Raw genomic sequence first — 144,179 nt, 5'->3', positions numbered from 1 at the left:
CTATAATATCAGCATGTCATCAATACACGTCACAAGATGGTTATAAAGTGGCCAAACCAACAGTGGCAGAAAATGAAATAAATTGTGGGAAAGCTCTGCTCCCTACAATGAACATTCTGTATTTTACATCTGAATAAATAAATAAATAAAAAAGCTCAAATAATGAGCTCAAGCTGAGCATAAACCCACCCTCAGAAAATAAAATCAGGAAGCTACACTCAGCTGTGCCCATGGAGACGGAAGGAATGTGTGCCATTTGTTTTTTTTTTAAAACGCATCCTTTATTCACGCTGTTATCTTTAGATATTACAACATATCATCTTTCCCTGTGGGCAGAGCAGAAATGACGATATTCAATGGCCATAGCATGAGGAGAACATGGTGGTTTAGTTGTTAAGGTTTTTTCTTAATCATAGATCAACCGAAAAGTTGGCAGTACAGGGGTGGTGGTTTTTTATACAAGCAGTAAAAGAAAGGGTAACGGCACACAGCAGAGTGGATGCAATCGAGGCAATAGGTTACACCAGGATGCCTATCATTACAGCTGGTCAGAAAATTGGAGACGGTGGAGGTTCCCATGGAAAAAAAACTTTTTTTTGGCCAAAAAATTGAAACGTTTTGATTCTGCAATGGTGCTGTGGTGCTGCATGGGAGTTGTGGTGTGGGAGCCTCATGCTCTTATCCTCCCCTATACGCCAGAATGCAGCACATCATAGCAGTCTCATGGCCATGATGCATGATGGGAGATGTAGGCCAGTCAGATGCCTGTCCTATGGGAGCACAATATTTCATATTCCATCTGAAAACCAGAAAGGGCCAGGTGGCAGGGCATTTTTCTCTCAAAAATCAGAATTTTTCACACAAAGCACACACATCTTTTGAAAATATTTGTTTAGTCAAACACCCAATTTTCCATCAAAAAACTGTTTCAATAGAGAACGTGCTACCAGCCCTACTTATAATTACAAAATGTATGTCCGGTATTTTTTCTTAGTTCCATGATCCATCTTTAGTCAAAAACTTCAGCTGTTTAATCAAATACAAGCAAAAGGTCTTTTCATTTAATTTAATTTATTGTATTGTCAACCAGATTTTTATACCCGATATTTCTTTTTTTCAACCAAGTTCATTGACTGCAGACACAAGGCTTTTAAACAAGTACATACCTGTGGGAAATCGGGGTATTTCTCTAACACTATCACTGGGGATATTCCAGACTGCCAAGTGTCTGACAGGATGTTGGAAAAAGGGATGTTACATTTTTAAATCTGATTCTCCAGAGTTTTGCAGCTAAAGCTGGAACATTAACATTATTTAATGTCTCTATTTTTCTATGCAGGGTTTTGTTTGTTTAAGCAATCCCTTAAAAAGGGAGAAAAGGAAAAGAAATCAATAGAAGCATAAACTCTTTCATTCCATTTTAGTCTCCCCTCCACACCCACTCTCACTTCCTGTCAGCTTCCCTTTAGTCCATGCCATAGGGCTCTGAGAAGCATTATATATCTTTGCAGTCATGCCGCTGAGGCTCTCCATGCTTTGCTGCCTCGAGAAGGAAGCTGCTAAAATTAGAGCTTGACCCAGTGTATTCTTCGGCCTGCTCCGTCAGTGTGCAATACCAATCATAGAAGTTACCAATGGAAAAGGCCCATTTAGGCATAGCTTCCCTCGTTTAAGAGATGTAGCAGATGTCTGAGGTTTCAGATAGAAATACTGATTTTTGACATGCTAAATTGGAGAAGTTCCAGAGTCTCCTATCACCGTGTGTAACCCACACCCACTCAACGTGCCACTCTGGCCAAGGCCCGAGACACTGTAGAGAGGCTGCTGAGCCTCCTGCAACCTTAGCTAATAGAGGTGGCTGGTTTAGTTCAAGCAGTAGAGTTTCAGTGTGTTAAGATTCCCTGTTTCAATCCCTGCAGATATTGATCAAATCAGGGACACAGCATTGCATTGCTGAGAGCTGCCATCATGTTTCTATGCAACTACAACAGATTCTGCAATAAGAGCTCTGTAAGGCACAGGCCAGAGTTCTGTAGCTCCACATATCACTGAGCTTCCCAGCAACACAAGATCAATGTAGACATTTCTACACCACATAAAGGGATGCAACTTGCCTACCTCTCTGTACACAGACATCTCTGCTGCCTGGGTGAGACCATGTCCCACTTGATCCTCTCTAACCTGTTGGGGTGATTAGTCTGCACAAGGATTGCTGCTGCCTAGCCTCTGAGTGGTGGATGCAAAGAAAAGAGAACTTTTTGTGCTTTCCACCCTACAGCAGTGTCATCGGCCCTATGGGAGGATATGTTACTATTTATGTATGTAACTGGGGATGGGGGTTTCACTTTTAAAAATCCAGCATTACAGATGGCAACATTTCTCCAGACAGGGAGGCCTCCTCCGCATCAGATCAGGTACAAGAAAATAATCGCCATGAGTTGCTGTTAGTGGGAGATTGTTAGCTACAGTATGTTTTTTTAGTGTCCACCCTCTGCTCTGGTGATTTGACAGGGGAAGAAATTACACCGGTATTGGCCAAAATATTTATCAAGAGGCTTCATATTGCAATAAAGAAAATAAATATTTGGCAAATGCTTGCTGCTGTTTACCAACTTTTCCAGAGTTTGCTGAAGCATTTACGCTGCAATTAGAGGCATAATTTGCAGCTCATGTAGACATACCCACACTAACTTTAATCTAGCCAGTTTGCTAAAAATAGCAGTGGAAACATGGCATCACAGGCTATTCAAACTCACCTGGAATCAGGGCTGGATTTCCGATTAGGCACATGCCTAGGGGTGCCGGCGTGGTAGGGGCGCCTAAAAGTTAAAGTTAATACATACACAGTTACCCTGTGAGTGGCCAGACTCCTCGTGTGGATTGGTGGCTGCCTAGTGTGTGGGGCTGGAGCAGGGTGAGCATCCGAATCAGCCCGCCTGGGGGCGGCGCAGTGAGCCGCGGAGGGGTGCGGCGACTGCTGAAGGTGCTGGGAGCGTCCCAGCCCCATCCCAATCTCGGTCGCTCTGCTGCCTCTGTCCCATGTCAGGGAGGGGAGTGGCCCATACCCCATTCACCTGCACAGGCAGAGCCGGAGCGCGCTGCCTCCCTGGGCCGTGGGAGGGATGGAAGACACCCAGGGACCGCTTGCCATGGGGAGAGGTACAGTCCCCCCCTTTGTGCCTCACCTGAGGTGGATGAGCTGTGCCCCAGCTTGGGCTGGGAGCAGTGTGTGTGGCAAAGGGTCTCATGCCTTCCCGGGGCGGCTGATACTGTGCCTAGGGGCGCATAAGGTGTAAATCCAGCCCTGCCTGGAACCTCTGCGTATGTACTTAGATTGCTAGCACCCACTAAAGCATGCACGGCCATACCCTCACTGCTATTTGTAGTGAGCTAGGCAGCTGAAAGGTAGTGCAGGAATGTCTACACGCTGCAAATTATACCTCTGGTTGCAATATAGACGTACCTATTGAATAATACTTTGACTTTATCTAATGCCTTTCACTCAGACATTGCAAAGAACTTTGCACACAGTAATAAATGAGGCAGGGACCTTGTCTCGTTTCCAGCACTGTAGATAGGAGTAGAAGGATGCTTTGGTGGCTAAGGCACTGGTCTAGCCCTCAGAAGGTTGGGCTCTAGTCCTGGTTCTACCATCCACATCTTCGTGGCCTTGGGCAAGTCATTTAATTTCTCTGGTCCATGAATCCAAAGCTGATGTAAAGTTGGTGGAGGTGGCTCTATCTCTTCCCAGACCATTTCCATACCTGCGGGCACTGCGCTATCCGAGGTGGGACAGGTAAATTGTGGCTCAACTATGCCCAATTCTCTGCTACTGGAAAGTTTTCTGCCGGCAGCATGATTTAAAGCTGTTCCTTTGGAGCTTTAACTTACTCCTCGACTGGACAGCAAAGAATCAGGGCACTTTGACTGGCTCCCTGTCACCTCCCCTGCTCTGCCCCCTGGTGCAGTGGGGAACTGTGCCCTCTGTTGCCCATCTGTACAATGGGGATGATAATACTTCCTTTATGTCTTGTCTGTTTAGAATGGAAACTCTTCCGGGCAGAGATTGTCTCACACTGTGTTTGTGCAGCCCCTAGCACAACGGGGCCCAACCTCTGTTGGTGTCTCCAGGTGTTATAATATTATAAAAATTATAATGACAAACATTTGTTGAAATGGACTGTGGGGGTATGACGAGTGCAAATACAAGTAAGGATGCAGAGCTGACAAAACAAAAGACGTTTTGAATCTTTTGTTCTAACGAAAAAAATGCCCAATCCAGCAAATTAAAGGCCTGATCCAAAAACCATTAACTTTAATGGAACCTTTCCATTTACTTCACTGGCCTTTGGATCAAGTCCTAAGAGGCTGATACAGCTTTCACTGAAGTCAATGGGAATCTTTCCGTTTACTTCGATGGGCTTCAGATCAGAGCCTGGAGGAAATTAATTCATGTAAACAACGAGTACCTAAAATATCAAACCTGCTCTCAGACAGAGAACTCCTAGGTGAGAGTCTAGCCTGCAGTGAATTTCAAGAGCAGAAGTAACAGAACATCCCAAGAAAGCGTGTTTATAAACAGCAGTTTCTTCTCTGCTCTCCCCTCACCTCAGCAAGTGACCTCAGTGACATGAGCCTGTCCTTTATATCAGTCATTAAAGTGTTCTCATTACAACAGAAACAAATATTGGACTTTCTCAAGTTTAAAATACAGACCTAAGCCTGTAGGGGTTAAAGTCTGATGCTCCTCAGAGATGCCAGCCCCTATTCCAACCAGCCTCAAAGACAGCCCAGAGTATTTCCAACAGGAACTGTGGAAATGCTGGGAAAGAATCAGAGTACATACTCCTACAACATGCTGACCACATAACTTAATATGTAGGTCTCACATACGCCCTCACCCATCTCACACCATAGAAAAATCCTAGCGAATTTAACAGGAAATGATAACTTATGTACATGATTTTTTTTTCACCATCCCTATAGTATTTTGTAGAGAATTACAGCCTTTCCATAGAATCCTAGAGGATGTTTCAAAAAGCCTATAAAATATATTAGTCTCTATGCCATTCTATAGGATTTTAGGGTAATTTCTATAGAAACCTATTACCTTCTTATAGACCTCTACTGGTTTCAACCCTGTTTGAAAGCTACAGAGCTTTCCTGTAAGAAGGGCCAGACACAGCAAAGAAGATGTTAAAAAAGCCATCAAGGCTGCTGCAATGGTCTTATCAGTGTTAGCCAGTTGTTTAGAACTACATGCTGGCTGAAGAGTACAAAGACAGCCAGTCCAAGTCTCTGTTAGTTCTCTCCCAGGGACATCTGTGCCTGTCACTTGCCACTTGCTCACCTCAGCATGTCCTGGACTTCTCAGAATAATCTCACAACATTATTGCTGAGCTTTCAGCGTTCTGTGTTCAATGAGCACGGCCTGCTCCCATAAACTAGTTCCAGGAAAGGAGAGGAAACAAACAAAGAAGACCATGTAGAAATGCAAAACTTGACTATAGCCATATGAAATTTAGTAGCTACCTCTCTGAGTTAGAACCCTCATGGTAACTAATATCTCATATGTAGAGCAACCATCCTGAACCTTGGTTATTCTGCCCACTTGTAAATGCATCTAAAATGATTTAAAATAAAATACCCTGGTATCTGACATCCCTGCTGAGAGACATAGATAATGGTGCAGGACTTATTTATTCATTTCTTTCATGGAAACAGCATTTTGTGTAAAGTCAGCATCACAACTCACCATTTTTGATGTAAAATATTAGGATATTATTAGTCTGCATATCCATATAGCACCATAAATTTATTTATGTTCATAAACATAAGACAATAGCCAGTTTCTCTAGGACAGAAAAAATATGGCTTTGGGTAGGTGTCCATATAAAAGGTTATTAAGAACTAGTTCTACATGTTCCAGTCCCAGGTAGCCTCACAAAGGGAATCTGGTTTCAGAGTAGCAGCCGTGTTAGTCTGTATTCGCAAAAAGAAAAGGAGGACTTGTGGCACCTTAGAGACTAACCAATTTATTTGAGCATGAGCTTTCGTGAGCTACAGCTCACTTCATTGGATGGGTTTTGCTTTGGTTTTGTTAGGTCTCCTCCTTTAAGATCCAGTTCTTCATTTGGACATGGGCATGAATCCCTTTGTAACCAGTGCACATGCATCTCATTGAATTAGATTTCTCGCACTCTCAGGGGACCCATATGGGGCACTGGGTGTCCTAATGACAATATACATTAACATTGATGACAGTTGTCATTAATAATAGACCAGATCAAACACACACAAATAAAGACCCCCAATTTCCACACAATATCTCTAACCACCCCTTCCTCAAATGCATGAGAGAAAAGAGAGAAGCTTTAGTCATCATTTGGAATTTTGAAGTTAATGGCAAAATCTGCATTACCTGCAAACTAGAAAACTTTGGACAATTAATTGACTATCAACTGACACTCAAGAGTACATAATAATAATACTGTGTACTTCTATAACACCTTCCATCCAGAGATCTCAATAGGGCAGTGGGAAGAGAGCTACATAGTGCCCCGTCATGGTGTCCCTATGCCTCAGGGTTGCCTTAATCGAACCCTGCTGTGGTCAGATACATTAGCATTTGTTTCTCACCAGCAATACATCCATGTCTGTCCCTTGTGCATATCCCACCTGCAATATCACCATTGATATCATATTCAAATACCTTTTTAGAACTGTTTCTAAATTGGAAGCTCTATTTTAAAGGAGCCAATTAAGTGTCAAAGTAATCAACTTTTATCAGCAAGCTTCAGTGCAGCTGTTGATTAGCTGTTTTCCAATTAACCTTTTCACCTCCCCCTAAGTTAGAGAGTAAATTTATTTACACTGACAACAAGGCACAAATATACACCTTCCATTAGACCCAGATTGGCAATACCCTTTGCTAAATTCATATTGTTTTGGCTCCTAATCCAATCACTACCTCCCAGTCACAGCCCATCATATACGATCAACAGATACACATGATTTCCATGTAAGAGACCAGTATTTTCTTGCACCAGATGATGTGCAATCCTGTGATGTTAACTCTCATCTAAGGCCAGATCACAACAGAAGACGGTGAGCCTAATTCTCCACTACCTTGCTATATCAGAATGGCAATGTTTTACACCCACTTGGAATTGAGTTTCCAGTACACTTAGATCTGAAAGGTTTCCAAATCTGTTACTTGTAATGCTGTAGATCTGTGGCAGACTCTTTTAAGAAGCAGCTACATAAACATGGACATTGTAATACTGCCATCACTTTTAACTTTGTCTAGCATTCAGTGTTAGTTGACTGTAATCATGTCTGTGCACTGACAAGTCTGATGGATAGTACGGGCTGAGATCACACACAGGAGTGGGAAGGGGGAATCTTGTGACAAGATTGTGTGGAGTTGATTTAACTGTTCAAGCCATCTGTAAAAACAAGTTATCACATCCATAAATAAAATGACCAGGTTGAGGATTTGGGATGGCAACTGTCTTTCAGGGGGATGCAATGTGATGGCCTCCCTTTGAAATGGCCCACCTTGATTATCATGCACATTGTAGGGAGAGTGGTCACTTTGGATAAGCTATTACCAGCAGGAGAGTGAGTTTGTGTGTGTGGTTTTTGGAAGGGGGGGGGGGTGAGAAAACCTGGATTTGTGCTGGAAATGGCCCACCTTGATTATCATACACATTGTAAAGAGAGTGGTCACTTTGGATGGGCTATTACCAGCAGGAGAGTGAGTTTGTGTGTAGAGGGGCGGAGGGTGAGAAAACCTGGATTTGTGCTGGAAATGGCCCAACTTGATTATCATACACATTGTAAGGAGAGTGATCACTTTAGATAAGCTATTACCAGCAGGAGAGTGGGGTGGGAGGAGGTATTGTTTCATGGTCTCTGTGTATATAATGTCTTCTGCAGTTTCCACAGTATGCATCCGATGAAGTGAGCTGTAGCTCACGAAAGCTTATGCTCAAATAAATTGGTTAGTCTCTAAGGTGCCACAAGTCCTCCTTTCCTTCCAAGAGCTAATCACATTTCAAGGGGGGGGGGGGAGGGGGGAAGTGTAAACTCCTTGGCACCTGCACTCACAGGCACATACCACTGCTTCCACTAGGGGGTGTGCCAAAAATATCTATTTCCTTGGCCTCGAGATCTCGTCATCTTGCTTGGCCTGGATATTTGGTAGAGATTGTTTTTCCTAGTTGACAGGACAAACCCTCCTCTCCACTGTGTTTGTTCATCTCTTGCACTCCCTCACCTTCCATCCCCACCCCAGATTTCATATAAAGAGCCTGGTTTCTTAAAAACTCCAGCAGAATTGGTTCTAGCCTGAAAATATCCCAAACTGAAGAAATAAATACATTTACCAGCACAAGAGCTACTTTATAATACTTTGCTGTGAGCAACTGAATTCCAGTGTTTAAGAAATGGCTCCAAGGGACTGTTGTAGAGCAAAGTTTCCCAGACTGTGGTTTGGGAACCACTGCAGGTTGTCTGGAAGTCCACAGAGAACTAGTTGGTGATTTGGTGCTGGCTCTCCTCATTTCCAGCTGTTTCTACAGGTGTCCAGGCTTTTCATTGCAAGAAGGAGCCTGACCACCTACAAAAGCAGCTGGAGACAGAGGCAGCCTAACCTACTGGGGGTTACTGTTAAATAACAGGAGGAGGGGAAATAGGAAAATCCATCAGAAACTGGAGCTGCCATTAGAACTGGAGCTGCCAGAGAACACTTGAAAGGCACGCCCAAGGTAGAAGGAGAGAAAGGAACAAGGCAATACGCCTAGGGAGCAGAGAGAGGTGGGCAATATGCAGGATTGTGAGCTGTAAGCAATCAAAAATTTTGAGTTTGGTCCCCCAAAATCTTGAGATCAGCTTAAAAAAGCATGAGATATTAAAATAATAAATGTGGACTTCTACTTATTTCTTTCCTGGTGTTCAAGCCTTCAGGGCTCATGTTTTCTCTGCGGCCATGAGAGCTAGAAATGTGCTTTGTTTTTTAAATGAAAGCTGAGATTGTCATGGAATCAGAGGACTCCAGAAGCTGGGGCATAAAAAAAACAGCATGTCTCAAGAGACTCGCAACAAAAATTGAGAGAGCTGGCATCACTAGGTACGCCCGGAGAGGAAGAGAAGCAGACAGCAGGGAAGCACATCAAGAGACTGAAGAAAGAAAGGATCAGATGGCCCAGAAGCATGAGCAGGACAGCAGGAGGAAGGAGAGGAACAGAACAGGTGGGTGGGGAGAGATGAAATGAACAGCAGAAGTAGACAGTGTGTTTGATTTTTTTAGAGATGAGACAACACTGCATTAAAGGCAGTTAAAACGGCATTACTAAGATTATTTTTTTCACAGAAGCAATTACTGTAGTTGCCATAGGGATGTTATGGAATTGTGAAAGGGAGGGGAGACTCTTACTAGGCAATCTTTCTCTTTTAAGGTGATGGGGAAGGATTAGAGCAAAACTGCAATAAACTACAAAAATCAAATAAAAGTCAAAAGCTGGAGGTTCTAAGGAGAAGGTAGTGCGCTTTTACAAGAAGAGGGGAAGACATCAAACGGTTGGAAGTGATACTTGTCAGAGTTCAGGGCAGCTGCCCCTATATTCCCCTTCTGTGGTCCAGCAAGAGCACCCACTCTCAGGCTTATGGCTCCCCAGATGTCGCCTCTCTTGACCGGAGACACACGTCTCTCTCCCTCTTGACCAAGGCATTTCCAGGCTGCCCAGTTCCCTGCCGGCACTGTGTTATTCCTAAGCCATACAGAGTGCCTAAGCAGGCCAATGACTCTGCTGTGCTTTCCCTTCTAAGGCTATAAATAGCATAATTACCCACAGTTAAGTTAGCACACACTCTTTGTAAGCAAGCACAGTTATTCTTAAGATAAAAGCATTACAGAGAAAATATATTAAGAACAATAAAAGAAGCTACACGCATGCTAAGGTTACCAGAGATCATCCCTGACTCCAACAAGGATTCTGGCAGGTGAACAGTCCTTCAAACCGCACCAACAGGTTTTTCTGAGGTCACAAGTTCATAACCACCTTGGCTCAGAACAAGCACCGACAGGAATCTGTGAGTCACGTGTTTATCCAGTTTGGGCTTTTGCGCTTGTCTTTATGTAACAAGTGATCAATCAGCTGACAATGGATGCCTCCTCTGGGTGCTGCTTCAAAAAGATGGCTGCGGAGGTGGGATGTTGCCTTCCTCTCCTCCCAAGTATTTCCCAGGAATCCCACTTAACTTTGTTTGTCCAGCACGTTGTGTCAGAGTCCTTTGAAGCTCATAACACTTTCCAAAGTTTACATTGGCTACGTCTCCTAGAGAAGTTACCTACAGTCTCACAATAATACATACATATTTGCATTTTTAAAGCAGTGACCTCCTAAAATACAAAAACTGAATTCAATAAACTTTAACTTAATTCAATAAGATTTGTCCAGGAAATTGCCATATCTGTCACGATAGTAAGAAGGAGAAGAATGGTAGCAGGGAGGTGTCTAACAACTACTCACTTCCCCTTGGAAATTCAGGGGAAATCTATGTGCAGACTAGGCGGAGAGACAATTTCAAGTGCATACATTATTCTTCCTTCTCCTTGCCACAATCTGTTTTGCAGTGCTGCTCTTTGCTATTAAATTGGTGCCACACATGTGTCAGACGCTGGGTTGCAGAAGTGGCTGCATTTTAGGGATGGTTGAAATTGTCCCTTCGTCTCTTTTCTGTTTCAGTTTGTAAAGCACTCAGGGGCTGTATATATAATCAGCCTTGCCTAATTGCAATTGCTATTATCCCACCAAATCTTCCTGGTTCTCTTATGTTATCTTGATACTCCTACCCCCATTCTCTACTCCACTATGAGCAGATCAGAGTAGTGTCAATCCCAAGAATAACCCTTGTTGCTTTGGGGCTACACATGGAAAGACAATTAAGAATGGAATATTTTGTCTATTTCCAACTGGATCCCTCAAGATATCTCATCAGTCCAGCACATGGCCATTTGATTTGTTTGGAAAGCATTCCTCTGAAAGCTACCTGAAGGACTCTCCCTTTTGCCTCTGCTCCACGCCCACATTCCAGAGGGGCCTCAGATATAGCCTGGAGCCATGGTAGCAGATGCTTTAGCCAAACATAAAAAGGAGCTCTGACTTCTGTGTGTTGGGGCTGCCTCTGGGCTAGCCTCACACAGTGACTGTTCTAACAGCTGCACGGAGAGCACAATGATGAGGCAGATTCTAGTGTTGCACTGAATACTTTTCGACAAGGGAAGTGCTATACTTCAGCTAGCCAGACAGCAACATGCCTATAATCCTCAGCAGAGAGCGAATTACAGACACACAAATTCCAGGCATGACTAAACTGCCTCGCAAACCCCATTGCTCTGAGAGCTGAAACAATTAGTATACTGTTGGTTCATCAGCTTAAAGCCACTGAGGTGGAGAATGGCAGCTGGAGTGTCAAGTACAAGGCACTATTTCACCACCATTCAGAGAGAGACAAAATCTTGGGCTCTTGTCTGGGTCTGTGGCAATGCTTTCCTGCCCACGTGGAACGGGGGAGCTCTCCACTTTCTTGCCTTGGGCTTCAGTGGAGCCTCTGATGGCAACCGACTTGGAGGAAGCTTTCCCACCAAAAGCCCCACTCCTTATGCAATGCAGTGATTAAGGGGCTGGAGGGATTGGTTTATAAGGAAGGATTATAAGAATTTAATATGCATTAACTGTAGCTGGCAGGCTTGTAATACACACCTGATGAAATAGTGTTGAACTATGCTGATCCAGTTATTTATATTCACGGCAACCCATTCAACACCTCCAGTCTAGCAGCTCAGGGTGATATAGTAGTTTCTCCCCGTCTTTGGTTGCTTTTGACATACCACATAACTCTGCCTGTTCAAGTGTGCTTGAGCCAGCATAACTAAAGCACTCAGATATGACAGTGATGAATGCTATAGAAATGCCTGTAGGTAAATCCTGTGTTATGCAGACAAATGATCACAGTGGTCCTTTCTGGCTTATAGTCTATGAACTTCTTAAAATAACTTGTTTTAGAGTAGCAGCCGTGTTAGTCTGTATTCGCAAAAAGAAAAGGAGGACTTGTGACACCTTAGAGACTAACCAATTTATTTGAGCATAAGCTTTCATAGGCTACAGCTCACTTCATCGAGTGCATCCGATGAAGTGAGCTGTAACTCACGAAAGCTTATGCTCAAATAAATTGGTTAGTCTCTAAGTTGCCACAAGTATTCCTTGTCTTTTTTAAAATAACTGCTATTTCTATACCAGGTATCGTCAGGATAACATCATGGCCCAGTGACATGAGCGAGGCTGGGAAAATTGAATGAGGCCATTTTCTGTACAGAGAACGGAGTTTGTGGGAATTCATCCTCCTTTCTTGGAAGTTCTTATTCTTAAAGCTTTATAATGTTTGCCCTTCCTGGGTATAATGTGAGTTCTTAGTGACCATCTCTATCAGGTTACAAGAAGTTTGCAAATTAAGTGCCTTAATCATTTATGCCAGTTTAAACATACCAATATCCCTATAACGTATTAGCGGGTCTGCTCACTCGCCTACCTGGAACAAAGCAAATGGAAAAAAATAGGCTATTAGGAAAAAATTCCTAATGGTGAGACAAATGAGACTGTTACAGACTCCCAAGGAAAGTGGTGGGAGACCCATTTCTCAAATCACCCAAAACAGGACAAAACACTAGAAAATATATTGTGGGGAATAGGGCTGGTTGAAAATTTTTCATGGAGCCTGTTTTACAACCGAAGTTGGATCTTTGGGTATGTCTACACTACGGAATAAGGACTGTCAAGATCTGATGTTTCACATTTTATTTAAAAAAATGTGATTTAGGCACTTGTGCCCTACAACAGGGAATTAGCATCTTGAGGGATATCGTGCTATTTCATTGCCAGAAGAAACCATCTGGCTCCAAGGCATATTCCCAATCTAAATGCTGTCAGAGAGTAGTGTGGCTGCTGGCTGCAGCATTGAATATATATGGAGAGGTGTTTGGCCAAATTCTGCTCTAATTACAGCTAGAATTACTCCCCTATGTCAGTGGAGTGACTCTGGCTTTATGCCAGAATATTTTAAATCAAGTTGCCAGTAGTCGTCTCTCACTGTTAAGAGGGGACCCCACCATGAACATGAGAGCTCCCAACTTGGGCTCTGAACAAAAGCAGTAGTCAAGATGAACTTCACAAAACTCTGTACTAACTTCCAAAGACCCTTTGGGATCTCTGCCCCTAAAGAGTGAGGCCCCAGCCCCTGGGATTTCTTCCCTTTTCTGAATAAAGTAAAGTTCACCCTTTGGTCTGTATTTGGCTTATAGCCTGTCTTTGGAATTCCTTCCCTTCTTAAGGTTGAACTGAAAAAATCTGGGGGGGGGGGGGGGGGGAGCGGGACCAGGAGAGGGAAATCAAACACAGTTCCTGAACCTTACTTCCTGAAGAGAAAAGGAAAAAGTCTTTAACCAGAATGGTTTTACAATGAAATCTGTAATGTTTCCAAGTCCTTGATGATCAATGCCACACTGGGCTACTCAGATATTTCTAGCACTCTCCTGCTGTTGGCTTATTTCCTTTGATATGCTCTAGAAAGGCTAATGGACTCCAGCTGTTTCCTTGCCCTTCCTGGTCTGAAGTTCTAGGGCTTCCTGACCTTATCACCCTCCTTGGAATGCAGGCAGATGGTGCACCCGGTCACTGCACTGCAACTGAGAGGTGAATTTGGCCCATTGTTTTTTAACTCATGTTATTCCCTTTAAGAAGAAGGGACAGAAGGCTGGAATCAGAAAGTGCTGGGAGGTTCTATGACTATTGGACTTGGACAGAGGGGAATAGTAACTGAGTTTGGGCAGCCAGGGAGGTACAGGGAAGTCTGAAGAAAGTATGGAGGAAACATTAGCAGGAAGCAGGGTAAAGTGTTGGTGTGAAGAACAATGTCAGGGAAGAAAGGGAGCACAGAGAAAGAATACAACTAAGAAAACCACCTGACCACGTGAGTGCCTTCTGACATAGGACAGGTTTGAAATCATACCCGATAAGGTGTAAACAAGATAACTTTTTTTTCTCCAGTGAGCAAATTCTAATCTCTAAGGGCCCTTCACATAGTTTGCTGGGAAATCTTCCATCAGGGTGTTGGCTAGAGATTCTCTGGAATTGGGGTGACTCTCAGGGGAGCTGCCAGAGACACAGGGTCAGTCATTTGGAGGTTCTGTGCCATCTCTGGGAACCTCTGCCCATTCAGTCCTGGCTCCCAGGAAGCGTTGCCCATTGGAGCCAGGCTGTCAGGGATTCATTGATTATAACTGTTTCCAGACTACTTCCCCACAAAGTGCGGGACTAGCATGCCGCCTGCAGTAGTTAATATATCCTTAGGCCATTTGCCCCTTCAGTTCATGGTGGGGGTCAAAGAAGCCAAGCTAGTTCCTCCACAGCCTCCAACTCTGCTGAGCTGCAACCCTCATCAAGGGGCATCAGCGGTGCCTGGGGAGAGGAGAACATTCTGCAGTGACGTAATTCCCCTTTCCACCAGCACAGGCTCCTTCCACATGGATGCAGGGCAGGGGAAGCTTGGAGCCTTAAACCGTATCTAACCAGCTCTGCTGAAAGGGTGAACAGGCTCATGGAGTCACACACTCAAACAGAGGCTTTTATGTCATTCATTGTGAGCTTCAAGGTCACCACAACCAGCATCAGGGGACGCTGGTGTCATCCATGCTTAGTCACATCTTGGTGCATATGATGTCTTGCTTGGGATACTGAGAACCGTGAGCAACTATGTTACCCCTTTCAGCCTCAGCAAGTGAGAGCTTTGCAGCTGCTAAGCTATATGTCATCTCCCTGACACACTAGCTCATCCTCCTTGCCAGCAGACTCTTCGGGACGCTGTCGTACAAACTTTGCCTTCCAGGTGACAGTGAACCCAATTCCCAACTTCCCCAGAGACATCTCTCTGCAGTATCTAGTCCCTCTAACTCAGTGGTTCTCAACCTGCGGCCCAGTCAGCACAGAGATATGGCCCATGTGACATCAGTAGGGTCATTCAGGTATTATTGGATGTGGCCCACATAACACATTGTGGGTCCCACATGCGGTCCACAATGGTAAATAGGTTGAGAACCACTGCTCTAACTGGACATTCAACAGACATTAAGTTCTCTGCCTCCAAAGAGACAAAATGCACACTAGCCTGTTAGTTTAGCTGAAGGCTTACGAGTCACTGTAATACAAAGCACTGAGATGGTTTTGTAATAAAACAAAACAAGAATAGAAGTTTAAGTGATAATAAGAATAAAAGAAACAGGTAAGGTTACAAGTAAAACAAAATCAAACCCACTTTCTAGTGACTAAACCTTAATTTCAGCAAGTTATTATCTTTGTCTGAACAGGTTCTCACCTAGTCAATTTCTAGCTACTCTTGCCTTCCAAGCCAAAAGAATCCACCTTTCATAGGCTCATAGGGTGCTGAACCTGAAGTGCCTTCAGTGATGGATAACCAAAATAGTTTTTTGCTTGTCTTTATATTCCCCAAAGTTTATTGTTTCTGTCTCAAGAGCCAGGTTGGCTTTCTCGGTACAGATTCCATCCCTCGTCATGATCATAGAATCATAGACTATCAGGGTTGGAAAGGACCTCAAGAGGTCATCTAGTCCAACCCCCTGCTCAAAGCAGGACCAATCCCCAATTTTTGCCCCAGATCCCTAAATGGCCTCCTCAAGGATTGAGCTCACAACCCTGGGTTTAGCAGGCCAATGCTCAAACCACTGAGCTATCCCTCCCCCCAATTAATGATTAGATGCTCTTCTCCCCTGCTTGTTAGCTTGATGTCTTTGTTCATCTTTATATGTAAATATACTTACATTGTCCTCAAACAAGTAAATACACGTTCTTTTGTTTAGGGCTGTCTGCCAAACGCAGTTTGAGAACAGATTTCCAGCACGCATCTATAATTCTCTGTATACACTATGTACATACACCACATAATTATTTTTGGGACCAGTGTGTTACTAGTTTGCATATCATACTTTACATGACACCTTTTAGATACAGATTATGACAACAGTGCATTGAGGCAATGAGTGTGTTAGGCCTGATGTGAGTCACAGTAGGGTATGCCCTCTACCAGTTGGTATTGAGGGGCTCCAAGGGTCACAATGTGACTGGCAGAACACAGCCACGATGGTAGTCACATACTTTAACCATTCTGAATATTTCATAGCCTGAAATAAAGGGGATTAGTGTATTACGAATGCAGCACTGTTATTTCCCACCACAATGTTCCTGTTTGGAATTAATATCCCTGGGATAGGAACATTTCCAGGGATTGTTGACACTTCATATAAAGACTAGGAAAATTAATTCCAACAAATTCATAGATTCTAAGGCCAGAAGAGACCACTGTGATCATCTAGTCTGACCTCCTGAGTTACACATGACATAGAACTTCCCCAAAGTAATTCCTAGAGAATATCTCTTTGGATGTTTGTCTATCTTCATTTAAAAATTGTCAGGAATAGCAAATCCACCCTGACTGTTGGTAAATTGTTCCAATGGCTAAATTAAAATGTATGCCTTATTTCCAGTCTCACTTTGTCTAGTTTCAACTTCTAACCGTTGGATCACGTTTTTTCTTTCTCTGCTAAAGAGCCCATTATTAAATATTTGTTTCCTGTGTAGGTATGTATGGACGGTAATCAGATCATCCCTTAACCTTCTCTTTATTAAGCTAAATAGATGGAGCTCCTTGAGTCTACCATTATAAGGCTGGTTTTCTAACCTTTAATCATTCTCATGGCTCTTCACAGAACCCTCTCCAATTTATCAGCATTCTTTTTGCATTCTGGCCCCCAGAACTGGACACAGGATTCCAACAGTGGTTGCACCAGTACTAAATACAGAGATAAAATAACCTCTTTATTCCTACTCAAGATTCCCCTGTTTATATATCCTAGGATCGCATTAGCTCTTTTGGCCACAGTGTCACAGTGGGAACTCATGTTTCACTGATTATCTACCATGGCCTCCAATCTTTTCAGAGTCACTGCTTCCCAGGATAGAATCTCCTATCATTTAAGTATGAGCTGCATTCACATTTAGCTATGTTAAAATGCATATTGTTTGCTTCTGCCCAGTTTATCAAACAATATAGATCACTCTGAATCGGTGACCTGTCCCCTTCATTATTTACCAATTCCCCAATCTTTGTGTCATCTGCAAACTTTGTCAGTGATGATTTTATGTTTTCATCCACGTCATTAATAAAAATATTAAATAGCATAGGATCAAGAATCAATCCCTGCAGAACCCTCCTGGAAACATCTGCTCAATGACAATCCCCATTTGCAGTTACATTTTGAGACCTATCAGTTAGCCAGTTTTAATCCATTCAATGGGTGCCATGTTAATTTTTAGATTATTCTATTTTTTAATCAAAATGTCATGTCAAATTACAGAAGTCTATTACATAAACACTATTACCTTTATCAATCAAACTTGTTATCTCTTTAAAAAAATCAAGTTAATTTGACATCATCTATTTTCCATAAATTCATGTTGATTTGCATTAATTACATTACCCTCCTTTATTCTTTATTAATTGAGTCCCATATCAGCTGCTTCATTATCTTGCCCAAGATCAAGGTCAGACTTACAGATCTATAATTACCCAGGTCATCCCATTTACCCTTTTTAAAAATTGGCACAACATTAACTGTCATCAAGTCTTCTAGAACTTCCTCAGTATTCCAAGACTTATTGAAAATCAACATTAATGGTCCAGTGAGATCCTCACCCAGCTCTTTTAAAACTCTTGGATGCAAGATCATCTAGTGTGAGCTCCTGTATAACACAGGCCATAAAATTTCACCCAGATGCCCCTCTTTTCAGCCCAAAAACTTATGTTTGACTAAAAGCATATCTTCAAGAAAGGCACCCAGCCTTGATTTCAAGACTTCAAATATGCAGAATCCACCACTTCCCTCAGTAGTTTGTTCCAATAGTTAACCACCCTCACTATTAAACTTTAAAAAAAAAGACAATTTTTGACCAGCTCTCTTTAGGGGATTATGCAAATTATGACCAAGTGCTGGAGTCCGTGGACAGTTGCACTATGATAGTAACTTACTTGACTTGCGAACGTGATTGAGAATGAGAAACTTATTTAAATTCACAAAGGAAAAATATAATACAATAGCAGCACAGGTTTAGTATCCACTACAGAGAGATGCATTTTCCCCAGTGAAAGGCAACAGGGTACAACTGGACTGATATTCTTCTCCACTCTGCACGCTATTTAAACAGCAAGCTCATGTTTTGGTTAATATCCCTTTAAACAGGAGATTAGAATGTTGGAAACGGATTGTTATATGCCATTTGGGAGTGGGGCTGTTGGACAGAGCTAAGGAAAGTGTCATGTGATTGGGATGTGGGTGGTCATGCCTAGCGGTTGGCACAGGAGTCAGACCTAGGGGTTAAAACAGGAATCAGAACCCAGGTGAGAGTCAGAGGCCAAATGTCACAGTCGGGAGCCAGAAGCCAAAGCCAAGGGTCCCAGCCAAAGTCAGTGGTCAGGATCTGAGCCAAAGGTCAGAATCGGGTTATTTGCAGTGAGACAAGTCTGGGGACAGGGCAGGAGATGCACATGCACAGATGCTTTGACTGCTGGGCTTAAGAGACAGTTTGCTGACTCTGCCAACCAATTAGGCATCATAGTTAAGCAGGCAGCCTACTTCAGGCCAGCTGCGCTCATTAGGTTGCCCAGAGAGATTGGCTCTCCTGAAGGGTTATTTTCCTGGCAGAGCAGTCTCAAGAAGGTTGTCTTCAGGAGGAGATCCCCTGAGGAGACAGGCAAACAGAGTCAGGGAAAATAAACTAACAGGAAGCTGGGTAAACATGTGAGACAAACAGGAAAAAGGATGTGAACGTGACTTGGAGAAATTTAAAGAGCTAAAACTTCAAAATTGGGGAGAAAATGAAAGTAACACAAAAAAAAAAAGGTGAGAAACCTGCCTGAATCAGGGTGACCATATTTCACTAAAGTGAAAATGGGACGCTGGGTAAGCAGCGACACCAGGCAACTTGCGCCCCCCTGAGCCACGTGGCATCATTGCTCGCCGGAGCCCCACCCTGCATCGCTGCTCGCCCAAGCCCCACCTTGCGTCGCTGCTCACCCAAGCCCTGCTGTGCGGTGCCGACAGTTCAAGCCCCCCCAAGCTGACAACCCAAACCACCTGGTGTTGCCACTTGCCCGAGCTGACATCATGACTTTTCTGGCAAAACTGGGCATTTGTCCCATTTGCTCTTGCCTGAACATTCCTCCGTGTTCCCCGTAGGGAAAGAGCAAATGGGACAAATGCTCAGTTTTGCCAAAAAAGTTGTGACATCCAGGACAGAGCTTAAAAAGAGGACTGTCCTGGCCAAAACAGGTATGGTTCCCGTAGCCTGGATGGAAATGAAACCAGCCTCCTGGTTCCTGTCTCTCTGCACTAATGAAAGCCTTTGAGTTATTTGTATTACTCCTGGTCTGTTTTTTGCTTAAATTAAAGCGGCTCAGGCTCCTTTGGTAGCTGGTTAGGCTTCTCTCCTTCCAAAACTCACAGGGGAAACAGCACAATAATACAACCTGAAGTTGAAAGAAAGCAGAACTGCCAGCTTCTTCCATTAATGTGTGTTTGAAACCACTCCACCCTTCTATGCTCACACATAGGAAACATCACAAGTTTTATCTCCCAAAGTTTTTCCTCCTTATACGTTTTCCCTCACAAAGGAGAGAATGGAGTCCAAAGATAACAGTTACTTATTTCTCCAGTTCATAGATGACTATCTGTAAGGCCACAGTGAATCAGTCCTGAGTCAGTTAAAGGGTCTAAGGGTGATTACACTAATTCTGGTAATTTTAAGTGACAAGGTACATGGATTCCAGCTTACAGCTACAACTATCTGAATAGGACTCCAGGTCATCCAAGGTGAGGGACATTTGCAAATCTCATAATCCTCTGCTTGTAAATACATATGATCTAGCTACAGCAGGTGAATAATAGGATATCAAGTATTCCCCTCTAAGCGAGATCAGTTTCAGGTTCTGAAAAACCCAAACATACTCTGTTTTATGAAGATGATATAATCAGTGGGCTGCTGTCCATATGTGATCACGGGTAGAGGTACAGCATCCAGCTCTGTGGAGGTCACTGACTGTGGCCCAAGCACCGAAATATTGTTCTACAGGGCCACGGTCGTGTATTTTTTGTTGTTGAACCAGGACTCACCTCCATGAATACTCAGACAGAAGACCCCCCCCCCATAAAGCACTGCTCTAGCTTTAAAAATATACATCTCTGGTTCCATATACATAAAGTATATACCACAGACACCAAATGAAGCATACAATAAAATATTCAAAGGAGAATCTTCAATTTAGGTGGGATTCATTAATATATTAGAAGAAATGTTATACTGGTGTGAGCAGGTGCCTTTCTCAACCAACTCTACAACCCCAGTCCATACAGTATGTAATGTTCAAATTCATCCCTATCCTGCTATTTAATTTTATTAACAAAGACTGATAGCAACAATAAGATAAAGATCAGTTCATGCTTTCTACCCAGGCTGGACTGCCCCCAGGGTTCCTCCCTATAACTGCTGAGCCCACACCTTAGAACATCTCTCTTCCATAGTGCCATACTCAGTAGGGTAACAAGCCAAGAAGTCAAAATAACTTTTTTAAAACCCTTTCCCAGTAGGATCAACACCTGCTCAAACAGCAGAGAGCTTCAAGCAAATACTGCTATGTTAGAATTACAGAATTCTAAAACCAATTGTAATACTACTAATTGACATTTATAAATGAGGAGATTTCAGCAGGGATCTGGGCCAAGAGGTATTTTTTAAAAAATGATTGATGATCTTGCAAATCGGGTACACTTGGAAAGTAACCTAAAGGACTCTAAAGTTTGTGTTGAGATGGTTCTTGCTGAGGTGTATTGAAGGGTGGAGGGAGGAGATTTGAGTGGGAAGAGTAAGAAAAGTTACCTATTGTAGTACACTTTTTTTATAAAGTTACTTCTGATCTGTTATAAGTAATGACATAATTTATCTGCATGGCTTAAAAAAGTGTTTGTAGTAAAAGAATTATTTTTAAAGTACAGTAATTACAGTGGTAGCCCTTAAACTTGACAGTGGACTTAAATGCAAAATATTAGCAGCTGGATAACTTTGGCATTGGGAGTGTTTGCTATAGCGAGAATATGGATGCCCAAGGGAATGTGAAATGATCATTATTTTATTATTATTTGTATTATTGGAGTGCTTAGGAGTCCCGTTCATAGACAAGGACCCCATTCTGCTAGGTGCTGTACAAACCCAGATCAAAAAGACAGTCCCTTCCCACAGAGAACTTGCAATCTATGTATAAGATGGAGGGAGACAACAAACAGACAAACTAGGGAGTACAAAGAATGAGATGGCACTGGTCAGTGTGATAGATGGTCTCAGCACACCATCAGCCGAATCATTGTCAAACTGTTAGTAAGTTTCAGTTTTAAGGATTGATTTGGAGGAAGAGAATGAGTTAGTTTTGCAGATGTTTATGGGGAGCTCCTCCCAAGTGTCTGGGTCAGCATGGGAGGGAGCACAAAGGTGGTTGTTTAAAAATTTAACAACTGCATGATGGGGGCTGACATCATGGGCCAATCAGAGGTGGGAGTCAACCTTTTGATACTGAATGAGAGATGACAGGTAGGGTGCGGATAGGTCCTGAAGGGCCTTGAAAGTGAGGACAAGTAACCAGGGCCATGCAAAGCAGGGTTCATACAGCCCCAGTGGAACAAGGCCAGGACCCATAAAGGGCCCTGTTTTTATACTACTTGCTCTTTTATTCGGGTCATCGGTCGCTAGCCTTCTCTGTAACTGCTCCCTTCACTTGACCTCAATTGACCTTATCTGTATTCCTGAACTCTGGGTCATTAGTTTTACTTGATATAAGTCTGAGTTTCACAGCCACATTATGACCTTTCACCAGATTTCTCTCAGAATTTTAGTTACACCTTTTACTTGCTACCACAGTCATTCCAAACCTAGTAATTCATTGGTTGGAGAATTCTTACAGGCAACCATCATTTTCTCCATGAATACCTACAAACACAAGAGCAGTGCTCAAAAGCACAAGCTGCAGCAGGCCTATGAAAAAGATCAGAAGACTGGGCTTAGTCTGCAAAGTTTCTTGAAAGGTGTGAAGTTTGGCAATTGTAGCGGGGCAGTTACCCTGCTCTGGTAGAGGAAGGCTGGGCTGATTGGGGAGGAAGCCACAGCTGGGGCCAGGCCCCATCAGGCCACACCTGGCCTTGTTATAAGAGCACAGGGAGGAGCTAGGTTTGAGTCTCTCTCCAGTCTTGGAGGGAGAAGGACCTCGCTGTGTGGGAGCTCAGGGTACTAGAAGTAGAACAGTGCTGTAGAAGGGCAAGAGGAGCTGGGGAGCTCCAGCCTGGCAAACACCCAGGCTGAGGCCTTGCTAAAGGCCAAAGCAGGTACTGGGGTTACAGAGGTGCAGCCCGGGGTTAGGCAGAGGCAGCTGGTCCAACCTCCTTGCCAGTGATGAGTGACCATGACAGACTGCAGTTTGCCCCAGTGGAGTGGGGGCTAGATGATGACTGGCAGTAGCCACTGAGGCAAGATGGGTATAGTGGATTGGGGGTTCCCCTGGGAGGGGAGACCCAGAGTGTGGGGACTGCCAGGGGGCAGCACTCCAAGGTAAAGAGCACTGGGGTCTGGGAGGAACATGGGGGGCCTGAGGCAAGTGAGACACTGCCCAGAAGGAAGCCTCTGAGGCTGGAAAAGAGCTAATTCCCAGATGACCAGCAGGAGGCACTGCACTGGTGAGTCCATGAACTGCTACAGCCATGTACATAGTGAAAAGTCTGATGATGGTTCTGCTACTGGCACTTCTGAGCTGTCCTTAGCCAGTGAGGACATTCATTTGGGCTTGTTGGGTGCTGGAGTCTGATTCTAACACAGAACTTGAAACTGAATTGTTGGGTCCTGGAGTCTCTGATTCTTGGACAGAAAGTTTCCCGTTGGTTGCTAATGCAATTGTTATGGATGAGGGCACTGAAACTGGTTTGATTATTGGAAGTGTGGGTTGGGATTTTTGCCACAAGTGAGAGATTTTGTGGTTTTGTGGGGTTTTTTTGGGTTTGTTTGTTTGGATTTTTTTTATTTTTTTTTTTGGTAGAAAATGGTCCTGTTGTTAATTTAGAACAAGGCTTTTGACCTAGCCAACACAAAGAAAGGCAAGTATTAAAGCACAGTTCTTTGTCAAAACTCCTAGGGGGGAGTTACTCCAACAGTCTTCGTAGAAGCAGTCTGACTCTTGCCTCCTTGTTCTGTTTCATTTATTTGCTTTTCCAGTCAAATTCCTCATCTTCTCTGCAAACCATAAAACTGGGTTCAGAAACTCTCCATTTTAATGCATGTGTATGCCAATGTGACCGTTCAAAAGAATGTGGAGGCAAACACTCGCTAGATTGAACTTGCAGAATGAATGGAAAAGGGTCACACAAGTGACAAAAATGTGCAAACCTACTGTCAGATGCAGAAGGACGTATGGCACAATATTTTGTATTGTCTCTTGGATATTTTGCTGTAAAGTGAGAGGTGTTTAGATTTGAAAGATTCAGACAAGCAATTAGTCTTTGTAAAGGTAATTTTGGGGGGTTATCTGAATTGCTTACAAGGTATGATAGGGTGTTGCGAGAGCATGTGGAAGCAATTAAGGCTGGCACCACAAAGGGTGATGTTCTTATCAAATCAAATTCAAAGTGTATTTATCAGTAGGATTGAAAGACATTTTTGAGACTATTTTTGACAAGATTAGGAAAGCTAAATTCTTCTGTTTGTTTGCACTGCAGACATGTCCCCAATGGAACAATTGTCTCTACTGTTAAGGTATACTAACATTTTATTGATATCCACACCAAAATAGGAGGGGGCATTACGCAGATTATTTTAGAGAAGCTTGAAAAAAGACAGCCTAGATACGGCTGATTGAAGGGGACAAAACTATGACAATGGGGCAACATGCACAGAAAGGTGTTCAAAATCAAATTCAGCAGGTAAATCAGAATGCATCTTTCATCCCATGTGCTGTCCGCTCAGTTAATCTTGTTGGAGAAACTGCTGCAATGGTTATTCACAAATTTGTTCGGTTTTTTTTATTATTATTCAAAGATTGTAAATCCTGTTTTTGACTTTCTGCTAGGTTTTGGGATGTGTAGAGAAAGCATTATAAGATAAATATGAACTTAGAGTTCATTACCTGAAGATTGGTTAATGAAATATGTGTTGATAAGAAAGCCCCTGACTAGAAAGTAGAAGGAAGGCCTTGAAAATAACTTATAAAGCCAGAAGGAATAAAGTAGGGAGAATATCTCGTTGAAAGAATAACTGAGAAGGAAATTTCTAAAAAGAAGGCCTCTGACCAGTACAGATTACTACAGATTGTTTTAAATAAAACAGAGAATATATCTTAAAATAAGCCAACATGGCCCTTACCAAACTACACACCAGTCTTAAAGCCTAAGTGAAGCCAGGTGCAATGGAAAAGCTGTGGAGGAGGAAAAAAGGAAGTTGTAAATCTTAAAAAAGGAAAGGCTTTGGGAAGAAAGGAGGTTGTAAATCTTATCTGAATTAAGACTGGATATATGGGTGAACTGTCTCAAATTGTTTTTCAGCTAAAGTCGGTATTTGGTAATGACGTTACCTGTTTGTTAAGGGGTATAAAAAAATAAACTCTTAAAGGGTTCATTGCCAATACTTGTCTGACCACAGTGTAAGTATCTTGATCATTTAAATGCCTATAAATGTTTTGTTACTCTATTGGGTGCAGTAAATTGCTTATTATTTAGGTTTTTTTAGGAATATTTAGAGCAATGGTACAAATACCATTTGGCCTTTGGATTTAATGAAGGAATTTAGATTAAATTAGTGTTTGGTGGTTTCTCATCAATATTAATTTCAAATATTAATAATTCCAACAAGCATATTAGCATTACATTAAATGCCAAATCATGACAAGATGGTTAGCAAGGTTTGTGGCAATCCATCCATTTCAAAATCAGGTTGAGTGTGTTCTTGATGCTTTCGAGAAGATCAACGCTTCACACACTCTCATGCCAGAATTAAGTCAGAAGTTGATAGCTTGCAAACGAACATTTCAGCGCTTTCGTTCCTTGCTTTGGCTGAGACATGATATACTCTCTGTCCAAAAATTAACATTGTGAGCAAAAAATTGCTGAGTCCAGACCGTGATATTAAAACATTTACTGCGGTTTACTTGGTGAGCTTTGAGATGCTTTGTTGGAATTATGGTCTTCTGGGTTCATTTCATGTAAGGAAGCTGCTACTTCACAGAACAAGATTCATAGATTCCAGAGCCAGAAGGGACCATTGTGGCCTGTGTTGTACAGGAGGTCAGGAGACCACAAAACTTCCCCAAAAGGATTCCTACGCCATATCTTTTAGTGAAACACACAATCTTTACTCCTGAGGGAATTCTGCGTCAAAAAATAAAAATTCTGAACACAATATTTTAAAATTCTACAAAATTAATTTGTCAATAAATAAATGTGGAGGCTCCAGCATGGCAGTGGGGTTCACAGGCCACTTGCTGCATGGAGGTGGGAGATCACCCTGCAGTCACCATCCCATTCCCCCAAGGACATGGACTCAGCAGTGAGGCTGCCCCAGAAACACACCAGGGCCCTGCCTCTGCACCAGGCGCACCAAGTGTTGGCAGGCTCAGGCCAACAGGATCCAAGTGTGGAGGGGATTAGTGTGGGGGATCCAGGTGTGGGGTAAGAGGGTTTTGTGTGGGGCAATATGGGTGTGGGCAGCTCAGTGGGGGATCTCAATACCCAGGGGCTCACTGCAGGGTTCCGGATACAGGGGCAATGGGCCTGGAGGGGAGTCCAGGTGAAGGTGGTTGGGGCTCAACAGGAAGGTCTGGGTGCTGGGGAGTGGGCCTTGGTGGGGTGGTGCCAGATGCTGCTGGTTGGGACTCAGTGGGGTGGTGGGTGCAAGGGGAGAGAGGGTTCATTGAAGTGGTTTAGTTCCAGGGGGGTGGAGCTCATCAGGGTGGGGGTTCAATGGGCCTGTTAACGGGGCAGCCCCAACTGCTGCCAAAGGGATGCAACCTGCTGGGCTCCTGCACCCCCTGCCCACCATCTCCTTCTCTCCCCTTTCCTCTCCCCACTGTCCCCTGCCTCACTGCTCCAAAAATCACACAATATTCAGGTGGCTTCCAGTCTCAAGAGACCAGTCACTTATCCCAGATCAATTTGTAACTTAGATCTCACACTAAAGACAACGCCTGTAGCCAATCCTGTAATAAACTGACTAAAGGTTAATTAACCAGGAAAAAGAAAGGAGTTATTTACAGATTCAAGCAAGCATATACACACAAATGAATTACTATCTATGGTTCCTGTCATTTCAAAATATCTTTCACAGCAGACCCAGGGGTAACCCCTGGGGGATCTCTGCCTTAGTTTAGTGTCCCTGGCCCCGTGAGAGAACCATTTCTTCTTGTGAGCATCTTTATATCACCTTCTCCCAGAGTTCAACTGATGGAACAAGGGCTCCTGCATGCAACTTCTTCTTGGGTGGATGCGTCAATCAACACAGCTTTTTGTCCTAGATGGCCCATTAAGTCTTAATAGCCCTTCTTAATGAGTGGGGGGAACCACTTTCCTGTCTGAGTTCACACGTGCAGAGCAGGCATCTTTACAATTATAAAACAAACTTATGTTACCTTGCAGCACGGAATACAGACATTACAGGTGAGATTAATGCATGCAGTAACTTATAAATATTTTTCAGACTCTAAACACTAACAGTATGCATCCGATGAAGTGAGCTGTAGCTCACAAAAGCTCATGCTCAAATAAATTGGTTAGTCTCTAAGGTGCCACAAGTACTCCTTTTTCTTTTTGCAAATACTGACTAACACGGCTGTTACTCTGAAACCTAAACACTAACTGCGTTCTTATAAAACTAATACCTATTTTGAACAAAACTAACATACAGGTGAGCTGGTTTGGTTTCCAGCTATGACTTGGTCATAGCTAACGCCTACAGCCTTGGCCAGAGCTCACACTTGGTTTACCAGGATCACGCTGTGATCAAGTCACCCCTTAATCGTCTCTTTGTTAAGCTAAATACATTGACCCCCTTGAGTCTCTAACTATCGGGCACATTTTCTAATCCTTTAATCATTCTCATGATTCTTTTGTGAACTTTGTCCTAGTTTTCAACATCCTTTTTGAATTTTGGACACCAAAACTGGACACAGTATTCCAGCAGCTGTTGCACCAGTGCCAAATGTAAACTAACCTCTCTACCCTACACAAGATTCCTGTACTTATGCATCCAAGGATTGCTTTAGTCTTTTGGCCACAGAGTTGTACTGAGAGCTCATGTTCAGCTGATTACCTACCACAACCCCCAAATCTTTTTCAGAGTCACTGCTTCCTAGGATAGTACCCCATCCCGTAAGTATAGCCTACATTCTTTGTTCCCAGTGGTGTCCATTTGCATTTAGCCATATTAAGATGTCTATTGTTTGCTTGCACTCAACTTACTAGGCAGGTCATTCTGTATCAGTGACCTCATCTCTTCAGTATTTACCACTACCCCAATTTTTGTATCATCTGAAAACTTTATCAGTGATTTTACATGTTCTTCAAGGTCATTAATAAAAATGGTACATAGCATAGAACCAAGAACACATCCTTGCAGGACCCCACTAGAAACACACCTGTTTGATGATTCCCCATTTACAATTACATTTTGAGACCTACTAATTAGCCATCTTTTAATCCATTTAATATATGCCTTGTTAATTTTATATCTACTAGGTTTTTTTTTAAAATCAAACTATCATGCAGTACCAAGTCAAATACAGAAGTCTAAGTATATGGCATTAAATTTGCAATGTCATAAAAAAGATATCATAAACCCACATTGACTGGCATTAATTATATTACGCTCCTTTTCATTTATCAAGTCTCATAGCAGCTGCTCCATTATTTTGCCCAGGATCAATGTCAGACTAACAGGCCTATAATTGCCCAGGTCACCCCATTTAGCCTTTTTAAATATTGGCACAACATTATCTTTCTTCTAGTCTACGGGAACTTTCCTGGTGTTCCAAGACTTATTGAAAATCAAGATTAATGGTCCTGTGAACTCCTCAGACAGCTCTTTTAAAGTTGTTGGATGCAAGTTATCCAGACCTGCTGATTTTAAAATGTCTAACTTTAGCTGCTACTATTTAACGTCCTCCTGCGATACTAGTGGAATTGAAAGAGCATTATGATAGGACTACATCATCATCTGTTTGTTTTCCCCAAATACAGATCAGAAATATTTATTGAATGTTTCTGTCTATTCTACATTATTATTGATAATTCTATCATTTCATCTAGTAATGGACCGATACCATAGTCAGGATGCTTTTTGTTACTAATATACTTTTAAAACTCCTTCGTATTGTCCTTAAATCTATTAGCCATAGTCTTCTCATTGTGTCCCTTTGCTTCCTTTATCAATTTTCTACAATTCATAGCTTCTGAATTATATTAATTACTGTCAACTTCCCCTTTCTTCCATTTGTATTTTTTTTATAGCTGCCTTCACTTCCCTTCTAAACCAGATTGGTGTGGTTGGTTGTTGTTTTTAAATCAATATGGCCTTTCTCAATTGTGGGATCATGGTTTTTGGGCAGCTAGTAAAGTTTTCTTAAACAATTCCCCATTACCATTCATATTTTTCTGATTAATTTCTTCCTCCCAGTTGGTATGGCTCATACTTGTTTACAAACATTTAGCAATATCCATGCAGAGAGAGATAAATTATCTCAAAGGAGGAGAGTAATGCCAGGTAAACTTGCAAAAGATGGAAGGTCATCCGATCTTGAAAGTTTTTGAATGAAAGGTTTTCAACTCGGTCATAGACACAATATTAACACAGTTGGAGAATACGATTCATAAGTATGATGGAGTCAGAAAAAGGTTTGCTTTTTTTCATAGGCAAGAAACTTAAAAGTATCAGGAGTGAAGACTAAAGAAGCACACACAAAACTCACTAAGCAGCTATCCTGAAGATGTAAACTCTGGAGCGTTGAGAACAAGACTGAGCTTTTCACCAGTCTTTGCAAGCAAATTGTTAAGGATGACTTGGAAATGAAGGCACCCATTGATCTCTTTAGCTACATTCACAAAGGGTCTTTAGATGCAAGAAACAGCACTGGATAATTTTGCGGTCTTCCTGTTACCGTAGCTGCTAATGAAAGGTGTTTCAGCAAGCTAAAACTAAGCAAGAGCATCCATGGGGCAGAAAAGGTTAAATGATCTGGCAGTTATTTCTACAGAGAACTTGGAAGCAAGGCAGCTAGGCTGGGATGAGTTAATTAATTAGATTACTCAGAGAAGGCTAGAAAGGTCCCTTTGTTAAAGTTCTTAGTGGGATTGCATTTTAGGATTTTTTTTCGAGAATGGGGGCAGATTTGAGTTTTGGGAACCCTCTCCTGGAGTCAAGCACTTAAGTTGTTCTTTGCAAGAAATGCTGGAAGAGAAACCTCCTTTATAACTTTAGCCCAGTGGCTGAAGCACTCACCCAGGATATGGGAGGCCTCGGTTCAATTCCTCACCTCTGCCTAATGAGAGAAGGGATTTGAACAAAGGTCTCCTATCTCTTGGGACAGTGCTCTAGCCACTGGACTCGTCTGATGTGGGACTCTTGACTGTTGAAGGTGTTTCACTCTGGATTATGTGTTCTGTTCTCCAGCTAAGATTTGCATTGCATGGTTCCCTTTAATGGCTGACAACCACTTGAATTGTTTGAACAATTGTGAGAGACAGATGTATGCTGATTGTCTATTATTGCATTAGAAAATATAACAAAAGCAAATGTAATAATATTTACTTTTTTTTTCTTTTTTTGCTGTATTCAATAATATGCCTTAAATAGGGTGGATTTACTGAGGCTCTTGTACCAGGAATGAACAAAAAACACTGTTTGTGGTAGGGGGAAAAACTGAAGAGGGTGCAGATACTGGACCAACAAAAGTGCAAGAAAAATTCTTGTTCTTTCCACTCATGCAGAAAGAACACTTGGTACTCCTCTGGTTCTATAATAAGTAAACATCCTAATGCGGGTCAAAGCCCCAGAATGAAGAAGAAAAATAATAATAGAAGAACTTTTTAATTTACTACCCTAGCCCTGATCCTGCAAACATGTATACACATTAGGCTCTGTCTACACTAGCACTTTTGTCAGCAAAACGTTTGTCGGTCAGGGGTGTGGGAAAAAAACAACCCCCAACCAATGTAAGTTTTGCTGACAAAAGCACCAGTATGGACAGTGCTATGGCGGCAGAAGACATTCTCCCACCGACATATTTACCACTGCTCATTGAGGGTGATTAATAGAATAGCTCCACGGGAGATTTCCTTTGGTGAGGAATGCCACTGGAAAATACCAGAATATTAGCCAGAGGCTTTCATTTACTTCTGGGAGAAGATTGTTTGAGAGTTGTGAAACTTGTTGGAGGGTTCAAGGAAAATGGCTACAAGTAGAAAGAAAGATGACGCACAGCTTACATGAAAGGCTGAAAATACTATTATGAGCTGGGTGAAGCCTTGTTATAGGTTGAGTTAAAAACTTGTTCAAACTGATATGTGAATGTGCCCTTCATTTAAGGTAGTAAGAGACTGTTAAGGGCCCATACCTAAGGGCAGGGGGAAGAGAGAGAACACACAGCCAGACACCAATGACAGCCAAGAACAGAGCAAGAGGCAGAAGTAGAGGGTAAGAAAGCCAAATGGTGAGTAGTGTGACACCGGGAAAAGCAAGACAAAGCAAGTTTTGGAGTTTGTTGACTAAAGAGGCTTGAGTCTGTATAAGCTACAAAACTGTTCCTTTTGTTCTTAGTTCATTCTGTGCTCCAAGAAGCAGGACTTTATACATTCCTTGTAAATAACAGATGCATCAAAGAGAATACCAGACTTCATCAATTTCTGCTTTGACCTGGACATCCCCAGGATCCTGACATCTTACTAGTTGCTCAGGCCAAAAAGGGGCAATACCCCCTCTGCAAGTGCAATTAGTGCTGTTACTGTTGCAGGAGTGAACCCCATTATGGTTGAACACAAAAGCAGCCGAATGATACCCAGACCTTAATGCAGTATCTCAGCACGCAGACCAGCATCGGAAGGGACTCAGACTTTCTGGACACCGACTGGAAAAGCTTGTGATAGGTATTCCCCATGTGAAAAAAGAAGGGGGGGAACCACACACTCACAGCTACTCTAGATGCCCCAGGAACACGCACCACAGACAGACACACCCACCCCCCGGCGCGCTCCCGGGACACACGAGTCCGGGCACAGCCAGGCAGGCACCCAGCGCCGCACCCTAAGGAGATGCGGACTCCGGGCCCAGGCAGCCCCCCTAGGGCCGCTCTCCAGCCAGCCACCCACATGCTCAGGCGCCCGCACCTCTTCTGTGGCCGCTCCCCGCGCCTTTCTCTGCGCCAGCCCCGATGCCTCGGCCCCTGGCAGCAGAGCCGCCGCCGCCGCCGCCTGCGGGGCCGCCCTGACCTGACCCAGGCCGGCGGCGGAGGAAGGGGGACCCAGCCCGGCCCCGTTGCCGTCACAATAAGCGCTGGGCCGCCCCAACAATCAGCGCCTGCTCCTGCTCGGGGACCGCGGGGGAGGGCGCTTTCCTCCTCTCCCAGGCCTGCCCTGGCACCGGCTCCACCGTCCAATCGCTCGGCGGGGAGAGCGGGGCGGGGCGGGGCTGCAGCTGCCTTCGCCGCCGCCTGCGGCTCTTTCTGGAGTGGGAAGCGATGGAACAAAAGAAGCGCTGAGCGCGGCGGCGGCAGCAGCGCCCAGGCCGCGCCCGGTGCCCCGCGTCACTCGGTGTCCCCGGCAGCGGCATGGAGGGGACGCTGCCCCTCTAGGCTCCGCGGCGGCGGCAGCAGGACCCGGACCTAGCCGAGCCCCCCGCCCCCGCTCCCGGCCATGCCGAGCGGCAGTGCCGCCGCCGCCTGCCCCCAGGAGGAGCCCGCCGAGGCCCAGCGTCTGCCCCCGCCGCCGCTGCTGCTGCTCCAGCAGCCGGACACTCTGCTCCTGCGGGAGTGCCTGGCCGGGCTGGGCCTCCACGATCGCGGCCTAGCGGGCAGCGGGGAGGCGGCCGCCCGGCAGCAGGCCCGGGAGCGGCTGGCGGGGCTGCCCCCGCTGCCTGAGCCGGGGCCCGACGGGGCGGAGGAGGTCGAGGACGAAGGGGACCTGGAGCTGGAGGAGGAGCTGCTAGCGGCGGAGGAGGAGGAGGAGGAGGAGGACCCGGCCTCGCTGCTGCTCTCCTCGTCCTCCTCTTCCTCGCCCTCACAGCTGCCGCCGGGGGGGCCGCCGCCGCCTCACCCGCTCCTGCCCGGGCTCGGCTCCGTGCTGCTGTCCCCCGCCGCCGCCTTCGATGCCCAGGAGACGGCGGTGGCCGGGGTGCTGTACGGGGCGGACGATCCCCAGGGCATGATGGCGGCGATGCTGTCCCACGCCTACGGCGGCGGCCTAGGCGGGGGGCCGGCGGCGGCCCCGGCTCTGAACGGGGAGCAGGCGGCGCTGCTGCGGAGGAAGAGCGTCAACACCACCGAGTGCGTCCCGGTGCCCAGCTCCGAGCATGTGGCCGAGATCGTCGGCCGTCAGGGTGAGTCCCGCCCGCGCAAGGGGGAGTCGTGCCCGAGGGGAGCGGGGACGGGGCCTGGGCCTGGGCGAGGCCAGCAGGAGAGAGAGGCGGGCGAGGGGTGAGGCCTTCCCGCTTGGTCGGATTGCGGGGGGCGGAGAGGGCCGCCGGCGAGGGGGGAGGCCGCCGGCCCGGCTGTGCGAGAGAAGGCCCGACTAAGCCTCGGCGGTGAGGCTGTGGCCCGACAGGGGCAGGGAGGCCCCGGTGAGGTGCCTGGGACGGAGAAGTTGGGGAGGGCTCGGGCAGGCTCCCTGGGGGTGGGGTAATCCCGGGCAAGCCCCCTGAGGGTGTTCGCCATGGGTGGGGGTGTGGGCAGCCTGGCAGGGGGCCGTGGGAGGATGTTACAAGGGGGGGGGACTCTGGGTCTGCGGTTGGAGGGCGGGAGGGGGCGCCCCAGCCAGGTGGGTGCCGATTTGAGGATCTGCTGGGAGGTGGGGGGGCTTTCCGCGGAAGATGGCTGGCGACCAGCCCCTGAAGAGGGGGCGTGTGTTGGTGTGAACCTTGGCCAGGAGACTTGATATCCCCAGAGCAGAAGCAGGGTGAGGGTTGAGCCTTGCCAGGAGAATAGGCAATAACATGGCAGATGGATGAGCTGAGCAGGGGTTGGGACTGGGCCACAGTTCTGGCTGGGAGTTGGGTGGGATGAGCTCTGTGGGGGATGAGCAGCAGGTTGGTAGGGCAAGTTCTGCCAGGGCAATGGGCAGTAGTGCCTGGGGTGGGGAAGCTTGCAGAATGCCAGAGTCGCTGCAATCAGCTATCACCGGGTCAGGCGAGGTGGTGGTGAGTATTTATACTAAAAGGGATAGGACTCTGGGGAAGTGAAATTTACCAGTTAAATGGCCTGAAGCCTAGGTGCACCAGTGGGGCAGGATGGCAGAACTGAGCTGGCCCAGGACAGCTCTGCTAAAATGGGAAACTGGAGTCTGCTTAACAGACTAACTAGACATGGAGGGGTATAGTATAGCTTATCTCAGGGGAGAGGAGATGGACAACTGCTGGAGCATAAACCAGCACAAGCCACTGTAGGGAGACAGCAGTAGTGTTGTGAAGGGATAGGGCTGTAATCTCTTCTTCTGGGCAGGCTGTTAGAATCAAAGACTGCTTGGTTAAACTTGATAAGGTTTTTTCAGTTTTAGTAGCTGCAGCTATTCAGGTTTGCATAATGGCATGAATGAGCTGAATGGATGCCTCTCTTCATTCTCAGTCAGTGGAATAAATTCTCCAACCAGTCCCTTAAACTAACTCCCCCAATCTGTCTTTTTGTCTGGGGATACAATAACCGGGGCTTGGGGCTGCTGGGAACAGGCCCTTGCGTGTAATAGAACATGAGACTGGAATGGCCTGGGAAGCCTGCATAAAGAGCTGAGTGCAAGAATAGTTCAGGCTCCTACATTTAGTGGTGATTACTTGTTTGTGTGTGTGAAACGTTAAACCATACATTTCAATATAATCTGCTTGAGTAAAAATAGTTTGTTTTGCTTTCAGTGTTGTGGGGGTTTTTTAAAATACAATTTGTGGTAAAATTGAGTTTGAAATTTACTAACTTTTGGCCAGTTTCTGCAAACACATGCATGTGAGTAGTCGCATTGGCTTCTGTGGGTATGTGAATGACGATAGTCACTTGTCTGAATGTTTGCAGAATTGCATGCTTAGTCCTTTATTATGACAAACTTCCATTCATGCTCATTCAGACAAATAAGATGAGACTTCCACCATGAGCAAACTTAATGGGGGGGAATAAATGTGTTATTTCCCTTGTTGCTATTTTTAACTGTTGCATGTTTGACTACGTGTTCTTGTCCTCACACTCCAGTTTTTGCTTCCTGTTGATCTTACTGCAAAGTCACATGTTTGTTTTTCAAATCATGCTTTCGTGATAAGGTCATGCTTGTGATGTCACAGATTCAGTATTGTCACTTTCTTGTGGTATCAGGGTGAGAGAAAGATGGGGGTGTTGGTAAGATCATTTCATGCACAAGTGTTTCTGGTAAGAAAATTAAAAGCATTTTTTTAATTTGTAAAGGGGGATGGCCTAAATGATCAAACACAGGTGCCTAAACAGAAGCACTCTGTTCCATTTCCCTTTTTATATCACTTTATTTACATTTGCTGTTTGAGTCAAAGGGTGAGTTAAAATAATACAAAATAAGTGGAGCTAAAAAGATGCATTCTAAACACCGTTCATTCACTGGGTTTACTTTCCCCCATCCTTTGTCTGTTACCTGTTTGGACTGTAAGCTGCTCAGGTCAAGGATTTTCTCTTTATTTGTTCATGAAAAGCCTATACGCAAATACCTTTTTTATTTAATCATTTCTGTTGTATAAGTAGTTGAAGTGTTCATTTAACAAACTTCAAAATCAAATGTTTACAGATTATTAGAGTAGGAATATGTCCCTTGCTTCCCCATGCAACAGGGTCGAATACACAGATCTGAGACCCTTTCTTTAAAAGCCTGTCCAAGAGAGAGCAACAAGTATTCAGTATTAAGAAGTGAAAATGCTTTTCCAGGAAATAAACACTAGTGACTAAAAACTTGGTCACGCATAATTGAAAAATGTTGTTTTCTGTATTTCTCTTCCTCTTTAAGAGAATCATAAAAATTAGATGTGAGAGACTCATTAGGCCATCCAGTCTATTCTTCACCAGTTTAGGATTGTTCCTTGTAGTGTATTCTTCAGTACTTTTTTTTGTTTTAAATGACTCTCACAATGGAGTTTGCATGAAAACAGGATCTTTGTTCCTGAAGTGTTCATCTGCTCTGCCTCCTTTTGCTCCTCAGCTGACATCATACTTTTTAGTTTGTGATAACACTTAGTTGCTGTGGAAAAGATCTTGCCAAAAACAGAATGATGGCTTCAGAAAAGGACAAGTAGCAGAAGAGAGAACTCAGGATTTTCATTACTATTTTTTGTTACCAAAAACACTGGCATAAAAGCATTGGTTTTCTTAAAAATGTATTGGCAACTCATTAAAGGAAGTCTATACTTCAGATAGCTAAACAAATAGTTGGTATAGAAGTGGTATACTTATCAAAGGAATCTTCAAAGTTTGTATTTAGAAATACCTGTTTATTGAATAGAACCGTTCTCATACACAGACACAGTCTAGCCATGTATTGATAGAGCAGTGATCCCAAACTTGATTTGTTCATGTACTGCCTTCTTAAAAAAGTGTGTTGAGGTGAATGGATAGACCATCAAGCTCACGCACAACAGTTTGGGAACCGCTGTACTAGAGAATTTTGATTCTAAATTCTGCCTGCCTTGTGTCCATTCCAGTAAGGACATTGCAGCTACACCATAGAATGTGGTTATCCCATCATATCTCCTGAACATCATCTGGTTGCATTCTGGTTTTGAACTAATACGGCTTCTATAACACTGTGCATGGATCTCCTGTTTCTATAATATTTTTGTTTAATAAAAAGAATATTTTTATGCAGTGCTGATGCAATTTAAAGGTGACCTGTGAATGAGCTTAGAACAATTGGATTTGTGTCCCTTTGCATTTTTTGTTCTCTTATGTACAAAGAGAACCCGGAAGGTGTTCTCTTAATATGTTCCCTGATGGTTTAATTGCTGAAATATCAGGAATGTCAAATCTGGTGCGAGTTTTCCTGGAGGACTCGCAGGGGTCTGAAGAGCATGTTTATTGTGTGTATTTGAAAAGAAGAGTTAGGGTGATTGGAACTTAACAAAAAAGTTCTTTAGCCAAGCTGAATTTTTAACAGGGGGCAGGGGAATGGACTGCTAGCATTCTTTATATACCATAACAAAGCAAAAAAGGTGTAAGCTGACTTCTGTTTGCCAGTTATATTTAAATTTACAAAATACTTAGCATTTTTAATATATAAATACAACTTATGCAGTACTTCAAAATATTGATACAGCACTTATCCTTCTGGATTGCTACTCCCACTTTGGGGACTTGTGCTGGGAACTGACATAGATACTGGAGCAGTTGGAGGCCATGTCCCTGTTAGGAGCAGCGTAGCGGCATCAGTACAGCTCCATAGCTATGCTGCTGTAACTCTGTAGCGCTGATAAGGAACTACAGCGATGGGAGGGATTTTTTCATCACTGTAAGAACTCCACTTTCCTGAGCAACGGGAGCCAAGTTAACTGAAGCATTCTTCTGTCAACTTTGCTTGGTCTACACCAGGGGTTAGGCTGGCTTAGCAGTGGCACTCGGGTGTGCATTCACACCTCTGAATGCTGTAGCTATGTTGACCTAATTTTAAAGTGTAATCCAAGCTGAAGGAGCTGTGTTGTGTGGATATATTCAGCAAGTTTACACTAGCGAGGATGCATAGTGTGGACACCCTGCACTAGTGCAAATTACAGAAGTTCTGTTGATGTGTAAATTGCAAATGTTCACTTCTCATGTAGACAACGCTTCACTGAGGGTTGCTACTTCAGGCCTGGTCTATACTTAAAACAGGTCAAGATAGCTACTGTACTTGGGGCTTGAAAAATCAACACCGCTGAGCACCATAGTTTAAACCAATCTAATCCCTGGTGTGGATGCAGCTGGGTTGGTGGAAGAACATTTAAGTCAACCTAGCTCCCATAGCTCAGGGAGCCGGTGTTTGTACAGTGACAGAAGAACCCCTCCAGTTGTTGTAGTTTGTATCTGCACAACGGGGTTACAGCAGCATAGCTATGGCACCATACTATGCCTCTCTAGCACCCCTAGTTTAAATGTGGCCTTAGTGACATAGCCATATACGTTTCAGTCCTAGTCTTCCTGCTGCAAGCATTCACGTCCCATTGGAAAACACTTGGAGGAAGGTATAAACCATTTGTTCCAATGAATTCATGCATTTTTTCCAAAACAATTCATGCAGAATTTTCCTTATAAATTCTGAAACCCATAAGTTTTCCACAGTGTAGAGAGGCCTTTTGAGCACTGGCAGAAAGGAAAGGGGGATAGCAAGCTGCTGACTGGCTTGACAAAGGTTGGGTTAAATAACTTGAACAAGGTCACATAAGTCTGTAGCCAAACTCAGAAAACCATTGACTTGGGCTGCCTTCTTGGGCCCCCAACATTGCTAATAGAAGTGGGAATTTAAAAAACAAAAACAGGACAAAAATGTAGTTTAGGGGGCAGTGGTTGAAGGAGATTGGATGAAGCATTCCAGACATACAGGAGTTTGAGGAGGAAAAATAAGCCACAGAAGTTTTGTCTACAGTAGACTTATTTATCTCCAAAAACTTCCTACTGTTGCTACCATGGATACACTTCCCCTGATAGAAAGCTGTAGTGAAGACAAAGTAAATAACATAACTGCTACTGCTTTAAAAACAAACTGTTGCCACTGTTAGAGTGGGAACCATTTTTACCACCTGCAGTAGTTAACATATTGTAATGTTTTTTCACAGTCATCTAGATCTTCCCATCCAACTCTCACCTGAAGAGTACAGATTTTCCTTGCCAAAGATCTTGTGGATTTTCATGTGTGAACATCTATATAAGTCCAGACTAATGTACTTCTAAACCACATTGGACTAACTGGTCCTGGGGGAAACTATTTCATAAGCTGCATCAGCAAAACTACCAGATCTTGAAAGTTTCCCCAGATGATATGGACTTTACAATCTGAGCAAGACCCTGACCCCAGATGCAGTGTTCCAGCAGGATCAGCAAGGTGTCTCTCTTTTTAAAACCTGTTTTGTAAGAATTGAGATGAAAGGTCAAGGGCCAGTTCCCAGGTGCAAATGAAAAAGAGGATGGTGGGGGGGGCAGGGGATTCCATAAACCTTTTAAATTGGCATTGGGTTGTAAACTTATCAGCAACTGAAAAAAAAATCTTGATGGGTCTTGGAAGCTTCAGGGTTGGTGTTTTTTTTTTTTTTTTTTTTTTAAACCTGAAAGTTAAAAGTCCAGGACATTAAAAATTCAACTTCATTTCAAGTTTCAGATATTTCTTTAAAAGGAAGCTCTCCCCAAATATCCTCTGTCTATCCACGTATTTAACCGTCCATATTTTTTCCATGCATATACTTTTCCTGAATTCATAATACATTACACCTTCATACTTTAATCTCCTAGGGTAATGGTACAAAACATATGCTACTGCTGTTTCATATGAGGCTCTGTGTCCTAGGCAGTAAACCTGCCAGGAACCTCTGCTGCCCTCAAATGTAAGAGGCAGTATCCCTTTTTTGGCACTGACAACTTGGAAGTTATGTATTATAGGGGTTTGAATTGAAAACATATCAGTACTGTCATGGCTGTTGGGAGGACAGCTGACAGTTTTGACAGTTGGGCCTTCTGACCTAAAGGGATACATGGGAGGTGTCTCGGTTTTCTTGCTTGGGCAATCGGGTGCATATTGAGACGGTCTTCTTCCCACAGTTGGCCTCCAAAAACTGACCTACTTCATTAGGCAGTTCAGGTTAACTTCCATTGTTTCCTACCTTTTCCCTCCAGATTAAATTAACGCTCTTGGCTTAAAGGTGCCTACTTTCATATAGTTATTGGAGTGACTCACAGAAAATACCTTCATTTTTATGTGGAAGATGATCTTTATAAATAGATTGCAAGTTTTTTGGGGCAGAGACTATCTTTGTTCTGTTGGTGCTAGGCGCTGTACAGTGGGGTCCTGGTCTGCGAGTAGGGCTCCTTGGTGCTACAGTAATACAAATAATAAAAGGTGTTGCTATCTGGCTTTTCTTTTGGGCCAAAGGTGTTTTCAGAGTGCCTCGCGCTGGTTGCCACTCGTCTCCTCTCGAGACTTGCAGACTGTTGCAGTCTGCAGATTTATAACGTATTGATAGTTGAATGGGGCCCTGTACCTACCCAAATAACTTTTCAGAAGGGCTAGCATGGACCACCCTAGGGCCAAGACATTTCTTCCAGAATAAAGCTTAGGTGTCCCTGAATGTATCTTCCACTGAGAGCTTAATCTAAAATCAGTGAGCTCTTACCTCAGACTAATGGAGTAGATGGCCCTTCCTCATGTGAGACACCTTTATTAAATCTTATTTCAAGTTTGCAGGGTTAGTTAGCAATAAATTTCACTCCAAATATGGATGACATTGGAGCTATGTTGATTATTCTTCAGTTTGTCTCCAAGCTGAGTGTTTCGGTATTCCATCCCCAACTATTGTAATTTTAACAGATGTTTCTTGGTTGAGGATCCCATCACCGGAGGCTGACCATTTAGGGTTGGTGGAATGTGTGGGAGGCTAAGTTCCACAGTGTCCAGGAGCTGCAAGTTATAAAGTGAACTCTCAAATCTCTGCCGCTGAACAATGGCTGCATTGTTCAAATGCTAACAAATAGAACTACCACTGTATATTACATGAACAAAAAAGGAGGTGCAACTCTAACAGGAGACACTGGTTTTATGGGATTGCTGACATCCCCTATTTCTCAGTCTGGAAGGCAAAGAGAACACAGTAGCCATTCATAGGCTTCAGGAACATCACAGTTGATGGATTAAACAGATGGGCCAACTGTTCAAGAAATAGGGCCGTGCATCATAGCCCTCTTTGTGATGAGCCTCAGTGCATGTCCTTAGCTGATTGTCTGTTTATTCCACCACTGGTCATAAAGATAGGCTGAGCCTGAGTTATACTGGTTGCTGCAACATGGACCAAATGTAATTATTACAGATATTTTTGTGGAGCCTCAGTATTACTTACCATTATCTTCAGACCTGCTGTCTTGCCTTCCATCCCAGTCTGGAATTGCTTTGTCTTGCTGTTTGAATCATGGGACATGTAATTACTTCTGACCTGACATGTCTTATAAAAGTGCAGAAAATTCTGCTGTAGTCTAGAAAATAATCTTCATTGAAGTTTTTACACTTAGAAATGGAAAAGCTTTTTCTAAATAGACCCTTATCTACGTTCTACCTCCATATCCAGTATTATGGACAACTTAATGGATTTGAAAGTCTCACCCTTGAGGTAAGACTACAAAAGGCTATCTCTCACTTCAGCATATCATCTGCCAGTGGACAGCTCTGTTTTCAGGCATCTTTGGTGGTGGGATGACTGTAGAGATCTAGTCTTCCCATTGGTCAAAGAATCTGTTATACAATGGGACCCCAGCTGGTGCTGACAAGGTTGATGGGTGCCAGTTCAGGTGTTTACCTTGTAGGTGAATATTTATCATTCTACCTCTATTTTCATTTGCACTTTCACTTGAGAAGAATGAGTTGCAGACTTTCCTCATCCCCGATTTATCCCAGGTGTGGTGTTTGAATTCTGTTTAGGCACTTGTTCTTCTGACAGCACTCCTTTTGAGGTGGGCAGGTACTATTACCCCCATTTTACTGAAGCACAGGTTAAATTACTTGTTCAGGGTCACACAGTCTGTGGCAGAGCTGAGGAGACCAAGTTCAATTCATAGTCCCAGGCTAGTGCCTCAATGACCATCCTTGTTTTATGAAATATTACCTGAATCAGACCATTGATCTTGTGGAGTTTCCAAAATTTCATTCTCACATAAAGGAAATGACTCTACATATGCCCCAGATGTCAAAAGGTTTTTGAGTTTTTATTTGACTAAGTCAGTGAGGAAATCCACAAGACTGTCTCTGTCTAAAGGGCATAGCAGTTTTCTTTACACTTCATTCAGTCAGTCCCTGTATAGGACTAGACTATGCTTTGGGCTTGGGTGTCTACCTCATGACATTTGAATTTACACTTCTAGGGCAAGGCAGTATTGAACGCCCACCTCATAACATGTCTATCATAGCAGTCTGTTGGGCTGTTACCTGTTTTGTATACAGACTTACACAGCATTACTCTCCTGACTTGAGCCCACTTTCAGAGAGCAGTTCTATTATCTTTGTGTAAACTAGAACTTGTCAGCCCACCTTCCTGAATTGCTAGAATTGTACTCTGTGCTAGACTTCCTATGGGGAAAATAGTCTCCTTCAAAGAATCTGTTATTCTTAATTAGTGGCTCTCGGAGTGTTGCCTCTATCTAGTCCCATCATGTCTTCTGTATTCTTTAGTCTTGCTAGAGTGGTTGGGGCAACACAACCATTACATAATCTTACCCCAGCTGCTCAGTGCTATGAGAGGGCACTTGTGCAGACACCACAGGTTTGACAGGAGTAGAGATGGGGCCATATCCCACCACTGTGAACCCACAGAAGCAAAATTCTTTAAGAACCCCAGTTACCATGGTAAATCACATTTAATTTGAGTGATTTCTCCATTGTCCAGTTTCTCCCCCCTCCCGGGCCAAATTTTTTACTTGGATGTTTTGCAAGGAGCCTTCATAAATCCATTTTAAGAGTTGAAGGATTCCTGATCCTACAAAAACCTGAGTGCTTTCAGTTGTCATCACAACCAGTCAGGAGTTCAGCACTATAGATCCCTTATTTATTTGTAGGCCCCAACTAAGGCCAGGACTCCTGGCAGTAGGTACTATACGCACATAAAGAAAAGCCCTGTCCCAAACAGCTTACAATCTAAAATCTTGGATAAAACCCTTTGGCCGCGTGCATTTTTGGCTCGTACTGAAAGTAGTCAAATATAAAGCCAAAGGCCAAAAGAGCGCACATCGGTGCGTTTATAAAAAGGAAACAACTAAGCGTGACTAAATTTATAATGAAAGTGTTGTAAATAGCTATGTAAAGAATGAGTCAGTATAGAAATGTTCCACAGGTCAGTAAAAAGACTCCAGATAATGCAGTGTAATTAAACACTTAATTCTGATTGAAGTGGTAACTTAATGAGCGGAGGGACCAGAATGTCCTCTTTATCAAGTTATTTTAACTTTAACATGCGAGGCCCATACATTGTCTGTCTGTCTTTCTCCTACTTGGAACAGTCCCTCCAGAGCTCCACTTACACTTTTGTACCATTCAATAACTTACTTTTCTCTAGTGTTGCTTGCCTTTATGGTAGAGCCCTTTGTTGGGACTGGGGTCCCGCAGAACCTGCTGCCATAGTAGTGGGAGCAGGATAAAAATTCAAGGAACAATGTGGGAACAGGTGGGAGTGAATATTGCAGGACAGGATGGAAGCAGGATTAAAAAATAATTCCCCGCAGGGCTCTGCTTTGTGGTACTATTGTATTTGCAACTAGAAGTAAAAGAGGAGGCATCTCCTGTTTCCGTAGCCACCTCTCTCAAAAACAGGCTGAACCTAATTTCACATCAAACTTGGTGGCAAAGGGATCCATCTGTTTACCTTGACATCGCACATTTTAAAAATAAATTACTCAAGAACTGCTTCCATGAGTCGTGAATACCCCCATTGCAACAAGCTTAGAACCATCTAGAAGAGCACTACCGATTGGGGCTGCGTGAGTCACGGCTGTGGGCTCAAACATTCGGAGGAAAGTTATGAAAGAGACTGCCAACATGGGTGATGGTGTGAAGCTGACAAAGTTAAAAGGACTGGCCATTTGTCTGCAGCATCATCATCTTGATTCACTACCTACTAGGAATCAACAGTATAGATGATAGCATAAAGGAAAACAAGATAGGCAGACACGTGATCCTTCAAATTTGTCAACGTCTGCACCATCTTTAAAACATCACAGGTGAGAGGAGGCCTGAGAGTTCGTCTGTTTTTCCTTCTTCTTTTGGGTATCGTCTGATCCATATGGAATGAAGTGCAATTGCCATGGATCATTGAGGTTTAGAGGCTGACAATGCAGTCCAATCAAGGGGCAGCCTGGTACAGAAGGATGTCGCTGTCTGGGACACAGGAGACAACCTGGGATCTGTTCTCAGCTCTGACACACACTGCTGTGAACTTGAGCAAGTTACTTCACCTTTCTGTGCCTCTCTCCCTTCCTGCCTTTTGTCTTGCCTGACTAGGATTGAAATTTTCAGTAACCTTACTATGCGATTGTACAGTCCCTAAGGGTACAATGGAAGCCCCAATTTTTGAGGTCTGTAGGTGCTACTGTAATCAAAGTTCACTCTGTGCTGCTTATCCTTACTTAAAAAATTGTTTAAAAGTAGCTGCTTACAACCAGTTCCAAGCCTGCTGTCTGTGTGCTTCTAAGTCTTCTACGGCAATGAGACGCAAAGTCCAGCTGCCTAGATCCTGGAACAAATGTATCAGCCATCCTGACTCCCCTCTCCCCCAGCTGCTTAGACATGTTCCCCTCCAGAGTCCATCTGGCTGTAGGAGCTCTGGTTTTCTGGTAACACCCCAGCACAGCGTGGCAGGAGAGTAAAGCAAGAAACCACTTGGCAAAAGAATTTAATATACATACAAATTCTTTACTCTTTAAGAGTATGGCAAAACAACACCACTCCTGAATGCAATCCTTTGTGACATTACTGCCTCTGTGAGTCCTTTAAACCATGCAACTCTTCCAGCCTTCTTGCCCAGTCCGTGGCCTTCTGGCAGTGAAATGGCCTGCTTTGCATAGAGATCGCTCCTGTCTCTGACTCCTTTCTGTGCTGCTGCTAGGGGAATTTCCATGTTGCAACCCCTTCAGATTTGGGGCAGAGTTCTTCAGCGTCCATGGCCCTGCTGCCATACTCACCGTTCCACCGAGGTAGAGCCATTAAAGGTTGATGGCCCTTGATTGTGCTGTAACAGTTTCCCAGACACACTGGGTAGGAAGTTCCTGCTGCACAAGGAATGCTCACAGCCACCATAAAGTTACATTGAAAATGGAAGTTGTGATACAACATGGCTTTCACAAAGTCAAAATGGAATTTCAGTTGACACAGATACATCCACCAAACTGTCACAGTAGCTGTTTCTTTAAATGGGAAATATTTAGCACAGAAGAACCTCAGTAGTCTGGGGGGAGGAGAAGGAGGAAGAGGTTCTCATTCTGTTTTTTCTCACTCCAAAAAAAAATTTTAAAAATGGAGACTTAAGCTATGTCTACGCTACAGACCTTACAGAAGCACAACTGTACCAATCGAGCTGTGCCGCTGTAAGGTCTCATGTGTAGCCGCTCTATACCGGTGGGCGGGAGAGAGCTCTCCCACTGGCATAATTAAACCACCCCCAATGAGCGTTGGTAATTATATTGGTGGGAAACGCTCTCCCACTGACATCGTGCTGTCCACACCGGCGCTTTTGTTGGTCGGGGTGGTCTGTTTCTTTTTGTTTTTTTCATACCCCAGACCAACAAAAGTTTTGCCAACAAAAGCGCTAGTTTAGATATAACCTTAAGTTGCAGATCTCTCAAGACCTCTAGACAGACTTATGTGCAGGTCTGGGGAAGAGCCAGTGGTTCTGGTACATGCGGACACGAATAATATAGGGAAAGGTACGAGAGTGGTCCTGGTGGCCAAATTTAGGCTGCTGTGTAAGATTAAAGTCCAGGACCCACATGGCAGCATTCTTTGAAATACTTCCAGTTCCCCGCACTTGGCCAGTTACACAAGCAGAACTTCAGGGTCTCAGTGCATGGAAGAGATGATGATGTAGGGAAGGAGGGTTTTAGGTTTATTAAGAACTGGAGAACCTTTTGGCAAAAAGGGAATCTATTCAGGAAGGATGGGCTCCATCAAAGTCCAAATGGAACCAGATTGCTGGCATGTAAAATTAAAAAGGTAGAGAATTTTTTATTTCTTTTATTATTTTTTTAAACTAAAGGAAAGCCAACAGGTGCAGAGGAGCACACTGTTTGGTTAGACATCCCTTAGGATAGACATTGATAAAGTACAGGTCGGAATTGAGGAGAACCAGTCAAATGAAAGAGTCCCATTCAATTAAATCACACGAAGACCCACAACTTACTGTTGACAAATTGTATAAATACTTGTATACAAACACTAGAAGTCTAAATACTAAAATGGGTGAATTGTAGTAAGTGCCTGGTGTTAAATGCAAATATTGATATAGGCATCACGGAAACTTGATGGAATGATAATCAGTGGGACATGGTAGTACCAGGGTACAAAATATATAGCAATGACAGAGTAGGTTGTGCAGGGTATGGGGGGAAGGAGCAATGGAGTCACTATATATGTGAAAGAAAGCATAGAATCAAATACAGTAAAAATTTTGACTCAAACTACTGTAGAATCTCTATGTATAGAAATTCCATGCATGAATAATAAGAGTATAGCAGTAGGAATATACTGCCAACCACTTGACCAGGTTGGTGCTGATGGTTGTGAAATGCTCAGGGAGATTAGAGAGGCTATAAAAATAGAAAATTCAATAATGTGGGATTTCAGCTATCCCTTTATTGGCTGGGTACATGTCACCTAAGGATGGGATGCTGAGATGAAAATTTGTAGATAACATTAATGACTGCCTCTTGGAGCAGATAATCCTGGAACCTACAAGGAGAGAGACAAATTCTTGATTTAGGTCTACGTGGCACACAAGATCTGGTCCAAGAGGTGAATATAGCTGAATCGCTCAATAATAGCAACTGTAACATAATTAAATTTAACATAGTTTTTTTGGGGGCGGGATGGAGGAGAAATACTGAATCCACCACCAGTGTTCTCTCTAATTTTTCCCACCCATGTGCAGAATGAATTTTGTTATGTGCACCAATATGGGAACTTAGGCCACCATAGTAGCATTTAACTTCAAAAGGAGAACTACACAAAAGATGAGGAAGCTAGACAAACAGAAATTAAGAGGAACAGTCACAAGTGAAATGTCTGCAAGCTGCATGGAAACATTTTTTAAAACACCATAATAAAGGTTCAAATGTATACCCCAATTTAAAAATAAAAAGAGTACTCTGTTGTTCAGCTTTTTTGGTCCTCTTAAAGGCATGTCTACATATGCAAGCGCATCTCTGGTGAAGACGCTCCATGTTGGTGTGAGAAGCTTTCCCTAAGTATAAAAGTATAATTAAGCAGACCAAAAAAGAATCTGAAGAGCAACTAGTAAAAGCAACAAAAGCTAACTGTAGAAAATTGAAGTACACCTCTATCCTGATATAATGCGGTCTGATATAACGCGAATTCGGATATAATGCAGTAAAGCAGCGCTCCAGGGAGCGGGGCTGCTTTACTCATTATATCCAAATTAGTGTTACCGCATTAGCACAATGTAATTGGCAAGGCTGGGAGGGGGAAGAAGTAGAGTCACAGTGGCACGCTCAGGGGAGGAGGCAGAGCGGAGGTGAGCTGGAGCAGGGAATGGTTATTCTCCCTATCCTGATATAACACAGTCTCACCTATAAGACGGTAAGATTTTTTTTGGTTCCTGAGGACCATGTTATATCTGGGTAGAGGTGTACATCAGAAGGAGGAAGCCTGCCAAACAATCACTGGATGATTGAAGTGCTAAATGAGCACTCCAGGAAGACACAGCTATTGCAAAGAATTCACTTAGCTTTTCTGCATTGGTCTTCATTTCACATGATGTGAGGGAGATTCCCACACTTGTGCCATTCTTTTGAGGTGACAGATCTGAGGAACTGTCACAGATTGAGGTGTCAGTAGAGGCTTGGGAACAAATTGATAAATTCAAGGGTACACTAAGTCACCAGGACCAGATGGTATTCACCCAAGAGTTCTGAAGGTCTGCAGTTTTAAATCTGAGTTCCTACAAACTGTGGTATGTAATCTATTGCTTAAAATCAGCTTCTGTACCAAATGACTGGCGGATAGCTAATGTAACACTGATTTTTAAAAAGACTCCAGAGGCAATCCTGGCAATTACAGGACTAACTTCAGTACCAGGCAAATTGACTGAAACTATAGTAAAGAACAGAATTATCAGATACAGAGCAACACAATATGTTGGGGAAGAGTCTGCTTTTGTAGACTGAAGTCATACCTCACTAATCTATTAGAATTTTTTGAGGGAGTCAAAAGCATGTGGACAAGGGTGATCTGGTCAATCAGTGTACTTGGGTTTGAATAATAAGAGTATTTGGATTTTCAGAAGCCTTTCACAAGGTCCTTCACCAAAGTCTTTTTAAGCAAAGTAAGCAGTCATGTGATAAGAGTGGAGATCCTCTCATGGATCAATAGCTGGTTAAAAGACAGGAAACAATGGGTAGGAATAAATCTTCAGTTCTCAGAATGGAGAGAGGTAAATAGCAGGGTCCCCTAGGGATCTGTAGTGAGACCAATGCTATTCAGCATATTCATCAGTGATCTAGTAAAAGATGTAAACAGGGGTGGCAAAGTTTGCAGAGGATACAAAATTACTGAAGAAAGTTAAAGCCAAAGCCAACAGTGACACAGTACAAAGCTATTTCACACAACTGGGTCACTGGGCAACAAAATGGCAGATGAAATTAATTGTTGATACATGCAAAGTAATGCACACTAGAAAAAATACCAACTATACAAATATAATGATAGCTTCTAAATTAGCTATTACCACCCAAGAAAGATCTTTGAATCACCCTGGATAGTTTTCTGAAAACATCCACTCAATGTGCAGCATCAGTCAAAAAAGAGGACAATGTTGGGAACCAATAGGAAAGGGGGATAGACAGAAAATATCATAAAGACGCTATATAAAACCATGATACACCCACACCTTGAATACTGTTTGCATTTCTAGTCTCCCCATCTCAAAAAAGATATATTAAAATTGGGAAAGCTACAAGAAGGGCAACAAGAATGATTAGGGGTATGGGACAGCTTCTGTATGAGAAGAGATGAAAAATACTAGGACTGTTCAGTTTTATAGATTTCTGTCAAATCCCCCATTGCGGGTGGGGTGGGGGTGGTCCATGAATGGTTTGGAGAAAGTGAATAAAGTGGGGTTTTTTAACCCCTTCACATAACACAAGAACCAAGGGTAACCCAATTAAATTAATAGGCATCAGGTTTAAAACAAACCTACGAAAGTACTTCTTCACACAATACACGGTCAACCCGTGGAACTCCTTGCTAGAGGATGTTGTGAAGGCCAAAAGTATAACTGAGTTCAAAAAAGAATTAGATAATTTCATGGAGGATAGGTCCATCAATGGCTATTAGCCAGGATGGGCAGGGATGCAACCCATGTTCTGGGTTTCCCTAAGCCTCTGACTGCCGGATGCTGGGATTGGACGACAGGGGATGGATCACTCGATGATTGCCCTGTTCTGTTCATTCCCTCTGAAGCAGCTGGCATTGGCCACTGTTGGGCTAGATGGACCATTGATCTGGCCCAGTATGGCCACACTCCTGGGTAGTGACTGCTTGTTAACCGCCCATCATTGAGGATGTTCTGAGGCCCTTTGGAAGGAGAGGAGGATTACTTAACAGTAGGTGTTCTTTGACTATATTGCCTCTGCAGATCCATGCCCGATTCTTACTTCTGAAGAATCACTTTGGAAGAGTCATTTCAATTTTAGTGGAAGGAAATAATTGAGGGAAATTGGGACTGAAGTTCCTTCCTTAATGTTTATGGGTGTGTCTACACTACAGCAGCATAACAGTGTCACTGCAGTGCTATAGTGTAGACCAGTGGTCACCAGCCGGTCAATCGCAATTAACTGGTCGATTGTGAAGGCTCTCCTAGTCAATTGCGCTCTCCGGCCGCTAAAAGTCTGGTGGTGCAGAGGGTCTGCTGCTAAGGCAGGCTCCCTGCCTGCCCCAGCCCCAGGCTGCTCCCGGAAGCGGCCATCACGCCCCCTGGGGATGAGGGGCAGGAGTCTCTGTGAGCTGTTCCTGCCTGCAAGCACCGCCCACGCAGCTCCCATGGGTAACTCTGGCCAATGGGAGCTGCAGGGGCAGTGCCTGCAGAGGGGCAGCATATGGAGCCATGGGCGCCCCCCCCCCGGCTCGTTGGCCCCTTCCAAGAGCGGTGTGGGGCCAGGGTAGGCAGGGATCCTGCCTTAGCCCTGCTACGCTGCCAACCGGGAGCCACCTGAGGTAAATGCAGCTTGGCGGGACCCCAACCCCTTCCCAGAACCAGCACCCCAGCCCCTTCTGCACCCCAACCGCCTGGCTCAGCCAGGAACCCCCTTCCACAATGCAAACCCCTCAGCCCAAAGCCCCCTCCCCCCCCACACCCCACCCCACCCTGACCCAGCCTGGTGAAAGTGAGTGAGGGTAGAGGAGAGAGAGCGACGGAGGGGGGGCAGGGGATGGAGTGAGCAGGGTGGGGCCTCAGAGAAGGGGTGGGGGAGATCCTGGGTTGCCCTTAAATTCAAAAAGTGATCTTGTGCGTAAAAAGGTTGCTAACCACTGGTGTAGACACTTCCTACATTGAAGGAAGCTGTTTTTCCATCAGGAGTTAATCCACCTTTTCAACAGGCCAGGGGTTCTCAAAATGGGGGTCAGGATCCCTCAGGGGGTCGTGAGGTTTACATGGGAGGTCGCAACCTGTCAGCTTCCACCCCCAAACCCCGCTTTGCCTCCAGCATTTATAATGGTGTTAAATATATAAAAAAGTGTTTTTAATTTATAAGGGGGCTTGCACTCCGCAGCTTGCTATGTGAAAGGGGTCACCAGTATACAAATTTGAGAACCACTGCAATAGGCTGTGGCTAGGTCAACCTAGCTTTGTCTACACCAGGGTTTAGGTTGACCCAATTACAGCACTGAGGGCACATCATTTTTCACATCTGTGAGCAACATAGCTAAGACTCTCATTTTTTACTGTAGACCAGGCCTCGGTGTTGGGCTGCACGAGAAGGGGCTCCAGTAGTCGTTGCTTTTCTAGATGGTTTTTATCAAGTTGTTTTGCGGTTTCCCCTTCCAAAGTTTGGCGCATGAAACTTGTTATCTTTGCAGTTTGTCTCATCTGGTTTATGGTGTCGAAGTCCGTAAGGACATGATGATTATTGCCTATTAACAAAAGATTAGAACTGTATAGGGCAGTGGTGCCCAGACTTTTCCTGCCCTGCCCCTCCTCACCAGTAATTGAATGTGTCCATGTCCCCTCTCCATTGCTACACAGTTGGCTCAGCAGAGGAGGTGGAGCTGGGGGTGGAGAGGGAATGAGCTGGGGCTGGGGGCAAAGGAGAGGGCTCAACTGGGCTAGATGATGCTCCCTCCCTGCCCCCCAGGGGGGCTGGCCTGGGCCCTGATGTGCACCCCCCCAATGTTCCTTTGCACCTGCTTACAGGAGGGGGGGACACAGCCCATAGTTTGGTTACCACTGGTATAGAACGTTAGTGTTACCGTTTCTGCTCTTACATTTAGGAACATCAGTGTTTGCTCCTCAGCTAGTTAGTGTTGGTTTTTTGTTTTGTTTTGTTTTTTTTGGGGGGGGGGGGTGTGTTTTAAATACTTGAAGCCAAAAGTTGAAACTTAGTAGATTTTTTTACAATTTGTTTGGCTGTCCTATGCTCCTCCTCATAGGCATCACTCTAGCTATAGTATAGTTGAGACCTCTCCACTGCACACCCATATTTTGAGATTCAGGTTTAAACAAATAAAAAGCTCAGTAAAATTGCTAGGTACATACATCAGTTCTGAGTCTGGAGTTGCTCTATCTACAGTGGAAGAACCTGGTAGAAACAAACACAGAACATCTTGGAAGGAGCAATCACTATAAAATTCTTGCCCTTTTAAAAAGACTTAATAATTGATTGCATGGGGGTAAATAAGGACATTCTTAGTGTAATTCTGACAGGCTTATTTATCACAAATCCTCTTCCCTCCCCCTTCATGAACTGAACCCTCATCCTAAATGCCCTGGGTTGTGTTTTTTGTGTTTGTGTTTAAAATGTACATATATTTACAAAACATGGAAAAACTAACTAGATCAGGCAGCTAGGTAAGGCCTTTTTCCTGGGCAATATTGTCCTGGAATATTACCCCTCCGGTGCCTCTGTGTATTGTATAAGGCTGAGCATGCCATCAGCACTCGTATGATTAATATTTGTCTAATGCAGTATGCTGCCTCGCTTGAAGCCATTCGGGTTAGCCGTGTTTCTGACACTATATATATTTTTTCTTCTTAAACTCATGATTTGTAAGAGCCACCCAGCCTTAGCTGATAAACTAACACACATGCCAAATCTGTTTTTAGGCTTTAAGAACGTTTATGTTGCCAAAGACCTATTTTGTCCTTCAGATATTTATTTGAGCCTAAACACACGCTTACTTGAGAGATAAGAAGTGCTCTAAAGGAACAAATTGCGTTTCAAGGGGAAGTATAATATTTACAAGTTATAAAATTTCTGGTCAGACAAGTCTGTCTTTTAAGAAAAATGGGGAGGAGGTTTGAGAAATATGAGCCAAACCAAGTGTTCTCATTTTCCTTGGAATATCAACTTTAGAACTTCAGGCTTAACATCCTTTTTTGGATATGATCAGCACAAACCAACCCGCAAATAGTTAAAAGCCCCAGTCCTTCAAAGACTTAGGTTTTGTCTATGCTTGTTAAATATGACAGCATAAAGGAGGGGAGCAAATCTTAGCGCTTGTCTGTGCTTTTTAGCAATGCACATACTGGGGTGTGACTTTTAAAGTGCATCAATGTGTTGACCATGCTAGTGCACACTACAAGTTTTCTAGCACAAGTTAACATAACGTAACAGCACTATGTTAAAGTGCACTACAGAACAGTTAGTGCACACGAGCAGGTCTACATGGACCAATTAATGTGTAGCATGTCTGTGCACTTTAGAAATCATACCCTTGTAATGTGCATTATCCCACCATTTAGACAAGCCTTCAATTACACATATATAAAAGTAACTCCTCACTTAATGCGACTTCATGCAAAACAATGTTAAGCGAATTGAATTGAGGGAGGGGGGTAGGTTCCAGGGAAATTTTTTTCGCCAGACAAAAGATATTCTATACATATATAGTATAAGTTTTAAACAAATGGTTTAATATTGTACACAGCAGTGAATGATTGTGAAGCTTGGTTGAGGTGGTGGAGTAAGAGGGTGGAATATTTCCCAGGGAATGCCTTGCTGCTGATGAACTAGTACTTAGCTGGGCTCTCAAGGGTTAACATGCTGATGTTAATGTAGCCTCACACTCTACGAGGCAGGAGGGAGAAAACACAATAGATGCAGGGTAGTAGCTGCAAACACTTCCCTGCAAAAACTGAACATGATGAGGAGCCCACGCTACCCAGCTGGGGCGCACCACTCCCTCCTCCTGACAGAACATGCACAAGTGCTGACTTTCCAAAGTGCTGGGGGGTGCGTGCATGTGGGTGTGTGAGAGAGAGAGAGAGACGTGCCTTGCCCCTTTAAATATGCTGACCCCACTTCAAGTATGTTGCCCTTTTAAGCAGATCAGACAAGAAGCAACAGCTTCCAGCAAGCACCCTCCTTTCTGTCCCTGAGCCCTGTCCCCCTCCTCCACTTTGTGGAGAGGGAGTATGGGGGTCGGGGGGGGGGGGCAGGAACAGGGGGACATCCTGATATCAGCACCCCTCTCCCAGCGAGCAGGAAGCTCCAGGGGCAGCTCCAAGGCAAAGGGCAGGGCAGAGGCAGTAGGGGGGAGGGCCACCTGAACTGGTGCTGGGCAGCTGCCAAGCCACATCCCCTAAATTCCCTGTAAGGTAGCTGATGGAGGAGGGGAGAGAAAGGGACTGCCCCGCCCCCTTCTAATCCCCACAAGGAGGGGCTGCTTTTCCAGAGAATCCTCCAAGCCCAGGCAGCTGCCAAACCACTATAAGGGACCATTGTGCAACTTTAAACAAGCGTGTTCCCTAATAGATCAGCAACATAACGTTAACCGGGACAACATTAAGTGAGGCGTTTCTGTACTGGTATAACTTTATTCATGTTCAGCAAAGCAAAATAAACTATACCAATATAAAACCCCCTTATCTGATATAACCGCATCTGCAAGAGGCTTTTAGTGGCTTAACTATGTCAGTTTAACCACCCCCCACCCAAAAAAAAAAAAAAACTTCACCCCTTGCCAACAGCTATGCCAGTCTACACCTAGTGTTGTTGTGCCTTACTCAGTGGTAAAGTTAAGTACAGTTGTAGGCACATTTCAAATCAGTGGAACTACGCAAGTTACAGATCTGTTTACACTGCAGTATCAATACAAGTGGTTTTTTGGCCGATATAGTTAGGGGTGGATGCTAGGTCAATGGAAGAATTCTTCCATCAACCTAGCTGTGTCTACAACATGGGTTAGGTCAACCTTACTACAGTGCTCAGGATGAGAAATTTTTCATGGCCCTGGTGATGCAATTAAGTTAATCTATTTAAGTGTAGACTAGGCCTCAGTCTAAAAGAATACAGTACTCCTTGGCTGTCAGACTTCACTGTTCATGTCTGTTTACATTTGTTACTGGGCTATTCTACATTGTCTTGCATCAGAATAGCTATTCAAGTCCAGAATTAGGAGACGCTGGGGGGGAGGGGCCTTTTCTTCATATGCATGCGTTTTTGTCTCTGACTTAACAGGCTGAGAAACCTCTTGATTTGTACAGTAGCCATATGACTCTTAATTGCTTAATGATTCCATGTCAGACTGAAGGCATCGTGTTCAGATGCAGTATGCTGTACAAGGAAATGCTTTGCATCATCCCTCTGCAGTGATTAATAGAGGAGGGTAGGGAACCAGAACAGCCAAGTAAAAACAAATAGAAAAATCGTTCTAATAGAACTATATAATGAGGTTTAGTGACCTAGTTATGACACGATTGCCTTTTACAATAGTCTATTATTGGTGTCTTCCAGCTTTCCTAGCAAACTAAACTGAGTTGGTATTGATTGATGCATTCATAGGTCTCTGGTGTTATACATGATGATTAGGGCCCTACCAAATTCACAGCCATGAACATACCACAGACCATGAAATCTGATTATCGTAGGGAAAGGACAAGGTCGGGGGGGTCCTGGTCCTAGCTAGGGAAAGACGGGACTTCCTCTTCCCCTGCAGGGGCCATTCAAGGAGCCAGGTGAGACCCACCTCTGGGAACCTAGAACTAGATAAATTCATGGAGGATAGGTCACTGTTAGCCAGGATGGGCAGCGGTAGAGTCCCTAGCCTTTGTTTGCCAGAAGCTGTGAACGGGACAACGGGACGGATCACTTGATGATTGTCTATTCTGTTCATTCCCTCTGGGGCACCTGGCATTGGACGCTGTCAGAAGACAGGATATTGGGCTAGATGGACCTTTGGTCTGACCCAGTGTCAAGGTTCCTCCCCCACTCTGAACTCTAGGGTACAGATGTGGGGACCTGCATGAAAAACCTCCTAAGCTTATCTTTACCAGCTTAGGTCAAAACTTCCCCAAGGTACAAAATATTACCCCCGTTATCCTTGGACTGGCCGCTACCACCACCAAACTAATCCTGGTTACTGGGGAAGAGCTGTTTGGACGCGTCCTTCCCCCCAAAATACTTGCCAAAACCTTGCACCCCACTTCCTGGACAAGGTTTGGTAAAAAGCCTCACCAATTTGCATAGGTGACCACAGACCCAAACCCTTGGATCTGAGAACAATGAAAAAGCATTCAGTTTTTTACAAGAAGACTTTTAATAAAAAATAGAAGTAAATAGAAATAAAGAAATCCCCCCTGTAAAATCAGGATGGTAGATATCTTACAGGGTAATTAGATTCAAAAACATAGAGAACCCCTCTAGGCAAAACCTTAAGTTACAAAAAAGATACACAGACAGAAATAGTTATTCTATTCAGCACAATTCTTTTCTCAGCCAATTAAAGAAATCATAATCTAACACATACCTAGCTAGATTACTTACTAAAAGTTCTAAGACTCCATTCCTGTTCTGTCCCCGGCCAAGACGACTACAGACAGACACAGACCCTTTGTTTCTCTCCCTCCTCCCAGCTTTTGAAAGTATCTTGTCTCCTCATTGGTCATTTTGGTCAGGTGGCAGCGAGGTTACCTTTAGCTTCTTAACCCTTTACAGGTGAGAGGAGCTTTCCCCTGGCCAGGAGGGATTTCAAAGGGGTTTCCCCTTCCCTTTATATTTATGACACGCCCCCCAAATCTCAGCTAGGGTGAAACACTGGCTGGGATTTCTTCCTGGAGCTCTAGGAAAACAGAGTTAATAAGACACATGCATCTCTAAATATACTACCAAGTACATAAAGACTAACAATATTTTCCACATCTCAAGGACGATTTTAACCAGTTGATTCTGGGAAACTTTCACGGGAGAGTGCATCAGCCACTTTGTTAGAAGCTCCTGAGATGTGTTGGATGTCGAAATCAAAATCTTGGAGAGCTAAACTCCACCGAAGAAGTTTTTTGTTAGTTTCTTTGACGGTGTGAAGCCACTTTAGTGCAGCATGGTCGGTTTGCAGGTGGAAACGCCGTCCCCAAACATATGGGCGTAGCTTTTCCAGAGCGTAGACAATGGCATAACATTCTTTTTCAGTGACTGACCAGTTGCTTTCCCTCTCAGACAGTTTTTTGCTGAGAAACACTACAGGGTGAAATTCTTGATCAGGTCCTTTCTGCATTAAAACTGCTCCCACACCACGCTCGGACGCATCTGTGGTTACTAGGAACGGTTTGTCAAAGTCTGGGGCCCTTAGTACAGGGTCAGACATGAGTGTCGCTTTAAGCTTGTTAAAGGCCTTCTGACACTTTCCGGTCCACTGAACAGCATTTGGCTGTTTCTTTTTGGTTAGGTCTGTCAGTGGGGCAGCGATTTGGCTGTAGTGCGGTACAAATCGTCTGTAATAACCGGCCAAGCCTAAGAAGGATTGAACCTGTTTCTTTGACTTTGGGACAGGCCACTTTTGGATAGCATCCACTTTGGCCTGTAGGGGGCTGATAGTTCCTTGACCCACCTGGTGTCCAAGGTAAGTCACTCTGTTTAGGCCTATTTGACACTTCTTAGCCTTAACAGTTAGTCCTGCCTCCCTTATGCGCTCAAGGACTTTTTGTAGATGTTCCAGGTGGTCTGCCCAGGAATCCGAAAATATGGCCACATCGTCAAGGTAGGCGACTGCATATTCTCCTAATCCCGCTAGGAGACCATCTACAAGTCTTTGGAAAGTGGCGGGTGCATTTCGCAGCCCGAAAGGGAGTACATTAAATTCATACAGCCCGAGATGTGTGATGAAGGCTGACCTTTCCTTGGCAGATTCATCTAGCGGTACCTGCCAGTACCCCTTGGTTAAGTCCAAGGTAGAGATGAACTGGGCCCGTCCCAGTTTCTCTAATAGTTCATCTGTGCGTGGCATGGGATAGTTGTCTGGGCGAGTTACAGCATTTAGCTTACGGTAGTCCACGCAAAAACGTATTTCCCCATCTGGTTTGGGAACTAGAACCACTGGAGATGCCCATGCACTTTCAGAGGGGCGGATTACACCCATCTGTAACATATCCTGGATCTCCCGTTCTATAGCAGTTTTAGCTTGAGGAGACACCCGGTAAGGTTGGACCCTAATTGGGTGAGCATTACCTGTGTCAATGGAGTGGTATGCCCGTTCAGTCAGTCCTGGGGTGGCTGAGAACGTTGGCGCGTAGCTAGTGCACAGCTCCTGGATCTGCTGTCGCTGCATACGCCCAAGGGTCATGGAGAGGTTCACCTCTTCCACACCACCAGCACATTTCCCTTCATAGTAAACACCTTCAGGCCACTCAGCGTCGTCTCCTCCCTGGGCTGTAAACTGACAAACCTTTGGAATAAAACCTCTGGAATAAAAGGGCTTTAGAGAATTAATATGGTACACCTTAGGCTTTCGGTTGGAGGTGGGGAATGCTATGAGATAATTAACAGCTCCCAGGCGCTCCTGGACCGTGAATGGCCCTTCCCACAATGCTTCCATTTTATGGGCCTGGAGCGCCTTTAAGACCATGACCTGGTCTCCTACTTTGAAGGAACGCTCTCTGGCATGTTTATCATACCAGGCTTTTTGCTCTTTTTGAGCATCCTGTAAGTTTTCTCTAGCAAGGGCTAAAGAGGTTCGGAGGGTGTTTTGTAGGTTGGTTACAAAGTCCAGAATGTTAGTTCCTGGAGAAGGTGTAAATCCCTCCCATTGCTGCTTCACCAACTGCAATGGCCCCTTAACCTCACGGCCATATACAAGTTCAAATGGGGAAAACCCTAAACTGGGATGTGGTACAGCTCTGTAGGCAAAGAGCAACTGCTGCAACACTAGGTCCCAATCATTGGAGTGCTCATTTACGAATTTGCGTATCATGGCCCCCAAAGTTCCATTAAACTTCTCCACCATGCCATTTGTTTGATGGTGGTAAGGAGTGGCAACCAAGTGATTTACCCCATGAGCTTCCCAAAGGTTTTTCATAGTTCCTGCCAGGAAATTAGTCCCTGCATCTGTGAGGATGTCGGAGGGCCAACCTACCCTGGCAAAAATGTCTGCTAGTGCCTGACACACACTTTTAGCCCTGGTGTTGCTTAGAGCTACTGCTTCCGGCCATCGGGTGGCAAAATCCATGAAAGTCAGTATGTACTGCTTTCCTCTGGGTGTCTTTTTCGGAAAAGGACCCAGAATATCCACAGCTACTCGCTGAAATGGAACTTCAATGATGGGGAGTGGCTGGAGAGGGGCTTTGACCTGGTCTTGGGGTTTTCCCACTCTTTGGCACACCTCACAAGACTGGACATAGGTAGAAATATCCTTGCCCATTCCCTCCCAGTGGAATGATCCCCCCAAACGGTCTTTGGTCCTGTTCACCCCAGCATGGCCACTAGGGTGATCATGGGCTAAGCTCAAGAGCTTGGCCCGGTATTTAGTTGGAACTACCAACTGTCTCTGAGGATGCCAGTCTTCCTGGTGTCCACCAGAAAGAGTTTCCTTGTATAAAAGTCCTCTTTCTACAACAAACCTGGATCGATTAGAAGAGCTGAGAGGCGGTGGGTTGCTCCGTGCCGCCGTCCAAGCTCTCTGGAGGCTTTCATCTGCTTCCTGTTCGGTCTGGAACTGTTCCCTTGATGCTAGAGACATCAGTTCCTCATGGGATTGTGGACCTAGGCTTGGTCCCTCTGGAAGCGATATAGGGGATGGAGCTGTTTCTGTTGACTGTGAACCGCTCTCCGCTGGTGCACTATGTTGGGATTCAGGCTCCGGCTGAGCCTCTTGTGTAGGGTTATCGGCTGCTGCCAGTTCAGGTTCGGTGGGGCCCTCTGGTGTTGAGGTTGCAAGTACTGGATTCAGTGCTGACACGGGGTCTGGTGTTGGTTGTTCGGCTGGTTCCGGTTCTGGGACTGGTTCCGTCTGGGTCTCTGGGACTGGATCCACTACTGCTGTTGCAGACATTGGCCTGGGGTCCAGGTCCATCACCTCTGACTGGGTCCTGATAGAAGTTTCCGGAACAGAGCTAGGCCTCACGGCTTGTTTAGCCTGGCTGCGGGTGACCATTCCCACCCTCTTGGCCTGCTTCACATGATTGGCCAAGTCTTCCCCCAACAGCATGGGGATGGGATAATCATCATAGACTGCAAAAGTCCACATTCCTGACCAGCCCTTGTACTGAACAGGCAACTTGGCTGTAGGCAAATTGAAAGAGTTGGACTTGAAGGGTTGAATCGTCACTTGGATCTCTGGGTTGATTAAATTGGGGTCCACTAAGGAAGCATGGATAGCTGACACTTGTGCTCCGGTGTCCCTCCACGCGGTGACCTTCTTCCCGCCCACACTCACAGTTTCCCTCCACTCCAAGGGTATCTGGGAGGTATCTGGGTCTGTGGACCTCTGGTGTGATTCCGGTGCAATGAACTGTAATCTGTTGGGGTTCTTGGGGCAGTTGGCCTTTACATGCCCCAGCTCGTTACACTTAAAACATCGTCCAGCTGATGGGTCACTGGGGCGAGGAGGGTTGCTGGAGAACGGGGTGGTGGGACAATAAGGGGTCTGGAGGGTTCTTTGGGAGGTAGGTGGGGTTTTGGGCGGCCCCCGGTAATAGGGGGTGGTCTGGGGTGGTCCCTTCTGGTCTCCGCTCCAACTGCGACCAGTTTTCTTCTTCTCTGCCACCTCCACCCATCTGGCTCCAATCTCTCCTGCCTCAATTACAGTTTTGGGTTTCCCATCTAGGATGTATCTTTCTATTTCCTTAGGAACACCCTCTAAGAATTGTTCCATTTGCATTAGGAAGGGCAAATTTACTGGAGATTCAACACTTGCTCCTGATATCCAGGCATCCCAATGTTTTACAATGTGGTAGGCATGTCGGGTAAATGACATGTCTGGTTTCCACCTTAGGGCTCTGAACCTCCGACGAGACTGCTCGGGTGTTATCCCCATTCTGACTCTCGCCTTGGATTTAAACAGTTCATACTTGTTCATGTGTTCTTTAGGCATTTCAGCTGCCACCTCAGCTAAGGGTCCACTGAGCTGCGGCCTCAGCTCTACCATGTATTGGTCAGTAGAGATGTTGTACCCAAGGCAGGCCCTTTCGAAGTTTTCTAAGAAGGCCTCAGTATCATCACCTGCCTTGTAGGTGGGGAACTTTCTGGGATGGGAAGTGGTACCTGGAGAAGGATTGCTAGGGTTTGTTGGTATATTCTGCTGGGCCTTTATCCTCTCCATCTCCTCCACATGCTTCCTCTCTTTTTCCCTCTCCTCCTCCACATGCTTCCTTGCCTCCATTTCCCTCTTGTGGGCAGCCTCTTGGTGGTGTTCTGCCTCCCTTTCTTGTTCCTTCTTCAGCCGCATGAGTTCTATCTGACTTTCATGTTCCCTTTGTCTTTCCTCAGCCTGAAATTTGGCTAATTCCAGCTGTAGTCGAGCTGAGGATTTGGCCATTCTAACCTCTCTGTTTTTAACTAACTTTACACCCGAGGTTTAGAAATAAACAAACAAAACTTGGCTGTAAAATTTTGCTGTGCTGGAATAGAATACCTATTCTCTGATAGTTTCAGAGTAACAGCCGTGTTAGTCTGTATTCGCAAAAAGAAAAGGAGGACTTGTGGCACCTTAGAGACTAACCAATTTATTAGAGCATAAGCTTTCGTGAGCTACAGCTCACTTCCTCAGATGCATATCGTGGATTGTCAGCCTACAGAAAAAGACAATTCCCTTGTCTCTGCTCTGGGCCCAAATTAAAGCAAAAAACCTCCAACTACTTGGAAACCTGCTTACCCAGCCCAAAGGAAAAAAAAATTCCTTTTCAAACCTGTGCTCCTTGTAAAACAAAAAAAAATCAAAATCCTAAAAAAAAACCCTGCCACTTTTGTCTCCAGGCAAATGGGTAGAGCACACACCCCCTATTTACTTTTAGGAAGAAAAGAAAAAAAAAACCTCTGGGTTGGAAGACTGTGAATTTCCCTGCAGGAGTTAAGTACCCTGCCTCCAGGCAAAGAAAACCTGCAATTCACAAGATAATCCCCTTTTGTCTCTGCTTGGCCACAAAGCAGAGAGAAACCAAGCTGCTTTCAGTTTCAAAGCTGCTTTCTGGACTTTCTTTCCAAAGAAAAAAAAATTTCCTTTTTAAAATCTGTATTTCTAGTTCAAAAAAATCTCAACTGGATCTCAAATGATTTCAGGTTAATCCCACCGCTGTGCCACCATGTCAAGGTTCCTCCCCCACTCTGAACTCTAGGGTACAGATGTGGGGACCTGCATGAAAAACCTCCTAAGCTTATCTTTACCAGCTTAGGTCAAAACTTCCCCAAGGTACAAAATATTACCCCCGTTATCCTTGGACTGGCTGCTACCACCACCAAACTAATCCTGGTTACTGGGGAAGAGCTGTTTGGACGCATCCTTCCCCCCAAAATACTTCCCAAAACCTTGTACCCCACTTCCTGGACAAGGTTTGGTAAAAAGCCTCACCAATTTGCATAGGTGACCACAGACCCAAACCCTTGGATCTGAGAACAATGAAAAAGCATTCAGTTTTTTACAAGAAGACTTTTAATAAAAAATAGAAGTAAATAGAAATAAAGAAATCCCCCCTGTAAAATCAGGATGGTAGATATCTTACAGGGTAATTAGATTCAAAAACATAGAGAACCCCTCTAGGCAAAACCTTAAGTTACAAAAAAGATACACAGACAGAAATAGTTATTCTATTCAGCACAATTCTTTTCTCAGCCAATTAAAGAAATCATAATCTAACACATACCTAGCTAGATTACTTACTAAAAGTTCTAAGACTCCATTCCTGTTCTGTCCCCGGCCAAGATGACTACAGACAGACACAGACCCTTTGTTTCTCTCCCTCCTCCCAGCTTTTGAAAGTATCTTGTCTCCTCATTGGTCATTTTGGTCAGGTGCCAGCGAGGTTACCTTTAGCTTCTTAACCCTTTACAGGTGAGAGGAGCTTTCCCCTGGCCAGGAGGGGTTTCAAAGGGGTTTACCCTTCCCTTTATATTTATGACACCCAGTATGGCCGTTCTTATGTTCTAACTTCACCTGGCTGCAAGTAGCTCTCTGGCTGCTGGCTGGGACAGCTTCTGATCCACGTGGGAGGCTTCTGGGGAAAAAAAACTTGGACATATGGTAACCCACCCCACCCATGCTCTGTGAACCTCACTTCTGTGCTGCTGCTGGCAATGGCACTGGCTTTAGAGGTTGGTTCACTATGGGGATGATGAAACACTGGAATGGGTTACCTAGGGAGGTGGTGGAATTTCCATCCTTAGAGGTTTTTAAGGCCCGGCTTGACAAAGCTCTGGCTGGGATGATTTAGTTGGGGTTGGTCCTGCTTTGAGCAGGGGGTTGGACTAGATGACCTCCTGAGGCTAAAGAGCAGCCACTGCTCTCCAGCTGCCCAGCTCTGAAGGCAGTGCCCCTGCCAGCAGCAGTGCAAAAGTGAGGGTGACAATCCCAAAACCCCTCTACAGTAACCTTGCAACCCCCATGACCCTCTTTTGGGTCAGGACCCCCTCCCCTCATTACACCACCATGAAATCATAAAATTGATTTTTTTTTAAATCCTACGACTGTGAAATTGACCAAAATGGACTATGAATTTGGTAGGTCCTAATGATTTCCTTCAGTGGCAGTTCTTTCTATCCTTCAGATAAAGTTTGAGAGTATACCTTGGATTCGGTGGAAACCACTCTCTTGTGAAGCCAATTTTTAAATGTCTGAGGCAGATCTGGGGCTTTGCTTTTTCTAGGCTGATGAGTCGTATCTTAAAAGAAAGCCATGCTCCTCTTGGTCAGTGCACCATTCTGAATGCTGACATGTGAAACAAACAGTCTTAACAATGTGAATTGTATTGGGACTGAAGTTTATTAAAAGCATTGTTTTTATGAGTTTTCAGCTGACATTACAAGTCCCTGCAGGTTGCAGGGACTGGGTGTTGGAGACAGAAGACTAGCTACCAGGGAAACTTGTTTAGAATGTGTAACTTATTCAGATTGGTGAAGCACTATGGAAACTAGTATTCAATAGGCTCAAAAATGCCATTTTAAATCACACTTTGTGCCAGATAGTCATAACACTTTAGAGTAGTTCTTTAAATGTTCATGTTTCATACCCTCTCTGAAATAAAGGACATAGTATCAGTTATCCAAGTTGAACGAAGGAAATTAAAGTAATTTTTGCGTGTGTCTGTGGGGGGGCCGGGGATAGTTGGTGCACATGAGGAGGATAGGACTTCAATTTGGGGTCATTCAGATAAACAAGACTTTACTGCATTGACTAGCTTAGCAGCAGCATATTGGGCTCACAGTGAGCTAGTTTATCCCCAGAGGCAAATTTCATGTTGCTTTGTCAACTTCCTGTTTGTGGTGGCATCAAAAACCAAGGGCAGATTGGGCACTTATTCAGAGTAGGAAGCCCACAACACAATCTAGGGTGTACAGGGAGAAGAGGAAATTACCTAAATTAGGAGCTATGGCGTACTTTTAATGTTGTTAGCAGAGAAATTGAATCTTTCTCCAAAAGCTGATACCTACAACCTCCCATACTGCTTGTGCCATCTGACTTTTTCTTAGCCCCCCCCACTCAATTGCTGGTGTGGCAATTGTCCTGCTAGGTGGATATGAATATTAGGAGACTCCACTCCCAAATCACTTGCATAAAATCTTTCTTTACAGAGTAAATGAAAGGGACACATCATCATTTTTTGGGGTGACTTTTTTTTACCAAATTAGTTAAAAATTTCCCTTTCTGCAAGCATCCTTGTACATAGCATAGCCTGGAATATTTGATAGAAAAGCCGTGATGTTTTTAAAGAGCCTTTTATGAGGTTTTTTGGCTTCCTGCTGACGCAAAGGGGCCTGCTCAGCAAAGGAGAGCAGTTGGGCACAGGCGCTGTGCCCCCCACACCATTTGTACCTGTTTCTTCTTCTCGCCTGCTTGCTTTCTGACCTTGACAGCAGCATTGCAATGTAGGGCTTCTTAGGGCACATCTACGTGGGGATAAAAGCTTCAGGGCATGAGCAGGTGGCTCGGGATTCGGGGCTAAAAACTGCTAGGTTGGTGTTCTGGTTTGGGCTGGAGCCCAAGCTCTGGGACCCTACACCCTTGTAGGCAGCCTGAGCCCAAACATCTGCACACCAATTTTTCTGGCCCAAGGCCCACAAGCCCAAGCCAGCTGGCCTGACCTCTCCTGAGCTTCTGAACTCCTCGAAAGGATCAGCAGAGGAGCCCCAAGAGGTAATGATTCCCCACCCCCCCAACACACGCACATGCGCGCACACGATTCTAATCATCAGTGTTACTTGAAACCGTAGTAGGTAATGTTTTGAGACCAAAATGTTTGGGGAACTTAAATTGATAGTTTTCCTTGCCGAAGTGCCCTTTGAATTGTTTCAGAGTAACAGCCGTGTTAGTCTGTATTTGCAAAAAGAAAAGGAGGACTTGTGGCACCTTGGAGACTAACCAAAAGCTTATGCTCAAATAAATTGGTTAGTCTCTAAGGTGCCACAAGTACTCCTTTCCTTTGAATTGTGTTTCTCTCCTCCTCCCTCCTCCCCCCCCATGGCTGTTAAGCGGCTAATGTTAAAGTTGGCACCCTTTGGGTATGTTTACACTGCAGCTGGAAGCAAGCTTCCCAACCCAGGTAGACAGACTTATATTAGTGGGGCTGAAACTAACACAGTGTGACCATTGTGGCTTGGGCTTTCAAGCCTAGCGAGTCAGAGCTGCAGCCTTAGTAACGGTGTCCACACTGCTATTTTTATCGCACTAACTCAAGCTCTGCTAGCTCGAGTCTCTGTCTGTCTGCCTGGGCTAGGAGGCTTGCTCCCAGCTGCAATGTAGGCATATCTTGTAAGTTTAGGAAATGTAGGCATAACTTTTGCAGATCACTGACAGTCTGTTGGCTACTTTTGGGTCCTGGTGATGTGCAGCAGGAGTTCTTATTGTTTGTGTGCACAACATGCTAAAAATCCTCACATATTTTAGGAAGAGGCCTGCCTGCCATTTTGTCCTCAGACTTTGAATTATACAAGTGTAAAGCTTCTTTAACTATTCATTTCTACTCCTTCAGCATTCATTATGTAAATACAGCCCGAAAATCCCAGCAAGCACCTAATGTACAAAGATTATACCAAATTAAGTATGAGGAGAAAACTGGCAGACTGTTACTCAACAGGCTGGGAGGGAAGTCTCCACTTATGAAATGAGGCAAGAGTAAAGTATAAATTATACCAGTGCTCATTGGTAACGATGACACTTCTTGGTAAATGTCATGTTTTGAGGATGTTGATTAAAGTACCTATAGCTTATAGTACATGTGTGCATTGTCTGTTCCCTAACTCCTGTCAATGTTTGACTTCTCTTTACTGAACACTTCTGATGGGGAGAAGCAAGGGAAGTCATTGGAACGTGTGTTAATGCATGCTGGTGTGCCTTGTTTATTTGGTTTTTTGAGGGTTTAGCTTAATTGTGCCGGTGTTTAGCATGCATCTTGACATGATTGAGGAAGTATACCCCACAAAGCCAGAAACACACAGAATTCTAGTTACATTTACAGGCACTGTGGAAATTAAGTGCCACGTAGTGGTTGTGGAGCCATGTATACCTCACATTTGCTCTGTAATGTGAGGGCATTTATCCAAAGTGTGCGTGTGTGTGTGTATGTGTGTGTGTATATATATATATATATAGACATATAAACAACTCATGGAGCACGAGTGTAGACAAGACGTAGGCCTAATTGACACTGCATTGAAAGGCTGCCCGCACCTTGCCTGGTGTTCCCACTGTTACTACAACTCGTGGAGGTCTACCAGTCCTAACGTTGAAGGTTCATCACAAAGTAACTGATGTAGACAGAGCTGAAAAGAGTTGAGTTGAATTGAACAGTTGAGTAGCAACATTTCTACTCCTCTCCCCCCTCCCCGCCCGCCTTGTCACAGGTAAACCCTTAGCATGCACCTAAGTAACTGAATGTCCTTTCATCTTAAACTTTGACGCTGATTAGAAGATTGCTTTTGTCAGTAGAACTGACATTCCATAAAATTCATGATGGTGCAGTAAACGCCATGCTCCGGGATATGAGAACTTCAATTGCATCACTTACAACTCTGATATCTCAGTGAGTTTAATTTCACTTTTTTCCTCTGGGAAACCTTGGAAAGGTGCGGTCTTTAATAATGTGTTTTTTAAAAAAAAGAAAAAGCCCCACAGAAATAACGCTTCATCGAATAGACCAAGCACTGGGAAGAGTTGCCTTCAGAATAGATTGATTTTTCTTAATCACTTTAAAAAGTGTTTTTACATTATACCTTAATACTACAATTGAATAATGTTACTGCACAATGTGTTAGTCTCACCCTTGTGGTCACCACAGATCAACATGGACATAATTGAGAGAGAAGTTTTTGCTGCTTTCACTGACATGACGTGTGAGAAGTACAGATGGCTTCAGGTTTCACCCTTGAAGCTTGCAAGCAGTTTAAAACAGGAGACTGTTTTCTTGTAGTTTTCTAAAATCCCTCTTTACTAAATGTGTGTTTCTTTCCTCTAAACAGGTTGCAAAATAAAAGCATTAAGAGCCAAGACGAATACTTACATTAAGACCCCTGTTCGAGGAGAAGAACCCATTTTTGTCGTCACTGGACGAAAAGAGGATGTAGCCATGGCCAAAAGGGAAATTCTCTCAGCAGCTGAACACTTCTCCATGATCAGAGCATCACGCAACAAAAATGGTCCTGCTCTGGGTGGGTTGCCATGTACTCCCAACCTGCCAGGTCAGACTACAGTCCAAGTGAGGGTGCCTTACCGTGTAGTTGGGCTGGTGGTTGGACCCAAAGGAGCTACAATCAAAAGAATTCAGCAGCAGACACACACGTACATTGTTACTCCCAGCAGAGACAAGGAGCCAGTCTTTGAGGTTACAGGGATGCCTGAAAATGTAGACCGTGCACGTGAAGAAATAGAAATGCATATTGCCATGCGCACAGGAAACTACATAGAGCTGAATGAAGAAAATGATTTCCATTACAATGGTACAGATGTGAGCTTTGAAGGCGGCACTCTTGGATCTGCTTGGCTTACTTCCAATCCTGTCCCTCCTAGCCGCACCAGAATGATTTCTAATTATAGAAATGACAGCTCCAGCTCCTTAGGAAGTGGCTCCACTGATTCCTATTTTGGAAGCAATAGATTGGCTGACTTCAGCCCAACAAGTCCATTCAGCACAGGAAACTTTTGGTTTGGAGAAACGTTGCCTTCAATGGGCACAGAAGATCTTGCAGTTGACTCTCCTGCATATGACTCCTTACCAACGCCTTCCCAAACCATCTGGGCCCCTTTTGAACCAGTAAACCCGCTATCTGGCTTTGGTAGCGACCCTGCTGGTAACATGAAGGCTCAGCGTCGAGGAAGTCAGCCATCCACTCCTCGTCTGTCACCTACATTTCCTGAAACTTTGGAACATCCGCTTGCTAGGAGAGTGAGAAGTGACCCACCCAGTACATGCAACCAGGTTGGCCTTCCAATATACATCCCTGCTTTTTCTAATGGTACCAACAGCTACTCCTCTTCCAACGGCGGTTCCACATCCAGTTCACCACCCGAGTCTAGACGAAAGCATGACTGTGTGATATGCTTTGAGAATGAAGTTATTGCTGCCCTAGTTCCTTGTGGCCACAATCTCTTCTGTATGGAATGTGCCAACAAGATCTGTGAAAAAGAAACGCCATCATGTCCAGTTTGCCAGACAGCTGTTACTCAGGCAATCCAAATTCACTCTTAAATATATATAGATATTATATATGGACTTTTTAAACTCTTAAAGGCATGGGTGTAATGGTACTCCCCCCAGTAAACTTCCTAATTAATTCTGACTGTTATTGGGTTTTCTTGGGATTAGGCTAAAGTTGTTAGTAAATTTATACTTTCTAAAAGGCTGCTACGGTAACACTAAATCTAATGGTCTCTGTCCGGTTTGGTTTAAATGGATGGCACATTTATCAGAGATACATCTGGTATAAGGTTAAGGAACAGTAGGGGGGAAACTTTAGATCAATTTCACAACCAAGAAAACAAATGAATTTTACAGGTTTTCCTAGTGATCTGTATTAGTGTTGGTAACATCTAAGTTCTGGAGGCAATGAACCCCATAGCCTAAACAGAGAATTAGTCTGCTCTGGAGGGTTCATGGTATTATTGATGTATCAAAAAACACTTCCAATGCTGCCTTCTTTACACTGCCAGTTTTGAAATAGGTTTTGGGTTTTGTTTAGTTTTATTTTACAACAACTTACGCCTAATTCTTCAGTATTGCAAATAACCTGTTAATGCACAGTTTGATTTTTTTGGGGAATCAGTAAGGTTGTTGGCAGTTTTAAATAGATCACTGTTAATTGGGGGCGGGGCTGGAGGGAAACTGCCAAATTGACCTTCATCTCACCCAGTTTGTGAACAATGGTATGTTCAGAGGATCAGGAATGATTTGGTCTCCTTCATTGTGAATTCCTACCCACTGCTTTTCTTAATGGAATGTGGAGTAGCCTGGCTGTGGCTTGATCCCATTTCAATAAGAACTTTGGGGTGCACATACTTTGGCTAATAGTGAGGATGCTAACATTCCATTCACTAGTCTGATCAAGGTGTTCTTAAATTACATTTTAGAGATTATATAGTTCAAAATGTGAAGCATTTTTATGTTCAATCCATACTTGTCTTGCACATTATATAAATATATATATACAATATATATATATTTTATTTTAGTAATGTAAAGGAAAAAGGGGGAGGCGTGTATGTGCTCTTGTATAATTCCTGAAAGCAGCTGTGACCATGGCCCTTCAATTATTTTACGTCATTTCAAAACTGTTTCCAATCGCAACAAAAAATGTCTTTCAAATGTGCTGCTTACATTTCAACCTGTGGATGTCTCTAGCATCTTCATCCTCAGTATGTTCCAAAATCTGTGCTGGCATCTGAAAAAACGAACCACCCCCCCCCCCCACACACACACACACAAAGTGGCGTTGTAGTAGAATTTCTATTATTTTTTTAAGCGTTCTTTTCCCAAGACACACACAAGCTTTTTTTCCTCAGTATAGCAAAACAAATTCTATGTATTGAACTAGTAAATATACAGAAATTTTATTTTTTATTTCCACTTGAAGAGTTACATTTCGTATAAAAGTTTACAAATAATGGTTTTTATTTTACGATTTTTTCAGTATAAGAGTTGCCTTGATGGCATATTATGTAATGCATAACTTTAATGCTAATTGCTTGTAGAATAGTTAAATGTCAGTATTGAAACCTAATCTTTAGCTCCAGTCTTGTAGATATGAACAAATGTTCACCAAGCATGTATTTTGTATTTTATTGCATTGTACACTGCAACTAATAAGCCAAGGAATCGACAGATATTAGGTGCGTGTACCATTTCTATAAACCACAAACTAACAATGACAAACTATCAATATAGTTTAGTATTTGCTAATTTTACTACACTCTTTTTGTTATGTATATGTAGGGAGGTCATAGGGATTATAAATTCAATTTGAGTAAAGTTTAAAAACCATATATTTTATGATAAAGGGCCTTTAACTTATGATGGCCAAAGCACTGATATTATATATTTGCTGTAAAGAGAATTATAAGAGTTTTATTTTTCTGATATTAAAAGTTACTTAATAAAGACTTGTTTCCATTAACTTGAATGTTTTCTGATCTTGCTGTCTTCATGGTTCTCATTTCAAACCACTTCTGTGAAACTATAATCTGATAGCTCCCTTTCACTCCCTTAAAACTTGGGGGGTTTATTGCTGAAGTGCTTTGCAAGTGAACAGTTTTTAATTTTACACATAATCTTTTAAAAGTAGCAATGACTGACCAAATTTCAGAAAAGTTAGATGTAGGACTAGTAATATCTGAGAGCGCATCGTCAAAATAATTTAGAAATTTTCTGTTCCAAGCACATCTAAGATAAATGTATTTCCCTACTTAGATACACACACATACAGCAGCAGAAGAGAATTATCAGGTATTTGTTTGAAGTAGTGTTTTACTTTCATTATTTCAACCGTTTCAGTTCCTCGCTGATTTCAAGTTGCAGGTATAATTTTTTTGCCTTTCCCATTTAATTGAAAATTGTAAACAATATCAAGTGCATTGCATTTGGTGTTAAACTGAATGTGAAAACAGATGCATTGAGGTCTTAAGCATGGTATCTGTTCTACTTACTAAGGGTCAGATTCTGTTGCTCACCCTCATTTTGATTCATAACTTGCTCTGCAAGCTGCCCAGTTCTGATCCATTTTAGGAGTTTATAGCTCCCATTACAGTAGTATCTGAGCATCTTAAACTTTAATGCATTTATCCTCTCAACACCTCTGAGAGGTAGGGAAGTGCTATGATCCAGATTTGACACATGGGGAACTGAGGCACAGAGCAATTAAACTGTTTGCCCAGAGTCACACAGGAATCCTGAGGCAGAGTGAGTTGTTGGATCCAGGTCTCCTGAAACCCAGGCTGCTGCTCTAACCACTGGGCTACCCTTCCTCTGAATTTCAGTGAGCTATAACTTAACACAAGTAAGAGTACAGAACTTGGCCTCAAATTGCCTTCAGAAACTGTCCAGAACTAGAAGGCATGTATGTGTTTTACAGATACGTATAATCTAACAGTGTGCAGTCAAGAGATTTCTACCACTGGGCAAGATTCTGTTGCCTCTGGTGCAGGATGCTGCTGCTCCGGTTATGAATCTGCTGCATTAGGATTAAAAGGGAAGAGAGAAGACAAATGTCCCTGTCAAGAAAAGGAGTTCTCGGTTGACCTCTCCATTTGAAGGGACTGGAACCTGCAGCACTTGGTTGTTTGAGCACCATGATGTACTTCAGTCCAAGCTGTTATGAAATGATGATGTAGCTCTTATAGTAATGAATACCCAGTAAATATTGTTGAAGTGATTGCTCTCTGCCAGCAGCAATAACAGGTGTATTGAATAAAAGTCATGCTATTTATCTTCAAGCCTCTAAACATGCTGGGCCCTGATTATTTTAGAGACAGATCTGCCACTCTGTAATCATCACCTACCTTGACATCCGTATTCCTCTGCATCTTTAGAGATGCTCAAGCCTCTTACGCAGTTGGCCCGCTGCTGTGGAACACCGAGAAGATGTTGCTGTCCACCGTCAGATTGGGATTAAGGATTCCTCTTTTCTCAATTTTTTTTCTTGATAGAATCCTGAAGAGGCCAAATAAAACTTGAATTCACCCTGTGCTCTCTTTTAGTGTGTCACATGGCAAGGGAATAATTTACTTTTCAGGCTTTGAGAAAATGTCACAATTAGACATGTTTTTATAATATCAAAATATACAGCTGATTTTCCAATAAAATCTGTTTCTTAACCAGCACAAGGCAGGAATTAGCTTACAAGACTAATTTTGATTTTCTTATAATTATTGTATTACACTTTATATTTTCCCTGCATCAGAAACGCTTCTGATCAGTGACTAAAGTTCAGTATTTTAGCTTCTGTTTAAATAAAGGTGAAACAATTTCTATGAATCTTTAATTCATTGGCAAGTCCTTGTTTGACAGTTTTAAAAATCCCGTAGTTTTTGTTTACCGATGTAATAAAATGGTTATTAAAACTGAACACTTTTTTTAATCTACTCGTTTCAGTTCAGCTTGGGCAATAGAAAACTAAATCCATTTTACTTCCAGATTTTGGTGTTAAAATTGTAAACACTAAGGGAGTGTCAGCTTTTAAAAAAAGATTTTAAATGTGTCCTAAATTCTGTAGAAGTTTGTTTTCATGTCATGCAAATTTTAAGCCAAGTTAGTTGGTCATGTCATTTACGTGCCACAACTGTGTCCAGCTGTAACCTGGAATCACGTCCAACGTCATGGTGTGTCCAACACGAGTGTGTTACTTCCGTTCCTGTTTGGTGGGAGGTAGAAGGGGTGAAGGATAGTTTTTGTTCTAAGTTTTGATAAATGCATTCAATTTTGAACACCGCAGATACCAACGAGAACTAACCTTTCAAAAATCTGCTGGCCTGGAAATCATTTGAGGCACAAAAAATGAATCCTGTACCCGGGAACTCGGAGCCAGAAGTTCCAGAGTTCAAACCCTGGCACAGATGCCTTGTCCATTTTAACCTCTGGTCTCTGCTTTCCTCATCTGCATAATAGATCTAATACTTGCCTCACAGGAGTGTTGAGGATTAATTTAGTGTTTTTAAAGTGATCTGAAGTGCCATTGGTACATATATTTTAGTGCTGTCAGCAAACATCTTTTATGAATCACCAATGGAAGACCTGAATGAGTTTCTGTACTTACATAAAAAGAAAAGGAGGACTTGTGGCACCTTATAGACTAACAAATTTATTTGAGCATAAGCTTTTGTGAGCTACAGCTCACTTCATTGGATGCATGAAGTGAGCTGTAGCTCACGAAAGCTTATGCTCAAATAAATTTTAGTCTATAAGGTGCCACAAGTACTCCTTTTTCTTTTTGCGAATATAGACTAACATGGCTGCCAGTCTGAAACCTGTACTTACATAAGTGATTTATAGGTAGAACTTTTATGATTGACACTTCTATTTTCCCTTCTGAAAACAGCAAAGGGAAACTTGGGGATGGGGGGGCAGAGGATAGTGATTCTGATACGTCTTCATTTAGCTTTCATGAAACCATAACGTAAGCTGCTCCCTAAACATGAAGAATTATATCAGGCTACTTGGTGGTTGTGGCAGAGGTAAGCAAAAGTGATGGTAAAGATTATAATTCACTTACACAAAGAGCCAAGACTTGCTATGCAAGAACACTTAGTCTGCCTGGTATTGGGATGATCTTAAGTATGGTTTCAGTTAGAACTTGGTCTGGTGGAGGTTTAGCAAATACAAGCGCTCTATGAGCGGAGCATTCCACTGGGGAGGGGGACAGCAGTGCAGCTGCGCTCAATAAATCTACATTCTTATAGCATTCTTAGCCCCCTCTCTGAGCATCTTGCTTCTACATAACTTCTGGTCAAGATTTTTTAAAAAGTCTAAAATTAGGCTTCTAAATAAGTGGGCTGATTTTCCCAAAAGTGCTAAGCACTCAGCAACTCTTATTGAAGTCAAGAGGGAGCTGATTGTGCGCTGAACTTCTGAAAATCGGGGCTGTTGAGGCAGGAGTCTTATCTTTTAGGAACTTGGGCCTGTGACACCCTGTTGTGGCTTGTAGATAGGCTGCTGCATTCCCCACCAGGCAGTATCACCTAGGACTGAAGATAGTCACTCTGAGATCAGTTGCAATGTTAAGCCCAAGATCTCATGAAGACTTGGCTCACGACAGCCAGGTTTGAATACAATAGGCTGAGGCATGGCATTCTTGCCAGACGCAGGTGGAAATGGGCATTTGTCATAGCTGAGGCCATCCTGTCATCCAATAGAAGTCCAATTGAGCCCCAAAACAGCAAGCAGCTACTGTCAGCACAGGGGGATGTTAACAAAAGGAGACAAGTTCTTTAATCTATTTCCACCTTCCTTGGATTCTGCTTCCTCCAGGTGTTGACTGTGACTGGGCCCCAAGAAAGCTCTGTGGGTGTAATATAGAGCTAGGTGTCATGCAAATACTGATGACTCTGCCATTAGTGTTCTCTCACCTGATCCCCTTCATACAGATGCTGACTAATACAGAGGAGAGGATAGAGCTTCGTGGCTTACTATGACTGAGTCCAAAGATGAATATGGAAATATGGCCATTGTCTATAGACAGCAGGAGGTCATCCACCAGTGCTGTATGTTAACCAGGCCCTGCGTATTGATAGGTGGCATTGGAGATGTTTTGGCTAAGCTTCATTTAGCTCAGGGGTGGGGAAGATAAGAGGTTGTAGGTTGCCCATGACTGTGGTAGTTATGCACTAGATATTTGGTGGTAGCTTGAGGTTGCTAGTGTTGAGAGAGAGTTTAGTACAAGCTGGACTCCTCGATGTTTGAGTGGTTAGTACATTTCACCTTTCCCAGGTTCTGCCAATCATTGCTTAGTTGTGATTCCAAATGTTCTCTCAACACCCAGGGAGCAGGTTTGGCAGGGGTAGTGGGAGGCAATTCATTACCCTGAGCTAGGCTGCTGGATCGCCTATCTTAGACATAGTGTTTGGGAGCAAATAAACCACTGGCTGATCTTTGGCAAAGAGAAAAGGAGCAACACTAAACCAAGAGTTTTAAAGTTTCCTCTAAAGCCAACTCTGAGCTAATATCCTGCTAGCTTAATTTTCTGATGTATCTACTTCCACAAGGGCAATGATTCCTTTTTTAAAATCAGGTAAGTGGAAAAATTGTCCACTGTTCAAAGCATTCAGCTATGGGGCCTGTAAGTAGGAAGTAGAGTTGGCCTAAAACGGGCATATTTTTCACACACAAAATTGCAAAGAATTTCAGAACTTTTCAACCAGCTCCTTGCCTCAAATAGGTTAAGAATTAAAATATCCCTGCATGGACAAAGGGGGCGGGGGGAGGGGCATGGTGTGAGGATGGAAAATAAAGCAGCTTAATGGAAGCATCAGGGCAGGGTGTGAAAGTGTTATATTTGCCTTTTTCGTTCCAAACAGGATAGAGCCAAGTGAAACGCATCTGGCAATCAACCAGTCCACAGCACACTGCCCAGCTGGGAGACAGGCAACAGTTTGCCTAAGACATGGGGGCAAACCCCTTTCTCAAAAGCCATGGGATCTTTAATGTCCACATTACTAGAACAACCTAATTGTTTTCCCTAGGGAATGGCTTCAGAAGAACTCAAGACAGCATCAGCCATTCAACAATCACTCTGGTCAAATAGGTGGGAGGGAGGATTTTTTGGACTGAGCTTCCATTGAGTAGATGCTGTCTGTTGTTTGCAGAGGCTAAATAAACAGCCTTAAATATGACAGGTTTCAGAGTAACAGCCATGTTAGTCTGTATTCGCAAAAAGAAAAGGAGGACTTGTGGCACCTTAGAGACTAACCACTTTATTTGAGCATAAGCTTTCGTGAGCTACAGCTCACTTCATCAGATGCATACTGTGGAAAGTGTAGAAGATCTTTTTATACACACAAAGCATGAAAAAATACCTCCCCCCTCCCCACTCTCCTGCTGGTAATAGCTTAACTAAAGTGACCACTCTCCTTACCGTGTGTATGATAATCTAGGTGGGCCATTTCCAGCACAAATCCAGGGTTTAACAAGAACGTCTGGGGGAGTGGGGGGGTAGGAAAAAACAAGGGGAAATAGGTTACCTTGCATAATGACTTAGCCACTCCTAGTCTCTCTTCAAGCCTATTTCCCCTTGTTTTTTCCTACCCCCCTTTTTCATGCTTTGTGTGTATAAAAAGATGATCTACACTTTCCACAGTATGCATCCGATGAAGTGAGCTGTAGCTCACAAAAGCTTATGCTCAAATAAATTTGTTAGTCTCTAAGGTGCCACAAGTACTCCTTTTCTTTTAGCCTTAAATATGCTACATATAATAGGTCAGCTCTTCAACTTCTGCCAACTGTCCTAGCTCAATTGAAGGGCAAAGGAGCTCTGAAGAATTGACACTAGCTGAGGAGCTGGTCAGTTATGTAGTGTATTTCACACTATTTGTATTTCGTGGATGATTATTGCACAATCACCTAGCAGAAGGGGATGTAGTCAGTCTGAGTGGAGCTCACTTTACCAGCTAGCCAACGCAAACCACTTGCTCCAACAGCAGCAGGTGAAAAAAGACTCTATAAACTGCCTTTGTGCTCAGAGAGGAGGGGCTAGGGCAGAGATGAATAAAATTAGCGGGGTCAAAGATGCATAAGTAGTTTGGAGGCAGTGGGTCAATACATATCAGAGGTTTTTACCCAACAACCTGTGTAGAGAATCTTACTGGTGCATGTGCGCACCAAGCAGGCTAGAGGTGACATGGGCCACACGGTAGCTGCAGGATGCATATTGGATACATACTTGAAGGTATTCAAGAGCGAATGGTGGTTTGTGAGTGGGGAAAAAATGAGCGAGTTGAGCCTTGGCCTTCAGCCAGAGAGGAATGAAGCTCTCTGCCTATAGCTTGGAGAGAACAGCAAGGAAGCAACTGTAGTTCAGCATGATCTATGACTCCTGTGTTGCCCTGGGTTAGACTTCAGACCTACTGGCTCAATAATGTGAGGGGAAGGGACTTTCTGAAGACACTCGCCATCTCGCTACAATGAGGAGGCTCCTCTGAGCCTGCCAAGTAGGGGTAAGCATGTGGTTTAATGTAGATTTCCTCTTCAAGGTTTTATTGTAGGGTTATTTCTAGTTCCTCAGTAGTGTTTGAATAAACTGAAGTAAATTAGTTTACCTTATGGTACCCATGGGTGTGTTGCTTCTAATGTGAAGATAATAAAGAGACTATGAACTAATTTTCTTTGCTTTCAAGACAGACTAAGCAATAAAATGAGTCCAGACAGGCAGGAGGGTGAGGGGAATAATCTTTCCTAATGGGGCGATACAAATGGATGCCAATAGCTGCATAGAACATTACCCCTCAAGCAGCCAATGTGGACTAAACCGATGCTCGTGTGTGAGAGACGTCCATCAGAGTAAATTAGAAAGGGAGCTGGTAATTCGTGACTTCTTGTGCTGAAGTGAAAATTTTCTGTACTATGTTTGAGTCATATGCATGGCCGTGAGTTTTTAATGAAGGATTGCTGCCCATTCAAAATGGTTAAAAATGGTTCAAAATGGTTAAAAAGCTGGTCTCAGGGTAGAGCCGGAGCCATGAGGGGTTTGTGTCATGTAACTGGGGCAGTATGAATGGGTTGTTAATGGACTGGCTGAAGCCCCCCTGCATTAATGGGGGATCCAGAAAGACAATGGGAACCCCAGTGACTGAACAACTGACCCCTGCAAACAGGAAACTCCGGCAGGTAAATCATGTCAGCTCTGCAGGAGGGAGATAAGGACCAAGAGGTGACAGGAGGCTAGAATAAGAGCTGGTTTATGCAGAGACACAGGACCTCACCTGTGACTGAGAGACAAAGAAACAGCGACAAAGAGAAGAAACCAAGATATTTCCTTCAGCAGCATGGCTCAAGAGAGTCTGGCTTGGCCAGCACGAACTATGTCTTAGCTTTTGCTTCTCTGTGCTAAGCTAAGAACTGCCTGGTGCTGTCTTCCAGCTGACTAATAAATCCTCCCCTGTTTTGAAAAGGCTGTCTGGGGTCACTGCAAATACTTACTGAAGTGCATTGGTCCCTGGAGTGTGTGAAAGTCTCTGAACAGGAGACAATCCCAGTGGGACTTGCTGGGCAGCATTCATGGTGTGAAACAGGAGTGCTGGAGCCCAGAGGTTCAGTCTTGGAGGCAGTGTGGTCACGTGGCCTATCCTTAAGGAAAAGTGGGGCCCCCTTAGGTGTCTGGCACCCTGAAGGTGTTTCTCCAAGGGCCTGTTTAAAAGCTGGGATGCAGCACAGATGCAATCGATCTGCAACACCCCTATATTAAGGTTGCCCAATGCTTCCATTATGTTTCTTTCAACCTTTCTTTCATGTGACGCTCCAACACTTCCATGGTTGGCAGCAGGCTTTTGAAATCTGGCTGGGAGAAAACCCTCAGAGATAAGAAATCCAATGAAATTTCACTGAAGTTTAGTCAAGCTATAAACTATTAAAAATTGCCATACCCCCCCCCCCCACCACCACCACCTCCTTTTGCGTTGCCCAGCAAATCTTTGGCAGCAGGCCTAAATAACTCCACCTAATATTCAACACAGCATTGGGCAAGTTGCTTAATCTCTGTGATGTGGTTCCTCGTATGTAAAAGAGAGTGAGTGCTTCCTGGTCTTACAGGTGTGTGGTAAAGATAATACTTGTGAGGTGTTCTGATACTTTGGTGCTGGGTGCATATAGATCAGTGAATGAAGCACAGAGAAGTTCAGTGACTTAACCAAGGTTATACAGTAAGTCTGTGGCAGACCACACAATAGGACGTAGGAGTCCTGTGTTCTAATCATTAGGCAACACTGCCAATAATTCCTGGAAGTGTAATACATATTTCCAACAGAACCATATTCTGTGCTGCTAACCTGCTGGTAACCGTTCTTAGACATCGCAGTTGATCTTATTCCTTGCATATTCATTAACGGCTATCTCAGATTTGGTTTGTAACATTTCTTGTATCAAAAATAACTTTAAGCAAAGATAGTGCTAGTCAAACTCCTGTCCGGGACAGTATTGTTTTTTTAAAAAAGCAGTTATGAGCCAGCATGGGGCTTCCCGTAGTTGTTGTTGCATGGGCTTTAACACATTCCAGGGTGTGGTGTAGCCTCAGAAAGGACAGTGTGCCGTGCAGAAGACTGAAACCTGGGTGTCTGCGGGGGAAGCATTTTGGAGTCAGCAGTTTCAGCAGTGACTCACCTGTGCTGCATAAGCAATTGCCCAAAGAGGCTTTTTGCTAAGGAGTTGATGCTGTATTGCAGTACCTGAAGGAGTTTCTTTCTCAACTGCCAAAATGGGCAGCAACCACCTAATAGCAACTATAAAGGAAGTAACAGGATGGTCAGGGCTGAGTAAGGTGAGTCCTCTGTGCGTCAGGCAGACAAAGAACAACTTTATGGGGGCACATAAAGGATAACTTGGGGGGGGGACATGGGGCAAAAGGCATTTTTAGGGAAGTTACAATGTTTTATTCGTAAAAAGAAAAGGAGGACTTGTGGCGCCTTAGAGACTAACCAATTTATTTGAGCATAAGCTTTCGTGAGCTACAGCTCACTTCATCGGATGCATAAAGTGGAAAGTACAGTGAGGAGATTTTATATACACACAGACCATGAAAAAATACACATTGTAAGGAGAGTGATCACTTAAGATGAGCTATTACCAGCAGGAGAGTGGGATGGGGGGGAGAGAAAACCTTTTGAAGTGATAATCAAGGTGGGCCATTTCCAGCACATTTCCAGGAGTTAACAAGTACGTCTGAGGAACAGTGGGGGGGAGGAGGGGAGGAATAAACAAGGGGAAATCGTTTTACTTAATATAATGACTCAGCCACTCCCAGTCTCTATTCAAGCCTAGGTTAATTGTATCCAATTTGCAAATTAATTCCAATTCAGCAGTCTCTCGTTGGAGTCTGTTTTCCAAGTTTTTTTGTTGAAGGATAGTCACTTTGAGATCAGAAATCGCGTGACCAGAGAGATTGAAGTGTTCTCCGACTGGTTTATGAATGTTATAATCCTTGACATCTGATTTGTGTCCATTTATTCTTTTACGTAGAGACTGTCCAGTTTGACCAATGTACATGGCAGAGGGGCATTGCTGGCACATGATGGCACATATCACATTGGTAGATGTGCAGGTGAACGAGCCTCTGATAGTGTGGCTGATGTGATTAGGCCCTCTGATGGTGTCCCCTGAATAGATATGTGGACACAGTTGGCAACGAGCTTTGTTGCAAGGATAGGTTCCTGGGTTAGTGGTTCTGTTGTGTGGTGTGTGATTGCTGGTGAGTATTTGCTTCAGGTTGGGGGGCTATCTGTAGGCAAGGACTGGCCTGTCTCCCAAGATCTGTGAGAGTGATGGGTCATCCTTCAGGATAGGTTGTAGATCCTTGATGATGCGTTGGAGAGGTTTTAGTTGGGGGCTGAAGGTGATGGCTAGTGGCGTTCTGTTATTTTCTTTGTTGGGCCTGTCCTGTAGTAGGTGACTGCTGGGTACTCTTCTGGCTCTGTCAGTCTGTTTCTTCACTTCAGCAGGTGGGTATTGTAGTTGTAAGAATGCTTAATAGAGATCTTGTAGGTGTTTGTCTTTGTCTGAGGGATTGGAGCAAATGCGGTCGTATCATAGAGCTTGGCTGTAGACAATGGATCGTGTGGTGTGGTCTGGGTGAAAGCTGGAGGCATGTAGGTAGGAATAGCGGTCAGTAGGTTTCCGGTATAGGGTGGTGTTTATGTGACCATCGTTTATTAGCACTGTAGTGTCCAGGAAGTGATCTCTTGTGTGGATTGGACCAGGCTGAGGTTGATGGTGGGATGGAAATTGTTGAAATCATGGTGGAATTCCTCAAAGGTTTCTTTTCCATGGGTCCAGATGATGAAGATGTCATCAATATAGCACAAGTAGAGTAGGGGCATTAGAGGACGAGAGCTACCAAACCATATGTAGGCATGATTGTTGCCTCAATGTATTTTATCTGATGAACACTCCTTACTAGAAGCAGCATGATTCAATGGTCAAGGCACTTGACTCGGATTGAGGAGACGTGGTTTCTATTCCTTGGCCCTTCCACTGAGCTGGGGGGTCACCTGCTGTACAAGTCACATCTCCTCCCTGTGCCCCTTTGCTCATCTGTAAAATAGGGACCGTGCTTCCTCTGCAAAAATACATTGAGATCTACAGTTGAAAAACCATCAGAGCTGCATGTTGTGAATACTATTGGACTGGGGAGGGGGAGAGCTTCCAATTCAGGATGGCTGGTTGACTGACCACAGGAGAATCTTAAAGGTCCAGGTTTTCGTAAACATTCCCAACTGTTGTATCTGCAGAACGTGGTATCCTCCTTGCGGAGGAGGGTTTGTGCATGGGTAGTTCTGTCTTTAAGATGCTGCTATATGCGGGATGGGTTGCAACAGTTATTTCATGCAAGGAGGGATGGCTATGGTGGTAACCTCCAGTATACACTAATGGCCAGTAATATTGGTGTAATCACACACACACTCTGCCTCTTGGTCTGGAAGCTCTGAACCTAGGCACACATCACCCATTTCCTGAAACACGGAAACATTCTTTGCTCCCTACGGGCAAGAGGACCACGCCTGTAAAGTTGTGCTGTAGGACTTGTCTATGCTGCGGGGGGTCTTGCATCAGTCTGGCTACACTGGTACAAAATCCCAGTACAGCTGCACTGCAACCCAACCTGACTTCCACTGGTGCAGCTTACCCCACAGGTGCCGGTGCAAAACTCTCTCCATGTAGGGGTTAACCTCCATGAAAAGCAGCAGGCAGACAGTTCACACAGCTTTTTATGTAATGAAGAAACCTTTATTCCACCCTTGCTGTCACTGTAGAATAAAGGTGTCCGCTCTGCTCAAAGCTAGAGAATCTGCAGAGCTTCCAAGTCAACATACTCTCGTCTGCTGGCAATCAGTCTATTCAGGCAATCAGTTCTGAGCTAGCTCCTTGTCCTCACAACTGGCAAAATGGAGCCATCTTTCACAAACGCGAGCACACTCATACGGTACTGCAAGGCCACGGACATTGTGCAAATCTCACATCCGAGAAACATCAATTCAATTCACGGTTCACCCAGCTCCAGTGTAATGTCTGGCTGCAGCTTCCAAGTGGTTAATGAAGACAGCTGCTCTTCACTGTCAGGGGCTGTTTCTTTCCAGAATCTTAGCAGAACACTGGACTTCATTTTTTTATCTAAATTTTGTTCTTATCTAAAATATGTGGGGCTGGGGTCTCCTGCAAAATGGACTCCAACTTCAGGTGAAGGACCACAAATGACACTTCACATGTGCGGGTCTCCTGTTAGTTTTAAGCATCTGCAACATTGACCCACATTTATTAAATCTCTCATCTTTTGAATGTTTACAGGGGACCCAGTAAGGCAGTTGTAGTGTTGGCTGCAATTTCATCTGCCTCTTTAGCAGTTCTGCATCCATTACATTGTTACTTTTGGTTGCAGACCTGTATGACCTGCCTATATTTAAAATGAGTCTAGGAACAGACGATAAATTCTGTCACCTCACACAGCTGACATTTTATGCAGATTCAAGGTGGTTAATTTATACCCAGGTTGTAGTAGTGGTATTTTGGGTTCACTGCTCTTCAACTAGTGGATTTACAAGGAATAGGTTCCTAGAGGAGACTTGGTCTAGTGATTAGATCATAGGAGTAGAAGGACCGCTGAGTTTTGCTTCTGGCTCTGTCTTCCTGTGAGAGCAGCGGCAAATTATTGAATCCCTCTCTGTCTCAGTTTACTTATCTGTAAAATGGGAATAATAGTTAAATCTCACCTCTGGGCAATACTTAATTAATGTTTATAAACTGAGCTGGGTGGAACATTGGAAGTGGGGGTTTTTTTTGGTTAGATTGGGGGGGAGGGGGTTGTTTTTGTTTGTTTGAAATGTGCCTGCTTGAGTTCACAAAACTTCCGTGAAACTGGAGCAGTATTAAAAGACCATTGGGCAAATTTCTGTGGAACTTTACACATGCTATTTTTTACGACTTAGATGTTGGCAAAAGCTCAAAGCCACCTTCACTTGGAAATACAGCACAGGGCTGCGATGCAGAAGAGCCAAAGTGCCATTCCTACCTCTGAAAAATGCTGCTTGATGCTGTTTTGTACATTTATACAGCACCTCACGAGCTTCAGTTCATTAGGCTTTGCTGCCATTGCCCTCATTTCCCAGACAGGGAACGTCAAGCTCCAGGGAGTCAGGTTCAGTAGCATAGCGAATTAGCTACAGGACAGGGCACCAAGAGAGGTTCTAACCCTGGCTGAGACCGGAGCTAGTCAGAAAAATTTCAACAAAACATTTTTTTTCATCTGAATTTGCTGATTAGTCAAAATTGAAACAGGCCTAGGCCTGTCAATTTCAACTAAATTCCAGTGCAAATGAGGGATGCTTCCAATGGAACCCTGCCTGGTTTGCTGCCAGCTTGCTCGCCCAGCTTCTCAGCAGCCTGCATCATGGGTTGCCAGAGCTGAGAGCCTGAAGTCCTGCAAGTCCTGGCTTACATGATCATCACTCCTTAGCAGCCTGGGCTCCCAGCATCCCCCAGTCTGGGGTAGCCCCTCCCTAGGCCCAGAGCAGGGACTCACCGTACAGCTGGATGGAGGACAATATTTCCAGTTAACCAAAGATTTCAACATTCTCAATTGTAATGAAACCAAATCTCAAATTCCTCCATGAAATGGATTTCCATTCTCCACCAAACTCTGATTGTAACATTGGCTTGGATTATGAGCACAGGTACGTCACTCAGCCTGGGTTCCTTAGCTATCATCTAGGGCAGTGCTTCTCAAGCTATCTGATGTGGGGGACCGGCAATTTTTTTCCCCAATGTGCGTGCAGACCAGCAGCCGATGGCTCGCGGACTGGCACCAGTCCGCGGACCACCACTTTGAGTAGGGAACAGGGGGGCGATATGGGTTCTAACTTCATTGTGACATTGGCTTGCAGTTTGATCATAAACACATCCCTTAACTTTAGCCTGGGCTTCCCTGTCTATAAATGAAAATAGTGATATTTCACAGGTGTGTTGTAAAGCCAGCCAGGCACAGAGGTGGGAATTAGACCTCCAGATCTTTTCTCTCCCAGTTAATCTTCTAATCAATAACTTTTTGAATAATTCTTTCTTCTGTTTCTTCAACTATTACAAGTGTGAATGTGGGAGCAAAAATGTCCCCATGTCCTGCGATGAGGTAGAAATCCAAACCTTTGGGAGAGGGCAAAATCATACAAAACAGGCAACAATTGATGCATGAATTTTTGTGGACACGGCTTGCCACGATCAGCTAGCTCTATGCTGCAGTCCTCGAGTGGAAAGCAGTGCCAGATCACTACAGAGAAACTGCAGCTCTTGCCCAAGATGAGGTGCTGTGGTGGGAGCCACTGCTAGCTTGGCAGAGTATGATGGGACGGGGGGATGTTAGATAGATAAATTAAGCCCATACCTGGATGCATGGGGATTGCTGCCAAAAAAAAAAAAAGATTTAGAGTTAATTAGAATTTCCAGAAACCATAAAGATAAGCAGATTAGCCCTCAGGCACCTATAAATTATTGTATTCCTGAATAATGACAGGTTTCAGAGTAACAGCCGTGTTAGTCTGTATTCGCAAAAAGAACAGGAGTACTTGTGGCACCTTAGAGACTAACCAATTTATTTGAGCATAAGCTTTCGTGAGCTACAGCTCACTTCATCGGATGCATCAAGGTGCCACAAGTACTCCTTTTCTTTTTGTGTATTCCTGAAGAAGCAGCAGCTTCATAATCTATCTCTGTAAATGAAGTACTACTTATTACACTTCGCATTCGCCACTGCGTACTAGCTTTTAACGTAAGCAAGTCCCCGTGAAGTCTATATTCTCATGCTGGACCCAGCCACGAGCTTGAGCGTCTGAGTTTAATTAGGGCGAAATAATAGCATAGTATAGCAATCTCCAGACTTATAAGCAGGCGTGGTCATGCTGAAAGAGCTGCTTTCATTTTCTACCTTGTGAATGGCACTAGCATTACTGTTTATTCCTCGCGTGGGTGTGGATATTTGTGTAGTGAGCTGGGAATATGGTCACTAACAAAAGCATGGGCATGATTTAAAATGTAGGTGATCACTGTCCGGTCTCCAGTTCTGGTTTGCTAATTGGAATTCGTTCACATGAAAGTAGCATTTGTCTGTAGGCCAGATAAAGCTGGGCCTGTGTACTATGAGCAGGTAAAATTAGAGACGGCGGGAGAGGTGTTTTTCAAAGGGTCTAAAAATGACTTAGGAACACAAGTCTCATGGAAAATCAGTGGGATGTGTGCTCCGAAGACCTGACCTACACACAGGTTTTGTCCTAGTAGCACTGGTGGGTAGGAGGGGTTGTTTTTTTTTAACCAATATAGTTATGCAAGTACAAGCTGTAGCATGGCTACAATTCTATCAGAATAAATATACCTTGTGCTGGTATAATGATGGTGATAATACCTAGCGCTTATATAGCCCTTTTCATCAGTAGATCTCTAAGCACCTTACAAAGGAGGTCAGTATCATCACCCCCATTTTACAGAGGGGAAAATTGAGGCACAAGGAGAGGAAATGACTTGCCCAAGGTCACTCAGCAAGTCAGTAGCAGAGCTGAGAAAATATATTGGTATAAGCACATTTATATGGATATAACTACATCCACACTCTGAGGCAGATTAAGATTCTTTGGGGCACAAAAAACTTTTGCACAAAACCTACCCCTTGTCACACGGCCCTACTCCTCCTCTACCATCCCACCCCCCCATGACTCCACCCCCAGCCAGGCAAGAACCTGGAGCCAGACCACGTTAAGAGCTACCCGGGGCCAACAGCACCCTGGAAAAACTTGTATATTGGTGCCCCAGCCATCGTGGGCAAGGTGTCCCCATTGGCCCTGACCTTCATGTGTGGCCCCTGGCTCCAGCAGGCTCACACACCCCCTCCCCCGACTCCCAGGGGCTCCCACCCCTCAGGGCCCTGCTGCCTCCCCCTGTCCCCTCCCCCAGTGCTTAATTTGTATTGAAAGAGGTGCCAAGGCTCAGCCCCAGCAAGCTCCAGTGAAAATTAAGCTCTGGCTAGGCAGCCAGAGAAAGATGTGAACAAAATGAAGAGTCCGAAGGAGAGCAACAAAAAGAAGAGGATGAGAGAACAGGCCCCACGAGGAAAAGCTGGAAGACTTGGGCATGTTTAGTCTTAAGAAAAGAAGACTGAGGGGCATGGGCAGCGGGTATAAGAGGCCAGGGGAAGCCAAGCCTCCCCAAACAGCCTCCCTGCTGCCTTTGGAGCACGCTGCTGCCAAAAGGGGGGGTCCCCTGGCTGTGGCCCCACCTACGCTCCACCCCGAGGCCCCGCCTTGTCCCACTTGTCCGCTTCACCCCGAGGCTCCGCCGCTGCCTGCCCCCACTCTGCCTGCATGGGAGCCTCGTGGGAGCGGGCGAGGAGGCATCCCGAGCCGTGAGTGGCTGGCTTGGCCAACAGGCGGGTGGGGAGGTCTGGGGGAGGGAGCAAAGAGGGGCGAGCAGCAGGTGGAGGGGAACCAGGGGAGGGAGGCGAAGAGACATGGGCAGGTGAGGGGGTGCAAGTGGTGGAGGGGGCAAAGAGGCACATTAGCAGCTGGCGAGCAGGAGCCAGGGGAGGAGGCGAAGAGGCACGAGTGGCAGATGGCGGGGGGGGCCGCAGAGGAGGGGGCCAAGTGGGGCCAGGAGTGAGGCATGGTTGGGGCTTCTCGGGGAGAAGGCTGAGCGGGGGGCAGACCTTCGAGCAGGGCCACAGGCGGCCTCCCCAAATGGAGGAGTCATGCGCTGCCCATGCTGAGGGGGGAAGAGGATAAGAATCTTCAAATATGTAAAAGGCTATTACAAAGAGGATGGTGATCAGTTTTCCCCATGTCCACTGCGGGCAGGACAAGACATAATTGACTTAGTTTGCAGCAAGGAGATTTAGGTTGGAGTTTTAGGAAAAACTTTCTAACTATAAGGATATTTAAGAACTAAAACAGGACAGGGACGCTGGGAAATCCCTATCACTGGAGGTTTTCAAGATCAGGTTAGACAACCGCCTATCAGGGATGGTCTAGGTATCCTGCCTCAGTGCAGGAGGGATGGATTAGCTAATCTCCTTGAGGTCCCTTCCATCCCAGCATTCATGAGAAGCTATGGGTCTATAATAATCAAACACGTGTCCCTGTCCCATCCCCAGACCTAGACCCACACATCTGGCAGCAGAAGGATTAAGTAGGCCGCTCATAGAAATCTTAGCAATAGCCCGAGATGGGCTGACTTGTAGTAGACGTGCTATCATGAGAGACAGGCTCCAGGGGTGAAGGTTGGGTCTGGCATGGAACTGTTCCAAAGTTCAGCGTGTTCTGAGCTGGAGCATTAGTTTTAGTCCATTGCTATATAGTATACGAAGCTCCTTCCCTCCTGTCAGCTCAGCCTGTTCCCTTCCAAACTGTATCTACAAGCGTGCCGCCTTCTTATTTCAACTTAAGCAGCTGTTCTTGTGATTCACATGAGCACTATGAGGGCCACTCACAGTTTACCCACTTATGTACTTACTGTATATGGCCCACGGCAGAAAAATGCATGAGATTGCGGACATCTTTTGCCCAGCTCCTCAAAGATGTTTAGGAGCCTGACGTCACTTGTTTTCATTGATTCCCAGTGGCAGTTAGGTGTTTAAGCACCTTTGAGGATCCTGGCCTTTGTTGTTCGATTTCATTCAAAAATCTTTACTTTTCTTATTAATGAGCTGGTAACTTTCTCTAGGCCATGATCTATGTCTAATATTGGCCTAAACCTGTCACCATCGAGGGGAAAGCCACTTTATTTTTAGTCCAAATGATTTGGTTGCCGAAACTGTGCTGGCACTGAATGATGGCTTGCATTAATCAGTGACTGAATGAAGCACTCCTGGATATGCTCTTGTACTTGTGCAGCATGTTACATTACATTGAGGGACTAACAGGGCAATGGAAAAACATTCCTGAGAGTAACTACTGCAAATGTCTGTAGTGTTTTCCCAGAGTAAAGGGCTTAGCTGCAGCTTGACACATACCCAACCCATCGGAAAGGAGGCCCAAGGAGTTTGTCTTCTTTTCCCCCTGCTCACTGATATCAAACTGTTTGAAGTAAATATAAAAATAGTCCCTTGTAACTTCATGGACAGCTCAAGCTTTACAGCAGCAACAAGCACAGAAGGCACGGCCTCCTCCTGGAGCAGCTGAAACTCCAACGACTTGTGCGACAGTCCATTAGCTGCTACCAATGACAGGCCCATTTTGCAAAGGTAAGTTGGTGCTTACGTCCCATCAGACCTCAACCTCGGGATGCTGAAATGAGGGTCAGTGAGAGACAACATGCCTTCGAAGGAGGGACCTCAACTTTTTTATTGAACAGACCACAAGTGCTGACTTGTATTTTTCCTGATGGGTGCTCCACCCTCATTCGTCCCCTTCCCCTGAGACCCTGCCCTCACCCCGCCTATTCCCACCCCCAATCCAGCCCTCCCCCTCACTCTACCTCTTCCAGCCCCTAACCCCGGGGAGGCTGGCCCGCCACGCCCTCCTCTCTGCCCCTCACCCTCCCCTGAGCACCTCCCACCCGCCGAACAGCTGATCAGCAGCCAGCCTCGGGGCTGGAATCAGTGTGGATGGAGGGTGCTGAGCACCCCCTATTCTTTTTCCTTGGGTGCTTGAGCCCCAGAGCACCCACAGAGTCAGTGGCGATGGAACAGACTGTTTTATTAACTATATGTACGAACATAGCACTAGCCTGGCACCTATTCTAATATGTGGTTTTATGCACTGAAAACATACTTTATATAGGAAGCAACTATTTACAATAAAATTAAAAAAAGAATGTGCTCTAAGGCTCATAGAGACTGTGTTTTGTGTCATAGATCTCCTGTCCAGATACCCACCCATCCTCCATGGAGACGTGGAGGTGACGGGCAGCGCCTGGCAGGTGGCGGTACCTTAGCTGAGTATTGCCGCACACGCCAGCTGAGGGCTTTTTTTAAAAAAAATGTCCATTTCTTGGTGGTCAGATCTTGGGCTTTTTTTTTGCTCCCTCCTGCCAACTTTCCCCAGTTTTTTCTAACGAGCAAGGTGAGTGGGGAGGGGAGCCCCTCTCGACCCACTGTGAACGCAAAGGCTTCGGCAGAGCAGAACTGGGACGTGAGGGATGGTTAGAGACTCATGCCAGAACAACTGTATTCCTCCCACCCTCACCCCATTTCTCACAGGGATGCGACAGGCTCAGCAGTGGCATTATAATAAACACTGCCGGCGGGACTGCTGGCACCGCTGGAACGTGGCATTGCCTAATGCTAAAGTGTGACACAACAGCCACTAGATCAGCTGCCAGGCAAAGCTTCAGCAAGCCAGCACCAAGGTTACGAATAGGAATCCAATTAGGAGCCCTACTAGCCCATTGCTGAGGCCCTGCCACGGACTTCCTGTCTGAACTCAGACAAGTCACCGCCACCATCCAGTGCCTCAGTTTCCCAGCCCATCCTTTGTCTGGTTTGGCTCTTTCCATGCAAGTTCCTCAGGGCAAGGCCCATCTCTGACCACACTTGTGTTCACACCCAGCGCAATGCTACTAGTACCACAGCCTGCAGCAGAGCCGGCCCCGTTTTGCAGCCTGCCATTGGCCACTCTCAGCCCCTGCTGATGTCGCTGCGTTCAGCTCAGCCTCATGACCCCAGCTGGCAGCTTGTTATGCTACTGCAAAGACACGGCCTTGGCCGTAATGTTTCTACGCTGCCTATTTGATGAAGTTTGCGCCCTTTTTGTCCCAGCGCCGCCTCTCACTTGGTGGCAGACGCAGGCACCTGTCAGCTTGAACTGGAAGTGAAAAATGCCCCTTGTGCCTGCAGCAGCAAGAGCCGGCTGAAAGGTCACGCTAGATAATTGCCAAATAGATGGGTTTTTCCCGGTTGCTAAACGTGAAGCAGATGTTTTCGTCACAGCAGAAAGTGGCGCAATGGGGCCATCTAGTGGCTGGTTGCCTTGGCCACAGGCGTATCAGCTGACCGCAAACAAGCAGCAGCTTGTTGAGTTGGAAAGTGCCATTTTTATATAGAAACTTTTCAGAGTGGACTCATAGTTTGGTTTAAAAGGTTTTTGCTTCAAAAGTAACATCCTATTTAACTAACTCAAGGAGGCTCCTAGTTCTCTGGGCTCTACTGTTAGTGACTTCATTGGATATGGTACGAAAACCTTGGATTGGAGTCCATTGTCAGAATGATCTGAGCATCAGTAGAGATTTCCTCCCAGTGAGACCTGCCAGACTATGGAATCGCTGCCCAAGGAAAATGGTGAAAGCCCCTTTGGTAGGCCCGCGTAATACTTGGAATGGGCAACTCATCAGAATGTACACTGTAAGAAACAATCTGGGGTAGGACTAATTGGGTGCTAAGTCTGTTCCATCTCCGGTTTCCAGGCAGTTACAACAAGGTGAGACACTTTTTAAAAACATCTTATTAGACAGAGGGGATAGGATTGGCAGGGAAGGGGGCATTAGCTCCAGCTCAGAAACAGGAGAAATATCAACCTACCTGGTTTCGGAGGTCATAGCTATGTGGCTGAACAGCCAGGATATCTGGCTTCCACTCCTTCAACTGGTGTTTGACAATGTCACTTAAACCTTCCTGGCTGTCTCTCTGCTAGGCTTTTTACTAAGAAAGTTCATATTATTGTAGCTCTAGGGGTAGCAAAGATGAGGTGAGGTTAGGTGAGACAGCAGTCCAGGCATTCACCAACACTTTAACCACTACCTCAACTCCACCCACCTGCTCAGAGGCAATCTACAGAACACAGTGGTATTAACACCAGCTGGCACACACAGTTCTGTTCAGATGAGTGAGAAAGTTGTCAGAACAAAACCTTACTGAAGACAAGGTTTGTCAGTTTCTGCCAGCTGTAAAATAGATTGAGATCATGCAGCTGGAAGGGACCATATCTTTTATAAATTGCCAGTGATGGAGATTTCACTACAACCCTTGGTAAAATATTCCAATGCGTCATTACTATCTGTTGAAAATTTGCATCTTATTTCTTGTCTGAATTTGTCTGGCTTCCAGCCATTGGATCACATTCTACCTGTGTGTGCTAGATTGAAGAGCCTATTATCAAAGTTTTGTTCCCCATGTAGGTACTTATAGACTGTGATCAGTGAAGGATAATGCTCTTCATCTATGTCGCGCTCTTGGGGGAATTCAATTTTTAATGTCTGTAAAGCACTTGGAAGCTGTGAAATAAAACTCTCTTTTAATCTAAAACGTAACAGCCGTCCTGGATTGGAGATCATTGTTTAAGGCCGATATTTTTGTTTCATTACCATATTTGCAGAAGCTGAGCAGTAATATTGTCCCAGAGCTGCATCCATCCTGACTAGAACTCTGCAGTGAAATGAGCCATTTCATTTGAAGCAATGACTGCATTCTCCCAAGAGTTGTACTGCTTGATTGCACAGTATTCAACCAGCAGGTGATTAGAGTGCCTGCCTTTTTTATTATGGTGCCATCAAACTCAGAAGCTGCTGCAGACCAAGGGGAGCTATATAGGGAGGACTTGTGCTCAGTCTTAGTAGAGCTCCAGCAAAATGGATCAAATGGCACAAAAGGATCATTTTGAAAAAAATCTAAGGCTGCAGGTATTCGTTTCTGGCATCTCTGAATGTCAAACCCACCCCCACAAAACCACAGTGAGCTGGTTTGACATTCAAACACTTTTATTGTCACGAGTATGCAACTTGTTTCTAAAAATCAGCAAGGAGGGAGGCTTCTCTGGCTCCACCCTCTTGTGTCTTCTGGGGTGGGGGGGTGGAGAGAGACACAAGAGACACCCTCTCCCCTCCACTCTGATAAGTTACAGACAAGCGTCATCCCACTGACTAATGGCACACCAGTATGCAGAAGGTGGCCATAATTTGGCCCTAAACCTTTCCAGTGGCACTCTAAGCAGCCAGCTCTAGTCTTAGCACAAGATGCTGAAGCCTCACCCAATGTAATGACACTATGTGTGTGACATTGCAAAGACTCTTAATGCACAACTAATTAAACAGTACAGGGCATGAGTCATTCAAAGTGAAAGCTCCCTTGGCCACAGTCTGTAACTGTGGCATTCCAGAGCTCCACACTGGAGAAGCGCTCAGTGAAAGCAGCAGAAAGATTTGGGGGGAGGGCCTCGGGTCCCTTTCCCCCCCTCATTTAAAAACAATCAAGCAAACAAAAATAACCAGGTAGACCAAGTGAATGAATGTTAATGTAACAAGACTGGAATATCCTTGGGGCAGAGACTGTCTCTTACTGTGTGGTTTGTACAGCAGTTAGCCCCATAGGTGGCACCCATGGAGCCGGGGCCTGCTTGGGACCTTTGGGTACTACAGCAATATAATTACATATAAAGCAACTGTGTGAAAAAAAGGTTACTAAAGTTGCAAAGGCAAGTCCTCAGAAGGTAGGAAATGCCAGCATTAAGATTCTCTGGGCAACCTCAGTTGGGCCTGCTTGTGCGTATGTTTTATGATACAATCTTATTACATCATCCCATACGATGTATATCCTCAGGACCCCTGCCTCGTTCAATGCCTAGGCTAGACCTGCTCTGGAGATGAATTAGGGTTGTGTGGTGAAGGAGGCTGTTGTCTATAGGACCCCTGGCTCATTTGTTGCAGAATCTGGAACCCGTTTAGTGAATGAGGAAGGGGATGGTAAGAAGAGAAAGGGTTGTCTCCTGGTTAAAGCAGGTGACTGCTACCCAGGAGAACTCAGTTCTAGCCCTTCTTCTGCCCCAGAGTTCCTAGGGGCTGCTGGGCAAGTTACGTCAACCAGACTTTTCATAGGTGGTTACTGTGTGTTCCTCATTTTGAGAGCCTGGGGGCTGAGTTGCAGAAATGCAGAGAACTCCCCTCTAGAGCCAAAGTCAATGGCGATCAGGGAGGATGGTTAGGAAGAGTAAGAACTGAGTGAGGAATTGGGACATCCTGAATTCTAATCCCAGTTCTGTCAGACTCCTTGGGCAAGTCTCAGTTTCCATATATGTAAAATGGAGAAACTACTACTGCTGCCTTGGGGTCTGGTGACTAGTATCTAGTGTAGCATTGTATGTGCCTTCATACTCTGAAAAATCAGGCCCTCAGTTTGGTCACTTCAGCACTGACACTCCCAAAGTTAATGGACACTTTTGGTCACAAGCTGTTTCCCTATCTATAAAGTGGAGCTAGACATACTTTGTTACTCACAGGGAAGTCATGTCCAGCAATATTCTGTGGGCATTCAATATTGGTGATAAGTACTATGGGAAAGCCCACCACACAAAATGAACAATTCCATATTCAGAATTTGAGTGGTGTGCAACAAAGAAAGGCCTGGGGCCACACATCGAAAGAGGAAGATAAAAAGAAATATTAAACAACTGCCTCATTCCCTGAGCATTTTCTGCCCTGCGCGCTGAGGCAGACCAGGGCTCTGTGGGGGGGAAAAAAGGTATGTGATCATGTAATTAAGGATTGTCTAATACTGCATATTAAGAGGGTCTTAATTCAAATGTTTCCGAACATTTGAGGGCTTGACTTTGCAAGCTAACCAACGTTCGTTAACATGGTTTGGCTTGGTATGTAAATTATTAATTTGCCAACCTTATAAATCTCAAAAGCTTAATCAAATTTAAACAAATCCCTCTGTCGTTTGACATTTTGTGCCCATTTGGTGATTTTAATGCACTGCTGGGAAAGCTAGAGTCAAAAAGACCATATTCATCCCCTGCAGCCAATGGAGTCTCACCAGGGAGGAATTTAACTCAGAGTGTTTAACTTGCTTTTTCGCAGCAGCTGCACTATCATTGTCTTGATGTAAAAGCAGCTGCCAAATGCTAAGACTTACCAGCATGCCAGCTAGAGCTTTAAAAATCTAATGGACATGAACATTTCAGGCTCAGCTCACTAAAGAATTGCAGAGAGTTTAAGTAAAAGGTTTCAGGGAAACAAGTTCCTAAACATTCAAAATGTACCAGCATCCACAGATCACATTCACTGACTAATGCTGTGCTCCTCCCTAGAGGGCTTGAACCCTTGGCCAGCAGGTGCTGGTGGAGAGCAAGCGGGGAGGGGGTGATATTCATGCCCTTTGAGAGTCTGAGGGAAGGAAGCCAGACTGCACTGGGACAGAACATCCCTGAAAGAATGGGCATGAGCAACGTTAGACTTTGTTAGGCTCTTGACTGCAGCTGGAGTGAAAGGGCAAGTGCTGTTGACAGAGCTGGTGAAGGGCTGGTCTAAAGGAAGCAGAAGCAGGACTTGGACAAAGCAGAGGACGAAAACCCTCTCACCTCACTTGAACCACCTAGTAACCAGGCCTGTGGAAGCAGGAGGTGATGCGGCACTGCTGGGTGAGAGAATGCACACACCACTACCTACGGCCTGGGTACCAGCAAGGCAAACAACCAGCAACCTGTTTTCTTAAAGGCACTTTTCTAGAAGGCCGTTTTTAGAAGCTAGGGCAGGAACCTAGATCCTGAGTTCTGTTCCCAGCTCGGCAACTGGCTCCCTCTGTGACCTCGCTCATACCATTTAACCTCTTTCTGCCTGGGATACTTAGCTGCTATGAAGGGGTGCTGCGGGACCTAATTAACATTTGTGAAGTGCTTTGGGGTCCTCAGGTGAAGGGCTCTGTACACTTGCAAAGAATTCAGACTACCCTTACTTAACACAAGATGGGCTGGGCCAGCCTGCAGAAGATGGGTCACGCTACAGCCATCTTACCTGATACTGCGCTCCCCACAGATCTAGCACGCTAAGCGGAGTTAGTGCTGGAATGAGAGAGCTCCAGGAAACACCAAGGTGCCGCTGGTTCAGTAGGGGGCATAATCAATGCACGAGGTGTAATCCAAACTTGAGGAATGTTATTGCTTGGTCTCGATAAAATTAAAATAATCAAAGGCATTTGATCCTTTTCTACATATGCTGTGGTGCAGCTGGCTTTTTAATTTCTCCTTTATGTACAGAGATGTGAACAGGGAGAAAATGCAGGCCTCTCAGGAAAAGATCAAAATAAATGGCTGGTTTAATCAGCACAGGTTACGCAAACCAATCTCATCACAACCTCAAATTAGTCAGTTAGCACCCACATTGTTTCAAAACCAAGCTACTCTTCTGTTCTTCCTTCCTCCACTGAAGGCATTTCTGTGAGCATGGAGAGATTTTTCTCATTGAATTGCCGGTCACATCCTTCACTGCAGTCTGATCCGGCTTTTTCCCCCCAAACACCTGATCAACCACAATTCTGTATAATCATTTTATTGATAATGCAGATGTATACCTGAATATGGATCGTTTTAATATTTAAAAACACAATGTAAAATAAAAACAGACAAAATATTCAAGCAAATCCATGTGGCAGAGATGGGCTAGAGTCAAAGGGCCAAAATCTGATGTATTTTACACCATTGTAAAGCAGGAGGAATGCTACTGGAGTTAGCAAATTTGAACCAATGTAAATGAGTCCAGAATCAGGCCCTATGACTAAGGCTGCGAGTTTGTCATGGAGGTCGCAGATTCTGTGACTTTCCGTTACCTCTGTGATTTCTGCAGCAGTCGGTGTGCCTGGCCTGGGGGCCACCTGAGCAGCTCAAGCAGCTGCTGGGCCAGGCGTACTGGTCGCTGCTGGGGCAGACTCGGGCCACCGCGCCTCTTTCCCCTCCCCACCCAGCAGCCTTCCCCTAGGAGCTGAGTGAGGGGGATGTCACCGCTTTTGGGTAGGCATGGGGCCAGGTAGGGAGCCTGCCAGCCCCGCCAATCGCCACCCCAGCACCCACGGCACCCCCGGGGCCACCGCTATCCCCGAGCACCCGTGGCACCTCCCGCCCCCAAAATTTAGTCAGGGGTATATAAGTAGAAGTGCGTTTTTGTTTACTGCCCGTGACCTGTCCATGACTTTTACTAAAAATACCCGTGACTAAAACATAGCCTTACCTATGACTGAGAACCCCTTTAACAAGGTAGAGTTTTCAGACTGCACACCTGACAATGAACAACATGGGGTACAGCTACCTGAGCTGCAATCACACCTCAGATTGCAATGTAGAAATACCCCTGTTATTCAACCATCCCACCGGGGCTGAGGGGGCATTCACAGAGCAAGAGATACCTAGCTGGACTCTGTATCCCTTCAACACATGGATGATACACTCATGCTTAGAAATCATTCTTCCTCACAAAGAGTTTTCCTGTGTATTTTGAACAGCACAGGAAACAGGACAGAACATGGAGGGACACTGCATTTCAAATCCACCAGCAACAGCACAATTATTCATCCTCACTACCTGACCCCTAATTTCTAGGTATGGCTGAAATACATTGGTGGGTGATTCCAGATGCTTCAACAACTGAGGGCAATTTCTGGTGTAACTAACCCCGAAAGCTGCTGAGATACTCCAGCACGTCCAGAATGGACAGCTGACCCTGAATTATCTCCAGAAGGTCTTTCATTTGCTTCCCCAAGTCCAAAGGAAGGAAACCCTTGAAACATACTCAGGAGTGTCCAGATGTCCCTGGATCTGAATAGCCAGCACATTCTCTTCTGCCCTAAAGGAGGGGTGACTTGAGACCAGGCAGTAATTAGCAAGCATGCCCATACCAAAGATAGTTTCTTGAGAAAGGGGACGAACCATTGTATATTAAAGGATAGCTGTACCCTCCTGCCAATAAGCAAGGTGTCGGTAATATCTTCCAGCAACAGCACCACCGCTACCCAATTTGCTTAAATGCAACCAAGGTGTCAAGAGCCACTGCTGATGGGCCTTGGGGAACCCAAAACCATACATGTCCTCAGGCACCAGAAAGATTCAAACACTGGATCATAGACTGCTGGCAGCAGACAGCTCTTGTATCAAGAGCTGGGGATGCCAGCCTGGAGCCTCCTCCTCACCGGTAAGTTCTCATAAATCCACCATGTCATATGAACTCATGACAGAGACCAAATGAAGGAACCACCAACAGGACAAGGAGTCCAGAGGCTCCATATTATACATTATCCTGAAGAGTTCAGCTGAACCATTGCTTGTGGTGTATGTAGCTGAAGATGGGTAACATTTCATATACTTTTTATACACCAGCAGAACCCAGGAACAAGTATGGGATGATTCTGAAAATAAACTCATCTTCATCTTATGAACAGAAAAGAATCAAAGCAACAAAAACTCACACATAGCCATTGCACTCCTATTAACCTGCATGAGTTTGGTGGATCACTCAGAATCAGTCATGCCAAAACTGGGCCTGCATCATCCATGCCGGTCTCAGAGTTAGATCACAACAGAATCATCCACTATATCATGTTTCAGAGTAACAGCCGTGTTAGTCTGTATTCGCAAAAAGAAAAGGAGTACTTGTGGCACCTTAGAGACTAACCAATTTATTTGAGCATGAGCTTTCGTGAGCTACAGCTCACTTCATCGGATGCATACCGTGGAAACTGCAGCAGACATTATATACACACAGAGATCATGAAACAATACCTCCTCCCACCCCACTGTCCTGCTGGTAATAGCTTATCTAAAGTGATCATCAAGTTGGGCCATTTCCAGCACAAATCCAGGTTTTCCCACCCTCCACCCCCCCACACACAAACTCACTCTCCTGCTGGTAATAGCCCATCCAAAGTGACAACTCTCTTCACAATGTGCATGATAATCAAGGTGGGCCATTTCTGGAGGGGGGTGAGAGAACCTGGATTTGTGCAGGAAATGGCCCATCTTGATTATCATGCACATTGTGAAGAGAGTTGTCACTTTGGATGGGCTATTACCAGCAGGAGAGTGAGTTTGTGGGGGCGGGGGTGGAGGGTGAGAAAACCTGGATTTGTGCTGGAAATGGCCCAACTTGATGATCACTTTAGATAAGCTATTACCAGCAGGACAGTGGGGTGGGAGGAGGTATTGTTTCATGATCTCTGTATGTATATAATGTCTGCTGCAGTTTCCACGGTATGCATCCGATGAAGTGAGCTGTAGCTCACGAAAGCTCATGCTCAAATAAATTGGTTAGTCTCTAAGGTGCCACAAGTACTCCTTTTCTCTTTCCACTATATCATATCAGCTTTATTCAGACAGGCCAGACATTGGCCAAAAATCACCAACCTGGATGTCTTTAATTGATTATCTCCCCAACAGCGGTTTCTTTAATAGATCTTTTCAAAGGGGCTAGCCCTGCTCCTTCACCAATCCCACATCCACCTCACCTACACCAAACACAAAAGCGGTCACAGTGAACAAGCAACTCTACATGATCTCTAGTGCAGGGGTTCTCAAACTGGGGATCTTGACCCCTCAGGGGGTTGCGAGGTTATTACCTGGGGGGTTACAAGCTGTCAGCCTCCACCCCCAAACCCCACTTCGCCTCCAGGATTTATAATAGTGTTAAATATAAAACAGTGTTTTTAACTTATAAGGGTGGGGGGTTGCACTCACAGGCTTGCTATGTGAAAGGGGTCACCACTACAAAAGTTTGAGACCCACTGCTCTAGTGTGATGCTGTGGTAAGAAGGGCTAATCTAACCCTTGGATGTATAACCAAGGGAAGAAGTGATTTGGAGCAGGGAAGTGATTTTACCTCTAGATGGCACTGGTGAGACCAATGCTGGAAAACTAACACAATGGGGTTCTGGTCCATAACTAGGGACTACAGTAAAACAAATGATAGATAATAATAAAATAATAATAATAATACCACCTCTACTTCTGGGGTCCACATTTTTAAAAAGATGTTGAAAAATTGGAGCCGATGCAGAAAAAAGAGCCACAAAAATGATTTGAAGGCTGGAAAAAATTCCTTAATGGTGAGAGACTTAAAGAGCTCAATCTGTTTAGCACAGCAAAAAGAAGAGTTAGAGGTGACTTGGTTACAGTGTACAGGAAGAAAATACCAGGCACTAAAGAGCCCTTTAATCTAGTGGAGAAAGGCACAATCCCCACCAATGAAGCTGGAAGCTGAAGCCGGGCGAATTAATTTGGAAATCAGGCAAAAAAATGTTAACTGTGAAGGTGATTAACCATTGGAACAAAACTATCAAAGGCTCAAGACTGGATGCCTTTCTGGAAGATAGGCTTTAGCCAAAGACAAGCGTAGTCAGTGGGTGAAATTTAATGGCTTGTGATACAGAGGTCAGACTAGATGATCGAATGGTTCCTTCCAGCCTTAAACTCTATGAATGAAAAAACAAAGAATATTAAAGGGGAGGAGAAACTCACTAACTTTTCATGAAATGGATTAATTGGAAAATATTCTCACCACAGACTCAATCCTGGCAAATTATGTTATTTTAATAAATAGTAATTAAAACACACACTATTTGAATATATGCTTATTTTAAAAAAATATTTTCTACCTGTCTAAGATACTTAGGCCAGTGGTTCTCAAACTTTTTTTTTTTCGCGGACCACTAGAAAATTGCTGGGGGTCTCGGCGGACCACTTAAGGGTCTTTCCAAATGTTGTTTATACCGTTAGCTAACTATTGTAAAGTGCTTTGGATAAAAGCCCTATATAAAAAAAACCTTAATAATAAACATTTTTTGTTCTACAAATAAAAGCACACAACTCATATTTTAATATCAGTTGTCTTACCTTTCGAATGCGATGGATGTGCCCTCTCGCCCCCGCCGTGGCAGCCCCGAGCTGGGGCTGGGAAAGAGGGGGGGTGTCTCCCCAGCAACCTCCAAGCTGGGGCAAGTCGCCTCTTTCTCTGGCCGCCGCAGCCCTGCATGTCCCAAATTCCCTCCACCCCTCTCTTCTCACCCAGTGCCCCCTCTCACCTACCCCCTAGGCCACCACCTCACCTTACATGTGTGTCTTCTCCAGGGTCCAGGCGCCTAATTAGTGGAGCCACGCCTGCGCCACTCCACTAATTAGGTGGGTGGCCCTTCCTTCTCATGTGCGGCCACCCAAGCGCGCACCTTAGAGGGAACTATCCGTGGACCACCTGAATGGAGCTCGCGGACCACTGGTGGTCCACGGACCGCAGTTTGCGCACCACTGACTTAGGCCATGTCTGCATTACAGCCGCTACAAAGCTAAGGCAGTGCTGCTGTAGCGTGTACATTTCCTACACGGACAGAGAGGGTTTTCCCATCGCTGTAGTTAATCCTCCTCTGCAAGAGGCAGTAGGCTAGGTCGGTGGAAGAATTATTCTGTTGGTCTACCGGCATCTACACTGGGGGTTAGGTAGACCTAACCATGGTGCTCTGCTCAGGGCACAACAGTTTTCACAGCCCTGAGCGATGTAGCTAGGTCAATTTAATTTTTAAATGTAGACCAGGCTTGATCATTACAGTACCTGAGCACCTGTCTTTGATGTGCACCCCTGAAAGGTTAACCAGTGCTTTTATCCCCATTTTATTCGCAGGGAATGGAGGTAGAGAAAGCTTACCTGACTTGCCCAAGATCACAGAGGACATCCATGGTACAGCCGGAATTGAATTGGGTCTCCCATACCCCAGGTTAATGCTCTAATCAGTGGGCCATCTTTCAGCTCATTGATCTGAGATAGTGTGACTGGCAATGAATGTTCAACTCATTTAGTTGCATTATTTCCTAGTATTTTGTTTTTAAATCACTGCTCAGGCATTTCAGAATTCCTGTAATTTTAAAAATGGCAACAGACAAATCAAATGATTGCATCTCAAATCTGTTTGTAGTATCATATCATTAGATTGTGAAATATAGAAGACGTATTAGCTAAATTGGATCTGCAGTAGTTTGCTGTAGAATATAGCAAGACTTGCTCCTAAACACTTCCTATTCCATCTTGACTAGATGGTGCTGTGCCATCTTATTGAAGAAAAGTACAGCACATACCATTTACTTGAGACCCCTCAGTTTGCAATCAAATGGATCTGGAGATATTTAGAAACCAGTCCTGATCTGGAGAGAAGATAGTCAGTCACATAGAGATTCAGAAACAGATATTTGAGAGGTTTGACAATCATTCTTGGGACCTTCATCAATATTGGTTCTCAATGGAGCATGTTGCCCTTTACCCCTGAATGATGCCACATGCTTTGTTAGTCAAGACTATTCTGCATTGATAAGGGTGGGGGGGTCAGACTGATGAGTGGAATTTTTTTTTCAGTCTGTGAAAGCACTGTCAAGCATGAGGGGTTTGTTCTGATAGTTACTTCAATCAATATTTTTTCCTCCTCTCTATCAGTCCATTCTAGATACTTGTGAAACTTCAGATAATCACTCATAGTAGCCAATCATCACTTTTCAAGTGGACCATAGGTTTGTGAAGTTATTGGAAATGCATATCAGGACAATACTTTTTAAAAAGTCATTAAGTATAAGATTTCTGAATGAGAAGGCTCAAATTCTTCTTAAATGACTAGTGCTTCCAAAGAGTGGATTCATGTAATAGCATATCATTCTAGTGCAAAGGAAAGAGCACAGCTCCTAGTCTTTAGTTAATAATACTCACTGTGAAGCAACGATCAGGTCACCCTTGAGTCAAGTTAATTAAGTGGAAGTGTGACATTGGTAATAAACCTAATTCTGCATGCCTTGCCCATTCAATCAGATGTAATAATGCAGCCAACTGGCACAAGAAAGACACTAATAGCAGTAACAGTATAGTGATATTAGTAGGAAACTAATAACACTTCGCATTTGTTTCATGATTTACATATACAAAGCCACTACACAATTCAGTAATCCCTACAGCTATGAGATAGCTAGGTAGGTACGTTTCCCATTTTGGGGATGAAGAAACTGAGGCAGGGAGGGACTTGCACAAAGCCACAGAGTGATTTGGTGATAAAGCCAGAATTAGAACTCAGATCCAAGCCCAGATCCCATTCTTCCAGACCATAATGCTTTAGGGCTCTCTGCTTGATGTTTTGGTACACTAATTAGTAGGTAAAATAAATACACATGTATTTATGAGGAAACAGAGGATGGGGGGGGGGGAAATGTATATAACATACTCAATTAAGATCCTCCAACTACTGTTGCATTCAGCAACACATGGTTAAAACAGTAACAAATGTACAACAGAAGGACAAAGCACCAGTTTCAAATGTCAATCCAAATATCAATTTTCCACTTCACCATTTTTAATCACTTTTTTCCTGCTGCTATTACGGAAATAGGATTTAATTTCTTACCGTGGCTAAAAAGACTGTGGGTTTCTATTAACATCAGCGTCATATATCTTCATATATGAAGTGTATCATATAAACTGATTTTATTGAACATAAAAGGCAGCTGGCAACTTCGTTTCTCAGAAGGAGCCATGAGTATGCTAAGTTTAGATAACCAGCAATTAAAAAACCGAATACAATACCCACTGAAGTCCCTGGAAAGACTCCCATTCATTTCAATCAGCTTTGGATCTAGGGCTATGTGAACAGCTGGTTAAAGACAGTTCCAAAACTGATAGCTGGAATTATGCACCATCCCTTTAAAATTAAGTGATGCAGACTCCTTTAAGAGAATCCCATTTCCTACTCCCCAGTCAGAATTAAAAATAACTGATACCGCTTGGGTATGTAAATCAGAGACTGAAGCAGTGACATAGGAAGCAAGAGCTCAGCGTCCCCCTTCAGTGGCAATAGAAGAATCCATTACCAGTTACAAGAAGTCTAATCAACCCGGATGATGTCATTCAATTTGCCCTCTTCAGACTAGGAAATAAGGGGATGGGTGACTTCTTGCAAAGGAGTACGCCCTATAGTAAGGGCTAAGCACTGACCCATGAGGATAGAAAGAGAATAGCTATTGGTGCCCCTTTAGATAGTTCACAGCACAAGAGAAATGATAAAAGGGGCAACAGATGGGATGTATGGAAAAAGGATCTCTTGCCCTGTGTAATAAACAGGATGAATTAGAATTAAAAATGCTGGAGGAAAAATACCTTGTGGCAACTGCAGACGTTAGGGATGACTTGTTCTGGAATGATAACTAGATGCACTGCACAGAGGAAAAAAGGACAGATGGTTTTTATTAGGTTTTATATTATTTATACATTGTATATAAGCTTCTTTATTATGTGTGTATATGTATATATATATTTATATATACACACACACTATGTAAAAATACACATACAAACCACAGTTTAGATGGTCAGATTATATATTAATGGTATGTACATAAAGCGGAAAGATAAAGGATATTTACAGCAGAGTCCTATAGATTTTTACTTAGGTGAAAGAAAAAGATGAATTGTTGCAAAGGACTTGGGGCAGATGAGTAAAGGAAAAGTTGACCATACTCATAGGACTCTGCTGCCGTTCATGAGCTGTTTAAATGTCAGTAGTGCCCCCAAATCAATTACAGCCTTCAATATACTCTGTCCGTCTGTTATCCTCTTATTGTCAAAACAGTCGAGCACTAACATCATTAGCATATTAGTTCATTTATTAAGAATCACAGTTCAAGTGTTACCAGCCCAGTGAGAGCTGAGAATGGAATTATATGTTTCTGGATTTCATCTGCTAAACAAGAACGATAGCTTCACTCATTTAAGCAGCTGCCCGTCACTGTGGTCTGGGGAATACACAGATGACAATCAGTTAGGTCACTCAAGAAAACATCACTCATTACAATGGATTTCAGTCTAGATGTGTTTCAATACTGAATCAGCCATACAAAAAGTACCTCAGATTGGAATGATAAACAGTTTACTGGCTGGAACTGGGGGAAGTAAGTTCCAAGCAAAACAGCCAAAGGATATCTTAATTGTTGTAAAATGGATTACAAACTTGCATTAGCATTCTGGCCTGTCATCCACTAACATACTGCATTATGCTATGAAGCGTCCTTCCATCTCTTTAGAGAACAATACATTTGCATTAATATGACCTTTACTTTTAAACGTTTATTTGGCTTCCTCAGTTAATGCAGGTCTTTCTTCAAGAGCGACAAGTCTATGCTACTGTTCTTTATTCCATATAAATGCTGTTGACTTATTACTGGTAACTTAATAGGACAATATTTATTTTGAACACCAAACTGTACACTTATGTGGTATTAGATGTGTTTCTAAAAGTTCCAACAGCTTAAACATAACTTTGCTGTCTATTATTCTGTTGTATGGTAGTCCCACTGTTGTTATTCTGGAACTTGTACACATCTATAGGTCTTGACAGAAAAACATTCCTTCCATTTATAATCTGTGTGTGGAAGCAAGTAGTTGTGTTTTCTTGAGTTATATAAAGAACAACAGTGAGAGGACTAAAGCTACAAGCATTGACAATTATAATATAACTTTATAGGGAAAGTTCTTTGCCCTTCCCATTAAACTGTTCCATGGCTTTAAGTCTTCAAAAATCTGTTCAGTTCAATTCCAAACATTTAAAATTCTAAGCTTTCCAAACTTTTAGTTGGGTTTTGAAAATGCATCTAATCTCTTCCCCATAACAATTACCCTTTTCCATGACTGTCTTTTGCAAGCAAAAGGAAGGACATCTGCCCCAGAATTAGGCATTTAAAAACTATGCCACAACTGAGATGTCCCCTGCACAACTTTTCCATCCCAGTAAATACTCCTATTAAATGCTACACATACATTATGCCCCTTAATTTTCTAGGTGTGGAAGTCCTCATGGAGGACACCAAGCCAAAGATGAAGGAGGAATGACAAGCCAGGAAAGAATTTATTCATTTTGCAAAGAATAAAAAGAGCACACAGTTTAAAGTTCTTCTCACACACAAGATAATTCAGAAACTATGGTTTTAGATTAAGATTATGGAACTATCCTTGACCTTGTGTGCAGACTCAAGGTGCAATTTTAACATAAAACCATATCAGCAGACTTATACTGATATAATTAAATATGTGATTTTATACCAATTTAAACTGGTGCAACTTGGGTGTACACTCTAATGCTGGTTTACACTTGATTTACGTATATTCAGCTTGTGTCAGAAACTTTATAGGCATAAACTAAACCAATAAAACAAGTTCTAAACCAATATAAGTGTGTCCACACACACAAAAGACACAGCAGTTTAAATTAATTGAAGTTAAACTGGTCCAACTTCTGTCTTATATAAGCCCTAGTTGTCCTCATGTACAGGCAGTGCCTACCACACTGTGAACCGTACTAGAATTCAAATAGTACACAGTAATAGTTTGCAGAAATATATTACTAAAGTACATGCACTCCAAGCAAGGATTCTTTAATGTGATGCAGCCTAAAATGGCTACCTTAGCTAAAACGGTGCTCCCTCACTGCTTCAATTTTCAGTATTGACAGCCAATTAAAAAAATGCATAGAAGCTATCCACTGAACAAAATAACGAAGCAGCCAAAGATTTGAATCTTTACTTTTTTTAATCAAAAACATACTCTGTTACAGAACTTTCAGGAAAATTAACTACAGTATATTATCCACAAACTGTCTAGTGAAAAACATACAATAAGCTACAAAGGAACTACTGGGAATTCTATTGACCATTTATCAAAAAGGCAATGGCTACAAGCATTACTGTTCACTAGGCTTTTGTGCTCAAAAGAAAACTTCCACGGTGCATTTTGGGCTCTGTATACTTTACAGTAATCAATCCAGTTGTGTCTTGGCTTAGTAGAGCTATCAAACACCAAGGATAAAGGTATTGGAGCCAGAAAGTACTTGATGAATTCATCGACCTCCAAAATATTGAGTCCTGTAATTCCAGAGTGATGAAGCACTCTCACATGTGCATAAGGTAACTAGCAGCCAACAGTATCAAATCTCTCAGCACTTTCTAGACCATATTCCTACTGTTAGCGGGGATCCCCAAATTAAGTTTTCAGACAACTCAAAAGCAGAGTCAAAATCCCTGTGAAACTCAGCAGGAACATGCACAGTAAAAATAGTGACAGAATAAAATGGGATATTCCAGATCAGAGATTCAGAAATGTTGGGTAGGTAAACTCTTTGATAGTGTTTGCAAAGTGCTTTGAATAGGTAACATCCTATGAAAGGGCAAAGTATTCTTTCTACAACCTCACTGTCCACCGATCTAGATCTTGGAACATCTGGGTAGAGGTGTCTCATGGAGAATGTCAATGAAGGTACCATGTTCAGTAACAACGTGCTGACTAGCTGCACTAGAGGTAGAGGAATCCAGCCAATGGTGCCTCAGAAGAACGCAAAAGTGATCAGATAGCCGCCTTGTAAATCTCTGCCCCTAGAAGGGTGGATATCTCCTAGAAGAGACCTTAACTGTCACCAGACACAGAAACCCCCAGATACATACACCACAGAAACAAGCATGGTCAAATAAAACAACTCTTCTTAGCAACTGTTTTTCTTCAGTCTTGTTTATAAAATAAAACATACCCAAATGAATGGAATTCCTTTGGATGTTGACAGTACTTTACGTCCAAGATGCTCCCTCTCACAATGTGAAGGAATAGAAATTAAGCAGCACAGAAGAAGAAGTGAAAATTTTTTGACTCAAGTAAAATCTGGATGCCACCTAAAGGAAGAATCATCTTGGGTATTTTTTTTTAATTAATTGTATTACAGAAGCACCAAGAAGTCCCAGTCAGAAAGTGGACCTCACTGTATGTGATACTGTAGAAATGCCAAATAAGAGACAGTCCATGCCAAAGGGCATGCCATCTAATTTGCCAGGAGAAACAAAGCATTTTCCAAAAAAAGAGACCACCAGGAAGTACATAAGAATTGAAGGGTTCAGAGAAGAGGCAAAGATCCCATTCATACTGGCACTGAAAGTTTTAAAAAAATTCCTGGAAATAAAATTTAAATAATATTTGCCTAGCCAGTGTGGATAGAGCATAGACGTCTCATAAATTGTTAGGGAAGTACAGTCTCGCAGTTAAGGTAAGCGCACAACTCAGACATAGGTTCAATATCTGCCTCTGCTACAGACTTCCTTGTGACCTCAGACATTTCATCTCTCAGTACCTCAAATCCCTATCTGTAAAAAGGGAAATAGTGCTTCCCCAAATATGGCAGGCGACCAGCTTGGCTTAACAGTGAAATCCTTGCTGATCTTAAACACAAAAAAGAAGCTTACAAGAAGTGGAAGATTCGACAAATGACCAGGGAAAAGTATAAAAATATTGCTCAGGCATGCAGGAGTGATATCAGGAAGGCCAAATCACACTTGGAGTTGCAGCTAGCAAGAGATGCTAAGAGTAACAAGAAGGGTTTCTTCAGGTATGTTAGCAACAAGAAGAAAGTCAAGGAAAGTGTGGGCCCCTTACTGAATGAGGGAGGCAACCTAGTGACAGAGAATGTGGAAAAAGCTAATGTACTCAATGCTTTTTTTGCCTCTGTCTTCACTAACAAGGTCAGCTCCTAGACTGCTGCACCGGGCAACACAGCATGGGGAGAAGGTGACCAGCCCTCTGTGGAGAAAGAAGTGGTTTGGGACTATTTAAAAAAGCTGGATGAGCACAAGTCCCTGGGGCTGGCTGTGCTGCATCCGAGAGTGGTAAAGGAGTTGGCGGATGTGATTGCAGAGCCATTGGCCATTATCTTTGAAAACTCATGGCGACCGGGGGAGGTCCTGGATGACTGGAAAAAGGCTAATGTACAGCCCATCTTTAAAAAAGGGAAGGAGGAGGATCCGGGGAACTACAGGCCAGCCAGCCTCACCTCAGTCCCTGGAAAAATCATGGAGCAAGTCCTCAAGGAATCAATTCTGAAGCACTTCGAGGAGAGGAAAGTGATCAGGAACAGTCAGCATGGATTCACCAAGGGCAAGTCATGCCTGACTAATCTAATTGCCTTATATGACGAGATAACTGGCTCTGTGGATGAGGGGAAAGCAGTGGACGTGTTATTCCTTGACTTTAGCAAAGCTTTTGACACGGTCTCCCACAATATTCTTGTTAGCAAGTTAAAGAAGTATGGGCTGGATGAATGGACTATCCGGGGTTGGAAAGCTGGCTAGATCGTCAGGCTCAACAGGTAGTGATCAATGGCTCCATGTCTAGTTGGCAGCCGGCATCAAGCGGAGTACCCCAAGGGACTGTCCTGGGGCTGGTTTTGTTCAATATCTTCATCAATGATCTGGAGGATGGCGTGGACTGCACCCTCAGCAAGTTTGCAGATGACACTAGACTGGGAAGAGAGGTAGATACGCTGGAGGATAGGGATAGGATACAGAGGGCCTTAGACAAATTAGAGGATTGGGCCAAAAGAAACCTGATGAGGTTCAACAAGGACAAGTGCAGAGTCCTGCACTTACGACGGAAGAATCCCATGCACTGCTACAGACTGGGGACCGAATGGCTAGGCAGCAGTTCTGCAGAAAAAGACGTAGGGGTTACAGTGGATGAGAAGCTGGATATGAGTCAACAGTGTGCCATTGTTGCCAAGAAGGCTAACGGCATTTTGGGCTGTATAAGTAGGGGCATTGCCAGCAGATTGAGGGACGTGATTGTTCCCCTCTATTCAACATTGGTGAGGCCTCATCTGGAGTACTGTGTCCAGTTTTGGGCCCCACACTACAAGAAGGATGTGGAAAAATTGGAAAGAGTCCAGCGGAGGGCAACAAAAATGATTGGTGACTGGAACACATGACTTATGAGGAGAGGCTGAGGGAACTGGGATTGTTTAGTCTGCAGAAGAGAAGAATGAGGGGGGATTTGATAGCTGCTTTCAGCTACCTGAAAGGGGGGGTCCAAAGAGGATGGATCTAGACTGTTCTCAGTGGTAGCTGATGACAGAACAAGGAGTAATGGTCTCAAGTTGCAGTGGGGGAGGTTTAGGTTGGATATTAGGAAAAACTTTTTCACTAAGAGGGTGGTGAAACACTGGAATGTTACCTAGGGAGGTGGTGGAATCTCCTTCCTTAGAAGTTTTTAAGGCCCGGCTTGACAAAGCCCTGGCTGGGATGATTTAGTTGGGGATTGGTCCTGCTTTGAGCAGGGGGTTGGACTAGATGACCTCCTGAGGTCCCTGCCAACCCTGATATTCTATGATTCTATGAACCTTAGAAGGGCGTTCAGAGGATAAAGCCACTAGGTAGTGCAGCAATGGGGGCCATGCAAGGAGCTAAATGGCTAGATCATTCTAGCCACTAGAAATCGATTAGAAACTATTTTCTAATCAAGTCTAGAAGAATCATTTGAAGACTAAGCCTAGTAAATGGTTTCTAAGGGGATGTCTACACTATGAGCGAGAGATGTGACTCCCCTGCTCATGCACACATACTTGTGCTAGCTCTCATCAAGCTAGCGCGACTAGAAATAGCAGTGTAGCCACGGCAGCAGAAGCATGGCTCGGTTGTGCTGAATGAACATGCCTGAAACTGGCAGGTATGTACTCGACATGTGGGCCTTCACTGCCACTATCCATGCCTTCGAATGGCTACACGGCTGTTTATCCGCACGCTCCCTCAACAGGAGCTAACGTGAGTATGCGTACACAAGCCGGGGAATCACACCCCTTGTTCACAGCATAGACAAAGCCTGAACAGGCGTTCAAAGGGGATTGTGTTCCCAGTTTACACTGGCAAAGAAAATTGTTCAACAGTCTTTTGAACCATTTAAAAATCATTGAATTGTCACTGTTTATCTCCAAATCCTTTAACTTTGGCATCTAAATGTCATCGGGGACGAGGCCTAAGTAACCTAAACTTCAATTTTAAGCTTTGTGGAGAAGCAGGCCAAATACGGTGGAAATAATCCCAACCGTTCTACTTTAAAGGCAACTGAGTGTCAAGCCTTCTAGTAGCAGTGCTTTTCTGAAAAGTAAAGAATCCAGGCTGGGCACTTGGCCAACTGCCGCTCTCCAGCCACCCAGCTCTGAAGGCAGCGCAGAAGTAAGGGTGGCAATACTGCAACCCCCCTCCCCCCCTGCAACTCCCTTTATGGTAAGGACCCCCAAATTGAGAAATGCTGGTCTCCCCCCATGAAATCTGTATAGTATAGGGTCAAAGCACACAAAAGACCAGTTTTTACAGCCTGTGATGCGTTTTTCATGGCTGTGAATTTGGCAGGGCCCTAGTTATCAGGAGATGCAAGGACCCGACAGTCCTTTCACTATCTGTAGCTCCTGCTCCTAGGCCAGAAGAACGAGGAGGGAGGGATGAGAAATAAGGGGGCATGGCCTCTCCCTGCACAGGAGGTGTAGGCCTATTTCAGTCTGCTAACCTCTCCAGAGGCCGATGCCCATGCACCCCCTTGGGAGGTAGTTCCTCCTGCCCACTCAGGCTCTTCCACGTGAACATGATAACGGCCGTACTGGGTCAGAGCAAAGGTCCATCCAGACCAGAATCTTGTCTACCGACAGTGGCCAATGCCAGGTGCCCCAGAGGGAGTGAACCTAACAGGTATGATCAAGTGATCTTTCTCGTGCCATCCGTCTCCACCCTCTGACAAACAGAGGCTAGGGACACCATTCCTTACTCATCCTGGCTAATAGCCATTAATGGACTTACCCTCCATGAATGTATCCAGTTCTCTTTTAAACCCTGTTATAATCCTAGCCTTCACAACCTCCTCAGACAAGGAGTTCCACAGGTTGACTGTGCGCTGAGTGAAGAACGTCCTTTTATTTGTTTTAAACCTGCTACCCATTAATTTCATTTGGTGGCCCCTAGTTCTTATATTATGGGAACAAGTAAATAACTGTTCCTTATTCACTTTCTCCACACCACTCATGATTTTATAGACCTCTATCATATCCCCCCTTAGTCTCCTCTTTTCCAAGCTGAAAAGTCCTAGCCTCTTATCTCTCTTCATATGGGACCCGTTCCAAACCCCTAATCATTTTAGTTGCCCTTTTCTGAACCTTTTCTAATGCCAGTGTATCTTTTTTGAGATGAGGCGACCACATCTGTATGCAGTATTCAAGATGTGGGCGTACCATGGATTTATATAAGGGCAATAAGATATTCTCCATCTTATTCTCTATCCCTTTTTAATGATTCCTAACATCCCGTTTGCTTTTTTTGACTGCCACTGCACGGACGTCTTCAGAGAACTATCCACGATGACTCCAAGATCTTTCTCCTGATTAATTGTAGCTAAACTAGCCCCCATCATATTGTATGTATAGTTGGGGTTATTTTTTCCAATGTGCATTACTTTACATTTATCCACATTAAATTTAATTTGCCATTTTGTTGCTCAATCACTTAGTTTTGTGAGATCTTTTTGAAGTTCTTCACAGTCTACTTTGGTCTTAACTATCTTGAGCAGTTTAGTATCATCTGCAAACTTTGCCACCTTGCTGTTTACCCCTTTCTCCAGATCATTTATGAATAGGTTGAATAGGATTGGTCCTAGGACTGACCCTTGGGGAACACCACTAGTTACGCCTATCCATTCTGAAAATTTACCATTTATTCCTACTCTTTGTTCCCTGTCTTTTAACCAGTTCTCAGTCCATGAAAGGATCTTCCCTCTTATCCCACGACAACTTACTTTACATAAGAGCCTTTGGTGAGGGACCTTGTCAAAGGCTTTCTGGAAATCTAAGTACACTATGTCCACTGGATCCCCCCCTTGTCCACATGTTTGTTGACCCCCTCAAAGAACTCTAATAGATTAGTAAGACATGATCTCCCTTAGTACATTTTTACATTTAATTTTGCAGTGTTTATGCTCCTTTCTATTTACCTCACTAGGATTTGACTTCCACTTTTTAAATGATGCCTTTTTATCTCTCACTGCTTCTTTTACATGGTTGTTAAGCCACAGTGGCCCTTTTTTAGTTCTTTTACTGTGTTTTTTAATTTGGGGTATACATTTAAATTGAGCCTCTATTATGGTGTCTTTGAAAAGTGTCCAGCAGCTTGCAGGGATTTCACTCTAGTCACTGTACCTTTTAACTTCTGTTGAACTAATCTCCTCATTTTTGCATAGTTCCCCTTTCTGAAATTAAATGTCACAGTGTTCTTCCCACCACAGGAATGTTAAATATTATACTATGGTCACTATTTCCACATGCATGCTGGGAATCGTACCATGATCAGAGGAGCCTGCAGCCTGAGAGTGATTCTAGGGGATCGCAGAGATGGGGGTATGAGGAGAGGAGTGCAGCCCAGCTGTATGTCCTGCTGAGACTGTCTGGCACATAGCCTGGACAGAAGATGCTCATGGGCCTAGAAGCAGCAGGGTGCCCTAGCTGGAATGGGCTTCCAGACTCCAGGTATCAACGGAAATACCGTTTCTTAGAAAAAAAGAGTACACATGGGACATGAATCTCTGAAAGGGAGTTGCAGCCAAAAGAGTTTGGGAACTGCTGCTCTCGTCCATCCCCCTGCAAGCTCAAGATTGTTCTTATTTGTTTTCAGTGTCTCCAGGAGGAGGCATCCACACACAGTTTCACCATCTCACAGACCTGGCAGGGAAGTTTTCCTGATTATAAACCTGGAATTTGTATTTTTGGTTAATCCCTTAGTCATCTGAATGTATTGCTCTAATCTGAATACTCTCGTTTGCCTAATCTGAGCACAGTATTCCAGATGCTATTTACAAGAAATGAAGGGAGAGATCATTGCTCCTGTTTGTGATCCCTCTGTATATACAGCCTAATCTGTTGATTCCTTTCAGGCCACAATAAAGTATTTGATTTGGTTTATTTTAAATCAGGTAGCAGGAATCTTGCATTACACTATCAAGCTGGCAGAAAGTTTGGGGACTCAGGTATATGCAAAGTTCTGGAGGATTTCTTCCATGTAGCTGTGCAAAGATCAACAATTATAAACTGAAATGACGAGTGCCTTTAGGAGATGCATAATTCTTCATAGGAAAGTGACATGGAATCCAGTTCATGCAAACTGCCCCACGACAATTAACTTGTCAAAAGTTTGTACATTTTCCAAGTGGTTAGGAACCAAGAATCCAGGATTAAGAGCAGCCAGATGGGTAAGAGCAGAGTCAGGCTTCACTAGTTCCACCAACAGAAAAAAAACCTTCTCCCAGAGACCTTTTTTAGTTTGTTTTTTGGATGAGTCAGGATCTTTGACCAAATGGTTAGAAGCATCCTACCACCTAAGAAAAGCACCCCAGCTGTCACTAATTTGGGCAAGTCATTTGACTTCTATGTACTCATCTGTAAAATGGGAATGACAACTGCTGACCACTTTTGTAAAGCACTTTGAGATCTATGGATGAAAAGGGCTCTATCTAAATGCTATCATTGTCCTCTGCAGATTCTTGATTTGATGCAAGGAACATGGCAAAAAAAACAAACAAAAAAACCCTTGAATAATCTGTTTCAAGACTGTTTCTTATTGTGTTACCTGCTGAAACTGTTCTATTAGATTGGCTCAACACAACAATGCAGGCAGATTGAATTAACAGTGTTTGAATGCAACACTGGATTTTCACTCAGTAGTTCTGGACCATTTCTTCAAGTTCCAATTCCCCACACAAATGCTGTTAGAAAACCCCATAGCCACACCCAGTTGCGAAGAAACAACAACTCTTCTGTACTTGTTGAGATGTAGCAAAAGAAAGAAAAGCTAGAATAGCCCTGATAAAAAATCAAAATTTAGGTTGGAAGTTACATAAATCAATGCTATTGGCTGCTGATGATCTTTCAAGGGAAAGTGACCAACCACTCTAGATTAGTGGACTCGAAGTGTAGAAGAAAATATTTAATCTAAGCAAACAAAATATAATTGTATAAACTGGGGTTTTCAGAATTTTATTTATACTATTAACTAGAGAGAAAGCATACATATTGTAGCTGTCATACAGTCAATACATTTGCAAGTTTTTCTACTTTAAATTCTCTATACAAAGTCATTGCCAATTGATGAGGTCATTGATGGCATCGGGCTTAAAATAACCAAGAGGTATAAAAACAAGTTTGTCATCTTGCCCCGAGTGGAAATGGTGAACAGATACAAAAACTGGATCCTAAATACTGATGTCATAATATACATGATTTAATGGTATATGCAAGTTATCACTTTTCAAATTAAGTATAAACATTCAAACTACCCATTTTAGTGTGACTTTTTTTCCTTTGTATTTAGGTCACAGAAGTCAGCAGTAGTTATGAAAATATGTTCCTACCATTAGATATTCATTATGTCATTTAATTGGCAATTTTACAGGTCGGATATTTCATGTTCTATTTAAACTGAGTGCCAGCACTGAAAGTATCCACTCCTGTTAGTGTTTTAAAAATTGTGTGCCTATATAAATAAAAATCTAAGACATCTTTTTAAAATACAGTAAAGGAAAAGAAACATTTCTTTTTCCAGGCTACTTTTAATTATTACCAACAACATACTCCTAATTTTTGGCAGTTTGTACCCTTCAATCTGGAAAACCACAGCAAGATCCTCATCAAGATAAAGAAATCTCTGTTGCTAGTGATTTGTTCCCTAAAAGAATTAAATGCAAGATTTCAGTAACTTTAAAGTTCTTTTAAGGTAAATGTTTATGGTGATTAGAAAGAATTTTCAGATATAAATATATATATATATATATTCTGCATACAAAAGGGTCTCATGGGGCTCGTCAGCAAGTTGCCATAATAGAGCAGATCAAAGTTACCAGTGCTGTGTTCAATCCCTTTGAAAATATCCATATAGGCTTTACTTTAAGCCCTGAGCCACCTGTTGTGACAGTAAAGTTCTGAAAATGTAACTTGAAATCCAATTTCTGCATGTTCAGTTTCTTTCTGAAAAGAGCAAGAAGGCAAACACATTTTTAAAACCTGGTTTTAAAAGATTAAGCAGAACAAAAGTAAAATATATCTTCAGGTTATAAACAGAATTGTATTTTACAATCCACCATCCTGACAATATAACGGCCCACAGCAGTGCGCAGAGGGATCTCAGTCCAGAGGTTGAGGGTCTGCAATAGGCATGGTATGAAGTACTTCATCTAGAAGCTGGAGGGCCCGGTGTAAATGAATTTCAATCCAACAGGGTGTTTCTTTGATGCTCTGTCTTGGGTAATCAGGTCCCCAACCTTTCACAAAACTCATCCTGAGTATGCATAAGCGGCGAAGATCATCTACGCCGATTCCAGCAGCAGCCGACAAACCTAAATAAGAGGTTTTGAGTAAGTGTTCATGTGCATTTAGTTGCCTCAGACATGCTGTTTTACGCAACACCTAGCCAATTCTACATAGTAACCTGTTTGCTCAGCTGTTCCTTCATGTCCAGTTCTCCCTCTCCACAAACCAATCAACATTTCTAGATCTGTGCTACAGATACATGTACCTGTAGCCTGTGTAAGCTACCAGATACAACCAATTAGCCTGAAACCAGTTATGTGATGCAAGCCAGTCTTAAAAGCCCATTTTAGAAAGTTAAGTACACTAAAGATACTTATGTCTGGAATTAAGTTAACAGTACACTGTCAGCCTTAGGAGAAAGTATTGACAATTCAATATATAGCTGTGCCATCTTGATTCACAAAAGACACAAATCCAAATTAAACAAAAGCAAGCAAAAAAGGACTTCCAAATTTGTGTATGTAATTTATCCAGATGCACCTTCTATGTACAAGCACATGTATGGAGCCAATCTCAGTTTTTTCACTTCAACATGATAACCTAACAGGACTGTACAAATGGTGTTGGGAAAGCTCCAGCATCTACTGCAGTTTATTTGCTGCTAACGTGATTTCTTTAAAATATTTGTAGAGCGGGGTCTAAAGCCATAATTGTCATTTCAAATGTGCTATTAATGAGAACTGTTTGTATTTCCATTTTAAACCTCTATTTCAGTGAATTTAGCTTCGCAATAAACATTTCCCAACAGTGTAAGGTTGGTACAGACAATAGATTGCCTTCTCAAGGAAGATTTTTTCTGTTTAAAATGTTTAATGTTTAAAAGCAGACAAAAATGTACTCCATATTTAAATAAAAAAACCTTACCCAAATTATTCTGTTTCTTTTTTATATTGTTTTGTTCATGTTTAATGAAACAAAAGAAAAGATGAATATGGCAAGTGATCATTAAATAGGACTGGTGCTTTCTGTTAATAAAACAAGTTAAATGTTGTGGCCAAAATAATTTTCAATGTTCTCTGAAATGGCTTGAAATATCTACTTGCCAACAGCAATACGGAAGCTAGAGAAGATTGATTTGCTTAAGTGTCCAGCATTTTCAAAAGTCTGGCTACTTATTTAGGTGCCTAAATATGGACTTAGGAGCCTAAACTTAGGCACCAATTTAAAAAAACAAACAAACTTTCCTCTTAGCAAAATTCAGGGCAAGCTCAGTGACAGATCCCAGCACCTTCCTCCAGAACAGGCTTCTTACATGGCTGTTTCCCCTAGACCTCAGTGATGGGCCCCAGTCTCTCCCCCTCTCCCCCCACATTTCTTTGGCAGCTGACTAGTACATTTAGTTCTCTCTGGGAAATTTTTCTCACACTGTTTTAGGAGGGGGAGATACAACTTCATTTAGAGGAAAAGAGTTATACTGTTTGACCTTTGTGCCTCGGAAGCAGCGTACTTTGTCACACTGCTTTTATACAAATTCTGCAGCCCCGTTCACACCCGGAATTTCCACAGACTTCACAATGGGAGCTTCATGTGCAGAGAAGCTACAGAAATGGGTGCTTTATTTACTTGATAAAAATAAGAGTAAGTCTGAAGTTTGAATAAGCAGAGATATAATATGGTCCCCATTCTCTGTAGGGTGTTTTTCCTTAAAAAGAGCAAAGAAATTACTTAATGTACTTACTGATAGCTGGGGCTATTCCACCTACTGATCCTGGTCCAGGGATGTTTCCAGCTACTGCTGCAGCCTGGGCAGCAGCTGCAGCTTGGGCAGTAGCAGCCTGCTGCTGCATCTGACGATGACACTGGCGTAAATCAAACACCTTTAAAAAAATATAAGTCCTGCATTACATCGATTTATCTTAACCACTGAGGGAAAGAGTTCATAAGAGCCAGTGCTATCATTGCTGTTATGTATGAGATAAATTAAAAATCGTAACACCACAGAGTTACGGGCAAGCTTTTACCGACTGAATTTTTATTTCTAGAACATATAGGGGTCAAAAAAAATCTATCCATTGTTTTTACAGACTCTTCCAAGATTTGAGCACTAGTAGCTTTAAAAAAAGCCCAACACATTGAGGCCCTGACTGAATCTGAGTGGGCTAAAGAGGCTACTTGTGTAGATCAAATTGCAGGATCAGGGCCTAAGATTGTCATAAACCGACAAAATCCAGGAGAAGGTCATAGCTTAATACTTAATTTAAAAAAGCAAGGCATATAAATGAAAAATTAGAAATGTGTCCTCCTAAACTTTGAGAGTCCCCATCTGCTTTTGTCACAGCCTTGTTGAAATATGGAAATTTACTTACACAGAATACGGACACATGGTAGGCCTCAAATTAGAACAGCTAGGTTTCAGTTTGTGGGCACACTGCTTTTTTATGATCAGACAGGTTATTGAAATACACAAGAATTCTGCTCTCAGAGACTGAGGGTTTCTGCAGTGAATGAAAGAAATCCAGAGCTCTGGGTATGTTGCCCAGCAAAGTAGTTTGGTTTTAAATCTCGTTTTACCCTGAGATGTACGTAAAGTGAATGTTCATTTTAATGTAGGTTACATTTGAAATCTTGCAGAAAAATATACGATTTTGTATAAAGTTTGACTTTTGGTGGATTCATTGGTTCAATATTTCCATTTCCATGCTTTTAAAAAAAAATTAGCTATTTTTTCAAGATTTTAATATTACATTTCAAAATATCTTTTTTTCCAGAATGAGAAAAATAATTGGACCATATTATAAGCTTAAGTAACCAACTTTTTGAATTAACTCATTTGAACAAAAACTGCTAAAATGCAATATCACTGCTAAGATAGCTTGTGACAGAATTATGAAATGGCTGATTGCTTCCATAACATCTAAATAAACACTGCCAATTTAAAAAGCCAGTCATCAACAATAAAACGAACAAAACTTCATTGGGCACTAGTTAGAGACTAAAACAGTTTTTTTTTTTTAAGTGGGAAAAAATAATTTAGGTTATTTGGTTTACATTTCTTTCAACACTTCATAAAACAATTTCTTTGCCATCTACAAAGAACAAATTCATTTGTTATTTCCTACAACTGTCATCCAGGATATTCAAACCAACCTTTATATATGCACTTGGGTAAATCTTGTGAACTGCATCTCCTGGTGCACGCCCTGCTTCTCTATCCAAGTAGTAACTCTGAACGAAGACTGCGTGGTCACTGAGGCACCTAACCCACACGTCGCCTTCACCTTTACATTCCAACTGCACCCCTTTACCTATGTGCAACCTTAAAAAGGGAAAAAGGTCCAATGTACTTATGTTCACAAACTACACACTAGAACCTCCTTAAATGAGCCATACACAAATCCTAAGAGTTCTCAGCAGTCCACTACACCATAATCTAAATTTTAGGCTGTAAAATAATTTACCTAGAAGGTGAATAATTAACTATTTTTCAAAGAATTGGGATTGCTGAAGTCTTAGCAGCAGCAGCAGTCCACTGCAAGCTATGCAACAAAGCATGAAGGTATATCACATCCACTGTATAATGAGCACACTGCATTGTACATGTAACATTAACTTTATGGAAGTAGCAGCATGAATAGGCAATGTAGGTCAAGGAACATTTAAAGTAATTATATAGACATAGAATCTGCATTCCAAAACTGTATCTCAGCAAATACACTTGGGCCTCCTATTTCAGCAGAATAAGGATCCACACTGACAAGTGTCCTAAAGTGTTTGCAGCGTTGCTGTAGCCATACTGTATTAAAACATGAGAGAAACAAAATGAGTGAGGTAATAGCTTTTCCTGGCCCACCTTCTGTTGGTGAAAGATACCACCTTTCAAGCTACACAGAGCTCTACTAAAGTCAAGTGTACAGTCCTGCGTTAGAGAATAGCAGTGTATACATCTTTTGAAGCAATGCTTCAATACAGCAACATGACCTCTTGGTGATGTCACAATAATGCACCATATTTTAAGCTAACTAACTATAAACACTTGAAATTATTTTAGTCCTGTTGTACTCCTGTTTGTTTCATGGGGAAAGGACTTTATCACTAGCAAAAGAGTTCCTGAAGGCCTTTTTCTGCTCCTTCACCAAAACTTAAGTGTGAGGTGAGACTGAAAAACAAGTATCTTTTTTCCATTTGCCTATGATGCTCTAAAGAACCTGTGTGCTTCACTTAGTCTAATCTTTGCCCTTACCCTCAACAGATTAAGTCTTCTCTCCCCAAGCACAAGGACACAAATTGTTCTTAAAATTATGACAACTTTCAAACACAATTATATAAACCAACAAATGAAATATGCCACATCAAGGGGCACACTCCTGGGCCACTCATGCACTACTCAGATGGATGAACGTACCCAAAGTGTGAACCCAAAGGCCCAGGAAAACACAAGCTGTATCGTATCAATCAGAATGTACATAACGGAATTTATATCTTCAAAAGAAAGATATATACCAAAATCTTGAACAATAAATATAAAATACAACCAAAGTCTGGCATTCCAGAAGACATGCAAAATACCTTGCTCTTTCAATGGCTTCTGTTCTGTGTACATTAGAAAGCTGGCCCAGGCAAAAGCGGTCTCCTCCAGAGGGGTCCACATAGCCATCAACAGTAACAACTGGACAGCTTGAAGGGACTTTAAATGTCTCCCCAACTTGCACATCCATTTCAAAGTAAGCAATTGAACACCAGTACTCCGGAGCTAGAGAAGACAAAGAACAGGCTGAAATGTGCCAGTAAAAATCCTGCAAAACCCTGAGACACAAGTGTTTAGAACTTTTACCATTTGTACTTGCAATTTAATTTTCAAAAGTGTGTATGTATGTAAGAAGTCAGTAGTGAGCTTAAACGAACACAAAATTGCCTCCGCTTTCAAATTTTTATGTATCATTTACTAGTAAATGTTTTGCACATTAGAGATGGAACAGAAACACCTGGGCAGGAATGAGGTCATGGTAACTTAAGCTTGCAGCTGCATTTAAAAATTATTCGAACTGCACCTCAATGTCAATTAATTTGCATATTAATTATACTTTTTATATACAGATAGTACAGGTTGATTTTTAGGAAATTAAGACAGAATCACCGCAAATTACTAGGAGAAATACTGTTTTTATCATAATAGGACAGACACAAAAGCTTCCAGTTTTTACAAAAACCCTTAAGGAACAAGTATTTCAGACTTATGTTTATGAAACAATACTTAATTATGCAGAGTATGGATCATTATAAAAATATGAATTTTTATATAAACATTGAGGTCTTATCACCAGTTAAATTCAGCTTTCAATCACTGCCAGTTTTCCTTTCGGTGGTAGAGGCCAATGAATGAACGAAAAAATAAGTTACTGTTTAAATCATACAAAATGATATAACCTATGTGATGGACAAACTGTATTATTGTAACGTTACCATACTACCTTACATCTGCAAGTTGGCTAGTTTTTTAGGTTTCACACCAAAACTGTACTTGCTTAGATTCTATTAATTGCTTAAACAAATAAAAATCTGTTTTTTCTATTTAAAATCCATTCTTTGAAAGCGTGGGCCTTTAGTTTCTGGAAATACCAACAGTTATCATGCATCCATTTTGTTCCATCTCAGAATGTATTATTTCTTGTAACATATGCTTGGCATAGCTTTTGAAGTAGGTGATACATGGCTTTGGATCAGGCCCATACGGAATACATTTAATTTTCCATTATACTTTGAACAATTCTTCAGAAGCTTGCACTTACCAGGATGATTTGATATAGGAGGCTGGAATGCAAGTTCATTGTGAACTGGCCCTTTAAAAAAAAAAGCATGAAGTTTATTTTACATGAAGATACAGATTTATGAGTAATTTTGTTTTGGTAGAGTCCACAGTGTGCTAGGCACTTTCCAAACAGAGAAGAGGGTATGGTCCTAGCCCTGACAAGTTCATTCTAAAAACAGAGATCAGCAGAGAGGTTAGTCTTGGCAAAGCATAGTTAACTTAACAATTTGTTTTAATTTTCATTATAAATTAGCTATGCTCCTCATAGGCAGCACAGCAGAAGTACATCTTTAGAAGGGATTAAATGTGCCGTTTTACAGATGAGTTCGGGATATGCATCATGGACAAAGGCACAATGGCTTCTGGGAGAAGATGACAAAGTTGGCAGACGTCAATGGATGAGACTGCCCAAAGTGAGAGGAGCAGGAGGCCAAGGAGATAGCCCAGGAGTACCAACATCCATTTTTAGAAAAGTCAAAGTATTAAACTGGAAAGCCAAGTCAATATTGAAAACATTTATGAATAACAAGCACCAGAAATATTTTTGAACTCCAGTACTTCAGATAAACAAGATGGAGTATGGAGTGGGAACCAGGTAGAAGGGAGTAATATAAAACTTAATATCAGAGTCTAAAATATGTTTTGTTGATACAGGAAAACTGCCAAAGTAATTTATTGCAATAAGTGATTTTAACTCCCCCTCAGGAATAGAGTGCAGAGCATAACCACTGCAAATAGAATAATTTATAAGTACAATAATAGGAAATCCAGAATTATCCCAGTGTTTAGAGATTATTGAATTCCATAATAAAGGAGGACAGGCAAAATTAATTTTAATTTTTGTTCTTTTCTCACCACACTCCTTGCTCTTAGATAACCTATCTAATCTGCTATACCTTTAGGCTCTACTGATTTCAATCAAACCTACTAGATTACAACATGGTAAAACAAAAATCAATCTATTTTGCCTTGAGGCCAAGAGCTAACTAGTAATCTTTAAAGAAAATCCATTTACAGGTCTGTTTTGTAGTAAGTGCAAACGTACGTGCCAAATGTCCCCATGAATTGGGTTGTAGTGGGGCCAGTCAGCAATGATTTTTAACTTTTATAATATTTTTAAATTTTAGTGCACATAAATTACACTTTAAAAGAAATGCCTAAGTACTGTAAGTTATTAAGAAAATGAGACTTTACTCTAAATATGTTTCTAAAGGATCTGAAACAGGAACTTGAACCAAAAAAGGCCAAATATTATTTCAAAATCTACTTTTGGACCAACACTCAAGGTCAAAGGAAGCATTTACAGCCAAGTTATAAAGTTCTATAAACAGAAGCTAAAAAGGGAAATACAAACAGGTTTTTAACTGCAAAACTGGATGGTGCCATTATAACAACTAAAATTTTAATCTGCTCTCACCTGTTCTGATGCAGCGCAAAGTACAGCTCACCAACTCTCATGGAGCTTTCGTATTTAATTGTCAGAATACGTTACACAGTAATTATAGTTTTATAATTAATAGAATTTACGTGTGTGGGGGGAAAAGGTCACAAGAGAGATTAGATTCTGCCATTATGCTACAATGACAGCACAGAAAGTATAGCAATTTGAAAATCCACAAATGCTTACAGTAATGTCCAGGGTGGGGCATAGGTGGGTGATGCTGAAGATGCCCATTCTGATGGTGAGGTATAGTAGGTGTGTAGGCTGCCGTTCGACTTCCAGTCCAAGTCGTTGTACTATCTAAAAGAAGAAAAAAAGGACTGGACTACTTCGCATTTAAGGGAGCTTACCCATGTCATTTCTATTTCTTTATTTCTCCTGAATATTTATTAACCGGTTTTAGAAAACTAAAAAGAATGCATGTACGTGTATACTCACTGTGATGGTAAGTAGCTGGCTGAGCTGTAAACCCATTCTGCTGCGTTCCTGGCTGAGGCCCTGAAGCAATCTGTAAGAGTCCATCACTATGGCTACCTGTCAATATACTGGTTGGCTGACCTGGTAAAAGAACATATTTCCCATTCATAAATATTCCACAATTTTATTGTAAGAGGGAAACTGCACAATCCTACTGAGGAAAACACATCCCAATTATCAAGGTTATTACAATAAAGCTGCTAGAATTTAAGGATATATTTCTTGCAGGAAAGAACCTTAGAAAGCTGCAGGTAAGATACTTTGTGCATCAGCTAATTTTTCTTCTATTCCGACAGCGTATTGTGTGTCATATCTTATGACTGGGATTGCTCTGCACATTTTTATTTGCTAACAGGAAAATGGATCTTTGTTTTACTCAGATTTTGTTTTGGATATTTTCAATATAGGGAAAAAAGAGAAGCTAAAGGCTTCACTTGAAAGATACCGAAAAAGCAACATGCTTCACGCAGCCCCAGAAACACTTATTTTCAATAAGATTTCCACGGACTTAGAAGAGGGATCAAAGACTGAAAGGAAATGGAGACTAAATTATCTTCACACTCTTCGAGCAATATGATACTATGGCGATAGGAGCGATACAAAACCCAAAATACAAATGGTTTTTCTAGGCAAGGACTGAGGGATGTTACCAAGGTAGCATAGGGATCTTTGCATACTGCTACTTCCTGATCTGAGTACAGAATTATTTCATTTTCTAGGGCTATGTGATAACTGATTCAATTGAGCACTTCCACACAGCTAAATTCACATAAAACATTTAAGAAAAATTAGATATGGCATACCAACGTGTTCATGAGGATTTTAAGAGAGTCTGCAATTTTTACAGGCTTATTTTTCAAGTGGTTCAATTAGTTTTTTTCAAAAAAGTTAGAAGAGAAGGTGTCCTCAGCTTCAGAAAGTTTAAGAACTACTTCTTCATATATCCAGTTTTATTATCCCTCCTGCTGATTTAATGGAATACTGAAATTTTCCATTCCCACCCCAGTTGTTCAATACTAATGCTAGTACTCCTCAAGGAGTCAATAACTTAAACAACAACACAACAATGAACAGTGTTTGGAAGGGTTTCTCAAGAAATGTGTATCAGTTTTTTGTAGTTTAGAAAATTCAGTCAGTGTAATGGGGGGGGGGTAACAGAAAAAACTGATTCAAATTCTTGGCTCCAAGTAAAATCTCATTTTAACATCTGAGATCAACAGGCCACCTGTGACTGGAACAACAAAGTGAGGTATTAGTGTATTTACTTTGATAAAATAAAAGCAAGTTTCCTATGCAATGTCCACTTTAGAGAAGATCAAATAGTTGTGCCATTCAAGTATTCTGATTTTATATTCCAGATAATCTAAGTTTCTTACTTGTGGAAGCCACAGGAATGTTGGGAAAGTTGGTGGTGCTGGTAGTGCTAGACTCAGTAGGAGCTAACATAGCTGGGGTGCTGTAAGTCTCAGTAGAAGCCCTGTTACTTGGTGGATGCTGGATGGTCTGGACTGAATGGCCTTCAGCTGTAGATAAGGACTGTCCTTCGAAGTCATGAACATATTCATCTTTCACCAACATACTTGATGGAGCTATGAAGAAATAAAGGTTTAAATCCTTAAGCATGCATGTGCATTTTGCTAATTTATAGGCAAGTATGTGGAGCTGCTCCACTTCCAAACAATTACAACACTATTAAAGCTGCATTCTTGGAAAAGCAGTTTAGGCAACCATCTCTGACCTACACAGACCTTGTACAACATTGTGGGGCACGTTCTCTAGTTTACAAATAAATAAGCAATTCATCCAGTAGCTGAGAACTGTAAAAAGTAACTTTATAGCACACCAAAGAACGGTGAGCTCAACTTGCTGCCTCTGAAATAACAATTTCGTTCCCAAATTATGCATATTCTAACACCATGCTGGTTTGTGTTCATTAGAGTATGGCTGGAGGGGGTGAGAAGAGTGGAAATGCACTGTCAAGCACTTTAACTTACATTAATGCAATACTGAAGTTACAACTTTAAACAAGCAATTCAGAATATGCAAACTCCTCATAATAAACTTAATTCAGCAACACTGCACATAAGAAAAACCCTTTCTCTCCTCAAGCTACTTTTATGCAACACCCTTTGGAAGTGTGCAAGCACATGGCAAGGCACTACAGAACTCACTTCGTATTTAACAACTACTAATCCAAAATAGTATCTGTGGCTAGTGTGGGTGAGTTACAATTATATGAACACTAACTTTTGCATTCTGTATTTAATGTTTTAAACTAATTTTTTACATTGCATTAATTCCATGTTTGTTTTTGGTTTAAGAAATGTCAAAGGATATTAAAATATTTTCCTTTTGTTCTCTATCAGTTCCATAGCTGTAGTGAGATAGCAGCACAAAAATATAATTATGTAACCAATACATACCATGTATTTAGTTACTGTACTATAAACTTTGGTACAAACTTGATACTATGCACATAAATCATTTTCAGTTGCTTCTTCTCCTTCAGTAGAAAGCAAACTGGCTTGGAGTCTAGTCTATCAAAAGTTCAAATTTGTAAAGTTTAGCCAATCAATTTGATTTTTTTTTTTTTTTTTTTTAAAAGTTTATGTCCAAGACTTCCAGGCACATGAACCAACAAAAAATCCCACCACATCTGTCCTTTAAGAGGAAAGGAAAACCCTAGCTTCGGTGCATCAGTTGCATACACAATACAGTTACAGAAATAACTAAAACCCTATCATTTTGCTTCTCTGAGTATACCTGGAAGTAATTGTTTAATTGTTTCCAAGTTTTAAATACATTCCCCCCAGTTTACTAATTGATTATTCTCCAGCACACCTGCCACAAGTCTGAAGTTAGAGTTCAGATGTCTGAATTAGTTGTGCAGTCTTAGTTTTTAATACTATTTTACACAGGAAAAGTCTATTTTCCTCCTATCACCTAGCTCAGATGGTAAATATACTATACTGCCAGACTTATTCCGTTCAAACAAAAACAAAAAAATTTTTGGCTTGTAACTTTCCACGCTTGCTCTGATTCCAAATGAGAGTTTTGGGGAAGTTACAAATGAGTGAAACTAGAGCAACAACGAAAGGTGAGTTGAAAGCTTAGGCTATATCTTTTTTGATGCACACACCAGATTGCTTCACGTACCACTATTCTGAAAGGTCTCCTAACTAGAGGAAATAAGTGCATTTCTACCCTTGCTTTCCCTCCCTCTCTCAGCATGTGAGAACATTTGTGAATATGCTATTTAAAGTGCAATCTAGTTCTTTTTACATAGAAATCTTTATCAATTATAAACAACTAACTACTTACCAGAACTCTGCAAGGTCAGTCCTGAAAGATCTTTTAAAAAGAAAAAAGGAATCTTTTAAAAAGTAAAAATACCTTTAAAAACATGAAATGCATTTACAAGCTTGCAATACATTGAACTCATGAATATACACAAACTAACAGAAATTTGAGGTTAGTGACTACATACACTATGCCAAGACATCACAGAAATATGCAAACTAAAATCACTCTCTTACAGTTTACATGAACTAAATACCACTTCATATTCAGTTCCGAAAGGCTAAAACTGCAAATTTCATCCCTATGCCTCAAGTTTATTCCAAAGTTAAACTTCAGTAACTATTTCCAATAAATAAAAGGTAGAAGTAAAAGTAATTCAAAGTATACTTGGTTTTTAACTATGTCATTACGCACTCATTTTTATTTAGGTCTACATTTTCTAGAACATAAGGAAAAAATATTTACACTTTACTTCCACTGTTCCACTTTAAATCGACAGACTACTTACCAATGCCAGGTGACACCACACGTTCATAATGGTAAGGATTCACACAGACACTGTCACATTTTAGGTCAAAAGCATACTGACAATATTTAACATGCTTGAGTTCATTTTTGTGAAGATCAGGCCACCTCCAAAGACGAGCATAGATCACGTGTGGGAACCCTTTACGACCAGCCACCTAGAAAGTTAAAGACACAAAAGTCATCTGGGAAAGTTGGGGAAAAAATAAAAAATGACTTTCCCTCATTTCCCAATAACAGAATAAGGCTGGCTAGTACCGAGCAGATACCTTTCACTAAAAATTTCTCCTGCCATGTTTTTAAAAATACTTATCCTCCAAAACTCTGGATCCAATAGAAAGAATCCAAAAAGAAATCCCAGTGGATATTTAAACTAATGCAATTATTCCCAGGAGAAAGTATAAGACTGTGACAGGCGATATTGAAAATAAAATGGCCAACACAACAAAAGTGGTGGGAATTCACAAGTTAGATGAAATTGCAAACCACAGCCTCCCAGAAGTCTGTTGATAAAAATTATGGGAGAAACTGTAGAATTTTATCTCTAGATTAAAAAGCTAATACCTTAGCAGGATGTGAAATGGTCTTTCTATGTAACCTGTGGCATATACATTTGAAAAAACAGGTATTAGTAGAAAAATGGTAAATGTTATGGGGGCAAACCCAACAAACTGTCTGCATATGGGTTTCTATCGCCTCCAAGGCAGGGAAAATTATGCCATAGAGCCACTCTGCCTCTGTGGTGCACCCCAATCCTATTACACCCACTTTTGCTACCATGCAACTAGTATACGTAGAAAAAATACCCGTGTCTGTATCTGGACTAACCTGAAGTCTTCCATCCAGTGTTCTCTGTATTGTAACACATTTACTAGGATGAGCTCCATTTGTAGTTATAGCTGTAATCAAAGAATCCAATTCATCTTTTTTCTCCTTTAGCTTTTTAACTAAGCTTTCGATTGCTCGTTTTGCAAAAGTTTCACTCTCTCCACCTTGCCGATGGCACATCAAGCTGTGAACAATGCTCAGACAAGCATCATTACTTGTTGGTGTGTTAGTAATAGACATATTGTCCATTTGGAACAGCTTTTTCTGGCAGATCAAATATGCCTGGAATCCTTTTTAAAGCTGTATTTTCAGGCTAGCGAACAAGAGATGATCAAAGAAAATGTCAGGCACACGGGGTCTTGGGCAAACCTAGGGAAGAAAAATACACCTACTGTAGAAGAGTTTTCATAAAGCATTAATACATCACAGCTTGGAGGTGATAAACATGTTATCAAAGCAATGGATAATTTAACAGCATATTAAAACTAACCACAATAGAACCAGTACCTTGGCATTATGTTTCAACTTTTTAGAGAAACTTTCATACAAAACGTTTTATTATAAACGAAAAAATATATTTATAATCAGTTTTGACAACAAAATGATCATATATTATATATCTATATATAATTTGATGAGAAAAGGCGCTGAGTAGACAAATAACCTTGAGTGAGTGGGCTCTGATTTGGAAAAAGAGGGCCAAAAAGACTGATTTGTAGTACCTCATATGAGTAAGATTAAACAAAAGACAGATTGGGTGGGTATAAATGTTGGGGAAATTGTTCGGAAACAGATAATTTTTCGTGTATTTGGTAGACATGTCCATTATTAAATGTACTGGATTGTGATCTGTAAGCAAATATTATAAATTGTTGGAATTAAATTTTCCAGTGTTAGAAGCTGCTGGACTACCAGTAGCTTTTTAGTGGAAAAGAATAAGTTGCCCCAAGTTAAAGAAATCGTTAAAAAACTGAGATACTACTATTAGAAAGTTGATGTATCAAGTATGTATGCAATTTATAGACAAGGTTTCCTTCCTGTGAGTGCTACTATATTTTCTACAACCTATGTCTATAAGATGTTACAGACCAGTCAGCTTAACTTCTGTATCCGGAAAAATAATGGAGCAAATAATTAAACAATCAATTTGCAAATACCCAGACGATAATAAGGTAATAACAGTCAGCATGGATTTGTCAAGAACAAATCATGTCAAACCAACCAGATAGCTTTCTTTGACAGGGTAACAACCCTTGTGGATGGGGGGAAAATGGTAGCTGTTTATATCCTGACTTTAGTAAGGCTTTTGATACTGTCTCGCATGACCTTCTCATAAACAAACAAGGGAAATACAACCTAGATGGAGCAACTATAAGGTGGGTACATAACTGGTTGGAAAATCGTTCCCAGAGAGTAGTTATCAGTGGTTCACAGGCCTGCTGGAAGACCATAACGAGTGGGGTCCCACAGGGGATCTGTGCTGGGTCCGGTTCTGTTCAATATCTTCATCAATGATTTAGATAATGGCATAGGCAGTAAACTTAAAGTTTGTGGACGATACCAAGCTGGGAGAGGTTGAGAGTGCTTTGGAGGATAAGATTAAAATTCAAAATGATTTGGACAAACTGGAGAAATGCTCTGAAGTAAACAGGATGAAATTCAGTAAGGACAAATGCAAAGTACTCCACTTAGGAAGGAACAATCAGTTGCACACAGACAAAATGGGAAACGACTACCTAGGAAGGAGTTCTGCGGAAAGGGATCTGGGGGCCATAGTGGATCACAAGCTAAATATGAGTCAAAGGTATAATGCTGTTACAAAATAAGCAAACATCACTCTGGGATGTATTAGCAGGAGTACTGTACGCAAGACACAAGAAGTAATTCTTCCGCTCTACTCAGTGCTAATTAGGCTTCAACTGGAGTATTGTGTCCAGTTCTGGGTGCCACATTTCAGGAAAGATGTGGACAAACTGGAGAAAGTCCAGAGAAGAGCAACAAAAATGATTAAAGGTCTAGAAAACATGACCTATGAGGGAAGATTTAAAAAATTGGGTTTGTTTAGTCTGGAGAAGACAAGACTGAAAGGGGACATAACAGGTTTTAAGTACATAAAAGGTTGTTACAAGGAGGAGGGGAAAAAATTGTTCTTCTTAACCTCTGAAGATAGGACAAGAAGCAATGGGCTTAAATTGCAGTAAGAGCGGTTTAGGTTGGATATTAGGAAAAACTTCCTAACTGTCAGGGTGGTTAAGCACTGGAATACATTGCCTAGGGAGATTGTGGAATCTCCATCATTGGGGATTTTTAAGAGCAGGTTGGACAAACACCTGTCAGGGATGGTCTAGATAATACTTCGTCCTGTCTTGAGTCGAGGGGACTGGACTAGATGACGTCTCGAGGTCCCTTCCATTTCTATGATTCTATGTTTCCGGCCCTTCTGGTTTTAAAGAAAACGCTTACACAATTTAGGATACCACACTATGGTCTGACTGAGCATGCAACCAAATAATATTATTTTGGAGTTGAATTTTCCCAGTCATCCAAATAGGACGATTCCCAGGAAGGCTAATTAAAATAGCTAAAATACCACTGGTTCACCACTTCACTATTCAGTGATGCAACTGAACAACTAGCAAGTGTGTTTATCCAAATCAAACAGATGTATCCTGGTACTCTATAGAAACTGCTACAGAAATATCCATGTCCCAAAATGGTTAAACAAGCAGATACTTCATTTTGATTGAGGATCCATGGAAAATAGCTTTTAAAAAAAGTAGCGATGCCAGCTTCAAAGATTTAAAGATAAACACCCCCCATTTCTCCCCTGCCACTGCAAAAAAATGACTTGCAAATTGTAACGTCTGGGCACTTAAATGTAAGTTTAATCATGCCATCTTACTGGAAGCTGATAAACTTTAGTGATCTAGCAACTTCAAGCTGCATGTATCCCCAGAAAACTGGGACAATTCCCCCCTTTGCAACTCCACCACTGGTAGCTATAGCATAGACAGAACTCATGTATTTCTACCACTAAATCACCCAAACCTAGTTTGATGATTTGGTGGTAAAAAATGCCTCTGTCCTGTTTACCCTACAGCTTCCACTGGTGGAAAACTGTGTGCCATCTGCCACGCTAAGACCATGGAGAAGGCTATAAACTCAGGGTATAGCTACATTAAAATGCTACAGTAGCACAATCATAGTGCAGTAGACACTACAGGAACAGATGAGGTTTTTCCATTGCTGCAGCAAACCCACCTCTCAGAGGCAGTAGCTAGACAGACAGAAGAGTCTTCTGTCAACCTATCAGTGTCTACACTGGAACTTAGGTCAGCTTAATTACATTGCGCAGGGCATAAAAATTTTCACAACCCTGAGGTACGTAGTTAAGTTGACCTAAATTTGTAGCATAGACCAGCCCTCATACTGCAGGCTTAAATTTTCATGAAGCAATATTTTGAATATTACAAAAACAAATTAAGAGTCATTTTTTTCCTTTTATGAATTTAGCACAAATATATAAGTTAATGAAACTATAACTGTTCTATCTGTTCAATATTTATTCTCTTCAATTTCAATTTGAATTCAAAGCTCTATAGCAAACTTGATACAAATGAATTAGAATGTCAGATACCTTTCCCCATCTGTCCATTTTCAGGAGTTTTTCAAAACACACTTTCGGACGTGAAATTTCTCCGTTTTCCAAAAAGTCTCAGTAAAAAGTTCTCAGCTATTCAAGTTACTCCTTAATAAGTAGTGTTCCAGATAGAAACACATAATAAAGTGAATCTACCTAATTGAAAACTTAAATAAATACTTAAATGACTAAAGATAACAGCCAACATTTAGAAATAAATGCCTGAAAATTATACTCTTTGAACTTGATCTTGCACCACTGAAGTCAGTAAGAATTTTGCTACTGACTTCCATAAGAGTAAGATCAGGCCCTTGAATCCTTATTTAATCATTTAAGTGGCCTGATTTTCAGAAATGTTGAGCCACCCACCAGCAGCCACTGAAGTCCATAGGAGCTTCTGGCTGCTCAGCACTTTTGAAAGTCAGGCCACATATTTAGGCATTTGAATACTTTTACACATTGGTAAAGAGTTCAGAGTAACAGCCGTGTTAGTCTGTATGCGCAAAAAGAAAAGGAGTACTTGTGGCACCTTAGAGACTAACCAATTTATTTGAGCATAAGCTTTCGTGAGCTACAGCTCACTTCATCAGATGCATACTGTGGAAAATATAGATGATGTTTTTATACACACAAACCATGAAAAAAATGGGTGTTTATCACTACAAAAGGTTTTCTCTCCCCCCTACCCCACTCTCCTGCTGGTAATAACTTATCTGAAGTGATCACTCTCCTTACAATGTGTATGATAATCAAGGTGGGCCATTGCCAGCACAAAACCAGGGTTTAACAAGAACGTCTGGGGGGGGGGAGGGGGGGGGGAGGGAGACAGACAAACAAGGGGAAATAGGTTACTTTTTATAATGAATCAATCATTCCCAGTCTCTATTCAAGCCTAAGTTAATTGTAACCAATTTGCAAATTAATTCCAATTCAGCAGTCTCTCGTTGGAGTCTGTTTTCCAAGTTTTTTTGTTGAAGGATAGTCACTTTGAGATCAGAAATCGCGTGACCAGAGAGAGATTGAAGTGTTCTCCGACTGGTTTGTGAATGTTATAATTCTTGACATCTGATTTGTGTCCATTTATTCTTTTACATAGAGACTGTCCAGTTTGACCAATGCACATGGCAGAGGGGCACTGCTGGCACATGATGGCATATATCACATTGGTAGATGTGCAGGTGAACGAGCCTCTGACAGTGTGGCTGATGTTATTAGGCCCTGTGATGGTGTCTTTTGAATAGATATGTGGGCACAGCTGGCAACGGGCTTTGTTGCAAGGATAGGTTCCTGGGTTAGTGGTTCTGTTGTGTGGTTGCTGGTGAGTATTTGCTTCAGGTTGGGGAGCTGTCTGTAGGCAAGGACTGGCCTGTCTCCCAAGATTTGTGAGAGTGATGGGTGTCCTTCAGGGTAGGTTGTAGATCCTTGATAATGCGTTGGAGGGGTTTTAGTTGGGGGCTGAAGGTGACGGCTAGTGGCGTTCTGTTATTTTCTTTGTTGGGCCTGTCCTGTAGTAGGTGACTTCTGGGTACTCTTCTGGCTCTGTCAATTTGTTTCTTCACTTCCGCAGGTGGGTATTGTAGTTGTAAGAATGCTTGATAGAGATCTTGTAGGTGTTTGTCTCTGTCTGAGGGGTTGGAGCAAACATGGTTGTATCGTAGAGCTTGGCTGTAGACAGTGGATCATGTGGTGTGGTCTGGGTGAAAGCTGGAGGCATGTAGGTAGGAATAGCGGTCAGTAGGTTTCCAACGCATTATCAAGGATCTACAACCTATCCTGAAGGACGACCCGGATCCGCTCTAGGTAAACGCTGGGAGGGGGAGGGGAGCTGGCGGGCCGCAGAAAATAACCCCGAGTGTTTGAGACCCCTGGCTTAACATCTGCTGTGAGCATGAAGCTTTAAAATCATTCATTTGGATAATAGGGGCTGAGAAAAAAAATGCTTTTAACACAGTATTGCACGTAACTACAAAATTCTAAGAATATGTCTACACTTAAAACACTATGGTGGCACAACTGCAGCCACACCACTATAGCACTTGACTACAGATTCTCCCATCACTGTAGTTAAATCCATCTCCCCCCGGGTGCTAGCTAAATTGATGCAAAAATTCTTCTGTCAACCTAGCACTGTCTACACTGGGGCTTAGCTCAGCATAGCAACATCAACTCCCCTGAGAGCTGTAAAGTTTTCAGTGTAGATCAGCCCTAAATAGAAGCTATATAAAGTTAGCAACCCTACAAGATACTAAATATGCTTAAGTTATGGAATTCAAAACTCAACTTTAACAGGTCTGCATTTGTAAGACGAAAGAAGTGTAACAACTAGTGTTTTATACAGTATCTACAAACGTACTGTATCAAGTAAGGAAAAAATATTTTTGGGAGCCAATTAGATTTGGGAAACAATAGCTAAGTACTTAAAATACAGATTGAAAAAACAGCTAACCAAGATACTACTGTCCCACTGAAAAATTTATTACTAGCCAATTCTTCAAAAACCTTCCTTAAAAGTCAAACTGAACTGAAAATTCCACTGTCACACTTCTCTCCACCCGAATGAACAAAACATTAATTACTACTCAGGACTACACTGAGGTAGTGAAGGGTGATATATCCTTTTAAACTAGGCAAAGAAATTCAAAGCAGGAGGCAGCTGTTTAAAATTAACAATGGTAGGCAAGTGCCACGTGCCTCCTCATTTTTATACCTGTGGATACTTCTGCCAAAAAAAGGTTATCTGAACAAGAAAGATATAATTTGCAAGCATTTAGGTCCATCTACAATGGAAATTATATTGCCTATAATTAAAATGCTAGTAATGATTTGAGTGTTATTGACATTACTGAGTGTCTACATTGCAGTGCTGTTTCACTTTCATTATCCTCATGTCCACACAAAGCTGGTGCAAGCAAAATGTCCATTGGGAACCAATTCCCAGAACAACTGCTGTGCTATATCCCTGATAATAGCAGCCATTTCTATAAGATCACCCCAAAATGGAGGCCAAGCCAAGCTCTCAGAGGTAGGATTTTCTGTGTGAATTACTGAAAAATTCATTGCCAGTCAAGTTGCGAGGCCCAGAAAAAGAGTCCAATTTTTTCAGATGGGGTGCTTCTGGTCAGCTTGACCACAGGACAGTGAAATACAAAAAGCAACCCAGAGAACACCCAAAGGAGTGAACAGTGATGGGAAAATTAGTATTCCAGCTAGTCTGACAGTATTCCTTATCTACGGTAGGAAGGTAATACTACAAGCTAGCCTGGGCGAAGAACAAGTGTTTAGACTTGCTCAAAGCAGGAACAAAAAAAATGGTATGAGGCCTTTTGAATACTGGCAGCAAATCTCCGTGCAGCATGCTGAGCATTTGAGAGAGAATTATTTAATATACCAAAATTCTCCAGCATAAATGAGGCCTTACAACAGAGGTGGGCAAATTACGGCCCATGGGCCAGACCATCCTGCTTGGCCCTTGAGCTCCCGGCCGGGAAGGCTAGCCCCCAGTCCCTCCCCTGCTGTCCCCCCTCCCCTGCAGCCTCAGCTCACTGTGCCACCAGTGCTCTGGGCAGCGGGGCTGCAACCTTCTGCCGAGCAGCATGGTGGTGTGGCTGGCTCCACCCGGCACGGCTGCCAGTCTGGCTGCTCTGAGCGGCATGGTAAGGGAACGGGGGGGGGGGGGGGGGCTGGATAAGGGGCAGGGGGTCCCGGGGGAGGCAGTCAGGGGACAGGGAACAAGGGAGGGTTGGATAGGCGTGGTAGTCCCAGGGGGACCTGGGGTGTGGAGAGGGGGCGGGGCAGTCAGGGGACAGGTGTCAGGGGACAGGTAGCGGGGGGGGGGTTGGATGGGGGGGGGTCCCAGGAGGGCAGTTGGGGGGGGGTCCCGGGAGGGGGCAGTCAGGGGTCAAGGAGCAGGGGGGGTTGGATGGGTGGGAGGTTCTGAGGGGGGGCAGTCAGGGGGCAGGAAGTGGGAGGGGGCGGATAGGGGTGGGGGCCAGGCTGTTTAGGGAGGTACAGCCTTCCCTACCTGGCCCTCCATACAGTTTCGGAAGCCCGATGTAGCCCTCAGGCCAAAAGGTTTGTCCACCCCTGCCTCAGAATTATCAAGAAGTTTCAACAAAGGAAGCCCCTTGACATATCCTGTGGTCAAAGGGGGGGGGGGGGGAGTATTTGTGCCTCTGTCTTTTTCATTCTGAAGAGGGCATGAAAGGTTTGGTTTAGTTTTTAAATAAACTTTTTCTGCTTTGATGTTAGCAATATTAGGATATGATTTCCATGCTTTTACTGAAGGACTCCTCAGAGAAGAACTGAAGTGGGAGCTTACACCCTCAGCTGAAGTACAGGAGTGTTGAAATTAAAAACAAACAAACAAAAACTACCCCACGCATATGAAAAAGCCAAAAACAATGTTTTAAATTATGACAAAAAAATCCCTCCCGCCCAACCTCAACCTCTCTTTCATTGTCACAAACCTACTAATTTGCCAGTGCTTGAGAAGTATACACCTGTAAAATCTAAAAATCTTTCAGGTTCTTCTTCATATATCAAAAAGGAAGCAAAAATAGGCACTTTTTGCCTTGACAGGTGACCTTTAACACTTTTTACAAAAATACAATCCACAAACATTTTATCAGACTTGGTTTTAAAAAGCTGAACACTATGCCTGTCAGATATTAGAAATGAGCCATACTACATAACTGTTAAGGCAGGACAAGCTATTGTTCGGCCCAAAGCGACAGAAGGAAAACGTGCTCTTGGTGAAGGAAAACTAGATAATATTAAGGATGGAAATGAGAAGCTAAGGAAGGATGCAACAGAAGTAGATACATGTTATCAACAGTCCAACAAATGTCTTTGGCAAGATGGTAGACTCAGGGCCAATATTCATACATCACACAACTGATTCACACTAGCAGTTAAGCCAATCACATCAGTGTAGAAGTCAATTTAATCAAGAAACAAACTCAAAATATTAAATATGACCATTTAAAATACCACTGGATAATTGCCCTAAGGTTCCCCCATTTCATTACTATTATAACTGACAGCATCCACAGTATGCTAGGTGTTTTCTAAACAAATGAAGACATGGTGCCTGCCTAAAGAGTTTACATGTTTTTAAGACAAACAGACCGACAAAGAGAGAAAGGTTTGGGTAAAAGGGAAATAATATTAAAGTAAAGCAAACAAGATGTAACTGATAATGCCTGGGTAAGAAAAATTTTAATTGAAATATATATTATTTCAAAGTTACTACAATCTTCTCATAATCAGACTATTAGTTTCTGTAGGCATGACAGCCAAAATGAGTCTTCAGGAGAGATCAGAGTTCTGCACGGCTACCGCCCCTTCTGATCAGGTCAGGAAAAGTCCAAAGATGCTTGTGGGAGAAGCAGACAAACATCACATAAAGACTGGCACTGTGTGGGCTGCTAGCAAATATAGACATGAACAGAGTCAAGAGTGGATAAAAAGGGAGAGGTGGACTTATGAAAACATGCGCAAGAAGCTTAAATTCAATGTAGTTGTGGTGGTGCACAATGCACTTGCATATGAACCAAAAGAAAAAACAAAGGTTTCATATATGTTCATATGTCATATATGTATGACAAACTCAAGACTCTAACTTTTGGTTTTGTCCAGTTGAGGGACTTAAATGGTGAAAAGAGAAGAGGGGTTACTTGTTTTTCCCCAACAGTTGGTTCAAATGGAAGAAAATGCTTCACATTAGCTTGTGCATTTAACATTAGAACTCTTCCAAGGAAGAAATACTAGGTAAGCACTAGATTTTTTTAATGGCAAGTGTACAACATTAATGTGATACAAATGTTGAAGATTTACACCCTAAAAATGTAATGTGACTATTATCAGTTCTTTTACCAGTATACAATTTAAATGGAAAATATAAAAAGATAGTGCTCATCTCTCAAGATTGCCAAAGTATCACTAGCAGATATTCTTAAAACAGAGCCAAAAATGAAAAAAAAAAAAAAAAAACAAGATCAGAAGGGGCAGAGTGAAGGCAGGAAGACAGCCATATGCTGATCTAGATCCATGCACAGAAATGAATAGTAACAGTATATGAGCTAAAGTTTGAAACAGTTAGAACCCAAATTAAATTCTTATATTTTCAATGTAATGGCCAACAGCCAGGAAGATGCATGTTTAACTGTCTCAGAGGAGGTAATTCATCCCCTGTAAATGCTGCCAAATTGAATAACTGTCTCAAAACATCGCTAACATTGAAACAGATTTCTGATTAAGCCAAGGTGAGAAAGCTGCAGCAAGACTAGACTGAACAGTATTTTTTTTTTTTTTTGGTTCTCAGATAATTATTTCATCCTAAAGGATACATTTCTAACTGAAACATAATTTAATGGCATTTTTAAAGCTTTAGATAGGTGCCTAGTGGGATTTCCAAAGGTGCCTAGGTGCCCAGTTGCACATTTACGCATCTAAATACCTTTTAAAATCTGGCCCAAAGTTCTTGTCTTATTTCTGGAAGCAAGATTTCAATCCACTGAGGTCTCAGATAAATGATCACTCTCCATATTACAAATTGACTGAAAGGGTTTGCCATAAATGGCAGCCTAATCTCTTGAACTAAATGTGCAACACCACAAATTAGTTTTCCCTCCTGCTCTGTTATAGATGAAAAAAACCTGTTATACCAGAAAAAATTATTAAATAACAATCTTCTGAATATTAATATAGATTCAAAGGTAATGTACAATCTGACATTGGACTTCAACAGCTGCGGCTCCCCCCACCCCACCCCAAGCTAGGTGCTAAAGAAATGATCTGTACCTTGGAATATCAGACAAAGCTCTTATGGCACAGCTAATACAGTTGTATTTAGCTCAGTAAATGAATGGGTTAGTGTTCTCAATTCAACCATAGTGCAGAAGTGATATTTTATGACATACATTTGAGTGCCCCCCCCAAGCCTCCAACCAACCAAAATGAAAAGGGTTGAAAACACAATGCTTACAATGTAGCCAGTCGTAACTATGAAAACCTTAGCTTTTTATTTCCTGATGTCTGAGCCTTTAAATTAGGAACCTTAAATTGAGGTTCTCCTCTGAAAAATTACTTTGTAAAAAGACAATTCCAGGGTTCCATTCTGATGTGTTTCAATCATATCCTAATCAAGTACTTTCATACCTGACCAGGGGTCTCAACGTTAATCTGTGTTCTTTCCTTGTATATAACAATCAATTATTAAGGACCGTTAGCCCAAATTACAACCGTGACAATTTCACAGATTGAGAAAAATCCTATTGTCCAGCACCCTGAGACAAGCAGAAATACTATAAGCATCAGGTTTTCTGCCTGCCAGACAAGGAAAGGGAGGTAAACTGAGCGTCAGGCACAGCAGCATTAAGGCGCCAACGAAAAGGGTGGTTGAAGGGTCTGTGTGTGTGACTACAGCAAAAAGTAGTGATCTCTCTATAAACAGAGAGGAGGAGGGAATGAGCAGAGTGACTGAACTAAACTCCCAGATGTTAAGGGATTGGGCCTAGTTGATATCAGCTACAAAAGTAATGCCCTCGAAGAAGTGTACTGCTAAGCATAGCTGAGGCAGAGTCCTCGCTTGACCGTGCTATCTGTCAGTGCTCTGACTAGAGAGATCTGTTGTGACTGGGTTTGAGATTTTCAGCTACAGATAGATTGCCTATGATTGAACTATTTATCCTTTGATAAGAAGGCCAGCAGAAGTTTATTTTTCCAGCCAACCTATAGCAAGCTGTGTATCAAGTTTTAGAGCTTTGCAAACTGGGACATTTTAGCAGCAGCTGCAACTGAAAGATAGTTTGATTTGATTTAAGAGGGAGAATAAAGATTGCAAGCTGTTGGCCACAAAAGTTAGAAAGTTTGAAGACTATTACTTTGTCAGGAAGACAAGCAACATTTTAACTTAACAACCAAGCTAAAATACACAATTTGATAACCAGCTGCTGATACAAAAACCAATTTGATTTTAGAGGGGAAGATGGTCTATTACTTTGGCCTGGTCTACACTGGGCAGTGGGGGAGGAGAAAATCGATCTAAGTTACACAACTTCAGCTACGTCATTCATGTAGCTGAAGTCGACCTACTTAGATCTACTTACCGTGGTGTCTTCACTGCGTAAGTAGACGGCTGATGCTCTCCCATCAACTCTGCCTGCACCTCTCGCCCTAGTGGAGTACTGGAATTGACAGGAGAGCGTTCGGCAGTCGATTTATCGCGTCTAGACTAGACACGATAAATCAACCCCCGCTGGATCAATCGCTGCCCGTCGATCCAGCAGGCAACGTAGACAAGCCCTTTGATACTATCTTTGCAGATGGTGTGCAAGCCAAGTTTCAACTGGATACACCTCGTGTTATTGTGCACTGAATCATCCAGAGCTCCTATTCGAGATTTTAAAATAGGTTAACTTTAGGTTTAGAAGATTTCAAAATAAATTCAAACATTTTCAAATTTTACTATAAAAAGATGACAACTTCGGGCTCTTACTGATGCCTTTCAGGCAACTGGGAGGTATATGGAGATATTCACCATGTACAGTACACTGTTTCTGCTCAGGCTACAGCACTGAAGGCAATGATAAAAAAATCATCATTTGATCATCAGCCACTTGATCTGTTTCTATAATACATTCTAAGACAAGCACATTAGTGGACACAATATACTTCATGACAGATTTCACTACTGTGACTGAAGACTAACATTTTAAGGAGACAATCTCTTATTGTTCGAGGCTTTACAAAAACTATATATTTTGTAATTTAACATTTATATTGCAGGAGCACCCAGAGGCCACAACAGGGTTGGACTCCACTGTGATGTACATCAAACAGACACACAAACTTACAATCTAATATCTAGAATACACTATGATGGAACTTTCGACGATGAAAATTCCCAGAATTGATGCCCAAAAATGTATCTTTAGGGATGGCAAATTTGAATGGGTAAATATTTCTGGTCCTTTAGAAACAAAGCTGGAAGGAAAAAATAAAATTATTTTCAACTTCCAACGGACATATTATTTATTTGTAGCAGTTGGTTATCAAACTTTCCATTTTAACTGGTTATTATGTTAGTTTCATGGTCTACTACTGCAGTGGTAGAATGAGAGTTTCCACAATAAACTTAATAAAGTGAAGCCCACAAATAAATATGCAACAAAGCACCTTTATGTCTTGGTGCAGATATGCCCAAAGGCCCCAAGTGTGGATGCTTTCCCACTCACATCAAATTCTCTCTACTTGCCTAAATGAGGAACAACAACAAACAGATTTGTAGATGCTGGCACAATCAGCACACAATAGCAACAGCAAGCACTACTACCATAGCACTAGACTGGCATGGCTACATATGACAAGCAGTAGATGGATGTTATCCATAATATTCTTTAGGCATTAGAATTTTTCTTCAATTTGAATTAAGTTAAACAACATCAATTCTGACTGTCTCACTGATGGTGGTGGCGGAAATGGCATATTCACTTATACTAAAGCAAGGACAACACAAAAGAAAATAAATAAACTTTTGCACTATTGTACAAAACACAATAAGAGGAATTCACAGAAATGCTTTGAGACAAATTCCAGTAGCAATAATATTTTGTCTTAATTAAATTAACAGAAGACTACAGTTCAAAAATTCAGAGCGCCTCTTTTTCTTGTGGAAAAACTAAATCTGAAGTCTTAACTGCCTTTAGAGAGTTTATCTGTTTGTTTTTCTCAGTCTCCACCTGTGCTCACCTATTACACTTGTAAAATGTTATTGAAAGTAACAGATTGGCCCTGTAACTGGAACACAGTAAACCTTTCTACTGATGATATGCAAGGATCTAGCTTAGCTGTGCTACTTCTGCAAGGTTAGCAGACATAGTAGACAAAAAACCACCAACCCTCACTCTGTCACCTAAGATAACAGCTATGAATCAAATACATATATGGAAAAGATTTGATGAATAGGTACCGTGTTTATATAGTCTTTTTCAGACTAGAATCACATTTTAAAGTTATATTAATCTAAGTTTTTGTGTTTCAATTTCCCCTCCCCTCCAGCCAGCCATTATTCTTAAGGACTTGTAAAGGCCAAATAAACTCCAATTTGTACTACATACAACAGCCTGACTTTGTCAGGGAAGGAAGATGATCACTAGAGCCCTACCAATTTACAGCCATGAAAAAAGTGTCATGGGCCGTGAAATCTGGTATCCCCAACCCATGAAATCTGGTCTTTTGTGTACTTTTACCCTATATTATTCAGATTTCATGGGAGGACCAGCATTTCTCAAAATGGGGCTCCCTACCCAACAGAGGGTTTGGGGGGGGGGGGAGTCACAAGCTTATTGTAGGGGGATCACCTTCTGCGCAGCCTTCAGAGCTGCGTGGCCGGAGAGTGGTGGCTGCTGGCCAGGTGCCCAGCTCTGAAGGCAGTGCTCCGCCAGCAGCAGCGGCGCAGAGATAAGGGGGACAATACCATACCATGCCATCCTTACTTCTGTGCTGCTGCCTTCAGAGTTGGGTCAGGTCCCCTACACTGTCAAATTTCAGATCTAAAGTACCTTAAATCATTAAATTTATTGTTTTTAAATTCCTATGACCATAAAATTGACCAAAATGGACCAGAAATTTGGTAGGGCCCTAATGATCACACATAATGCTGGGGCGCTGCATATTCCTCTGGGCCGCCATTCAAATTGGATTTGTTTCGAAGACCTACATCTAATCTTTGAGACCCTCAATGATCTAGGACCAGACTGTCTTAAGTTCCAAGTGTAGACAAAGCCTATGTCAGTATAACTACCTTGCTCCAGGGCATAGACGTTCCACACCCATAGCAATGTAGTTATACGAACCTAACCCCACCATTTAGACAGCGCTATGTCAATGGGAGGGCTTCCCCCACTGATATAGCTACCGCCTCTTGGGGAGGTGGAGTACCTACACTGACAGGAGAAGCTCTCCTGTTGGTGTAAATAGCATCTTCACTAAGAGCTATAATGGCACAGCTACACTGGAAGTGTAGACAAGCCCTTAGAAACACAGATGGAGAGGCTGATACTCAGACATCTGTGTTCACAAGGAATGCTACCACTGACAGAGTCAAATAAAAGTTTCCCCAAGCCTATAGTTCATGGGGTGATCGGTTAAGGCGTGTCAGTTTCATAGCCAACCATATACAAGGGAGTGATGGGGCCAGCATCACATCCAACTGCCTTTGATAGGCCCTAACACAAAGGCTCAGGTATCCAACTGCCTTTGATAGGCCCTAACACAAAGGCTCAGGTATCCAACTGCCTTTGATAGGCCCTAACACAAAGGCTCAGGTACCTATGTTGCAACCAGATGAACTGGAAGTTGCCTTTCAGTGTGAAATCAATCAAGACTTGAACCCATGACCTTCAGGATTGTAGCTGAGCACATTACCCGCTCCACCATCACACCTCTATCTCACTCTCTCTCACTGACGGAGGCCAGAGTGAGAATTTCAGGAGCCGAGGAAAGGATATGCTCAGCAGAGGGCCTTAAGATGTAGAACTCCTTAACACAGAACAAAGGAAGCCCAAAGCAAACGGTTTTCAGAGCACAATACAAACCCACCTTTTTGCAAAAGCCTTCCTTCAATAAGGATTGAACAATAACCTGGCAAAAATCTCATAAATAGAAAAAATAATGCTGACTGAACCAAATAACAGAAAGAAGAGTAAACTCTTATGGACAGATTTAGTGTAATTTTATATTTTTATTTAATGCCTTGATACCATAGCAATGGGTACTTGGCTAATGTGCGTTCTGTATTGAAAAGTGCACAGGGATAGTATTTTGTGTTAGCTCAAGCTCCCACCCCCTTTTTTTTTTTTTTTTAAATCTTCACCTCTGTGGTGAGACCAAGCATGGAAAATTCCAGCCCCAAAAGAATTTTTCAGAATACGTGCAGTTCTTTTGAAATTCTTTGCAGTCAGGTCCGTTGCTCTGCTCCACCGTATGCAGATATTTCTCAACATCTATTGTGTTATTTCTTGTATAAAGTAAGTTGAATTAAACCTATCCACTTATAAAACTAATTCTAGATGTTGATCAGTTTCAGTCACATTTGTACTGATTTCTTTAGAGCTTTGCTCTGTGCATGAATACTGTTTTTAATAAATACATATACATGCCTGTAAGACAAAGAAATCAAAAATCAAAATAGGTTCATGACTATAAAGTGGAAGAAAGCCTTGTTCCAACAATCATCTAGCCAAAACAAGACAATGGCCAGAAGGAGGGTAAGAAAGATAAGCTGCCTCTCTTTTCATTACATTAATTTTGTAGTTTAGTATAACTATTTATAAATAGAATAGTCACAGAGTTTGAAAACAACTTTACCTAGTTTACAGGGACCCATACACACAAAAAGAATTGATTGGGGATTAGGATTTTATGTTAAAAAACACACAAGGATCCTAGTATGCTTAATATCTTCAAAGCATAAAGGCCTCTGGGCACCTTAAAAATAAACTAAAATATGATTTAGAATAAAAGAAAACAAGATGCGTTCAATCTCAGAGCAGAAACCAAATATGATAAAAAACACACACCACGTTTTAGAAGTGTAACTAGAGCTGTGGGCCACAGTATCAAAGAACAGAGTGGCAGGAAAGGCACTTCAATAATGAGGATGGTGGAAGAGCTTAACTGGGGATAGACTGATCAACAGGAGACTTAAGAAAAGAAACCTTCTATGCCACGGGGGGTGGGGGGGAAATAAGGGAGCTGGGGAATGGAGCAGAGTGCAGCACAAGCTGGGCACCCTCCCACAACAGGGGGAGCTCAGAGAGAGGAGCCTAATAAGTGGGGCAAGAAAATGGGGGGGGACTTGTAAACTGGAGGGAGCGGAGAAGGGAAAAGGGAGCAAGCAGGGAGGAAGGATGCTCTCCTAACGCCCCAATCCTGCAGTGGGATCAGCACCAGGACCTAGGTGTGGGTGCAAGGGTCCCCCGGCCGCAGTCCTGGGAACTCCGCACAAGGGGGGCGGCCCGTTACTGCTGGGGGGCGCCCCAGGGGCTCTCCCCTCCCGCCAACGGGGGAACCCTGGGGAGGGCCACGCCGCAGCAGGCAGAAGAGACCTCGGGGGGAGGCTGAAGAGCGCCCCTCCCCAGGACAAGCAGCCACAGGGCGCAGAAAGCCTCCGAGCGAGGGGTGGGGAGGGGGACCCGCGCTCCCTCGGAGTGGGGGCGGGGAGCACGTTCAAGGGGGAGGCGGTGTCTGATTGGTCACAACCCGGGGCGGGCGTTACCTGGGCTCTCCAGGCTCGGCTGGGCCGCGGCGGGCCCGAGCCCCCCCCCCTTTTTCCCCCCGCCCCGGTGCGGCGGCCCCTGGTGCGCCTCCTCCTTAGCCAGGGGCCAGGCCCTCGGGCGGCGCGGCCTGTCTCCTCAGGGCGGCCCCGGCGGGGTGGGGGAGGAGGCGCTCACGGGCCTCCGGAGCGGGGGAGGGAAGGATCCAGCCGCCCCGTTACCGCCGCCTCCGCCGTGTTGTTGTTGCAGCTGCTGCCGCTCAGCCGCCGACACGTCCAGCTGCCTCCGCGCATGCGCAACATCCGGGCAACCCCGCCACAGCAGGGAGTCCCCCTCCTGCTTCCACCATCACTCCGGAGCGCTTATGTTTTTTGCGCATGCGCGTAGAGGCAACCACCGTCTCTAAGGTCGCAAAGCGCCGGATAACATTTCCATGCAGGCGGGCGGGTGCTTTTTTTGTATGGGTGAAATTTTAATGTTGTGGTTTCTGTCCCCGCCGTAAGGGGAAAAAGTGAATTTTCTTTCCAATCTCAAAAAGAAAAGGAGGACTTGTGGCACCTTAGAGACTAACCAATTTATTTGAGCATAAGCTTTCGTGAGCTACAGCTCACTTCATCGGATGCATACTGTGGAAAGTACAGAAGATCTTTTTATACACACAAACCATGAAAAAATGGGTGTTTAGCACTACAAAAGATTTTCTTCCCCCCGCCAACCCCACTCCCCTGCTGGTAATAGCTTATCTAAAGTGATCACTCTCCTTACAATAAGAAAAGGAGTACTTGTGGCACCTTAGAGACTAACCAATTTATCTGAGCATGAGCTTTCGTGAGCTACAGCTCACTTCATCGGATGCATACTGTGGAAACTGCAGAAGAACAGTATGCATCCGATGAAGTGAGCTGTAGCTCA

At 43.1% G+C, this 144,179-nt stretch overlaps 2 protein-coding genes across 3 annotated transcripts; one reads left to right on the top strand and one right to left on the bottom strand.

Moving 5' to 3' along the window:
- The first annotated feature begins 31,965 nt into the window (after positions 1 to 31,965).
- Positions 31,966 to 69,520, top strand: MEX3C (mex-3 RNA binding family member C). The gene is made up of 2 exons (XM_084629331.1): positions 31,966 to 32,789; positions 66,439 to 69,520. The coding sequence occupies exons 1-2, from the start codon at positions 32,108 to 32,110 to the stop codon at positions 67,662 to 67,664; spliced, it is 1,908 nt and encodes a 635-aa protein (XP_084485457.1). The 5' UTR covers positions 31,966 to 32,107; the 3' UTR covers positions 67,665 to 69,520.
- A 43,174-nt stretch (positions 69,521 to 112,694) lies between these two features.
- SMAD4 (SMAD family member 4) lies at positions 112,695 to 143,627 on the bottom strand. Of its 2 annotated transcripts, none has more exons than XM_084628211.1 (12): positions 143,489 to 143,627; positions 126,351 to 126,719; positions 125,506 to 125,680; positions 125,019 to 125,048; positions 123,074 to 123,286; positions 121,659 to 121,778; positions 121,407 to 121,520; positions 119,760 to 119,810; positions 118,540 to 118,723; positions 117,121 to 117,289; positions 115,712 to 115,850; positions 112,695 to 114,059 (listed from the first exon to the last, which is right to left on the bottom strand). In XM_084628211.1, the coding sequence occupies exons 2-12, from the start codon at positions 126,597 to 126,599 to the stop codon at positions 113,848 to 113,850; spliced, it is 1,656 nt and encodes a 551-aa protein (XP_084484337.1). In that variant the 5' UTR covers positions 126,600 to 126,719; positions 143,489 to 143,627; the 3' UTR covers positions 112,695 to 113,847. The 2 variants fall into 2 exon arrangements, with proteins under 2 accessions (XP_084484337.1, XP_084484336.1); XM_084628210.1 differs by having other exon boundaries at positions 143,270 to 143,626.
- Positions 143,628 to 144,179: the final 552 nt, after the last annotated feature.

The sequence above is a fragment of the Lepidochelys olivacea genome, assembly GCF_965140295.1.
Source record: "Lepidochelys olivacea isolate rLepOli2 genome assembly, chromosome: 5".
NCBI classification, from domain to species: Eukaryota; Metazoa; Chordata; order Testudines; family Cheloniidae; genus Lepidochelys; species Lepidochelys olivacea.
Note: the sequence above shows the minus strand (reverse complement) of the source record. Positions and strands in the feature narration are given on the sequence as shown.

Bases quoted from the DNA above. Each gene is read 5' to 3' on its own strand.
- MEX3C (XM_084629331.1), top strand. From the start codon at position 32,108: ATGCCGAGCGGCAGTGCCGCCGCCGCCTGCCCCCAGGAGGAGCCCGCC. The intron at 32,790-66,438 runs GTGAGTCCCGCC...TCCTCTAAACAG, and splicing joins CGAGATCGTCGGCCGTCAGG to GTTGCAAAATAAAAGCATTA.
- SMAD4 (XM_084628211.1), bottom strand. From the start codon at position 126,599: ATGGACAATATGTCTATTACTAACACACCAACAAGTAATGATGCTTGT. The intron at 121,521-121,658 runs GTGAGTATACAC...TTCTTCTTTTAG, and splicing joins GCCAGCTACTTACCATCACA to ATAGTACAACGACTTGGACT. The intron at 118,724-119,759 runs GTAAGTGCAAGC...TGTCTTCTCTAG, and splicing joins TCCTATATCAAATCATCCTG to CTCCGGAGTACTGGTGTTCA.